The 115,279-nt window shown below is 42.2% G+C and overlaps 4 protein-coding genes across 9 annotated transcripts; 1 reads left to right on the top strand and 3 right to left on the bottom strand.

Annotated features, from left to right (window-relative positions):
• Positions 1-11,111: 11,111 nt before the first annotated feature.
• On the bottom strand, positions 11,112-17,714 carry TAPBPL (TAP binding protein like). 2 transcript variants are annotated; one of them, XM_009566741.2, is made up of 7 exons: positions 17,521-17,714; positions 16,993-17,241; positions 15,431-15,700; positions 14,657-14,998; positions 14,151-14,474; positions 13,339-13,428; positions 11,112-13,097 (listed from the first exon to the last, which is right to left on the bottom strand). In XM_009566741.2, exons 1-7 carry the CDS (start codon positions 17,570-17,572, stop codon positions 13,057-13,059), a joined length of 1,368 nt encoding a protein of 455 aa, XP_009565036.2. In that variant the 5' UTR covers positions 17,573-17,714; the 3' UTR covers positions 11,112-13,056. The 2 variants fall into 2 exon arrangements, with proteins under 2 accessions (XP_009565036.2, XP_053912734.1); XM_054056759.1 differs by having other exon boundaries at positions 14,233-14,474.
• A 3,487-nt stretch (positions 17,715-21,201) lies between these two features.
• On the bottom strand, positions 21,202-39,253 carry FBXO40 (F-box protein 40). 2 transcript variants are annotated; one of them, XM_054056726.1, is made up of 5 exons: positions 39,235-39,253; positions 38,352-38,446; positions 28,235-30,133; positions 25,622-26,108; positions 21,202-24,057 (listed from the first exon to the last, which is right to left on the bottom strand). In XM_054056726.1, the coding sequence occupies exons 2-4, from the start codon at positions 38,358-38,360 to the stop codon at positions 25,911-25,913; spliced, it is 2,106 nt and encodes a 701-aa protein (XP_053912701.1). In that variant the 5' UTR covers positions 38,361-38,446; positions 39,235-39,253; the 3' UTR covers positions 21,202-24,057; positions 25,622-25,910. The 2 variants fall into 2 exon arrangements, with proteins under 2 accessions (XP_053912701.1, XP_053912702.1); XM_054056727.1 differs by lacking the exon at positions 39,235-39,253 and adding an exon at positions 34,142-34,187 and having other exon boundaries at positions 38,352-38,501.
• Positions 39,254-43,272: 4,019 nt separating this feature from the next.
• KPNA1 (karyopherin subunit alpha 1) lies at positions 43,273-104,391 on the top strand. Of its 2 annotated transcripts, none has more exons than XM_054056558.1 (14): positions 43,273-43,397; positions 59,024-59,157; positions 62,023-62,130; positions 63,914-64,013; positions 64,719-64,813; positions 66,820-66,951; positions 75,085-75,173; positions 76,719-76,818; positions 77,370-77,533; positions 78,638-78,716; positions 81,524-81,649; positions 94,666-94,793; positions 95,531-95,709; positions 97,164-104,391. In XM_054056558.1, the coding sequence occupies exons 2-14, from the start codon at positions 59,029-59,031 to the stop codon at positions 97,349-97,351; spliced, it is 1,617 nt and encodes a 538-aa protein (XP_053912533.1). In that variant the 5' UTR covers positions 43,273-43,397; positions 59,024-59,028; the 3' UTR covers positions 97,352-104,391. The 2 variants fall into 2 exon arrangements, with proteins under 2 accessions (XP_053912533.1, XP_053912532.1); XM_054056557.1 differs by lacking the exon at positions 43,273-43,397 and adding an exon at positions 46,735-46,753.
• A 156-nt stretch (positions 104,392-104,547) lies between these two features.
• Positions 104,548-115,054, bottom strand: FAM162A (family with sequence similarity 162 member A). 3 transcript variants are annotated; one of them, XM_054056560.1, is made up of 5 exons: positions 114,851-115,054; positions 112,066-112,191; positions 109,730-109,838; positions 106,566-106,674; positions 104,548-104,811 (listed from the first exon to the last, which is right to left on the bottom strand). In XM_054056560.1, exons 1-5 carry the CDS (start codon positions 114,864-114,866, stop codon positions 104,725-104,727), a joined length of 447 nt encoding a protein of 148 aa, XP_053912535.1. In that variant the 5' UTR covers positions 114,867-115,054; the 3' UTR covers positions 104,548-104,724. The 3 variants fall into 3 exon arrangements, with proteins under 3 accessions (XP_053912535.1, XP_053912536.1, XP_053912534.1); XM_054056561.1 differs by lacking the exon at positions 114,851-115,054 and adding an exon at positions 114,571-114,781; XM_054056559.1 differs by lacking the exon at positions 114,851-115,054 and adding an exon at positions 113,277-113,427.
• Between the last annotated feature and the right edge of the window lie 225 nt (positions 115,055-115,279).

Raw genomic sequence — 115,279 nt, 5'->3', positions numbered from 1 at the left:
TCTGGGGGAATTTGCCCACGTGCCTGTCAGTGGGAAATCTGTTTTGTCCAACTCCTGTCTGGCTGCACACGATGGATGGAGATCGCTCCTCGTGTTGCCCAGCCCTGATAAAGAGTGTTTTCTTTCTCTAACTCCGAAAGGATTCTTTAGGGAGTCGATTTCCCGGCGTTTTCGGTGTTAGCGGGCGAGGGGGCGGCGGAGCTCAAGGAGATACACCTCCTCCAGGTACAGCCTGTCGTTCCCCCCCCCCCCCCTTCTTTTTCTCCTTCCCCTCCTCCCCACCCCGGGCGGGGACGCTGTGTTTCAGCGAGCCGAGGCGATGCCGAAGGGAAGGCGGCAGCCGGAGGCAGGGACGGGCGCCTCCTCCCCGTCCCTTCCCGGCTCCTGGGCGGCTGCAACCGCAGCCCGTGCTTTTCTAGGACAAAGCCAGGGAGATGGAGAGTTTGGGGTGAGGTTTGCAAGAGGGATGGGGCAGAGGAGGCTGGTGGTGATACACATGAGGCAGCGTCACCTTTGCTGGTTCATTGTCATAGAATCATAGAATGGTTTGCTTTGGAAGGGACCTTAAAGATCATCCAGTTCCAACCCCTCCCCGCCCCCCCGCCATAGGCAGGGACACCTCCCACTGGATCAGGTTGTCAAAGCCTCATCCAACCTGACCTTGAACATCTGCAGGGTTTGGGTATCCACAACTTCTCTGGGAAACCAGTTCCAGAGCCTCACCACTCTCACAGGAGAACATTTCTTCCTAAGAGCTCATCTAAATCTAAATTTTTTTAGCTTAAAGCCACTACTCTTTGTCCTATTCCTGCACTCCCTTATACAGAGCCCCTCCCCAGCTTTCCTGTAGCCCATTTTCAGAACTAGAAGGCTGCTCTAAGGTCTCCCCAGAGCCTTTTCACCAGGCTTAATAACCCCAACTCTCAGCCTGTCCTCGTATGGGAGGTGCTTCAGCCCTCTGATCATCTTCATGGCCTCCTCTGGGCTCTCTCAAACAGATCCATGTCCTTCCTGTGCTGGGGACTCCAGAACTGAACTCAGAACTCCAGGTCAGGTTTCACCAGAGCAGATTAGAGGGTCAGAATCACCTCCCTCACCCACCTCCTCAGACTTCTTTTGATCCAGACCAGGATACGGTTGGCTTTCTGGGGTGCAAGTGCACATTGCTGGCTTTTGTTCAGCTTCTCATCCAGCATTAACCAAAGAAATCTTTTGTATCTAGAACTTCCTGGCCAAACCCATGAAGGGGGACATGTTTCACTGATCCTGAAGGCCTCCTGAAATTACTCAAAGCCTTGCAATATTTCCTCTTACCATGAAAGCCAAACATGACCAAGAGTCCGTAACATCCCCCTGCCATTATAACATTGAAATCTCTTCCCCAATCCTTTCTCCAATAGTCTCTCAAATTAGCTCTCTCTGACGTTTTCATTTCTTTCTTTCCTTTATGATTACAGATAGGTTCTTGTTCAGAGTCATCTGACACTGAATTTTGATCCCTATTGAAGTTAACAGCGGCTCGGTTAACACAGCCACTCTTACCTCTTCATATTGCAAAATATTGTGCTTGAAAAATGGCAAGCAGTACACTCTTGAGGCCAGCGGTACCAGGAAAAACCTTGTGACAACTGCTTGCTGGAAACCTACAACCACAATTCACAGCTTTCCTCTGGCTCTGTCCCATGAACAAAGCAATGCAAAGAAAAAAACACCCTTTCTTCTGCAGTTCTAAACGTAATTACATTTCAAGTAATTTATTTTGAACTTCCATCAAAGGTGAGTTGCAAAAAGCAGGAGGGATGGGGGGAATGAACTGTGTCAAACTGCCTGTTGCCTGTCATTGTAAATGCCTATTACAAAACGGCTTCCTCAGAGTATCAGAAATGCCCTTCTGGGTCAGCCTGAGGGTCCACGCAGCTCCATACCCTGCTTGGGGCAATGCCATAGGAGATGCCATGCAGCAGAAGGATGCGAGTTCTTTTTTCCTTGTGCTGTTTGTGTGGTTTATGCACTCAGATAGACCTCAAGATGCACATCAAGCTTTTGAACCAGCCTTGTAGCCTATACCTTAAACTTTGAGAGCAGACACAGAGGTACTAACAATAACGCAGCTCTGGCGGTTACAATTACCTGCGTAATCTATGGAGCCATAACCCAGCCACTTCACAGAGAGCATGGTTATAACTTGTTTGACTTAAATTAGTGTAATCTCCTGAAATTACTCACTTACACTAACAGACCATCCTCCAAAACCGCTACTCTCTTGCTGGAATTGTGCTTCTGTCTTACTGGAATTACAAAAATGATTTTGTCCGTGAAAATACCTGTTCTATACTCGTTTAAGTTAATGGCACCCACAAAGCAACTGTAGCCAAATTTGGTAGAGCTGATAGTTAGGCATTTTCTGATTTCTGCAGTTTTAGAAAGCATTTTAAACTGTCTTCAACCAACCTTTGCAAAACAGACCTTTTTGCTAGGTGTGAAACAAATGGGAGTTACATTTTTTGATTTCTTTGGACTTGAGGAATAGTTAAAAACTCAAACTGTATCTGGACTAATTTGCTGCATCCAAATCACCAGAGGGCTACAAGGATGATGAGAGGGCTGGAGCACCTCCCGTACAAGGACAGGCTGAGAGAGTTGGGGTTGTTCGGCCTTTAGAAGAGAAGGCTCCGAGGAGACCTTATAGTGATCTTCCAGGACCTGAAGGGGCTACAGGAAAGCTGGGGAGGGACTTTTTACAAAGGCTTGTAGTGATAGGACGAGGGGCAAATTTGTACTAGACATAAGGAGGAATTTCTTCCCCATGAGGGTGGTGAGGCATTGGCACAGGTTGTCCAGGGAAGCTGTGGCTGTCCCATCCCTGGAGGTGTTCAAAGCCAGGTTGGATGGGACCTTGGGCAGCCTGATCCAGTGGGAGGTATCCCTGCCCATCCCAAGGGTGTTGGATAATCTTTAAGGTCTCTTCCAAACTAAACTAATCTATGATTCTATAATTCTATGACAGTCTAGAGCAATTTTCTCAGCATTTTGTGATGCCTGATGATTTCCATCACTGTGTTGTTTGAGAGAACATTTGGCCTTTGGCAGTTTGGACAGGAGCAGCATTTGGACTTGATGACCTTCATGGTCCCTTCCAACCCACACCATTCTATGATTCTATGATAATTGGTGTGTGGGTACTTGTATTGTATGTTTGATTTTTACGGGTGTATGAATTACGCACAACATACAGCTTTGTATCTCTATATGCATATCTAGGACCATAATTGTTTTATTTTTCAGAAGACTTTTTCCATGTGTTGTAATTTTTTTCCTAAACAATTAAAAAAAACATTGCTGGCTTTTTCACTGTTTCAAGCTGCCATGTCAGCAATGCTCTAAGCAATTTCCCTTTCCCTCTTTCTCATGCGCTGGTGAGCTGCTGCATGTTATCTACTGTTGTGGGAGATATCAGGGCACATATCAGCCCTGAAGTGACTTCTAGTCCTATCAGTCATGTGAATATTGTGCTTCGGGACATGGCTTTGTAAAAGTCCTTACCTTCCTGTGGTCCCATAGATGTGCTACAGATTGACTGCCAGCTGACGAAGGAACAAAAAAATTATTTTTAACATTTCTACAATTGAAATTACCACTTGATTACCCAAATACTTTTGAAACGATGCAAACGACAAATCTCCTGCTGCCTCCTCAGCTGCTGGTCTCAGTTTCCATTTGCAGAACATCAGAATTTGCTAACTCTCTGTTGCTTCTTTCAATTATTTACATCTTCACAGCTTTTATTCTATTTTTTCCAATGTGCAGATGAACTAGATGACTTGAGTGATTGTGTTCTGGCCAAGATTGTCAGTTATAAATGGTACTGTTTTCCTCAGGTATGCTTCAGTGTGTCAGCAGATAGTGACATAAAATTATTAATGTAATTCGTGAGAGCAACTCCTGTTGATATTTTAGGGCATTAGATACGCTCCTATCTCAAACTTCCCTCATGGCAAGACTCTTCTAAGCATTTTGCTCATCCACAGGTTTCTGGGTATTTATTCAATGCATCAATCTATCAAGGCAAGTCCTACTTGATGGAACTGGTTTTGGCACTGACGGTTATTTCCCCCACCTCTGTTCAGGCTCAGCACTTACAGGATACATAGTCTTCTCTTGCGTTAGAACGAAAGCCCTTCTATCAAGTATTACAAATTCTTTTCAGAGTTTTTGATACATACGATTTACTTCACCTTTAGCAATAGTTTGAATCAGAAGAGCTTTATACTAAACAGATCCTTTTTCCTCAGGTGTTTATCACTAGGTCGTTCTCTTTGAAATGGGAGGTGCCCTGTTGTTCTGGGCAGTGCTTTGGTGTATTATATCTTCACAAGCTAAATGCATGATTGCTTTTTATTGCTACCGAGCAACGTTTGAGTAAACATGAATCATTTTTTATGGCATCAAATCTGAAATGTTTCCTTACCAGCTATGTCTGTTATCTGCCTGGGTAGGAATGTGATAATGATCTGTAAAGCGCACAACATTTTAAAATAGAACCAACTTTTTTCAATACATTGCTACTGTGCTGGGAAAAAAAAAAAGGAAAAAGAAAGGTCTCTCCCCTTCTGGTCTAGATTCCAAGTGTGACAAATACATGTTTTTGAGTAACTTGAAAGACCTTCGATTAATTTAGCTCTTTTGTATATTCATACATGCAGTTGTGTTTTCCTTCTGCTGCAAGGTAGAAGCCAGTGAATATTTCTGGATTATTTCTGGATTACCTATAGCTGATTGTATTTTTCTGCATAAAAACTAGCAACCCAAACTGTCAAGGAATCGCAGTGCAGATGGTCCTATAAGTTTAACTGAAGTGTTTAGACAAATAAATGCCATCTGGTTAGCTGGTAGAGATGAGTAGATGGGAAGCTACTCTTGGTACTGCTGTCCTTTTCAGTGATACTTTACCTGGGGTTCGTGTTCTCCCTTGAGGCAGAGGTGGTGATTTCTAAAGAGGACAGTTGTTAAAAAGCCATCAGGGATTTGCATACCAATCTAATGGGCCTTTGAATACCTTCTTCCTTGCTACTGACGTAGCCTGTCAGGCAGCAGTGGTGTCTGTCCCAGATAACCAGTGGTGTCCATGTAAGTGCTCCCACACCTTTGTATCCGGAGGAGGCTGCTTTTCAGTGTATTCATTCGTTTTTGCCTTCTAGGAGCAGAGTGTCTGCAGACAGCTGTTCTGGTGATGCAAAGGGGATCCTGGGGGAAAACCAAAACAGTGTGTGTTATTCCCTTCTTTCAGCATAAAAGATGGGAGAGGACAGGGAAGAGCTCATGAAAAGAATATTGTAGGACTAAGCAAAACCTGCTGGACACTGTGTGGAGGAAACCCAGTCTCTTTTCCTAGGGGAATGAAGTTAAAATGAGCGGACTCCAGAAGACACGTATGCATCCTCTTTTGTTGCTGTTTGCATGCTGCAATGCAGTATGAAGGCCGCAGGAGAGCCTCTGTAGCTGCTTAGGCTCAGCTGGCAAATCTGAATTATCTCCTGAAAAACGTACCTGTCTCCCGTCTGCTGTCTGTATTGCAGGATGAGGGATATTGCCTCCTGAATCAGTCTGGGTGCTGAAGCAGCCCAGTGCCCCAGACCCTGTGGTATGTTAACCAGAGTGCTTTGTGTCCAGGTCAGCTGCCACCTTTGCTACTTGTGACCTGTCCTCTGTGAGAAAATCACCGAGTGCTGAAAATGAGCCTTCAAGCTCTACCTGGGCCGCATATTCCCTAAACCCAGGGCTTAATCACTCAGCCAGATCAACAGCTCCTCAGATACCGGAATCAATACAGTCCTATTACAATAGGATCGACTGTGGAAATGGCCAAATGAAAATTTCCAACCACTGGCATAGCTAAGATACGATTGATGCTGTCTGGAGGCTGAGTGTGCAGTCCAGGCTGAAACAGCAGAAAGCAAATCTACAGGGCTGGATGTCAAACCGAGTGATTTGTCTGGCTGCTTCATCCTGGGGGGCAATTACTGAGTAGGAAGATCAAGACGGAGCCTCCTTGAATTCTCTGCTCCCTGTTCTCCCCAGCTGAAATATTTAATTTCCTCATTCCAGCCCTAACAATATAACTATTATCACAACCACCTGACTCCACAGGCCTGTGTCCCCACCCCTCTTTTGTGATCTCTCCTGCGTGTTCCTGGAAATTCGAGGCAGACACAGCCACTTTAGACCAGTTTTTCTTCCGACACCTGGGCCGACTGAGATCACAGGGTTGAGTCTGGTCACCGTCTGAACTCATTGCAGCACCCAGCACAGAAAGCATTTGCTTGATAGAGACAGGTGCTTGCTGCTGCCCACCTTGAGCTTTGCTAGAGCTGACAGTAGGACAACTCAGCTGATATTTACCTCCAGTTTTGACACTGCCTTGTGTAATTCTCCCAGTGCCCCCCTCAGTCACTCCCACCTCATTGGTTTCATGTTGCTTCTCCTTCTCGAGTGTGCTCCAGTGGTGATAGTGATCCCCTCCTCCTCTGGAATATAAACTAGAAGTTATGCTCTCAGAAAGGGATTCCACAGGGAATTAAGCCCTTAAGAAGAGAAGTTAATCCATAAATCCCAATTTTTTAATGGGAAAGGCCAGATTTCATAGCCAAATGGTTGAGGGAACACTTCCCACCACACCGTTCTCAAAAGGCAGAGCAGAAGGCATCATTCCTCTTTCCCTTCTCCTTTTTAATTGTTCAGCCATGTTCAATGGATTCGTCACCTTGAAAATTTTTATGTTCTCCGAGGTGCTATGAACCCTCAGAAGATCTCAGGCTAGCAGTGACATGAAACTCTGGAATGGTTCATGAGGCAAAGAACCTATATTTTTTTTCAAGATGTAGCTTGATAATTTTGGGGATTTTTTTTGCTTTTCATCCTTTTTTTTTAAGCATAAAATGTTGGCCAATAAAACATGAATCTTAGTTAAGTCACGTGACTACTTCTAGTGGTATTAAGAACAATGAGATTTGATTATAGTCACTGTCCCATTCTGTCACCTCTTCTTTTAACTCTCTATCAAGATTGAATCTGTTCCAGATACTTTTCACATACCAAGAATTTTATATTTCTGGGCAAATTTTGGGGTCAGGAAGGGCTTATCTTCAGAAAGACACACTGAGTTGGGGGTGTGGTGGGTTTTGCAGGAGTTGGTTTTTTTGAAAGAGAAAGAATCTTCCCCTGTAGCTTGAAAAACGGTCCACTTCACAGACTCTAGGGCCTTTTGCCGTCCAAGTCACCTGCCAGTAAAGGATCTCAAAGTATTTGCAGCATACCTCCTGGTATGAAGCTGAGCATGTTTATCAGCTGAGGCAATTGATTCATGCTAAGGACTTAATAAGATCTTGATGGTATTTTGCAGGAGGGCAGGTATGCAAATATGATTTGGATATGTAAAAAAAGTGTAAGAGAAGAGAAAACCAGTAGTTCCTAAAGAAATCAATACTAATCAAACCATGGTTTCAGAAGTGTTTGAAAAATAGAAAAACAAAATAGTAAAAAATACTGTTGAAAAAGAGGAAGAAGGAGCTGAATGGAAATAACAGCAGTGAATGAACTCAGAAAAAGAAGAAAACCATGACCTTCTTCCCCACGAACTGCACCTTGTTGTGATGGGAAGGCCTACATTGCCTTGTGACACTGAAATACATGCTGGCAAGTTCCGTATCTCCCAGAGGATGATTCATGCCAGACAGTTCACAGTGCAGGTGGCTTAACTTAGTCCACAAACTCTTAAAACAATGACGTATAGCCTTTCCTGCCTTTGCAGTCATTTTCCCTTTCTTTATGGACCTTATCATTGTTGGCGCAACCTACCTGCACCTCTCCTCGGCTGTCCACCAGCATTGTCCAAGGCTGCTCTGCTTCACTGACAGTCAATTGCTTTTACACGCTACACGTCAGTGTTACTGCACCACACAATCCTGTGCCACCACTCTTCGCTGTCATCCCTAACCTCTTCTGCCACCTTTTGAAACACTACATCACTGCATCAGCCATACCTTTTGGGGCAGTGTGGCTGTTCCCTCTCACTTTTCACTGCCCCTCTCAATGTGACATCCCAAGGCTCAGGGTCATAATCCTGTTTCCCCCCCATGATATCTTCACTGCTGCTAACTTCCTGCTCCTATCTCTTGCAATTTTACCCCTACTTCTCTACTTGCAGCCTTTGTCATTTTTACCTGTTACCCAGCATTGATGGCCTGTACTAACACCAACCATAACCATTTTCTTCTGTCTGACCAAAAGTGTCACCCTCTTTATATTTTCTTCTTCATCACCTGCATTCACTCTCTGTCACTCTTTGCCGTCTTTACTTAACTGGGCATGCTCATGAAAAATGGAATAAACCCCTTTCATGTGAGATACCAAACGATTGTTCAGAGGGACAAGGAAAGTCACCAGAAGAATCTATGAAAAGAAGCTGAGGTTGTCTACAAATTAGAAAAGTACAGAAGAATATAAACTTTGGCATGTTGCATGTAGAAAGACAATAAGCCAGGTCAAACAAAGCTTCAATGAACAACTGGAAAAAGAATTAAAACTAAGATTAGGTCTTTCTTGAAACTTACCAGGAATGTGGCAGATGTTCTGAAGGGCAAATCTTGAGCTTGGCTTTGTTTGCAAAGACTGCTCCTTCAATACCACATTAGAAATTTTGACTTGCCCACATTCACAATACAAGCCCCTAAGTAATCATGTGTTGACTCAAGTTAAAATAACTTAATCTTATGCTTTGCAGGTTGACAAAATCCATATCAAATTTAGTGTCTCATATCAAATAATTATCCTTGTTTAAAACACCTACATTTAGTATTTATTTGTGGAGACACAGTATGCCTTAAAATGGCTTGGTCTGACTAGCAGCTAATCAGATGATAACCAGATTCCTGCTTGTCAATTCACGTGGCCAGGCATTGATGCCATGTGGCATGTGGCCACGGCACATTCGACCTTGGAAGGCAGCGTGGCTCTCTCCCAGAGGCACAGAGCATATAATATTTATACATGACTTTATAATGCAATCAAGTTTATGCTTAATGAACTTTCAGTCTCTTAGTGCTATTTTCTATAATAAGTGTTTTGTATTTAAAATATGAGGAACATTTTTGTTAAACACAATGTCACTTTGTTTATCAGTATTACTTTTTTTCTGCTTTAGGTTATCTGCTTTACTTTTTTTTGTGATTTAGATTCAGCTTGAGACCTCCAGGGACACAGTAATCGTGCAGTCCCCATAGCAGCTGTAATGGGGAGGATCATAAAACAAGTAGTTGGATAAAATCAAGTGCTGTTTTGTAATGGGTCCGGAGGAGGGCTACAGAGATGATCAGAGGTCTGGAGCACCTCCCATACAAGGACAGGCTGAGAGAGCTGGGGTTGTTCAGCCAGAAGGAGAGAAGCCTCTGAGGAGATCTTATAGCGACCTTCCAGTACCTGAAAGGGGCTACAGGGAAGCTGGGGAGGGACTGTTCCCAAAGGCTTTTAGTGATAGGACAAGGGGCAATGGGTATAAATTGGAGAGAGGCAGATTTAGACTAGACATAAGGAGGAATTTCTTTATGATGAGAGTGGTGAGGCACTGGCACAGGTTGCCCAGGGAAGCTGTGGCTGCCCCATCCCTGGAGGTGTTCAAGGCCAGGCTGGATGGGGCCTTGGACAGCCTGATCTAGTGGGAGGTGTCCCTGCCCATCACATGGGGGTTGGAACTGGGTCATCTTTAAGAGCCCTTCCAACCCAAACTATTCTATGATTCTATGATTTCTCCTGACAAGGAGCACAGCCCCTCCTAACACGGTTCTTGCATCTCTCCCTTATTTTTTACTTTTTACATTGGTTTATAGGACAAAAAGGCAGACAAACCACCAGCTCTCACTTTATGTGTAACACAGGTCTTGGAATTTCACTTAATGTCTCTTTTAACAGATGCCACTAACTTTTTAAAAAATATTATTAAAGGACAGTTTGAAAAAAGTATCGTAGCCTTTATTTGAAGACCTTGAGAGATAGTCTATGGTTTCCATTGAGAGATAGCTAGGATAATAATTCTCATTGTTGACTATACTATGTCCTATTCTACCCTGAACATGCCTAAATATAACCTGCAGCTGTCAATTCTCAATGTGCCTTTCTCTGCAGGTTATAGTGCCACCAGTGCTCTGTATTTTCTGAGTGTAATTGGGAGATTCTGGTTTAGTAAGACCAGAGTAATGTCTCAAAATGCCTCCTGTAAGGTGTTTTCTGACTTTCTTAATTAATTCTGTTATTTTCCTCTGGACAACCTCCAAGCTTTCAATGCATTAAAAAACATGTGGACATCTGCACTGCTGGCAGGTGTTGCAGCTTCAGGCTTTGCTGGGCTTCTGACTTGGCATTGTCAATCACAGGTGACAGTGACTCCTTCAGTGATTGCCAATGAGGTTCCTGCTCTCAGAAGCTTGTCCTTCTCCCTGTCTGCACAGGAGCAGGCTATTACACACCTGCTGTGTGTCTTGGAATACAGCACGCAGTATAAAAAGCTTCTGAGTCATGCTCCAGAGTAGCAGCTTTTGTTAGTGAGGAGAACAGTATTGACATCAAAAGTCCCTTGGAGCTTGCCTTCCCAAGTCTCAGGTGGTTTCTCCCTCTGTGCATGCTGCTTGTTCACCAGCTGTAAAGCTACACAGTAGGCTTGATGCCACAGGGCGGTGTGCAAGGAACATAGCCAGAAGATAGCTGTTGGCACTAAAAATACTTATTTATTTGTAACACATCAAAACCGAAGAGGAAATGATACAAGCAAAAAGTGCTTCCACCAGCAGTTACATTCTGCCCATGGTCACTCTTATGTGCTCCCACTGGTCAGGCAACTGATAGGGATTTGTGGATCAACAGCATTGTGACAGCACAGTGGTCCAGTTCCTGGGGAGACTCCACTGGCATTACTGAGCATCTTATCTTGAGTATGTTCAGCTGGCCAGGTGACCTGCATTGTTCCGAAGGACTCATCCATGTTAGCTACTGATCTTGTCATATTCAAATTTTATCATCACTATTTTTATGATCCCTGATGCGAATATTGAACAACACAGTTCTTGCAGAGAGGAACACGCTTTCAGTGGTGACTGTGGCTTCTTTTTTGAACAACTGACTTTTGCCATTTGTCTGTTAGCCAGAGGAGCAGTTGCTGGTCTCTTCTCTCTGGTGGCCAATGACAGGACCTGAGGGAGTGGCAGGAAGATGTGCCAGGGGAGGTTTAGTTTGGATATTAGGAAGAGATTCTTCCCCCAGAGGGTGGTGGAGCAATGGGACAGTTCCCTAGGGAAGCAGTCACGGTGCCCAGCCTGAGAATATTCCAGAAGCATTTGGACAATGCCCTCAGACACATGGTGTGAATGTTGAGGTTGTCCTGTGCAGGGACAGAAGTTGGACTCGATGATCCTTGTGGATCTCTTCCAACTCAGGACATTCTATGATTCTATTATTTTTTCTTCAAAGTTTACTGATTTCTTGGTTTGTTAAATCTGCACCAGTGCTTTTATCAACCAAACATTTAATTTCATTAAAGAATTAATTCTTTTTTTTCTCAAAACTCCTTTTTTATAAAAAAAATTCAAACATACTAAATCATTCATGTTTTTTCATTGTTGAAGCCTTTGTTAGCCAACTTGTAATAGCTTCACACTCTCTTATCTATGATTACTACTGTGGAACCATCTAACATTGGTGCCATCTCGCTTTCTCTCTGTGAACACTGACACAACACAGTCTTCCAAGACCTTGGGATTTCTCTAGTATGCTGGGATTTTTAAACATTTAACTCCATTGGACCAGGTGCCTCCTCAGCCAAATCTTTGTTGATTCTGAGATGCAAATTTTCTTGGTTACTGATCTCAAAATCCTTATTTTTAATAAATGCTGTTAAAACCTTGAGTTTGCAAATAGATTAGGCAGTTGTTTACCACCTCACCTGGTATGAATAGACTACTGTTTTTCTTCCTGTATACAAACTAGCTTCTCTGTATCAAAAAACCTCCATGAAAAATCTTCTCTATCAACAGTTTTACCTCAATCTACTCAGCAGGAGCCTAGGCTGTTGCTAGCATTTCTTAGTTTTCAGTGTATTTCGAAAAAACTCCTTCCAAGTGCCGTTAGCACTTTCAGCAATCCAGTTTTTCCAGATTATTTTGAACACTCCTTATCACCTTTTATGCTTCATAAATTCTCACTTTTATTGGGTGCCGTATACCTCCTTTCCATCCACACCTTCCTTCTGTGTTCTTTTGCCCTGTTGGTTACATGCAAGATCTCTGTTACCTTCAAATTCCCTGTTAGGCAGGAAGTGTGTTTAATCACGTCTGTCTTTTTCACAACAACAGAACCACAGATATTCCCCATCTTGTAAACTTCTAGCAGTGAAATTTCTGTTAAAAATTTTATTGTAGCTTTCCCCTGGAGAGTCATATTTCTCCAGCTGCTCGATTTGTGATGTTTAACCCACAACTTCCTCTGTTTGAGGATATACCATTTTGAAGTGCCAATTTTGCCCACATATTTGCCCAGCTTCACAGTTAAAACTTACACATAAATGTCTTACTGAAACACCTGCCTCATAGGCATTAACCAAATGTACCTATATACATCTACCAATTCACACCTACACAGATGCAACTCTTGTATACTTGCTTACAACATGTACACATACTGATGTGTATCTCTATACAAATTTTACAAGTCATTGATGTAGAATTTAATTTTCCCTGAAGCAGGAGAAGATCCATATCCAAAAATATATGCATATTGCCCATGACCCATTATCCCAGCAAAGAGTTGAGGCTGTCAATGTTGCCCTCCCAAGAGGAAGACACATTTTTCTGTGATTCCACTTCTGAACAGTCACTCAGATTCTCCCACAGGGGCAACCCCACTCCTTCCATGTCGACCAGTAGTCCTGTTAATATTCGGACAGGGCTGGCTCTCCTGAGCAGTATGTGTCAAGGGACTGGGGACAAAGGTGTGTGGGTGACACAAGGGTTTCCTCTATTCTGAAGCCCTTAGAAGCTGCTCAGACTTTGGTTTAGCTGAAAAGGAGAGGGAAAAAAAAAAAGAAGTAAGACGCAGGAAGACCAAAGAGGTGCAAAACACCACCTTATGCTGCCTTCTGGAAATGAGTCCACTCATCTTCAGCTCATCCACTCCCCACCTCTCCCTCCAGGATTCTGGGATACCCTGACCTCCCCAAGCAGGGCTGTAGGGGAGAGGAAAATACTCCTTGGTGCATCTCACCAATGATGGAAGTGGCTCAGCATTTTAAACACCTACCTGCTCTTCTCCTGAGCACAATGAAGAGGACAATGATGAAAATGATGGTAGCAATGAAAGCCCCCAGCAATCTTTCTGATTCTGTTTGCTCTGCAGAGGAAGAAGAGAATCAGTGGTGACAGGCTGGCTGGAGCGGCTGAACAGCCAGTGAGTTGTCACAGTTAAACATGCTCCCCCAGCAACTGATGGTGAGCATGCACTTGTCAGGTACACAGATGTGACACGACACATACAAGCCAAAGCCACACAGTCCCAGGGCCAGTTATACCTGTTATACTGTTGTTCAGTTATACTGAAGCTCTGTAACTTGTTAAAGTGCAGTATTCCCTGCTGGGTCAGGAGGAGGCAATCTCCTGTCATCATGGAGAATGAGAACCCTAACAGCTCCAACAGGGGGAAGGATTTTTTCCTATAGTTCTCAAGCAGCATTGGCCTCCAGCTGAACATCAAGTTCAGCTAGGAGTCTAACTCCTTAGGGCGTGGATACTTTCTTGTGCCTGTCCAGTGAGGTCCAGCCCATGTGCTACAAACTTGCTCTGTTGTTCCACTTTTGGTCATAAAATATTTTTCTCTGAAGCAAATGAGATACTTCTTCTCCAAAAGCTTCAAGGAGTGAAATAAAAGCTGAGGAAGTGAAAGGGATGGGGAAGAGTAGGATAGAGAGGATGGGTATGAGAGGACATCAGAAGGAAGGTACGGAGAAACAGGCAGATATGGTGTGACTCAGAGGTTTTGATCCATGTGGTGGGTAGGTGAGGTGGAAGGAGGTCTGGGTAGGATGAAGAACTTGCCCCTCTGACCTTGACACCTACCTGGTGCCTTAAGATGGGCACTCACAGAAATGGGCTCTGCCAGGGCCGCATGTGAAACATGACAGCTGTAGATGGCTGGTGCCTGCGCTGTGGCTGAGCTGATGCTGAGGTAGGATGTGATGCTGTATGTGCCATCTTGGCTTCGCTGGTGGCTGGAGAAATGTGTGTTTGGGAGGGGGATTTCCATGTCATCTTCGGGAGTCTTCTGTGTCCAGCTCACTGAGACATCCAGGGGATAATAGCCAGCAATGGTGCAGGTCAGAGTAGCCGTCACACCTCCCTCAAATGACACCGCTGCCGGAGTGACATGAACTCTTGGAGGCTCTGGAGGAGATAAACAGGGAATTGACATTATTAGCAGAGTAGAAAAGTCCCCATCCGCAGGGAGAGAAGACAAGCTGTCTGTGACTATGAGTATTGGGAGCGATGGGATATGGGTGTGGAGCAAAGTTCCAGTGCTTGGGGATATAGTACTCCTGCTGGCCCTAGGCATTTCCTTTCCTCACCTGCCACATGCAGCTGGATGATAAGCTGGGCCTGGTGCAGCAGGGTGGACACCCCACAGATGTATGTCCCTTCATCTTCCACGCTCACTCCTTGCAGGCTAAACGATGCGTCTCCGCTCCCCAGGAGCTCAGCTACATCCACATGGACTTTTGGCTGCACTTCTGGGCCTGTGTTCCCCTCCTGGTACTGGAAGAGGCTATGGCTGCTGCCTTGGTGCTGCCTCCTCCACTCCAGGGAGGACAGTGAAGAGCTGGGAGCCAGCTCAAAGTGGCAGTCGAGGGTGATTGTGCTGCCAAGATGTGTGCGCAAGAAAGTATTGTGTGATGACAATTGCATTTCAACTAGAAACAGAAACACAGGCAAGCAGAGAGTTAAGCACATGTGGTTAAAAAAAGTACCCTTGGGTGAGAAGGGTTGGCAGTGAACTCCCCACCCAGAGAAGTAGGAGGAGGCACAGGCACCCTGCTCAGTGCCCCAGCGGCCGTGTGGACTGAGTTGCTGGAGGAAGCCAGCCCAGTGGTGTTAGTGGGGCAGGGAGACAGGTGGACCCCAAGTGCATGTCATGGTCCTGAAGGTGCTCATTATCCTCAGAGCCTGGGGTACGGGAACCCCTGAGAGGACACATGGTGGGGGGCAATTTGCATGATCCCTATTTCACTAAGCACCAGCTCCCGGCAGCTCTTCAAGTCCTTGTACGAGCTGGTGACTCTTGGGAGGCAGGCTCCTCCCATGTTCCTCAGTGCTAGGAGAGTACTCCAGGGCCACCTAGTCACCTGTGGTCAGCAATGTCCCTTCTTCACTCATAGGAATCCTCAGCTTTGGGTGCAGTGTTGCATCGTCCTCCTGGCTGCTGCAGAGCGGTCCTCTGAGCACCAGGGTGATACTGATCCCGCTGGAGAGCTGCAGGGTGGCCATGAACCAGGAGGCATGGCAGGGCCCCTCACCAGCCTGCTGCAAGCTGTACGGGGAGATCTTGCAGTTCACCTCCTCATCACAATCTGCATGCAGCAGGGACTCTGCATGTGGGATGGATACTGACTGTGCTGTGGAAATAGAGGAAAAGTTTTAACTGCCTGAGTCCAAAAGGGGAAAGAAAGTGTGAGGTGATAAGACACATATTTTGGAGAAGCACCATGCACTGTGAGAGTCAGTCAGAGCCCAGAAATGCCAAGCCAGGCTTGATAGAAGAAGGCCTGCAAAGAATATGAGAGGTTTGTCATGACAGTCTTCCATCCCTAAGCCTTTTGGTTCTATTTTATCCTGCCAGATTGCACAGAATTCAAGCTGGACGAAGGAAGCTGTTAGGAAAGGAGAACAAACAGAACAGATTCCCTTTAGCTAGCTCAAGCAAGCAAGTGTATGTGAAATGCCCAGCAAAGACCTGCAATGTTTATTCCTTTTAGGCCTGAAACCAGAAACAAAGGGAACACCGAAGCGTCCCAGGTTAGGAAAGAAAGGGTGGCAGGAAGGCAGGAGTGTTTGGATGTAGAGACACACCACATCCGTGCATTTGATCACAGCATGGCCTTAAGCATAGGAGTAAGCATCCTAGCAACCTACATGCTTTTCATGGACATCACTGGAAATTAATTCCATGTCTGCATCTCCTGACAGTAGCCTGGCTGTAGTGTGCTTGAACTCACTCATGCCCAGTCCATCCAAACCATTTGAAGGAGAGCTTGGACCTAGGCTAATGGATCCTGCCAGGCCTTCAGCTTCCTCTCTGAAAATGTCTCAGAGCCTTGATTAAGCTTGTACAGAAGCACGTGCCCACAGATAAGCACGGTAGGCAGCGAACAAGACCACAGCGAACTACGTGCTCAGACCTTTGCTTGACTGTGTTTGCAAAGTTATCCCTGAAGCAAGGGGTACAAGAGGCTGCACTGCAGGCTGGCACCCAAGACTGAAGTAAGGAGAGCCAAGCTGCACACAGCTGGTTTTCCAAACAGGATGTCTCTGCTTCCTGCCCACTTGCCACCACGCTTCCTGCTACCAACAAACACCCACATGACTAAAGATGTGAATGGTCTTTACAGGTGTGATAATACTGTATAGTGGAATAATTCCGGAGCTGGTTTTGATGATGTGTTTCCTAAGAGGCAGGCAATCTAGGATACCCTAGTAGAAGAGGGGTGCCTCAACACAGTTTGCTAACATCTTCCACAAAGTTCCTTTCTTGAAGTTCCAGTTGCTGACTTCAGGAAATCATGCACGAAACATTAGTCGCCATTCAAAACTGTTTAAACTCAGTTAAAGAAAGATCTAGTAGAAGCCTAGTGCATGTAAGTGGCCAGAACCCCAGTGGCAGGCCTCCCACCCCAGCTCTCCCACTCACCTGAGGCTTCAAAGACAATGGGAGAAGAGGAGACAGGATTTTTCTGTGGGACTTTGTACTCAGTTATTTCATCTAAGTTCTGACCATCTCTGACGCTGATGTTCCTCAGCACAAGGGTAGCAGGACGCTCGGAGGACAAGCTGCCAAAGGCATGCATTGTGGCTTTTGTATTTTCTTCCAAGTAGGAGCAGCTCAGGGCGATATCTGCTCTGCGAAACGGAGGCACTGGTGTGGGAGCTTTTGCTGGTCCTTTAGGGAGGGAAAAGAACCAGTTGAATGCATGAACCCCACTATAAACAAAGAAGAATGTGTGGGTTCCTCTGGAATGGGGGATAGCTAAGGAGGGAAGCTGAGGGCTGACTGCCACTTTGGGGTTGTTCTCCCAGCCTTGCTGGTGGCGGACCCCTCCAGCCCCACGCAGCTGTCCTCTGGCAACAGCACTGACCTTCAGGAAGGCCCTAGTTTAATGGAGAGACCTTCAGCAAAGGGGTGGGGAGATGTAAGCAGAGCCCCAAACCCATCTCTCACCTGCGGCCAGCAGCAGCAGAGCCCCGCACACCAGCTCCAGCCCCCCGGCCATCCTACAGTCCCCCAAACCCCGCAATCCCGAACGCAGTCCTGGTGCCGGCTGCAGGTTGTGCTTTGTTTTACTTTCGCTCTGGCGAAGCAGAAGGGGAAACCAAAACCAAGCCTTAAACGGTTTACTCTTGCTTTACTGCACACAGGAGACTGGAGGCAGTAGGGAAGTGGAGCGTGATTGGCTGGGATCGAGGGGCATCCCAAGACCTGCGTCTGAGCTGCTTTTGCTGGGTGCTTCTTTACGGCAATGTTGTATCAGCCTTTCCGTGTGCTTCTGTGTGCAAACTCGTCTCCTCTAGACCTGCTGAACAGCCTCTGAAAGCAGTCACATCTCTGCCTGCTTGCTTTTCTTCTTTTAACAACTTTATCTTTGGAGATTGAAGCTGGTTTGTTCCTCCCCCTGCCTCAGATCCTTCTTTAACTGTGTAGATGCTGGTTTGCTCTGGGACTGCAGCCGGCCAGCTGGTGTGGGGTGCAACCACCAGCTGCCATGTTAGCCACAGCTTTGGAAAGAAACACCATAGGAAGAAATTAAGCCATGAGAGAAGAATTGGATGAGCTCTGATGATATTTTAACCACTGCCTTTCCCTCCACCATCTTTCAGACATACGGAGAAGAGGAGAGACAATGGCTGCTCCTCTGCTGGTTTGCACCTCTCTTCACAGTCTTGCAAACCTTGCCGTTACAAAGCTTACCCTTATGGCCTGCTATAATCATGGATAGATGCCTGCAGGAAACCATGATAACCCCCAGCCACAGCTCTTGCAGGACAACTTCCTGACACCCAGCTCAAGAAGCACCTTGTGCTGGCCAGATAGGGGTTCTTGATATAGACTTACATCCTCTCTCACCACTTCAGTCCTTCTTGGAAAAGCCTCACAAGGAATGTGAATTCTTCCTGCTGAAGTTATGCAGAGGAGCCCTGAGCTATCAGACATGGCCAGCCACTCTGACTAGCTCTCCCACTGCCTCACCAGGGTATTGTCACACACTTACCATACACCCTGTGAGTCCCTGCACCCCTCTTTGATCAGAGATGCATTCATCTCTGCCCCCCTGGCCCTACATGTTATTATCTGGCATTATCTGTGCTCTCAGAGGGCACCCACATAGTCCCGTTAGCCAATGAAGCAGGGCATGAGCATCTGTGCAACTCCTTCACTCCAGGCAAATGCAGCCGCGGTGCCTCCTAAGACAAGGTTCCTTTCTCTGATTCGTTTCTCTGCCCACTCCAGTGCAGGCAAAACTACATTTCAGCAGATTTTCCCATTAGCCGCTTGTGCAGAGGAGCTGGGGGAGGTCTGCAGCCTGTGCTGTGGCTGTGAAACAAGTTGTGGGCCGTTGCCTGCAGAGACATTCAGACACAGTAACTGTAATGGACTTTGTTTTGCAGAGCAGTAAGCTATTCTCTTGAAGCAAATCCTTCCAGATGTCTGCTAAACATGGGACTCTTCCATTCTCCAGAGCTGCAATCCACTGCACGCTGGATCGGCCTACCTAAATCAAACAGCTCTGGTAAAACGTCGTGCAACTTCCTAAGCTAGCTAGTAAATACAACTTTGCTGTGTAGGTATCACGTTCAGGAGAGCCATTCAGTGCTGCTGTAACTGCTGGGAGAGGTCTGTGTATCTGTTTTGTATGCAGGGAGATGAAAATCGGTTAAATGACAATATGATAAGAGATAGGGAGGTATTGATGGGCGGCAGCCTAGGCAACAAGGGGAAGGAATATACTGATTATGATGAGAGAAGCAGTAGCAGGTAATATGGGTAGCCAAAGGGCTAAAGGAAGTGGGTGAGGGCAGGGGGGCAGATGCCTGTGTGCTACAGGAAATTTCAGGTGATGCTGCGGAATCAGACAAGTGATGGTGGGAGGAGACCCCTGGAGGTCTCTGATCCAACCTCTGGCTCAGTCAGGTCACTGTGATTTTGGCCAACCAAGTCTGGAAACACTCCAAGGGTGCAGATACTGCCGTGTTTCTGGGTACCTGTTCCAGTGCTGCATTACCTTTTTGATTAAAAAAAATCATTCCTGAAATTCAACTTGACCCTCCCAAGCTTCAACTTATTGCGTCACCTACTACTATTGAGAAGACTTTGGCTCCATTATCTTTGTAACTACCTTCCAGATATTGGTAGGAAAGAAATATGAGCAACTAACACGGGGTGTAAAGTAGCTATCATGCAAGTAACACAAATATAGTAGAATAGCAGTCCTCCCTGGTATTAAAATGTTCTGCTGTTCAGGACTATTAGAAAGGAAGATAAAAATAGTGCATTAGCATCACATGAATGATGTTATACATAGTTTAAATGAAACTCAGAAAGTTAAAGGAGGCTTTTCTGTGGTGCAGCTCCAAGTCAGCTGTGAACCGCTCAAGTTCATGACTAGATACATAGGGAGGCAGCTAATATTAAAAGACATAAATCCCAGTAAGAACTGTGCTGCTGTGGGGAAAGTAACTTCAGAGTTGTGGACCAGAGAATAATCTCTCATGATCATAATGGGCCTTAGGCCTATAATTCTCAATATGACAAATGACAAATTCCTTCTCAAAACCATCATTGAGCCTACAACAGATTCATTAGCTGTAAATAGCAATTAAGTCATGGAGCAGGTGGTCATTAAAAATAAATTTGAAGCCTGTGGTCATAATTTCCTTACATATAAAATAAGTAGGACGCTAAATAAGAGTAGGCCTACGTGCAGGTCTTGTTTCAAAAGAAATTTAAGTCCAAGAAATTAAGAGGACTCTTTAACATGGACTATAGGGATAAGGAAACTGAAGGCTATTAAGGATGTGAAAGATGCCAAGGTTTTCTAAGATGCACAGTGGCTGTGGAACTTGCACCCCAAGTAAAGAAGCAAAACCCTCTTTGTAGCTACCTGGATGAATAGCCATGAGGTTATTAAAAGTAGCTGAAGAGTTTGAAGAGAGAGATCAGCAAAGAAAACTCTTCTTCAAATGTTTGTAGATATCATGTAACATCCATCTGGAAAACAGATTTCTAAAAGTTGAGAAAGCTTTTCAAGTAAGTAAATAATTGAAGCAGAAAGAAGAAAGTGGCTATACAATGAGAATGGGGTAAAAATAAAAATAAATGTTAAAACTAAATAAATAAATGTAAAATAAATCTAAGTAATACCCGCAAATAATAGTCTTCAGCCAGGAACATTATACTGAAGAGTGGAGCAGAGCAAAGGACCATAATGAATATGAGGGTACAGGAACCACTACCTCTGATTTGAAAGCAAAGCAAACAGCAATGTGGTGAGAATAAGAAAATAAGCTGACTTGGATTTTGGTGGATTTTTTTTTAAATCATAAAAATTTTTATTCTTAAGAAAGCAACAAGGAGTTACAGAGTTTTGCAAAATACCAAACACTGTTCAGATGAACGACACCTTATCTGTGCTCATTCATTTTTGGGAGTCAGAGACCTAGCAAGTAATTTCTTCCTCTAACCCAGACTTATGATATATGTCAGTAGGTGACCTACATTTTCACCCCTTACGAATTATCATCTACCCCATCTTACCGTATAACACCAGTTGGGAATTCCCAGCCCCTTACTCAGGGAGAAGCATTTGCTCAGAAAGTCTGTTGTTGGCAGCAAAGACTGAGCAAAGACTGAGCATACAGGAACATAAACACTTGTGACTCTTTGTGGTTTTACCGTGGCCTCTCAGCTCATGTTTACAACAATCTGCTGGCTGAATAACCTAGAACAGAGGCTGTGCCACAGAGTGAGGGTCACTGTATAAATTACAATTAAAAAGAGTCTGCATTTCACTGAGTTCACCAGGCTTGTCTAAATATCTTACTTTGTCAGTAGAAACCAAACAAAAGAAAAACTCTCTATTCCGCACATCTGTCTGTTGTCCTAAACATCACTCCTGTCCTCCTAGTGTCTGTTGAATTGAAGTGTTTCCTCCTAAATCATTTGCAGCTGCATCACCTCTTCCACATCCCTCTTCCCATCATTCCTGTGCCCTTTTACCTTTCTCCCCTTGCCTCTCCTCATAACACCTATGATCAGGCAGGTCTCCTCTATCTAAACCCATTACCTTTCCTGTTTCCCCTCTTTTTCACTCTTGTCCTGAGTCTATTGGCCTTGTTCTGACCTCACTGATTTCCATGATGCTGTAATTTCTGTTCCTGTCCTTCCAATAAGTAGAAACACTGCAAAACACATCAGGCTGGAGTGTACAGGGTATTGCTCTTGCCCTTCACAAGACATCTGAGCAGCACAAGTAGGATCAAAGCCATGAAAGTCTGGAGTGCGTGATCTGGACCAGAATCAGCCTCAGTGCTCTGCTGGATTTGGGACTTGGGTCCTTTTTTCCAGTTCAGAACCCACCACAGCAACAGACTTGTTTTGAAAAACTCCAAAATACCTAGTTTCTTCTAATCAGATCCCTCAAGCTGAAATTCAGGAAGTGTTTTGGCTCCTAAATTCTGTTCAGAAGCCTACATTTCTAATAAGAAAGTTTCCTTACTTATCTTAGCTTTCCACCAGTCCAGTTAGAAGCTTAAACTAGAAGCCTACGGACTTGCTGAACACAAACAAAAGCCTCTTGCTTTTTGACCAAGACAGCGTTGTGCTCACCAAGAGAAAGAAGGCAGGCAAATTTGGTTTCTTGCAGCTCCTCAAAGCTTCTGCTGACTCTGCTAGTGAGCAGGACTATCAACACTGAGCTAGCTTGGCATACATTCTTTGATTGATTAAACTGCATCTGACACCAGCCCACATCTCTCCACTAGTGTTAAATGCAAGATATCGGCTACCAGCTGACTTTTGCTGCGTGAGTTCGCACCGGTATGAGTGTAATCTCCACTTCCTTGTACAGCTTTCCATCTTCCAGGGTCAGGTTAACCAGACTAACCTGCAAATGCCTGTGGGTATTCAGCTTCTACTGTATCTGCTGAAGTTTTCTTAACCAAATTTAGTTATATTCATCGGTGTGAATTTGTCCCTTTCTCTCTCTGTGAATTAACAGCCCGTGTCTACCCGTGAACCCTATAGCAGTACCAGCAGGAAAATTATCCAGTCTCCTAGATGTTGTACCTACACCTTGGCTGATCCCAAGAGTCAGAAGCTGCAACATTGCTATCTCTGAACCACACCCTGTATCACCACATTTGCAAATGTTGCATTGTCCCCGTAGTCTGACTCCAGCACCTCCTTTACAGGGAAGAAGCAGGATCAGTGGTAATAATCAGGCTGGAAATGAAGTCAGGTCATCTCCAGGAGCAGAGACATAGAAGAACACAATCCTCTGGCAGGAGGAGGCCAGAGGTGGAATAGCAGCACTGCCAGTGACACTGGCACTAGAAATAAAATGGGCCAAATTCACACATAACATCAACCACAACTTCAGGGCAGCTACACTGGTTTACAGCAGCTAAGTGGTTGATCAGGTGAGAGACAGTTCACAGGTTGAACTATTTTTATCATGATCTTCTATACAAGACTTTGACACAGGCTTACTTTGAGACTCTATCACATATGGATCTTTTTTGTTTCCTCCCCAAACTGCAGCTATGCATCATGCTGCAGCTCAGCATCTTTGCAGATCAGTTACACAGTATATGAAGGATAAGGTCCTGATGTAGAGGCCAGTCCAGGAAGTCTACCTGTGTGTTCACACCTCTCTCAGCTTCCCTGTGTAAAACAGAGTGAGAGTATTTGGCAACCTGTTTCATAGCACATGTTTTGAGGACAGGTCAGTTTTTGTAAGCAGCTTTAAAGGATGGCCAGTTTGGTTTTGCACAGTGGCTTAAGCCAGTGCATGAAGAATTAGAGAATCCAGCTTAAACTGCTCCTGGCCCAGCTTGGGTTCCTTGAGTTCATTCACTTCATCTTCCCCTGCATAAAACTGGGATGCTACTTGTGTTTTTCACAGGATACCTGCAGAAACTAGTTTATTTTCTTGTTTAAAGCATTATGAGGCTTCCCAGAAAGGATCTCTAGGGAGAAATACCAGAATAGCTTTTAAAAAAAAGAAAAGTAACTGCTGCTACTTCTGCTCCTGGGACCACGCCACTGTTCCACAACTCGGCTGATAGTTCCTGAGGGCATGTGTCTAGAGAAGAAAAACATCCTTGTATGGTTATAAATCTCACAGGGACCACTTAAGCCACAAGTGTACAGAAGGATGAGCTGCACTCAGCATAGTTTCAGTCATCGTGCAATTCATGCCTTCGATTACCAAGCACTCAGATCAGGCTCATCAGCAACCTTTATTGGTGAGAGAGGGCTTCTTCTTGCATAGCCCGCCTCATCCCAGTTCTGCACTGAGACCAAGGAAGGCAAGTGTGGTGTGTGTCCATTCACTTCGGCCAGTTTTCACCTGGCTAGCCTGGGCAAGGAGAGCGGTGGTCCAGGCCAGCAGACGTCCCAGCTCCTGGCGAGGTCCTCCTGCCTGAGTTGGTCAGATGAAAGCCAGTCCTCATGTCCTGATCTCACACTTCTGGCTATGAGCTTAAAAAAGAAAGGGGTGTGAGTCAGCACCGCTGTGGCTGTGCAGCAGCTGTAAGCTGTCAAATCATAGAATCATTAAAGTTGGAAAAGACCTCTAAGGTCATCACATCCGACCGTCAGCCCGATACCACCATACAATCATGTCCTGAAGTGCCACGTCTACATTCACCTCCAGGGAAGGAATCTTCACCACTTCCCTGGGCAGCCTGTTCCAGTGCTTCATCACTCTTTCAGTAAATATTTCTTTCCTAATATCCAATCTAAACCTCCCCTGGCACAACTTCAGATCATTTCCTCTCATCCGATCACCTATCACTTGGGAGAAGAGACCATCACCCACCTCATTTCAACCTCCTTTCAGGCAGTCGTAGGCAGTGATCAGGTCTCCCCTCAGCCTCCTCTTCACCGGACTAAACAACTCCAGTCCCTCAGCCACTCCTCATCAGACTTGCGCTCCAGCTTCATTGCCCTTCTCTGGACAAGCTCCAGGACCTCAACGTCCTTCTTGCAGTGAGGGGACCCAAAGTTGAAGACAGTATTTGAGGTGTAGCCTCACCAGTGCTGAGTACAGGGGCAGAATCACTTCTCCAGTTCTGCTGGCCACTCTGTTTCTGACACAGGCCAGGATGCTGCTGGCATTCTTGGCCATTTGGGCACACTGCTGGGTCATCAGTTTACAGCCATTTCAGAGGAATCTCACCCACCACCACAACTATGTAATTTCTAACTAGCACCTCTGAAATGGGTTTAAATAGTGTAGTAAGACAGATGCTGCTGGTGACATGCCTGCTCTCTCTCATCTGTTGCTTCAACAAGCACATTCTGTTTTAACTTAATGTATTTATAAAAAAAAACCCCAAATTTTTATCAATCTTCTGCTCTGTAAAACAAGAAAAAAAAACCTTTATACTCCAGTCTGTTTAACCGAAGCAAACACTTACCTGTGCCATTACTGAATATGTTGCTGAATGCCTTTTCTTTTACAGGGGAAAAGGTTTGTTGACATTTTGTTTACAGTGGGTTACAATTACAATTTGCAATTTACAGTTGCAAAACTGAGAGGTAAGGCTTTCTAAAAAATACTTCAACTATTATTTGGTGGCTTTAATGGAATTTTAAATAAAACAGAGGAAGTTATTAACCAAAAAACCTCAGAAAAAGTCAATTGAGCCCCTGAAACTGCTTTTTTGTTGTTTCTAGCAAAGAGTAAGTTTATTAGCTTTGGTTTGCTTTGGTTTGAATGTTCCCATGACCTCAGCTTTAGGCTTGTCCTCAAATGCTGTGTTACCTAGGCATGCTTGACTGTATCGAGGCCCTAAACAACAATCTGTGGCTGTGTAGTGCGTTCCTAAGTCCTAATCAATTCACTTGACTTTGGGGGCTCCTTTTCTTTTACTCACATCTCAGAACAGGTTAGAAATCCCTAGATGTGCCAGGCAGGAGGGCATCTACCCATGCTCCCAGATATTGGCTTTGCAGCCCAAACTAAGGTGTTTCAGGTCAATCCAGGTACACTAAGTGTTGTTGCTTCTCTCAGGGACGTGGTACTGGAGTGGCAGCCTACCTCCAAGACTGTGAAGGTGCTGTTTCAAACAAGATCCTTATTGTTTTCTTCAGGATGCTGTGTTAAGCGAGGAGCAGAAACATAAGCAGAAAGCGTGTGGTATCAGTGAGCAGTGGATGAAGTTTCAACAATTAAATAAATGTAGGAAAAAAATTATGCAGGATATCCCAACCACAGATGAGGAGAAGCCAGTTTTAAGTGTCCAAAGGAGAGCTGGAAGCACACTCAAATTCCCAAATCTTGTTTTAAAGACCTCTGAAAGGAGCATGGCAGAGGGGAAGCAGGTTGTTCAGACTCTGCGTTTGAAAGTAGAAACCAAAGTCTTTTGTGTCTGCTCTCGAGATTCGCACATGCCTGTCAGCAGCACGGGGTCCGTCCTGTGCTCCACTTGGTAGAAGGGACAGTTCTTCAGGTGCTCTGACATGCACGCGACATCATTGCGCTGCCACTTGTTAACTCTAGAGAACAGGCTGCTGAACTGCCAGATCTAATACAGGAAAGGGGAGAGAAATTGGTAAGAGAAAACGGGAATGTTGGTAAAAAATAGAAGAGGATTTAAAATATCTGTATATGTTTACAGTGGATGTGCATTATGCATACTGGACAGGTGAGCGAACAGAGCTAGCCTCTCCTTGTACAGGGCTGGCATAACAAGTACGAATGTGCTCTGTATTGTTACGTACCTTATACCTGCTGGTTTTTCTGCTTTAGTCACTACTTGACATTTTTAGTGGAAAAGTATCCTTCTACAGATTCTGTTGCCAGTCCAGTGCAGGGCATGGGGAAATCCAGGAAACTTGATCACCTATCTCTACAGAAAACTCCATCACATGTACAGTGATGTTTATAGAATGTTTATAAACATCCAAGGTGTTTATAGGTGCATCTAAGGTAGCACAGTAACTACAACATGCTTCTGTATCTCAAGTAAACTAGACTTCTTAAAGACCTTCCAAAGCATCGATCAGTACCTTCAAAGTAATGAACATTAAAACACTGTTGTTATTCACTCCACCCCAGAACAACCCTGGGAAATCTAAGGTTAGGGTTGTTCCTGGAGGAGGTACAAGTAAAAAACAGAAACATGAAGTTAAAACTGTATGGTTTTGTTTGCAGTGGTACATTTAGTGATACACTAGCATGACTGTGATTATCCCTTTAATACTTACTCTACACCATTAAAACAAACTATATTTTAAAGTCATAGTAGCTTTCTTTTCCCTAAAAATGTTTCTTCCTGTGGAAGAAGGATAGTATATGGGTGTGCTACACTTAGGATTACCTGACCCTGTCCCAGTCTTAAGTAATCGTAACTGTTATACACAGCAGTCAAGAAATTCAGACTAATTTCAAACCGAATGTTTTAAGGTGGAGCCTGTGCACTGGAAACAAGGTTCCTGTGTGGTCAATACAGAAGGCTATCATGAGTGGGGTTAAACAGGCCTTATATTCAAGGCTTCTGCTTTGAAATTGCACTCTGGTAACTGAAGGTAATTACAGTTTGATTTCACAGACAGAATTTCTTCATTCTGTTGAAGGAAGGCACATTCTCCAGCAAATTATTTCAGTGGCTAATTCCTCTTTTGGATTGGGTTAATTCAGCTTGCAGCACCAAAGTTTGCAACATGAATATTTAATTCACCATACTTCATTTTTTCCCCCTTAATAAAAAGTATGTTCTCTTAATAAAGCATCATAAACTGCTAAGCTTCCCTTTGCTAAAGATCGATAGGTGGAGGTCTTCAGGGTTCTGCTTGAAAGCCAGATTCTGAGACCACTTCTGGGAGCCTTCCTTGGATCTAAATTACTTGGTCCTAGACCTCTGCCTTGTCTGCTTGGTTATGTGGGAGTCTCTTATGTTATTCTTCCAGCCAGTTTTATGATAGAGCAACTGCAAGACTATCAGCTAGAGCCCCGCCCCCAACTATTGTTTGGCTAGGACTTAAACTGAGCTGTGTTTACACATTTCATTGAGGCTACCCAAACAGCAACAGGCAATAATGGAGATGGTAGTTTTCCAGCACAAACAGTGGGAGACCAGCTTCGCAGAAGGGTTCCTATTCCCATGCTTCTTCCTCAGTTGCTCACAACCCAAGGAGGCTGTGAGACGCCTATGGCAATGCTGTGAACTACTAATACTGAAAGCTTTTGAGGGTTGATGTGAATACCTGAGCCCTTTTCACAGCCACGTCTCCTTGTTCTTTACCTTTTTGGCATTCTGAAGCATGTTTTAGTTTTGACATGCCCTAGATCATCTTGTAAAGAATGACAAAAAAAGAGCATGAACCTCAAATTCTTTAAAAGCCCATGTGTAGCCTTTAAATATCAGGAATTCTCAGTTCCCAGTGCCTAAAAACAGTGCACATGAAAACAGGTTACCCAAGACAAGCTTGTGTGGGGACTTTGAGCTTGTCAGAAGACATCCATTTACAGTTTCCTACCTTTGATGAATGTACTGCATTTTACATCCCTGATCCCTGCCAATTGTGGTGCAAATTTACAACCTCACGAACCTTCCCCATATCTGCATGCTTATATGCATCATCCCTTGCTATGTTTGTGTTTTATCTGGAAAGAACCCACTGTCTTTTTCTTAACGTCACAGTCACTTGCCTTTTTGCGAGCTTTCCATGAAGTACCACCATGGGAATATCTTTTTTTCTCCCAAACCAGCAGGACCATTCCCCTCTCTTGAAGAAGAGTGGCACAGATGTCTCTCATCAGCACTGACACTTGTGATAGCTGAGATAAACTGAAGCTGTCCAGGAACCCCGCAATGTACTTGAGCACTTCCACTGGGAGGCTGCTCAGTGAGTCTGTATTTCTCCCTCGATTAGCGACTGTGGAAATGCACTTCCCTGATTCAGCAAGGAGGGTGTCCACCTCTGGCTTAATAGCAAATGTCTTGAGAGGCTTGCTGTATATAACCTTGGCCTTAAGTCCATCAGGGCGGAAGTGATTTTGAACAAAAGTACATCCCAAGTAGGCCAGAGGACAGCGATGCTGGAACCATCCATCCAGACATGACTGGATGTCAGCGTGAACATTCTTAAAGTGGGATGGGAATTCATCCCTCCTGAAGAAATGACTGCAAGTGAATGTGAAAGCTGAACTGCTTTTGTTGTGTCTTCTGGTTACACATTCAGTGTAGAGCTCCACATGGAGTTCTGGTGAGCTTTCTTCATCCAGAATATCTGCTAGAACAGCATTGGAGGGGAAGGGGTCTAGAGGAAAGCTGTATGTCTGTGTTGCAAAATCCACAAAGAGCCCATCAACACCTCTTGCTTCAGAGATCTCATGGCCTTTCAGTTCTTTTTCCAGTGCACACAGTAGCGTGGCTCTAACTATATTTGCCTTAGGTAGTTCTTCTAGGTTTATTCCCAATTCTGAGGTATCCACCGATTTGTCTAAAGTTGGAATCTTATGGCCAAGTGCATCTCCTAGTCGTGCTCTTTTGCCACAGTAACTAACAGGCACTTTGAAGGTGTAGACAGTCTTCACCTCCTGAGCTTCCAAGTTCCCATAGACAAAGTCCTTTTCCTTGGGAGTGCAGGCAGCTAGCTGACCAAAGCGGATGAGCATTCCCCCATGATGTACCAGATACATGTTGTAATCACCTACACCAACTTCCTTCTTTAGCCTCTCCAGGACCCCTTCTTGCCAGGGAGCCAGTCCTGTCATTTCTGTATTTGGTGTTACTTGTTCAGGCTTTTGATTCTTTGCCTCTTCTGCATTTTCAGGTACCTCCTTTGCCTTTTCTGTGGAGCTGGCAGCATGAGGGGCTGATGCTGTTTTCTTGGAAGCCTCCTCTGTATTTTTTCCTGTGTTGGCTGTTGAGCCTGTTACCTGGCAAGCCAGAAGCTCTTTGCTGAAAATGTTCTCCCAGGTTTTGTAACTCCCCAGATCCATACCCTCTTTGTCCTTTGCCAGATCTTCACGCTCACGTTGGCTGAGCTCAGACAACTTGTTGTCGCTGTCTTGGGAACCACTGACTACTCCTCCCACAGCACCTTCTTCCCCATCCATGGCTTCATCCATTAACTCCTCCACTTCATTCTTTTTCCTCCACTCTGGAAACAAGTCGGCTATTTTCAAAGTCCTGAAGAGTATCTTCTGGTCTCTGAGTGCCAAGGCTGTATCCAGACATTCTTCGTTCAAGGTCTCCTTCATAATGTTCTTGTGAAGAGTTGTGTCTGAATCCACATTTGGCCAGCGATTCCATTCCATTGAGCAGCAGACAACACTGGCTGGACAGACCTGCAGGTGCTTCGCCAGCTTAAAGCGGGCCATGGAAAAAGGGCAGCCGTAGGCAGAGTTGAGGCAGGTGACCTGCTCTAAGGGACAGAGCAATTGGTGCTCCTCCTCCTTGCACATGTGGAAGGTGGCTCCGCAGTGCAAGCGGCAGCTGATGACCATGCAGGAGATGGAGGGCTCAATTGGTGCACGGCAGTGCCGGTTGAAACATCTCTCACAGTGTCTGTGCTGCCCAGGGGGAGCTTTCTGTGCCCGACGCTGTGTGTAGCAAAGACAAGAAGACAAGAGTTATTGCCCAAAGGAGCGAGGATGGCCAAAGACCCCCTGTGCTCATGCTTGATTTCTACACATTAAGTGCTCATGTGCACTTCTAGCGGGGATAAGGCTTGGGAAAATGACTGCCAGTCACGTATCAGCACTGATCCCTGCAGTACAGTGTGGCCTGATAACAGCACAGATATAGTCCTTACTCATTAGCCCAGCAGTGGCCTCCAAGTTTTGGGAGAGAGCTGTTTTCTCTCCCAGTATCTATTTATACCAAGCTCCTGAAATCAAGACTGCTAGAGGCACAGTGGGAACTTCCCACTTTCTCAAAGCTGTTTGAGTAGGAAGGATGACAATTTTTTTTCCTCTCTAGAAAAATTAGCTTGTTGTTTGGTCTGTGTGTCTTGTCTTCCCCCCATAAAGACATGAATGTTGCACAAATGAACCTCCCTTTGCTCTAAAGTAGCGAGGCTGAGAGTGAAGATTATCTTCATGATCTCAGTTCCCAGTGTGGAAAACAGCCTGAGTAAAGGCAAATTTGCCTGGCAGTCTTTACTCTGCTCTCCTGATTTACATTTACACTGCTAGATGATGGCTGTGTGTTGTGGAACAGAGTCTGTGGGGGACTTTCCTGCAGGCAGGTTATTTGCTACGTCTACTTTGAGGTGTCAAAACCTCGAATAGGGTGATACGTTGGTCTGTATTTTGGAGAGAAGCTCCAGAGTGTAGTGAAGGCTTCTTGCAAAGTTATACTCACCCAGTTAAATCAATTTGCTTTCACTTATTTTTATGAACTGCCTTTCATCTTTCTTCCCCTTGCTGTCACCAGTGAATGCAAGGAGTGGGGAGAGAGAGCAGCTATGGTTTTTCTCATGGTCCACTCAGCATCACGGTGCGCAGTTAGGGCAGAAGGGGAGTGATAAAGGTCTAACCTCAAAAGAGCCTTTTCCTTCCTGTGATGGTGCAGGGGAGGTCAGCCTGAGCATGCCTTTTAGAGGATGTTTCTTTGAGAAAGAATCCATTTTTCTTCCTTTGGGATTTGTTTTAGAGCATGATCCTACAAAAAAACCAGCCACCATTGCTCTACTTTTTCAGTTTCCCCTGTGAAGTCCTGACAAGTCAGTGTCAAACGCTACTCAGAACTGAACAGGTGATCCTGAGCTGATGATATTTTAGATTTAGTTTATAAAGGTGTTCATAACATCACAAGGGGACAAAATATAGAGAAAGAGGTCCCAGGAAGCAAGTAATAAACAAAACAAGTCTTCATTTCCTAAGTTCAGCTGCTACCAGGCAGCTCCATGAATTTAACCTTTTGCAAGTGACAGACTGGATTAGAAGAGTAAATTGAGGTTGCTAACCCAAATGTTTCAGAAATTTCAACCAGCTGTGCTATATAAACAGGTTAAATGTTTTCTTAATGAAGACGGCATTTCCATTCTCACACTTCTGTATTAATGTGTTTTCAAAAAATTATATATTTTTTCCTCTGCTGTCCTTAAAAACCTTTGATATAAAATGGACATAAAATTTTCTGGAGGTCTAACAACAAAAAGCAGAAGTACAAGAACATGATGTATAAAAATCCTTTTATAAAAAAAATTATCACTACTAGATTACCAGCTTTGTGTCACAGTGAACTACTGGCTTTGGTTTCATTATTGTGTTTTCCATTCTTTCCCAGTAAGTCAATTACATCAGTTTAATGCAAAAATAATGCACGTATAAGGCCTGCTTCTAAAAGTTCTCAGTTCTCCTTGCTCATATTATCCTTGCAATAATTCCCAGCAATAGCTATTAACCCTTCCTAAAAATGGGAAAACAGAAGCGCGGAGTCAGACAGCAAGTAAATGGAGATGGTGATTAGCATGAAGCATGCCTTCTGTTGTAAAAAATCTAAGACCATAAGAAATTGCATTCTAGGTCAAATCAAGGATCCACCCAGCCCAGCAGCTGTCTTCCCCAATGTCCATAAGAGATGCTGTTTAGGGGGAACCTGTAGGATCTCCTGTGGTCTTTTCCTCTCATACACAGTTGTTGGATTTGAGAACTAGAGCCTGCTCAGTCACTGCTTGGATCTACTTCCCTGGATATCTTCAAGCGATATCAGTAACTTGTCCCTGAGAAGAGCTGCTGAAAGTAGAAAATTCCGGACTTCTGACATTCTGGTCCCTGCCGTAGGAGTTGCATTCCAGCTCAGTTCAGCCTACTGCAAATCTTTGTGGAAGGGAAAAAGCTAATGATAAGAACAAACTGGAGTTCTAGAATTGGTCCTGAAAAATGTAAATCCATGTTCATGTGAGATTTAGCAAGACAGCTACAAACTACGCCTACAGTGGTGAAATGATGTAGAAATACATAAATACAATAGCACCTCTTCAGCACTGTAAGTCTCCAGAGTCCTAGCAGATGTTCAAGAAAGGAATGTTTGCAGGTACTAGGAAGACAGCACCAAGCTAAGGTACTTTTGTTGTCTTTGGTGAGCTGCAATAATTACCTAAGTACTTGATAAACAACACTTAGCATTTCTAAAAGACTAAAAGTCTTTAAACAAGAAAAGACATATCCTGCAAAGTGATATTTACATACATATATAATATCTCTGAATTTATGTTCCTTTATCTTTGACAAAAAAATATGGAAACGAAAAAATCTAAACCCATCTCAGCAGTCTAAGATCAGAGTTTGAAAAAGCAGGAATCAACTTGAATCTGGACTCTGGTGTCAACTTAAAATAGCTATGGTGTCAATCGACTCTGCTTTCTTTACTTCTTCCCTTCAGGCATTTATACACACTGATGAGATCCCCAGAGCCTTCTCTTCTCCAGGACAAACAGTCCCAGCTCTTTCAGCACTTCCTCAGATGGGACATGCCCCACTCCCTTAACCATTTTTGTGGCCATTTGCTGGTCTCTCCAGGGCACCTTTTTTTTTTTTTTTTTTTTTTTTTCTGAAAATGAGGAAAAGATTTTTGACCAGTCTTCCCAATGCACTTTCTATGCAGTAGGAGCAATTCTATGTGCATTAACTGCTCAACACAACTTTGTTCCATCCTTTGCAGCTTCCAAGGCTGACCAGTATCTGTTCACACCTCCTAATGAATAAATCCTTTTCCCCCCTCAGTCCTGCAGAGTAAAGGAACATGTCCTTGGTGGTGCCTTACCCAGGGACAAACTTACACTTTAAAGTATAAGGTTCAAGTACCTTCCCCTTTGTTTGCATGAAAAGAGATCTAGACAGCAATGCAGAAAAACATATTTTGTGACTACGCATTATAACATTTCCTGCCTTGTCTTGGGAAGCACTGGCTTCTGCAGAAGGGTGACACCAGGGTGACAGACAGGGTGACCCCAGCCACATCCAGCCCTTAAATACATGTGGTTTAGGGTGTCATCTGTCCTGCTTTAGGCTGTTTAGTTACATCTACTCTTATGTGGTACAGAGAAGCAGGAGATACAGATGGACTTATTTCACATTGGCAGCATCCTTGCTGCTCTCATTCTTGTAACATTTTGCTGCAAATATAATCTCTAAAAATAGTCCCAGCTATGACTTGCATAAGGTCAGAGGAAGGCTGGGTACATTACACTGCAACAAAAACATGAATGTGTGAACAATACTTTCCACTGCAAAAGTAACTCTTGGAAGCAAATAATTCATAAATAAAAATACATCCGAAGGACAGGTGTTATGGTTGTCCAAAACAAAGAAGGGACTGGTTGCAAAGTTTCTGAAGAGGAGCCTGCTTTCACACTGCTGTGTGCTGGATCAAATCCCATTCAAATCACATGTAGAGAAAGACAATACATGCTTTGTTTATGAAAAGCGACCATATCAGAGCATTCAGATCCAGAATCAGTCTTCATCATTATTTGAGTATTGTTTAGTTGTGTTTACCTCATCTCTAACTTGCATATGCTGTGCTTTTCAGGCATTATCAAATCTGTGAAACTAAAAGACAGGAAAAAGCGGAGGGGAGATCTTATTGCTCTCTACAACTACCTGAAAGTACTTGATGATCCAGAAGGTCTTTTCCAACCTGATGATTCTATGGAAAAAGAATAGACCATTTTTTTGATATTTATCATATTTATCTGATATTTATTCTGATATTTATGCTTCTTCTATTCTGATGTACTTATAGCAGCCTTCCAGTACTTAAAGGCAGCTACAGGGAGGCTGGGGAAGGGCTCTGTATCAGGGAGTACAGGGATAGGACGAGGGGGAACAGTTTTAAGCTGAAAGAGGGGAGATTGAGACGAGATATTAGGAAGAAATGTTTTCCTGGGAGGGTGGGGAGGTATTGGCACAGGTTGCCCAGAGAAGTCATGACTGCCCCATCCCTGGAGGTGTTCAAGGCCAGGTTGGATGAGGCTTTGAGCAACCTGATCCAGTGGGAGGTGTCCCTGCCTGTGGCAGGGGGGGTGGAACTGGATGATCTTTAAGGTCCCTTCCAACCCAAACCATTCTATGATTCCATGATTCTATGCTGGTAATCAGGAGCTCTGTACTTTAACTGATGATCTAGTTAACTCCGTGGTTTAGTTGATGGTATTATTACCAGTACACAACCTACAACTTTCAAAACCCTGTGCAGAAAGTTTACAAATTCTTGTCTCAATAAGTTTGATACATAACATCCAGCGGCAAGTGACACACAGATAATGCCAGGTGATACAACATTTCTCTAAACCTGTACACTCTTTGTTTACCTGCAAAATTTGTGAAGACCTGGGTTAGGAAAAAAAAAAAAATCAAAACAGAAATGCTTACTTGAATCATGTTCAAGCTACTGTGGAAAGAAAGTATGCAAATTACGGTACGCAGTCTATCCACATTGGTAAACCTTTATTTTTAGACCGTCATGACAGCAAATCAAGTAAGCTTTAAAAATATACTGCTGCTGTTTTAACTGCAGATATGTCTGTGTCTGGAGCAGATCTGTTCAGTGACAATAACTTAGAGTTTATAAACTAATTACAATCATTAAATGTATATTTTATTCAGTTGCAGCCAATGAGCCAAAACAATACAACTGTTTTCTGATTTGGTATATGCTATATGTGACTGATCATATGACATACTAAGGTTATGCATCTTGTCTGAGGTCTTTGCACAGAATCAAGGGATACCTCCCATTTTAAAGACCCATCACAAAGGGCCACCAGACACCCCAGATAATTACCTTGAAGAGTCCCTCTGAGAGGAGATTGCAAATGAACATATCTAAGTATTTCTAAGATTTAGAGAATTATAAGCAGCTTTTAAAAAAATCTCAGGAACAATTCCATCCAGATGCTGGAGCCAAGAATGTTAAAAGTTTTATATAATATTGCAACAAAAAAATATTTTCAAGGAACATGAACATGCTTGGTGAGTGTATAGGGCAGGTAGGAGATCGTCTCTATTTCTTTTAACTCTTGTTACCCAGTGTAAGGTGTTTATCTCCTTTTTATCATAATACTTAAATCCTGAGATGAATACAGAGTTATTAATTTCTTTACAGGGTTTTTGAATGCATTTACTGTCTTAATATCTGAGAGAATTCACATCCGATAATGAATTTATCTTTGCAGTAGTAGAGGTGCACTTGAAGTTAAAAGATACTATTACTACTATAGCGCAGATGTAGTATTAAAGTACAGAAATATGAAAATAAATAGAATTAATTATCATATTTTATAAAAATAACACATACATATACGTATGTGTATGTACACACACCAAGCATGGGGATGTCCAAGTTCTGATGTTTCACTTGCAGGTGCATGCCTTCTGCACAAAAACCGTGGCAGAGCCTGCCGTAGAATGATTTTTTCCAGGAGAGCATCTAAGTCTCCTTAAACTAGAGATTTTCTTCTCTTTTGTGCAGTGCTCTTCCTCAATCACTACATACCTAACAACCTCAGCAAGCAATGAGGCTTGGGTCACCTTTTGCTAAACAGATATTTGTTTGTTGGAGCTGAGGAAGAAAGCTATGCCATTGGGAACCATACTGTACCACATTTGTACATGATCTTTGGAAGCCTAAGTTTTCTAAAGCCTTGTCCTTTGATACAAAATAAAAAGGAAATCCAAGAATGCCATCATCTGGAATCATGGTGAGCCCTAAGTGAGGTTAGCCCCACATCTCAACACTCACAGCAGGGACAGCTACAGCCTGAGTGACCATCTTGGGGTTGGGCATGATGGGTGACTGCCTGTTGGGGCACATCTGCTTTGCAGGTGCCAGTCAGACTGATCTTGCATATATGTCTTGCCAGCCAAGCTTTTAATGAGTTAGGCAGTGAACATGGTGCAGTCCAGGGTACATGGAAAAGGAGAATAAAAGGTGTAGATGAAATCTTAGTCAATAACACTAATACATTTCTAGCAAGCACATGTGAGACAGAGTTGCTTTGAGGCTCAGACCTTAAACAAGTCCACATGGGCCTTATAGGGGTGCTTTGATTCCAGGACGATCCTTCCGATGAACCTCAAATCCTCAGTATAAGTCATGCAGATGGAAAAGATTTGCCATGAGATAACTGACCTGTTAGATAAGCCCAAAGATGGAAGGACGAGGCTGTGACAGTTAGGGAGCTACTCTCTCTATTTTCTACTTAAGTATGACCTGGCTGAGCCTGTGGTATTTCATGGCAATAACCACTGGTTCAGAGTTACTGGATGGGTTGGAATTGTTTCATACTGAAAAAAAAAAAAAAGCTTTACAATTACAAGGATGGAGTAGGTCCACAGTACAGTGCATCAGTCAGGCACGTTTCTTGCTTTTCTTCCAGAACATGGGTGCTGGTCAAGTTCCCACAGCAGCACATCAGCTTCTCTTCAGCTCCCTACACCTGGCATGCGGGACTGTGGAGCTCAAGAGAAAATGTCACACGGTCAGGCCCCCTCTTTGCCTAGTAAATCTGTGCTGCACACATGCAGTAAAAAGGCACCAAAACTTGCTTGTGCAATTTATGTCCAGGGAAAGTCACTTGTGCTGTTTTGCGAGGCATAGTGGGGGAATTCAGTGCAATGAGCCATGGGTGACGCAGAGTGCTGCTAGTAGAAACCCCACACAGTACTCATCCCTGTGAGATATGGATTGGCAATATTCCTTGCTCCTTCCTACCTGGTGCAATGGAGCCATAGCTCACCTGAGACAAATCCCTGTACCACCAAGGGGGTGCAGGGCAGCTCAACAGCAGGGTCTTGTTCTGGGCATATTGGGGAGTTGTGTGGGAGACAGGCAGGACAGGGAGAAGAGGGAAGCTGTGGCACGGACCTGCTAGAGACACCATCAGCCAAACTCTTACTTTGCATTGATAATCGAGAAATGGGCTTGGTTTTGGTTTGAGTTCAGCAAGCCCTTTAAAACAATAGGTTCTAGTTGTAGTTTGAGAAAAAAAGTGAATGGTCCAAATTGGGTTTCCCTCCCTGCCCCCTTTTTTTTTCCTTTTGGCTCAGCTTCCATTTTGTTCCCTGGTTACAACCCCAGTAACATATTTTTCTGAAAACTTCTTGAGCTAATCAGGTGGATGATTTAAACAAAATAAAAAATAAGTAATGGCAGAAGCCCAGCATAGAGAATTTCAGTGCTATCAGTCAAGGTCTAAGTCATAAAAACAAACGAGAAAAGATTCCCAAACAAAAACTGCTATACAGTCACAATTCTAAATGGTACAGTAGTACTTCTAACACTTCTGATTCTGACTTCATCATATTATTTAGCCTGGCCTTCAAACATACGGTTTGCAGCCTGAATCTACAAAACTCACCAGATTTTAAGTCTTAGCCATTTTGCCAAAAGGTTGCTTTTGCCTCTCCTCTGACCCTTATGATGTCTCCTTGTCTCACTTCTCTCAGAGTTTCTTGAAAATTACTGACACTGAATTTTTGATTTATCATTTCTGCTGCTACTCAAGCTCCCACCTTGGAGTCAGCATCTTATTTTTTTTAAGCCCCAGATACCATGCTGCAAACCATGGCTAATCCACTGAATACATTGTGGAGGGATATTTTAGAGCAACATGTCACACAAGCACTCTCAGCTACCAGCAGCCTCTGTTTGAGGGTGTCATTTAAGACATCTTGTGTCTGAGTATTCTACTTCATCTTAATTACTAAGGCTGTTTTGAAGATATCCTGGTTTTCATAGCTTGATACAGTAACCATTGCATTGCATAAGACTTGACCAATAAAGACTCCAGCTCTATTTACAAAGCCTTACCTTAATCATCCCTATGTCCAGTCCCTGTGTGTGTACCAAACACTTGCACTCCTGGTTGTGATCAGCTTGGTTGAAGTGAGGCGGGTAAGGGAGAACTGCAAGCAAAGAAAAAGAGAATGGGAGGACACAGACCAAACCCAGACAGAAACTTCCAAGTAGTTTTGGGATGTTAAAAATAAAACCCGTGCATGTGACCGTGTAGCTCAGCTTACAGAGCAGTCTCTTCCACTGTATTTGTTAACACTGTCACTTCTGGAATGAGTCTTCACAGAGAAGATGTGAGAGACAGAACCAATAATACCCGGTGGCCCCTGCACAAGAGGAAAAGATCAAAACCTCAAAACCTCTGTCAGCTCCTTGCTGCTCTCTGATGGGTGCTTGTCCTTTACAACTTGATTCCCCTTGGTGCCCACACCACTTTGCAGTTTCTGCTGTAGTAATTGTCGCTGTGCCCCTAGCTCCCATTGTCACCAGCTCCAGCAGACAGTGATGATGGGTTTCTGACCTGTCTGGGCAAGGGTGGGCAGAAAGAGAGTGAGAAGGGCCCAGAGCCAAGCTCTGCCTGGCCTGGCAGACCCCCAGCGTGAGAGGGTCCCACCTGACTCCCACCAGGAGGAATCCTTAAGGGTGCAGCTCCCAGCATTACCTGTCTTCAGCCAAACCTGAGGGGGGCAGCAAGGGAGAGCATTCCTCTTTTACTCGTTAAGCATTTCATACAGTGAGCAAAGACATACAGGTATTACCACATGTCAGTAAGGTTCAGGGGGGGCAGATGCTGCTTCTCCGTGGTGGGTGCTCACCCCATCTAGCTGCAAAGACGCCTTTTGTGACCCTGCTGCTGTACTTGACCACTTTTCACCACCTTAGAAACACAGAACAATACCTTTTGGCTGTGGCAGCTCTGAGATCCTAAGTCATGATGAACTTGTTGCTTTGCCTTATCTTTCTCTTTCCCTATCTGCGAGTCTGCAGTCTCATAATTTGAAACAGCGCAGGCAACTGTGTTTTCATTTTTAGGGCTGAAGAAAATGTCAGTAGGTGACAACCAGGGCTTGCTGGTGCCACTTGTAATTTAGTAGTGCTAAATATGGTTAGCATTCTGGCTCCGTGGCCTTTTTTAGAAAGGGCTGTATTATCGTGATACCATTTTCTGTCATCCCAATCTACCAGGAAAAACGGCAACCAGTGGTAATATGCCTAAACCCCAATTTCACCCAATCACAACATGATTGCTAATCTGTTTACCCTGTCTACTTCCACCCCTCACCCCCCATTTCAGGGTCATTCTTCAGTGTTGCAGTTGTCTTTTTAGGCTTTGTTTAAAAACATGCTGCTTGTGTGCCTCACTTTTATATGAAGTAAAAAATTCTTTTCTAAACTCTGTATTAGTGGTTTAGGAGTAAACTCCCTCCAGATGAATTAACCCACATTACTAGAATACTTAGGGTCAGAAATGTTGTCAGAAATGAAGCTGCCTTCTGTCTTAATTTTACTGGCACCTGATATCAGCCTGTTTTAGATCTCCATATTTCCAGACAGTCTGAACTCTGGTGGCGCTTTTTACTGCTTCCATGTGTTGCTCAGTGATCACACAGATTCCAACAGCCTGCCCTGGCCCTGTCTCACTCTGTTCCATGCTTGCCTCACAGCTTCATGTAACACAAGCCCCCTGAGTTTTTCAAATCCTTGCCTGCAGGTGATGGTTGTACTGCAAAAAGGCATCATCTGTGGTGAACCTTTAAGGCAGGTATCACCAGATGCGCAGAATGAATGTAGTTCAGCATCCCTGAAAATGAGTGTGTGGTGGAGACAAGGGAGCAGAAGAGTGAAGGTGACAGGAAACGGGAATTCATCCCTTTTCCTGCAGCACACCATTGTGTTACTTCAGCTGCATCTGAAACCAGACTCTCAGCAAAACCAGGAGAACCTGCAGGTCTCTGCTGCCGCCCTTACCTGCGCTAATTTGATTCAAGGTATCTCAGGAATGCCAACCAATACTGTAACCAGACCTCCCGCTGCAGTATAGGTGTGCTTACTGGTAGAGTGCAAGGAATGTGAAATCTCTGAAAGAGAAGCGTAACTGTTAATTTTTTTTTGGTGCAAATGCTTTGGGAGAAAGCTGTCACCTCTCTGCTTTAACCTCTCTTATCTCAGTTCTGCAGGTAGAAATACTGTGCTATATAGTAGCCCTATGAAATATACCTATCTATATGTACATATGTATATCATATATGTACATGTACATCATATATGCATATGTATACAAATATACATATATATTGATATGGGAAAATCAGGCCAGATCTGGTAGCCTGAGAGAGGCGAGACTGCCACATCTCCATGCCCTCAGGTCCAAGCAGCAGCCAGGCTGAGCTTGTATTCCCAGTAGGCACATGCAAAATACAGCACTTAAACAAACATACACATCAAAAAGTTGCACAGAGCACTGGCATGAACACAGGCAGCGGTAGCAGCCTCTGCCCACCCTGCTCTGGCAGTGCAGGATGCAGGTGTGCTAGTGAATGTGTGTGTGTGTATACACACACATTTATATATACACACACACACACACACACATATGTACAGTGGGGCTCCCTACAGCAGCTGGGCTCAGGCAGTCAGCCCAGTAGCTGCCCCTTCACCGCAGTCTCTCCAGTCTCCCTGCTCACCCTGAAGCCAGTTGCCCTGGGGTGGTCAGCCCTCCCAGCCTCTCTGGGAGCTGCTGGGACTCCCCAGGTCTCCCTGGCAGCCGACTCCCCTCTCGCAGCCCTCTCCCATTCCCAGGCCCCCTCACCGGCTGCACCCTCGCTGCTGCTCACATACCCACCTGCACGCCAGCACCCATGGCACACGGGCCCTGAGTCCCAGACACTGGCACCCAGCCCCAACATGCCCTTGGGAATGAGAGTCCCTCGCCCAGGGCAAAGCGAGGAAGGAGTTTAATGAGGAGATGGGACAGGTCGTGTTGATCGGGTACAATGCATGGCCAGACAAACCATCACAAACCATTTACAAATAACCGTTCCTTTATATAGAATCGGAATCATAGAATCCTAGAATGGTTTGGATTGGAAGGCACTTAGAGATCATAAAATTCCAACCCCCCTGCCATGGGCAGGGACAACTCCCACTGGATCAGGTTGCTCAAAGCCCCATCCAACCTGGCCTTGAACAACTCCAGGGATGGGGCATCTATTATTTCTGTATCCCTGCATTTTCCTACACCTGTTCCTCCACAACCACCCTAAGCCCTTTCTTTCCTGCCCATAGTTGCTCCTCTAAACATCCTCTAATGAGTCCTGAGCAATCCCAAATGCTCTTCACTTGCATCCCACCATATGTCCCACATCCCTGTACGCAGTGACAATGCTAAAGGTGCTCTGGGGCTGAGGCTCCCCAGGAAGAGATCTGGGAGGGACCCAGAGAGGGTGTTCCTTCCTCTGAGTCCTTCATTTAGGTTCCTGCCTGCCATTGCACCCCTCTGGGCACATAGAGATGGGCACTTGATTGATGGAGATCGCTCCTCATGGTGCCCAGCCCTGATAAAGGGCGTTTACTTTCTAAAACTCCAGAACGAGTCTTAGAGAGTTTATTTGCTGGTGTTTTTGGTGTCATGCAGATTAATTTTAGGCACATACCCTAGTGTTACATGTCTGTCTCAACACATTTCAGGGTCGACTAGCAGATACTGTGGCTTTTTGTGCTATCTTTATGAGCAGCGACCATGCTGTTATCGCCACTCTGCCGCCTTCAGCCTCAGCTCCCACCTCATCACCCCTGGCTGCACTGTGGCTTTGCTCCCCACCTGCACACTGCAGCATGCCGTCCCAGCAGCACCTTGGGGACACTGGGGCCATTGCTAGGGAACCTCCATTGTGGGAACCATCCATTACTGCGGAAATACCAGCTCATCCTGATACTGAAAATGCCAGGAAATAAACTCTCCACGACTCATTTTGGAGTTTCAGAAAGCAAACACTCTTTATCAGGGCTGGGTAACATGAAGAATGATCTCCATCAATCGTGTGCAGCCAGACAGGAGATAGGAAAGAACAGATTTCCCACTGACATGCACATGGATAAATTCCCCCAGAAATCTTATGATCCAGTCGGAGATGTCCCTGCCCATGGCAGGGGAGTTGGAACCAGATGATCTTTAAGGCCCCTTCCAACCCGAACTATTCTATGATTCTATGACTCTATGATTCTACAATTCTATGATATCCTGTTACTTTCCAAGGACTCATTTTAATGTTATTATGAACTTCACAACAGCCACATCTCTTGCTGATTTGGAGCTTTGGAGCCAGCTCTGCCTGACCTTGTGTTTGAGCCAGGGAAGGGCTGCAGACAGAGGGAACTGCAGTGGAAGAGACACCTGATCAGCACAGACCACACTGAGCACAAGGTGGTATCAGCTCCAGAGGATGAGCAGTGTCTGGAGAAACACTGCTTGAAAGAAAACACGCTCTCAGAGGGACATTCTGACTATCAAAGAACACAATTACTGAGATGAAACTTTAGCTTAAATCAAAGATATTCCACTTTTTGTAACAGTAACTGCTTCCTGTATCAATTAGCACGTCCCAGGCTGCAAAAGCCCCTAGTAGAGTCCAGTTCCCGCCTCGAAGGCAGCAGATTACAGCCCGACAGCGCCCTGCCCTCCGCGGCTGCTGGCAGGCGCCCTCTCGGCTTGGGCGGCACCTCACCCTGAACTACAAATCCCGGCGTGCAGCACGCCTCGCAGCAGGAAGAGAGTGTGCTATCCCGCCGCGCGGCATGCCGGGAGCTGTAGTCTTCCGCGGCGGCTTATCTCCCGCCGCCGTGGCCGTCCGCAGGGGGGCGCCGCCGTTGCTGCCGCTGCTGCGCTCGGAGCTCTCTCTCCCAGAGGGCGCTGCGGCGAAGCCGGAAGTGACGCACCGCGGTGTGCGCGTGCGCGGTGCCTTCGCCAGCCAGCGCTGGGCAGGGAGGTAGGGAGGGAGAAGGGAGCGGCGCTCGCGCGCCTCGGGCCCCAGAGGAGACAGCGCCGGGCCGGGCCCGCAGCAGGTACCGGGGCTGGGGAGGGCGGGGTGAGGGGAGGGCAGGGCAGGGCAGGCGGGCAGCGAGCGGGGCCAGGTGCGGGGGAAGGGGAGGAGGAGGAGGGACGGATCCCCGCGGGGAGGGCGCGCGCCGGTGAAGGGGCTGGAGCACGGGGGTTGTGAGAGGCGGCTGAGGGAGCTGGGGCTGCTCCGCCTGGGGAATGGGAGGCTGAGGGGAGATCTTATCGCTCTCTACAACTACCTGAAAAGGGGCCGTGGAGAGGTGGGTGCTGGTCTCCTAAGTGAGACGTGACAGGGTGAGAGGGAACGGCCTCGAGTTATGCCAAGGGAGGCTTAGATTGGATATTAGGAATAATTCTTTCACTGAAAGGGTTCTCAGGCACTGGCAGAGGCTGCCCGGGGAGGTGGTGGGGTCCCCGTCTTTGGAGGGGTTTAAAAGGCGGGCAGACGAGGTGGTCATGGGTCTGGTTCAATAGTGGACAGGTACGGCTGGACTCGATTATCCCAATGGTCTTTTCCAGCCAGGCGATTCCATGAGTCTCCCCACACACGCACGGGCTCGGCCGGCGGCGCCGCGCGTGCAACAGGCGGAGCAGGGCGGAGCGGGGCCCCGGGGACGCGGCGGGGCCGGCCCTGCCCCGGGAACCCCGAGCGGCGGGAGCCGGGCCCAGCCCCGGCTAGGGGAGGTGGGGAGCCGCAAGGACGGGCTTCTCCGGAACCGGCGGGACCAGCCAGGTTGTCCCGGGCGGGAGGCACTGCCTCGGCTCTGGGAGGGCGGGAAGGCGGTGGAAAACTTTCTCCTGGGTCCTGTGAGCAGTACGGTGTATTTTAACCCGTGGTTTTGGTTGGTGGTGTTGGAGCTTTGCCTTCTCCCTACAAACTTCAGCGCGTAGCCTCGCCTTATCCCAGCTGCAACACCGTCTCTTTGACCACTCACGTGTGAGGAAGCGACCTAATTCAGTGGAAGGTGTTCCTGTCTTTGCCACCTAAATCGTTCCATGGTTCTATGAAGGGTTTGTGCTTTCCCTGTAGCCATGGTGGCCGTTTCCAGTTGTCCCATCTCCGGGGACCTTATGACCGGCAGAAACTTATCCCATTCATAATCTTTGAATTTGTATTGCTTGTACACGGATGCGTGTAACGAGGATTTTAAGCTTTGCCTCTTGAGGGCGTTTCATGAAAACTGAAACTCCAGACTGAAAAGATACATTATGAGCTGTGAAAATAGCGGGCTGCTGTTTCTGCAGAATTCTCAAATGCTGCTGAATGGTGGTGTTTGATAGTCCCTTTATCCATTATTTGAGCTGCTGTTTCTCTGTTTGTTTTTTTTTGTTTGTTTTTTTAGTTTTTTTTTTTGTTTTACTGGTATATTTTCTACTCTGAGTGATTAATGTTAATGAAAGACTTTACAAAGTTGGGATATATCTGTTGGGCTATCTAGAAATGGGTTTGCAACTTCATTCCTTTATTTTAAACCCATTTGGTATATGCCTGTGGCAATTAGTAGTTAGAATAGAACAGTTAATAAGAACACTGTAAATTCATGGTTTGAATCAAACTAGTCTTTGGTGTATCTGTGTTTGTTTTCATTGATATTTCCTTACCTTGTTCTCCCTGCATTGTTACCGAGTGTATTCACATGTGAACTAGCTTGTTCAAAACAAGTTTGTTTCTACTTGAACTGTGGTTGCACCTTTTAATTAAGCTTTAGATATACCCGTAGGCAGAGGGAAGATGAAGAGTAGCTTGAGGCACTTTAATGTAAGATGGCATGCGAGGCAGAGGTTCCCTTGTCATAGTTTTCCAACTGTGCTTCACTTTCACTTCCAAGAAATGTGTCTCTTTTGGGAGCTTGGAATTTCCCCCTGCCTCTTTAAAACTTCTAAATGGAGTCTTTGTGACATCCCATCTCTCTTTCTAGCACTGTACCAGGATGTTTACCTTTTGCTGTCAATGTGCCACCCGCCGATTTTTTCCTGATGTTGCATTCTCCGAGTGCACGTGTTCAGAGCTTGCTTGCTTATGTGGACATGTGTATTCAGCTGAGTGCTGGTTCCTGGAGAAGTCACAGCTTAGTCTGTTTAGAAAGGGAAATGCACCAACAGCCCATGTCAGCAGTACTGACCAAAGACAGTACAGGATCTAGAAGTTCTACAGTCAGACTTTGTAGCAGTTTCTGAAAGGTTCTTTATAGAGACTTCTAAGTGTAAATGTTTGTTTAACCGAATTGTTTGATAGTCTTATTTCAACTTCAGTGATTCAATACAATTCTCTTCTCTTCTCTTCTCTTCTCTTCTCTTCTCTTCTCTTCTCTTCTCTTCTCTTCTCTTCTCTTCTCTTCTCTTCTCTTCTCTTCTCTTCTCTTCTCTTCTCTTCTCTTCTCTCATTTTGGTTTAAACTGTCCTATATCTGGGAGATTTGCTTTGATATCTTTGTTTCTTCCTTTATGACATTGTGGAATTTTTCTTCAGAAGTGTTCTACAGCTCCTGGAGGGGGCAAAGCTTAATTTAATATCCTTAAAAACACAAAAGGAAACTGTACCTCTAAAGGCAACAGTAAAGAAGTGGCTAGTTTGGAAAACAACTTTATGGCAAGAGGAGAGACATTAATGGACCTGAAAAAGTGCTCTTCAGAAAAATAGAAATTTAGTCTGTGTGAAAAAGCATCAAGTGTAGCAGATAAAAAAAAAATGATGTGAATTAGGGTTAGGGAGTTTAAGGTAAATTGGAAACATAAGGGAAAATAGGAGTAGCAGCAAATAGCTAAATTTAATGGAATAGTTTAACTGCTTCTGAAGGCCAGAGAATAGAGCTGTGGGGGAACTTAGGCTAGGAGCAAGTCAAGAAAAATAAAAGGATTTTATTAAAGGAATTTATCACTCCATGAAATGTTGTGAGTGGCTGAAATATTTCAACAGGAGATTCTAGAGTTATGTCACGGACAAGAAACAACTTATAAAGACCAAACAACCTCTTTCTTTTTGAAGAACAAGAGTGGAGGTTGCACTGATAAGATTATTGAGCTTCGTACTAAGGGACTAAAGCCTAGTGGAAGCCCATGTTTAAATATAATAATAATAATAATAATGAAAAATGCTGATTTATATTGTAGAGATAAGGGACAGCAATATGATAGCAAGTTTTTTTCTCCTCTGAAGGAAAAAGAAATCCATCTTTAGTCTACTACAGTTTTTGAAGTCTGTCAAGCAATTAATTAATTAAACTGCTCTATTTTTATTTCCAAGATTGAATGTGGGGTTTTCATGACACAAAATGCCAACAGTAGGATGCAAGGCCTATAGAAATATCAGTACTCCTCAATTAATTTGAAGAAGGTAGAGGAATCCTGGAAAGACAATAAGGGTAAGTTTAAACAAAACACTCAATGAAAACGTCTGGTAAATATAAAATATGTAGAACAGTAGGACTAGAAATTATATTATGCCACCTCATGAACATCTTGAACTGCATTAAAAGTTGTGCAGTCTTAATAATCCATAACGAGGATAAAGAGTAGAAGTAGTCTAGGGTGGGTAACAGACAGTAAATTTCCTTTCACTGGAATTGGTTTTAAAAGGGTGTTAGCAGGAGGCAGTTAGGAAAAAATGGGAGGAAGTAATGGTAAATTGGACATTGCATTGTCACATCTGTTGGTCCATTCATGTAAGACAGGAATAAATGGAGTTCGGAGACATAGAAGAAGTTTTAAATTGGAATACATTAAAACAAAAGTAGTGCTCAGTATCATGAGGACAGAAACTAAAAGCATTAGACTTGAAAGAAATACAGTTGCGTTCCTGGATGTATAGAGAATACGCTCTGAGTTTTAAGAGTATGCCATAAGACTTGAGGTTTAGCTAGTCACCAGCTGCTGAAGGCTTCCTTGTGATCTAGAATAAGTATTTTCTTTTCTCTCTTTTTTTTTTTTTTTTCCTCTTGTTTGGTAGTTCTGACTGCTTGGCAGGCTCAGCAGGAGGATTCATACATTCTGTGAGAAACCAACGAGTTTGACATAAACAGATATAATTTTATTTTATTTTTTTACAATCTGGGCATAATGTTGAGATTGTACATAAGTGACGTGTTGATTTTAGAAATACATATCCTGTGACTAAGCATCCTGAATCTCCGAACAAGGCATCGTAAGCCTCGTGAATGTAGTGCTAAAGTTATACTTCAAAGAAAATTCACCTGTTGATATATGAAAATGTCATTTTGGCAAACAAACCACCTTTTTGTGGTGCACAAAGCACAGTTTACTTAAAAGTAAAGTCAGATAATAATGTTGTGATTTGTTATACATTGTTGTGATGTGTTTTTTGTCAAGCAGGATAAGATTGCCTCTTAGGAGATGCAAGACTCCTGTGCTTCCACAGGATCAACTCTTTAAGTGCCTGTGTGTACTTTTTTTTTACCTTTTTTGTATTGTGAAATGGTTGGAAAGGAAAAGAGGTGTTTGTGAACATGCTGTGTGTTGAATTTGAGAGCTTTTGATGAGGGGGATGCCAGGTGTAAATGGGATAAGGGAAGCAGAGTGCTATCATCAAGCTTTAAAGTTCTTGTGGGTTTTGTCTTGGTGCAGCTTATACATCAGTATTATGTGACTCTTTCAGTTGCTGATGTCCAAAGCTAGTATGAAATCAGTAGAATTTTGACTTTGATTTTGTCCTTTTGCACACACATCTTCTATAATGCTGAGTCACAGCAGCCAATACATTTGTTGAAGGCAAATTTGTCATTGTGGGAAGTGTGAGGTAGGTTTGGTTTTGGTGAATTTTGGCATTCAAAAGTTACCCAAACCCCAAATTAACAGAAACAACAAAGTCAACTTAATAATTTATTTTATCTTTAACCTAATTTGTTTTAAAATGTCTGAGATTTCTAATTTTCATTGTACGAAATGCTGGAAGATGCGTACTTATTCTTGTGTAAGGAATGTTTAGGGCATGTTAGAATTTCAGAAAAGTTAGGATGATTTTTTGACAGGTGATGACCATCAAGTGATAAAGATGACTGTTGTTTTTCAAACAATCTATCTTTTAGATATGACCTTACAGAAAATACATTGTGGATCAGCTCATTCTGTAATCTTAATCAAAATACAAATTAATATCTGCTTTAAAGGAAAAACAGAATATATTTTAATTTGGCACACAGGAATAATCACTTTTGTTATTTCATGTAGGTGGGCATGTTAACATGAGGGTATTTGTTTTTTTAATGTTGGTATAATCCTGTGCAGCTGAAAAGTTTAATTCCCCATCACTAGCTGCTTTGTTTTACAACTTGTGGGAACTTTTTTGTTTCAGGTTGATTGTGGACTGTGGGGTTTTAGAAATCAGGGCGAGTTATTTTTCATTTAAACAATTATTGCACTGCAATTACTTTGAATGCAGTACGGAAATTTTGTGATTGTAACTCAAATCAGAAAGGCTCAGTAAGAGACTTGAAAATGTTTTCCTTTTAAGTTGACCTGGCTTTGAGTCAGGCTTTTTGACCACTTGTTCAAGTTAAAACTCTTCTGAGACTTTGAAAATTGTATCTGCTGCCTTGTTGGGTCAAAGTGGACCTTTAAAGAAATGGAACTTAAAATATCTTGAAAATATCTTTGTGGTAGTAAATGTGAAGTGGTAGATATACTATGTATAATCTTTTATTGATCCCCTTCCCTGCATTTGGTAAAACTGTTTTCTAATAAACCCTGTAAATGCATTACTACTTAATTGCTTTAGTGGTGTTTCTTAAAGGGAAAGAAAAAAAGTAAAAAGCATAATCCTTAAACTTTAAAAAATTGACTTAAGTGCACAGTTGTGCGGCTCTCAGTGTGCTTAACTAGTAGTGTGGGCTAATGGGTCAAATAACTTTCTGAGACAGCACAAAGTGTCAAGTAATTGTGTTTCTGCTAGTGTTTATTTGCTGCAACCAAACTATGCTTTCTTCATCTGTTTGTTTGTTTCTTTGTTTCTGTGTTATTTTAGTGTAAAAAAAGGAAGATTAGAGGCCTGTCAGTCTGTGTGTTGGCTTGATTTTTAGGCATGTTTCTTAAAGAACCCTATTCTTCATAAGCACAGAAGATCTTTCTGAAAGTTACTTGGGAGTATACCCAATTAACCCTTATTCATTTTGCAGTAATACTTTTGATACCATGGTTGTTTAGTTTTATTTTAACTACCTTTTCAGCCCCTTTTTCTTTTGTGGAAGGTGAGGTGGTCACGTTGTTGTGACACCCCTACAAACGTGACATCAAATGTCCTCAACATTTTATCAGATAATCCAGTCTATTTACTTTTCTCCTTTTTCTTGTTTGCTTTTGAGCAACAGCCAATATTGAGGTTTTAAATTTGTCTATAATATTATGTTCCTTATTGTGCAAAATTGTCTGTCTTTTCAGGCCTCATGTTAATTATCTTAAGTTTTAAGATTGTTCTCATTTTTAAGCAAGTGCCAGTTCAACTTGCCAAGAGGCCTAGCACTAGAAAATGCCAAATTTGCTGTAGATTAGGTGGATTACTACTTGGTTTGCTACTTTGTGGGTTTATAAAGATACTGGAACAGAAACAATTGTGAATTAAAGCCTACTACTGGGCATAGAAAGAAACCTAGTAGGACAAGGAAGCCTGCAAAATAAAGAAAGATATGGAGATGGGCAGCAATTCAATATAGAAGTCCCCTTGCTACTTCCAGGTTTTAAGAGAAAGTCTCTAAAAGTCTGAACCTTGTTTCAAGGCTATGTGTTCTACTCACATTTAGCTATGACTCTTATGTTACCTTTGAAGCTCCTTTAATCTTCTGGCCTTTTGGGTGGCAGAAGGTGATGGCTCTGTTTCTTCTCTCTCCTTGTAGTGTGATGGTTTTATGTTTGGGGTGTGGGTCCCTGCTGTTCTTTATGAACTGAAGTGTCATTCCTGCTACGGTATAGCACTTCATGCCGGCAGCTTTCTCCAGCTACAGAAAATGTTCCTTTGTTTTGGTATATTATATCATTAACAAAACTTACTATGTGGATCTTTACAAATACTGTAATTGTTAATTTTTTAGTGCCTCTAAGACTTGTTTCCCAATCTAATTTTCCAGCTAGAGAAAGGTGAGCAAAAGTTTTAGAGATCGTCTCTGTTGTGCTTGCTTGAACATAGCTCTTTGTAGTTGAGGTGGTTAAATATCTTTTGCCCTAGATGTCCCGAGGTTTACAAGAGTCTGAAGACATTTGAAATTAGAAAGTAACACCCTTGCCCCTCAGGTGATATGGGTGTTTCTATGAATGGGCATTCCCATAGACCCCGGTAATCTAGTATGTTTTGTCAAATAATTTTGCAAAAGAAGCAGATGCAGCCTCACCAAAATGTTTACCTGTATGAACCCTTGATGAGAATAATGAATGACCAGGTGATGCTTTCCGAGTAGTTTTTAGATTGGATAGGTTTTGGAGTCTTTCACTAAGAGTGTCAGAGGTTGATGCATGCTGTCATCAGAGGTCAGTGAATTGTTAGAACATCTGTACAAGCTGTGCTGTAAGTATTTGGCATCACTTCAAGAGCATGGGTGTGAGGAAAATTCTCTAGGAGGTTCTAAGAGTCCTATAACAGAGCTAATAAACAAACAAAAATCTCCTTGGAGGTAAAGGTTTTGTAGTGTAGCTGAAACATTTGAGTAATTCCAGCTTCTCTTGCTGCTTGGAATTCTGTCTCTACAGTGCCATTTTCCACACGGGTTGTTCTTTCAGGGCTGACTGCATCTTTTCACTGTCTCTCTGGCAGCAATATAAAGGAGAGACACCAGTGTGACAGTACAGTAGAACTCAGAAGTGTGTCTGCAGTGAGCCCTTTCTTCTAGCTGCTGCTTCTCTTAGTTTGGAAATGTAGCCCGATAGTAGGTTTGATTGTGGATCTTCAAGATAACTTTTTTTTTATCACCTACACCATTTCTGTTCAGCCTCCTTGTCTGCCTTCATTTTTGAGTCTTCCTCTTCTGATGTATTTCCATTAGAAGGTAGATTTTCTTGTACAGGTCTAACACTTCTGAAATACATTTCTATTTGTTATTCCCAGCCCTAATTCCAATTTAGGAAAGTTTGTCTCTGACAGTCTTTGATGTCAGCAGTGTTTTTGGTAGTCTTAGTTTCAGTCATCTGGCTTATATATATATCATTATGCAAGTCTTGATTTGTAAGGCCTTAATTTTTACATCTGGACACCTCTGACGTGGAGTATCTGAGAGTGTTAGTCATGTGGCATTCCTTCTAGCAAAGCCCTTAAGTCTAGTGACAGTGACATCTGAATTAAGAAGGCAGGGAATTAGTTTTTGTCCTTATCTAGGTGATTGTTTGGGACAAGGTAGGTCATCACAGTAAGTGACTCTCCGTATCCCAGAGCCTCTGTATTTATTTGACTTGATATGAAAGGAGAAACACACTACGTCTCCTTTTTCCTAGAAAGGTGTGCTAGCAAACATCCATTTGTCTTGTAGGACACTTGTCTTGATCAGCAAAAAATTTAGGCATTGCTGTTTCCTCAGGGAAATGCAGACATTCAGGAATAGATGGTGGTTTTCATTTTACTAAAAATAATTTTTTTCATGGCAGCAAAACTGAGGAGTTCTCAGCATCATAGGGGGTTTGAGTGGTGCTGCACAAAAAGCCAAAGAATACACAATGAAAACACCTCACTGGGTTGACGGAGATTTTTATCTATAGATGAGGGTTATCAAAAAACGTGGAAAATACTATGCTATCTTTAGGGAAGAAAAGATGGGTAGAACATTTCCATGACAACCACCACAGATTTTTCACCCGAAGTAGCATTAATTTTGATAGTGCAGAGAGGATCCAGGGTTTACTGTTTGCTATGAAGAAACTGCCATGGGTCAATTTAAAGTGATTGTTGAAAAATTTTCAATTAAGCCACAACAAAGCTGCTGAAGATGAGCGAGAAGCAATTTGAAGTTGTTTTGCCTCTTTATTTGGGCCGGTGGAAAGGCTACATGTCCATGAAAAATGGACATTTATAGAAAACAAGCATTGAATGACTGTAACAACTAACGTAGGGTTATTTTATGTCAGTCTTAAGAAAATTATTTGTGTGCTCACACCTAATAGGTTTAACAGTGCTAGCAGTACATGTGGGCCAGATGAAATCCTTGATGTGGTTATTGAATTTTTCACCTGTACTTGGGGAATCAGTAAAAGAATGGTGAAATAAAAAAATGATTTTAGAAGATACTGAGAATATTACAAAAGCTGCTTATAGAAAATAACTTTGAATTTGATAGTTATACAGGTTACGTAGTCATATATGTAGCTTTATGACAGCTCACTTGGAGCCCTGCGTTCAGTTCCTGGAGTCCTCGGCACAGGAAGAACATGGATTTGTTAGAGCGAGTTGGACGGCCACAAAGTTGATCACCGCCCCTATGAGGACGGGCGTAGAGAGTTGGGATTGTTCAGCCTGGAGAAGAGAAGGCTTCAGGGAGACCTTATAGCGACCTTCCAGTACTGAAAGGGGGTGCAGGAAAGCTGGGGAGGAGCTCTGTATCAGGGAGTGCAGATATAGGACGAAGGGGAAAAAGTTGCCCAAAGAAGTCATGGCTACCCCATCCCTGGAGGTGCTCAAGGCCAAGCTGGATGAGGCTTTGAGTAATCTAATCCAGTGGGAAGTGTCCCCACCTATGGCGGGGGTGGGTAGAACTGGATGATCTTTCAGGTCTTTCCAACCAAAACCATTCTATGATTTCCACTCTGTACCTGTCTGTGTGATGGGATTTGGTTTACTACCAGTGAGGGTCAACTATGAAATTATTGAACTCCTTGAGTATTGAACTCCAGTTGAATTTGGTAGCTTCTCAGTGGTGAAGGGAGCTTATTGTTTTGTTTTTTTTTTTTTACAATTTTAATACAAGAAACTTTGAATTCCTAGTCATTTGCGGGTAGGAATTTGTAGGAAGACTTTACTTGTGGTGTATACAATACAAGAATTTAAGTGTATAGTTTACTCAGAAGAGGGAGTTTGTCAGCAAAGTGAGCTGTTTTGAAAGTCAGAAATGAGCACAACCAAAAGTTAAAGCTTGTAGAGGTTATCATAAACAGAGGTTAATACTTAAGTTAAAAAAATAAAGAGAATGAGAAAAATACGAGGGATTGAGGGAGTCAGAGAATTCAGGTAAGAAATTAATAAGTGTTGAGCCTGTATTTTCCTTAAATGAAATTTTGATATGCAATGGGAGAGAGCAAATAGAGCTCTGAGGGGAGAATGAAACCCTTTCAATTTTACTCCTGACTCTAAGGAAATAAATTAATATGCAAGTTGGGAAACTAGGAAAATAGATACAATAAAGAGGAATAAGCAAAGGAAACTTGCTGCTGCTGAAGTTGGATGATTTCATTTGTGTTTAGGAGACATTGGAACATCACATGGCAGAGCTACCTAGTAGAAATGAAGTGAAATGATAATAAGAAATAAAGATGTTCACTGTCATGGATTTCTTTAAACTATGAACTTTGAGGGATCGAAAGTAAAGGTGTGAAATGATCACAAGAGGGCCAAAGCCTTGAAATCCCAAATAAAGACAAATGTAATTTTGTAAGTTTGAGAGAAAATGTGTTTTAGATAAAAATGGAGAATGATTAATAAAGTCACGAAAGGCCTGAGGTCTTATCTGGACTTCTACATACACCCATGTTTGTTTATTTTCAAGGGCAGATTTACTAGAGTAGCTGCAATGCCGTTTTCCTGTTAGGTTTGTCCTTTTAGCTCATGGTGGTCCTTTTGGTGTTTGAGTTTCTTTTGTTAGTTCTAACATAGATCCAATATTTATTTAAAAATGTTTTAGAAACAAAAGTTATTTTGTACTCTGAGCATTTATTAGCCTGAACTTCTTTTCACAGTTAAAATCCAGGGCTTCCTCCAATATTTTGGATGTTTAATGTACAGGTAGTAGTTATTTGAACTGAAAATGGGGAGAAAACGTTATTGCCAAGTATAATGCAAGAAACATGAACGCTTTAGGCCCAGACACTGAAACACTGGAATAAAAGGGTCTCTAAACTGCTAAGAATGAAGTAAGCAACTTCTGTCATTCTGAGATTCATCTTTTTGTAGGATCTGTACTTCAAAAAACAGCTGTTTTAGGAAGAGCCTTTTCAGCAGAATTAGGCCACTGAATGACTTACCTATGTGCTCAGGTTTTTATGTTGCATTCAATGTAATCTGTGACTGATCTTGAATGCAGTAGTTTTACGTCCCTCAACGGTTTTTTAAATCTCAGTTGGCAGAATACAGTTATGCTTGAAGTGATGCCCAAAATGTCTTCTGTGAAAGTCAGTTCTGATCATCAGAGTTCTCATAAATGATTGTCAGGCAGTAGCAACTGTCAAGGAGGCTGTCATAAGAAGCACATTTGGGTATCTTTTTTTTTTTTTTTAAGTCTTAGAAGTCTTTGTGCTGACTGAAAGAAGAGGAGGTTAAAGTAGACTCGATAATTTGATATATTTTAAATAGGAAACCTAAGCTGTTGAGATTCTGTGTACACTCATGTAGCTCTGTTTAAATTAAAAGTGTGCAGGTGATCATTTATCACCTGTTTGTTCTGTGCTTGTGGAATTTAAGGTAGGTAGCTTATTTAATACAATACCTTAGGGCATTTCAAAAACTCTGTAGAATAATTTTTTATATGGTGTGGTTTCCTACATTTTGTATTAGAGTTGCAGGTATTTAGAATCATTAAGAATTGTTTAGGTTGGAAGGGACCTTCAAGTTCCAGGGATCATCAAGTTCCAGTCCCCCTGAATGAAATCCTAGCAGCTCAGGAGCAAGCCATCCCCATGTTCTGGAAAAGGAGCTGTTGGGGTAAAAAAACGGCTTGGTTGAGTAGGGAGATCTTGAGAGACGTTGAAAAGAAGAGGAATGTCTATGAGCTTTGGAAGAAGAGACAGACATCTTGGGTAGACTACAGGGAGGAAGTGAAGTCGTGCAGGGAAAAAATTAGGAGGGCTAAGGCCCAACTAGAAATCAAACTGGCTAAGTCTGTGAAAGATAATAAAAAATCTTTCTACGAATGCATTAACAAGAAAAGGAGGACTAGGGAGACTATTCAGTCGCTGTTGGATGCAGAAGGAACAACAGTGACAAGGGATGAAGACAAGGCTGAGGTACTTAATGCCTTCTTTGCCTTAGTCTTTAATAGTAAGGGAAGTTGTTCCTCCTGTGTACAAACCCAGGAGTTAGAGGAGGAGAGTGAGGCCCCCATGATCCAAGAGGAGGTGGTTAGACTTGCTTGCCCAGCTAGACACCTACAAGTCTATGGGACCGGATGGGATCCACCCAAGAGTATTAAAGGAGCTGGCGGATGTCCTTTCCAAACCCCTTTCCATCATCTTCCAGCGATCCTGGCTGACTGGGAAAGTTCCACTGGACTGGAGGCTGGCAGATGTTGTGCCCATCTACAAGAAGGGCTGCAGGGAGGATCCAGGGAACTACAGGCCTGTCAGTCTGACCTCAGTGCCAGGGAAAGTCATGGAACAGGTGATCTTGAGTGCTATCATGAAGCACGTGCAAGAGAACTGGGTGATCAGGCCCAGTCAACATGGGTTCATGAAAGGCAGGTCTTGCCAAACTAACCTGATTGCCTTCTATGACAAAGTGACTCAACTACTGGATGGGGGAAAGGCCATAGATGTCGTCTTCTTGGACTTCAGTAAAGCCTTTGACACAGTTTCTCACATCATTCTGCTTGAGAAACTGTCAGCCTCTGGCCTGGACAGGTGCACTCTCTCCTGGGTTGAAAACTGGTTGGATGGCTGGGCCCAGAGAGTGGTGGTAAATGCAGTTAACTCTAGCTGGAGTCACAAGTGGGCTTCCTCAGGGCTCGGTACTGGGTCCAGCTCTGTTTAGTGTCTTTATCAATGACCTGGATGAAGGCATTGAGTGCACCCCTAGCAAGTTTGCAGATGACACTAAGCTGGGTGGAAGCATGGTTCTGATGGAGGGAGGGTAGGGAGGCTCTGCAAAGGGATCTGAACAGGCTGGACCGCTGGGCTGAGACCAATGGCTTAACAAGGTCAAATGCCGGGTCCTGCACTTGGGGCATACAACCCTATGCAGTGCTACAGACTAGAAGTCTGGCTAGAAAGCTGCGTAGAGGAGAAGGACCTGGGGTTGTTGGTTGACAGCCGACAGAACATGAGCCAGCAGTGTGCCCAGGTGGCCAAGAAGGCCAATGGCATCTTGGCTTGTATCAGAAACGGTGTGACCAGCAGGTCCAGGGAGGTTATTCTCCTTCTGTACTCGGCACTGGTGAGACTGCACCTTGAGTACTGTGTTCAGTTCTGGGCCCCTCACCACAAGAAGGATGTTGAGGCTCTGGAGCGTGTCCAGAGAAGAGCAATGAAGCTGGTGAGGGGTCTGGAGAAGAAGTCTTATGAGGAGCAGCTGAGAGAGCTGGGGTTGTTTAGCCTGGAGAAGAGGAGGCTGAGGGGAGACCTTATTGCTTTCTACAACTACCTTGAAAGGAGGTTGTGGAGAGGAGGGAGCTGGTCTTTTCTCCCAAGTGACAGGGGATGGGACAAGGGGGAATGGCCTCAAGCTCCACCAGGGGAGGTTCAGTCTTGACATTTGGAAAAAAATTTTCACTGAAAGGATCGTTGGGCACTGGCATAGGCTGCCCAGAGAGGTGGTTGAGTCACCTTCCCTGGAGGTGTTTAAGGGGCAGGTGGATGAGGTGCTGAGGGGCATGGTTTAGGGAGTGTCAGGAATGGTTGGCCTCTGACCCAATGGGTCTCTTCCAACCTAGTGATTCTGTGATTCTATGACATAGGGAGGGACACGTCCCACTGCATCAGGTTGCCCAAGGCCCCATCCAACCTGGCCTTGAACACATGCATGGGGCAGCCACGACTTCCTAGGGCAACCTGTGCCAGTGCCTCACCACCCCCATAGTGAAGAATTTCTTCCTAATGTGTAGTCTAAATCTCCCCCCCCTCCAATTTAAAACCATTCTGCCTTGTCCTATCACTACGTGCCTTTGTAAAAAGTCCGTCCCTAGCTTTCCTGTAGCCCCTTCAGGTACTGAAAGGTCACTATAGTGTCTCCCCAGAGCCTTCTCTTCTCCAGGTTGAACAACCGTAACTCTCTCAGCCTGTCTTCTTATAGGAGGTGCTCTAACCCTCTAATCCTTGTAGCCCTCCTCTGGACCTGTTCCAACAGCTCCATATCTTTCTTACGTTCAGAATTCCAGAACTGGACACAATACTCCACATGAGGTCTTGCAAAAGAGGAATAGAGGGGCAGAATCCCCTCCCTCGACCTGCTGGCCGCGCTTCTTTTGATGCAGCCCAGGACATGTTTGGCCTTCGGGGCTGCAAGTGCATATTGCCAGCTCATGTCGAGCTTCTCATCAACCAGCACCTCCAAGTCCTTCTCTGCAGGGCTGCTCTCAAATCCCTTCATCCCTCATCCTGTATTGAAACTGCAGATTCCCCCGACCCATGTGTAGGACCTTGCACTTGGCTTTGTTGAACCTCATGAGGTTCACCCAGGCCCACTTGTCCAGGTCCCTCTGGATGACATCCTATCCTGGTGTGGTAGATGCACCACTAAGCTTGGTGTCATCTGCAAAATTGCTGAGGGTGCACTTGATCTCGCTGTCTGTATCATTGATGAAGGTACTAAATAGCACTGGTCCCAGTAAATGCAACATGTTGGAGACTCTGAATGACACCTGTATAAAGATACATGGAAAGTTAGCGATGTTTAGAATTTGTTTTCCAGCCTTTTTTGGATATAAAGGGAGGATGTAAGGAGAGAAGGAGCAACAGAATGAAGCACTAACAGTGGAGACTTGATCCACAGCCCATTGATTTAGAGAGTGTGATCTTTCCATCCTGTGTTATAGCTATTGATTTATGCTAAGTAACTCCAAAGTGCAGCGTTCTACATGTGAAAATTGTCACGGGTAGATATAATGATCCAGTCAGTTGCATAAGACAGAACTTAGAAAGCATAGACTGAAAAAAGGCCCCTCTGCATAAACTGTCGCAGGATTAGAGGCTGGAGGAGGGGAAGAACAGCACTGCTTTCTTTGCAGCAGTGGGCGTTTTTAGTGGTTAAACCATCCTCACCTGAAATCTCTCTCTTCGGTTAATTTTTCTTGTATGCCTTTTCCAGACAGAAGGGATACAGGATTGTGTTGAAAGAACTTAAAATGTGGATTTGGAGTGCAAAAAATCCATGGTACTGGTTTGCAAAGTGAATTAAGCTAAAAAGCAATGTAAGACTTCTTCACTCAAAAGTGAAGACGTGGAAATATAACTAGTTTGGTTAACTCCCTGTATGGAGGAGCGTGCAGATGTGTTAGTGCAGCTTTCTTCTCAGTCCAGGCTGTGTTCTCTGCCTTATAGATTTCAGTTCTTTCTTAATAAGGTATTTAACTTATTTGTTTGTCAGTTGGGATTGAACAACTGGTACACTGAAGTGACAATTCTGTGAAATTTTGCTTTACTCCTAAGTTATTGGAAGTTAGGTGACAGGATATAGGGTGCAGTGGTTGGAATTGCATGGCTACAGAGATTAAGAGATGGAGACAATATAAAATGTGTTGTTGAAGAGTAGTTGTTTTCTGACTTCTCTTTTTAATTGCAATGTAAAGGAATCATGACGACCTCAGGAAAAGAGAACTTCCGACTGAAGAGCTACAAGAACAAGTCTCTGAACCCCGATGAGATGCGTCGCAGGAGGGAGGAAGAGGGTCTTCAGCTACGAAAGCAAAAGAGAGAGGAACAGGTACTATACTACATTTATGATAGCTGCAACCAGTCCTTAAACAGAGTTTGTCTTGCACTGTCCCTAGCTCTTTGATTCTCCCAAGTCTCTCAGTTGTTCCTGCCCTGCCAAATTCATACATAGCAAGTCTAAAATCAGACTCACTTGCAGACTTCATTGCCTTTTTGCAGGTAGTACAAAACCGAGTGACTGCTTCTCGTTCACTCACTTGTAAGATTGGCCAGAGCAGCTTGGCACTAAAGGTGATTTGAACAAAGCTGTCTGACTTTGCATTGAAGGTGACTGAGGATCTCCTGTTGTTATTTACTTGGTTTTATTTCTACCCGAGCTACGGTGCCTCTAGTCTCTGTTCAAAGAGTAGCAAGCTGAGGTAAAATGAAAGGAAACACAGCAGCTAGGACAGGAGGAGAAGGTTTGGCCAAGTCCTTGTAAGTTGCAGTAATTATTTTCTTGAGGGAAGAAATGATTTGTTGACCTGATTCTTCTCAGTTTCCTAAGTTTGAGTTTCAGCTCGTTTATGAATTTACAGAAGTTCATACTATGTTTATGCCTGTAAGGTTTGAGTAGCATTTTTAGTATATGTTGTAGGCAAAATGCTTGAGAAAAATGCTTGGAAACAAAGCTTTTCTACCTGTTCGTGTCTTGCTAGTTCTTTTTATTTCGTTCATGTTGCAAAGTGGCTAGTGTTCTGCAGGTTTAATTAGGAAACAGCAGCACTGACGAAACTAGATAAAAATTGTCTCATGATAAAAATGAGTAGAACTGAGCAGTTCTTCCTTTCGTTCTTAGTTGTGTTCATTGGAAGCTTTAAGGGATTGGTTCGGTTTCAAAGTTATAATGAAGCCTTTTTTCATCATTGAGGTTTCTGGAGTCAGAATGAAGCAAGGAACATGCTTGTGTTTGGAATGGTAGGTCAAGCCTGTCATTTCTTGTTGCTTTCATACCATCGATACCAGATGCTTTCAGGAAAAGTTGGGGGAGTGTTCTGAGGCAGAATGGTAAGACTTCTCGTTGATCTTGCTCAGTAAGTGCAGGTAGCATTTCCAGACTACTGGTAGCACAGAACATCATCAGTTTTATTTGTAAAGCTGTTACTAAATAAGGAAAATGATGAGTTATTTTCCCTTATCTGTGCCGCTGACCTCCCTCGGATGTGATTACCACAAGTAAGCTAAGTAACCAGGGAGGTGATTCTCCCTCTGTACTCGGCACTGGTGAGACCGCACCTCGAATACTGTGTTCAGTTCTGGGCCCCTCACCACAAGAAGGATGTTGAGGCTCTGGAGCGTGTCCAGAGAAGAGCAACAAAGCTGGTGAGGGGGCTGGAGAACAAGTCTTATGAGGAGCGGCTGAGAGAGCTGGGGTTGTTTAGCCTTGAGAAGAGGAGGCTGAGGGGAGACCTTATTACTCTCTACAACTACCTGAAAGGAGGTTGTGGAGAGGAGGGAGCTGGCCTCTTCTCCCAAGTGACAGGGGACAGGACTAGAGGGAATGGCCTGAAGCTCCGTCAGGGGAGGTTCAGGTTGGATATCAGAAAAAAATTCTTCACAGTAAGAGTCATTGGGTACTGGAACAGGCTGCCCAGGGAGGTGGTCGAGTCGCCTTCCCTGGAGGTGTTTAAGGAACGGGTGGATGAAGTACTTAGGGACATGGTTTAGGGAGTGTTAGGAACGGTTGGACTCGATGATCCAATGGGTCCTTTCCAACCTTGTGTGATTCTGTGATTCTGTGATTCTGTGTGGCAGTATTTCCTCCTCTTAAGGAAAAGTATTAATCCTGACTGGACTAACAGTGGAACGGAAGTGGAGCTGCAAGCAAAATCTGCAGCTCTGCAATTTGATGCCTTGTGCAGGTTCTTCTCTTTTATGTATTTGACACGTTGGTCATTGTTTAAATTAGCTGGTTTTGGTTTTTTTTTGTTTAGGCTGAACAACCCCATGAGAACAATATCAAGCCTGAATTTTTACATAACTTGCCAACGTACAAATTTTGGTTTAAGGTTGTATTTAAGCATGTTTGTTTAAGCCTGAGCGGGCACATCATACAGCAGCTTAGAGGGAATAACATTCCACAAGGGTGTCTATCACTGATGTAGGGTTGCTGTGGAGGTATCCATTTTGCATATTTTTTTTCTCCCCATCTTCTCTGGGGAGAAGAGTAACAGCAGGTCTGTGTCAGGGCTTTGTCTTGCCTGTCTGCAGTGGTGCAAATCTGACATGGCTCGTTGCTGGTGTCTTGTTGCCTGAACTCGATAGGCCAAGCAGTGCCCCCAGACCCAGCTTGTCATTGCTGATGCGTCTTCCAGTGAGACAGCTGGATTAAAGGGAGAAGCTGTAGCTGCTGTAGTTCTCGTTATGACAAGTGAAACTGGTACATTCTCTAAGTGGTAGCAACCAAATTCTGTTCATCCCAGTACAATTTCTTTAGACCAGTCGTATGTGATCATCCTCCAAAGCCCTCTCTTTGCTGCAGTAACTCAGTTCCTGCAGCCTCTGCAGGAGTTCTGCAAATGACTTTTATACGTGGCAGTTTTTCAGGTCTTTGAGCCCCAGAATCCTCTGCCACTCAATTGCAAAAAAGCATTTATCTGGAAGCTAGAGATAGCTCATAGATGAGGGGGATGGTAAAGAATAGTAGGGAATATCAATGAGGAATTTTCAGAAATGTTGGGAGCCGGTGTTCTAGCACGTTACTGTTCTCATTCAGTCCTTGACTAAACTTCCTCCACTTTCTGTCAGGAGGAGTCCTGCAGCCGGCATACTGGATTCTTTCAGGTGGCAGTGTATGTAATTTTTATTGCAGCCTAACATGACATGCTGTGTATATCTTTGCTATATAATATGTATAAAATACTTTCTCTCTTAGTTGTTTAAACGCCGAAATGTTGCAACAGCTGAGGAAGAAGCGGAGGAGGAAGTGATGTCAGATGGTGGCTTCCATGAGGCGCAGATGAACAACATGGAGATGACTTCTGTAAGTGATGAGAAAGTAATAGAGTGTTTGAAACTGAGCAGTGGCTTGAGGGGAGTGGAATTCCGGAAAAATGTGGGAAATGACATTCAAAGAGCGTATGGACAGCCTGTAGACGCCTGTCTCAGTGAACTGCCCTGAAACAGATTACACGAGAGAGAAGTCTGGGACATAGTGAGTAGTTGCTTAGTGGATATGCTGGTGAGAAAATCCAAGCAGGCTGATTGCTCCTTAGTTTTGATGTTCACTGTTACAGATGATTTTATCAACTGTTGTTCAGAATTGATTTTTTTCTTAATTTGAAATTCATGATTCTTGAAATGTGGAAATATGAACCAGACAATGAGGTGTTGCAGTTTACAAAGTAAAGAGGAGCTGTGTGGAAATCTGTTAGCAGACTTGCAAGTGGCACAATTTTTAGCTAGGGTGTTGGAAACCAAGCTAGGCCTAGCTTATCTGCACATGTCCTTGAATTCCATTCTGCACGTGTCCTTGAGTTCCATTCCAAGCTGGAATTCTACAGAAAAACCTTGTAATGAAAATTAGGCTTTTCAGCTTTCTCCCCATTTCTTTAAGAGATTGAGGTTGTAATGGAGAGTATAAATGAAAATGCAGCCCTCACTTGAAGACTGAATGCTGATCTTCATACCTCTGTTTGTATTCAAGAGTATCCAAATGAATATTTTGTAGAAATCAGTCTGGATTTGGTTTCTCTTGGTGATTATACCTGTCTTGAAAATTACTGAGAAACAAAGAAATGCCTATAAGCAATGCAGTACATCAGTACTGCAATATATTGTTTTATTCTTCAAAATAGTCTTTAAACATCAGACAAGTCCTAATGCAATCTACTAATATGTGTGGAAGCTGTTGTGAAATGAACAGATGGTTAAAAAGTGAGGCAAGGAGCCTATCTATTTGAAATAGGCACTACCTTTAAATGGTTGCCTATTTTATATATCATTAATTTCAGAGTCTTAAAAGTTAGAGCTGTTAGACAGCTGTTAAAGGCAAAGCTTAAGTATTTTCAGCACTGTCATCTGTCTCCCTATCTGTCTGAGGGTATGGATCAGTTCTATTAAGGATTTAGATCCGAAGAAGTTGAAGAAAAAGATCTGACTTCCCTTATGCTTGTTTACAGGGATTTACATATGTGATGAACAGCATGTCAGGTTTTACCTGGCATAAGAAAGGTCACTGATTTAATTTAGCTGTATTAGTAAAAAACCCTGAGTATTATGGAAAATGAAATACTCTATTTGATTCTGATGACAAGTAGTCGATTTGTCAGCTCTTCTAAAAATGACAGGTCCTGTACATTTTGGTGTAAGGGAATGACTCAGAATGTACATGTTGCAGAATTCTAAACAATAGCATAATCAAAGTGGTGTTCTTGCATAGCAGTAATTGCTGTTCCAATTTAAACTACATTTTGTTTAAACTGACAATTTTACGTTTATTTTAGAGAAGGGGAGATAGAAAAAACGGGGAGAGAATACTGGTGAGAAGTTCTGAAGAGTAATTATCTTGCCATAGTTTAAGTAAAGTTTGAATTTTGACTTGCAGAAAAGAAAGACTGCAGTTAAGAATGATGTCCCTTATGTAGATGTATATCTATGATGACTCAGTTGTCATCCGTACTGGTCTTAGCTAGGTTTTTATTCAACGAAAGGTAATCTTGATACCAGTTTAGCAAATGTTGTATCCTTTTTACCGCTAATCCCAGATTTTCTTTTCCCTCTTCCTCTCTGTCACTCTTATTCTGTCTGCCTCACCTGAATCCTAGAGCGCAGTCATCACCTCTGATATGATTGAGATGATTTTTTCTAATAGTCCAGAGCAGCAGCTTTCAGCTACTCAGAAGTTCCGAAAGCTTCTTTCTAAAGGTAAGGGCTAAAATTACTCTGAGAAAAATGTAGAAGCATCCCTGACATACATTTTCATCTTGACAGAAATAAAGATTGGATTTCATGCAGAAACTTCTGGGTGAAGCTCTGTTATGGGAAATGTCAGCTATGTGTATGTAAAAGTTACTGCTGTTCTTGAAATGCGTAAATCTACAAAGCGAAGCAGATGTTTTGTCTGCTGTGTTACAAAGGTTTCAATATTGTGTCTCTGTGGCTCAGGCATGCTCATTTACTGAAGTTGGGCTCTGCATGTGTGCATGCCAGAGCTAGTTGGCAAAACTGCTGCTGTGAAGCTGATCTGCCTAAATTACTGAGTCTGTTTGAATTTTGAATCACGTGATACCTCATTATTTCAGAATTCAAGCCAGAGTTGTCTTATAGTAGGCGAGTGGGTGGATGGGGCCTTCGGCATCCTGATCTAATGGAACGTGTCCCTGCCCATGGCAGGGGGGTTGGAACTAGTTGAGCTTTAAGGTCCCTTCCAACCCAAACTATTCTATGATTCTGTAGTGACAGATAGGAATTCATTGCCTTTTAGTAAAGGTTGAACGGTACTGTAGAAAAAGAAAACACACTCAGAAAAGAGGAATTGGTATGTCATTGGATATTATTTTGGTGCAGTAATTTGAGAATTTTACTACAAAAAATTAATGTATACTTAACTTTGCGTTTTATTTTAAATAGAACCAAATCCTCCGATAGATGAAGTCATAAGTACACCAGGAGTGGTGGCCAGGTTTGTGGAATTCCTCAAACGAAAAGAAAATTGTACATTACAGGTATATGGATATAAATATATGTTTCTGTATTATGAAGGCATTTGGTGATGCAAATTAAGTAGAAAATATCAGTGGTTTGCTTGTTTACCTTTCTTCACTAGGATAACAAAGCTGTTCTATCTTGGTGGTTTCTAGCAGTTCTGTTTCTAGACTGCTGATGGGAACAGAATAAAAAGAGGTCTGGATTGTGTTGTGTGATGGTTAGGATGGAGTCTTTATGCTGAATTTTCTCATGTAACAAAATGGGATTTTGAAATATGGTCCTTGTCAGATGGTAATTTTTTGAAGGGCAAATTTGAGTAGGAAGGGTTGAAATGTGCTTACACAGGGATGGAGGATACTTCATCGAAAGGAGATCCATCTCTGGTTTAGAAAAACTTAAAAAGCAATCATAAGCTGAGTAAAATTTTTATGGCCTTACTGTTATAACGTGTTGTATTGATTTCATGTGAAAAGAGCGAAAGTCAGTCTAAACTGAAATTTAGAAGCTTGTCCTAAAGAGTTTGTAACTAAGTGATGAACTATAATACTGGGTACATTGCTCATGATATTTCATTCTGACTAGTTAATTTTCCTTCATCTTGTCAAATCTGTCTGCATGCTTGGCCATTTAGGGTCTGCTGGTAGAACTCCTTACTGTGATCAGTTAAGAAGTTCTTGACCTCACTCAAATTTGGTTTTACTCTGTCCATGTTTCCAAAAGTGGTCCTTGGCACAAGTATGTATTTTGGGCTTCCTGTTCTAGACATTCGTGTTTCTAGCCTAGTTGTAGTTGAAAAGGATTTTCAACTCATTCTGGAAATGAAGTATATTTTTTTTGCCCAGATACTATAGCTACTTGTGTGGTGGATTGAATGTGGAAACTCTTCTCTGTTGATGAATTTGGAACTTCGTGACTTTGTGTTCTGTTTACTTCTCAGTTGACAATGGAATATCCAGGAAAAGCTGGACTTTTGGTCTTAGTGATAAGAGGGCCTGATTTGTCTGGAATTCCTCTGTCTAGTTTTTACTCAAGTGATTTCAAGACTTAAAAGAGCTCCCTTCTTCTTTATGATTGCTTAAATCATAGGTGAAGAAGTAAATTCGCCTCATGTGCCAAATCTCTTTGTGATAGAGAAATCTGAAAAAAGAACAATACCGCACAGATACAAAGATCACCCCTTGGATGAGATTTTCTTGCTGTTAATTAGTTATCATAAAGTATTTTGATTTTCTATTCTTTGCCATTTGCACGTGGCTGTTCCTTAGTTTATACATCCTGAAGCATCAGGTGTCCCCTGTGGAGAGGGAGGAGAGAAACTCAGCTAACCTTGCTGTGCAGGCATCATCTAATTTGCCCTTTATTCAAGTTAAATGTGGGGAACAGCTCGGTTTAACAGAACTTCATTCCACAAAAGATGGAGAGATCTTATCATTAGCTCATAAACAAAATGTATTTTATAAATTAAGTATAGATTTGAGAAAGAAATACTTGTTGTTTGGTCTTAAATTTACTTAATCTGTTTATACATGTTTCTTCTCTGTGGGTATATGACTGGAGAGAGTGAGAGTCAGTTGTGAATAGCTTTTATTTGCTTTATATCCATCAGGTTTTGATAAAAAATGTCTCTATGCATCTTCAGGAAAATCAATGCTCATGCAGTGAATGCAAGTATAGGATGTCTTGTGGAAAGATTTCTTTCTGTATAGATACTTAGCCAGTAAGGAAAGGCAGTAGAACAGACCAAAGGTAATATAATTGCATAGCAAAAAGCAATGTTTGAAAAGCCACAACAAACTTGAGCTTGTTCTTGTAAGGAAATTCTGCAAATTTTGATTTGGAGTGATTTCAGTAACTCTTTAACTGTATGGTTCTGCTTCTTACTTTGCAAATTATCCGTGTTTGTTAGTAATACCTCATGCTTTCCCAACACCAATTCTTTCTGGTTTTAGAAGATATTTAGTCGTCTTCTTTGGTGTGGCACAGAAGGCTTCTAGTAAATTGGCTTTTGTATTTGTTTTTCCAGTTTGAAGCTGCGTGGGTGCTGACTAATATTGCCTCCGGAAATTCCCTTCAGACTCAAATAGTGATCCAAGCAGGAGCTGTCCCCATCTTCATAGAGCTGCTTAGTTCAGAGTTTGAAGATGTACAGGAACAGGTAAAGATTAAGAATGGTGTTGGGGTTCTTGTTTGTTTGGGTTGGTTGGTTTTGGTTTTGTTTGGTTGGGTTTTTTTTCTTCCCTTTCCCCAGAAAGAAAGAAGGCTAATCCTGTAAGAAAGTTGTTAGAGGAAATGTAGTGTTTGGCGGTTTTGCGCAACAGTCTCTTTCTACCTAGTGTGTGTTAAGATGTCTAAGCAGGTATTGTATTTTTCTGGAAATGATATATTTAACCACAGTCTATGGGGTAATGCACTTTGATCTCTAATGAGTTAATATTTTTCTGTGTATTGAGGATTTCAAGAAGCCTTATTTAAAAAATTGCGTTAGAGATGGAAAGTTCATGCTTGTTTCTACTGAAGATAAAGCATGAGTGGAAATTATAGTTTGTTCTCTACAGAGAAAATTATAGTTTGCTCTCTATGTTCTGTAGGGAGCAGATGAATATTCTTTAAGGTCCAGAGGGATCAGTGTAAAGCACAGACCAAACATTTGAGTCAGTAATTTCCGTATCAGGTTCATAACTTTTGTTTGAACAAGGATGTATTTTACGCATATAATCTTGCTTTGAAGACTTAGGATGATGAAATATTAATCATGTTAACAAATAGATTTTCAGTTAATCCTAACATGAAAGTATGTACCTTTACTGTACCATATTGGCTAGCTTTGGGTCCAGGTGTTTGCTTTTGTTTCATTGTCTACTCCATTAGTAAGCTCTCTGTTTTTTCTGATGGCTACTTATAGACTGTAGCTTAAGCTTTTCTTGAGCAAATGAAATAAGCTCTGAATTCTCATTATGAGGGTATTTTCTGGTTTGTTTCTTTGGTGACCCTTTTCTGAAAATTTCTTTGTTGCTGTGTCTTTTCGTGGTGGTGAAATTACAAGCACTGGATATTCCAGTGGTGCTGTTCCAGCAAAGCTGTTTGCAAAGATAGTACCTCATGTTCATTTCTAGTTGACACTTTGGTGTGTAAATATCAAAGATGCCTTTGAGGGCTCTTTGCCACAGAAGCTGCCTACAAGCTCAGGTTAAGCCGATTATCCAATATGATCCATTGTTCCTTTCAGAATCACTGACTACCAGGGTTCAGTTCTCCATCCTGTAAGTGTGACCTCTGTTCTCTCTTCCTAGATGTCTGACTTTGCATTTGGCTGCATTGAGATGCATGATTGGAGGAGCTCAGACTCATAAGCATTGGATTGCTTTGTGTAACTTGCCTTTCTCCTGTAGCTGGCTCAGAATGTACCATCTGTACCTAAAGAGGCCTAACATTTTCCTCAAGAGAGGGTTTTTTTTTTTTTAACTCAGTTGCATTCTAGTTGTTCCACTCTGCAATTTCCCATTTTCAATGGTCTGTCTCAGGCTGAATTATTTTGGAAATTTTTTTTAAAGAGAAATTCAGTTCAGGTCCTTGAGAAAATTATATTAAAGGAAATACATTTCTTTTTGGTCCATATTTTTAGCTTTCTTTGAGGAAATGTGTCTTTGTTTTAAAGACTAGAAATGCGACAAGGACCGTGCGTAAGTGGCAGTTAAGTGTTCTGTTCTGTCTGTGTGAAAATCCATCCAGACTTAGCTATATGGTGCTTTTTACGGTATAGATTTGGGGGGTTTAAATTGGTGACATGACTTTCCAAATTCAGCCATCTCTTATGCAGTGCTGTTCCTGCACTATGATTGATCCTTTGAGCATGGCAAGGGTGACTCCACGTTTTTTGCTCCTAATGGTCTCCTGTGCAAGAGCTAACTTGTTTTTTTTAATTATGTGGTTGTTACTGTCCCTGCTAATGTTTGGGGAGCAGGTGGGAAGAGTGAGCCTATTTAGATTGAGTCGTGCAGCTTTAGCATGTGTAAATTAACAGAAGAGCTTAGGGGCCACAGTTAAGTAGTTTGTCTTCTTCCCTCTCTGCTGACATGTTAAAGTTCAGATTGCCAGCAGGCAGAGCGGGTTATAATTACTGAAAAAAAATTTTTATGTAATTCAGGTGCTGAATCCGTGATCTCTCTGTAACCAGTAAGTCTTTTAATACCAGTTACAAATTGCTCTGTAGTAAGCTGTGCTAAAGAAGGAAAATGTACCACTGCGAAGTGTTACCTACAGCTTCTGGTGGTGGGTTTCTGTGCTGCAGGTCTAAAGGTGGCATCCCTGCTCACAGCCAGCTTTGGGGTTAAAGCAGGCCAACATGAAAGAAATTCTGTTTTCCAACAGCTTTTTAAAAACACAAAAACTTCACAGTAATGTCTACTAAAACAAAAATTAAAAGCCTTAAGCACTTCAGTGTCAACTGTTGTACTTGTGAGTTACTGGATAGCATTAGTACACAGTGGCATAGTATTTTTCCAGATGACTCTGGTCTCATTTAGTCTATGCACAGATTGTCACCGTGGTAACAAATCAGTGGGTAATAAAGGAGGCTTTCATTTGTCACATTGTGGCCCTGTTTGTTGAAGTGGGAACTCGGTTGTAGTGAATGAGGGAGAGAAAAGGGAAGAGATTCTTGTGATTAAGGCAATTGCAGCTTTCTGAGATAAAAGTATCTACTGCTTAGTGTCTGATGCTGAGTCGTCTGCTTATATCAGTTTTCAGTAAGTAGATACTAGTTCTGTGGTTTTTGAATGCTCAGTGTGAGCTACTTGTCTTTTATTCCTTTTACAGTGTTTTGAGGCGATCTGAGCTTCTCAGGCTGGATTTCTGAAACCGGAAGATATTTGGCCATAGTTTTATGCCCTGTTAAATGATGATTCTTCTCTCCCAGTAGTACTGTGAAGATTATTATTGACATGGATCTGTTAGAGCGAGTCCAGAGGAGGCCACAAAGATCATCTGAGGGCTGGAGCATGTCGCATGTGATGACAGGCTGAGAGAGTTGGGGTTCACCCTAGAGAAGAGAAGGCTCTGGGGAGACCTTAGAGCAGCTTTCGGTACTGAAAGGGGACTACGGGAAAGCTGGGGAGGGGATCTTTATCAGGGATTGCAGGGTAGGACAAGGGGGAATGGTTTTGAGCTGAAAGAGGGGAGGTTGAGATGAGGTATTAGGAAGAAATGTTTTCCTGTGAGGGTGGTGAGGCACTGACACAGGTTGCCCACAGAAGCCATGGCTTACTCCATCCCTGGAGGTGTTCAAGGCCAGGTTGGATGAGGCTTTGAGCAACCTTGATCCAGTGGGAGGTGACCTTGCCTGTGGCAGGGGGGATTGGAACTGGGTGAGGTTTAACAACCTTGCCAACCCAAGCCCTTCTATGATTCTATAATTTGCAAGCAACTCTTGCTACCTTTGTAATAAATTACAAAAATGCAGGAAACTACAGAAAATATACTTACCTGTTCAGGGCAGATGGGCCAGAAGGTAGCTCTACAACCTATAGTAAAGAATGAAGAGAAAAAGAAATATTGAAGGCTGTGTTTAGTAAGCCATTCACTGTGCTATGTGGGATCATAATTCTGTTGAAGGAAGTGTAAGTAGCAATATAATTTTGAATATGTCTCATAGCAAAACTAAAAAACACTCATTTAATATTATTTTAATTTGGCTTACTGGCTGATTGTTATCCACTGTTTTTGTCTTACAGTAAGTCTTACAGACTTACAGCGTTGGATTTATCTTTTATTTCAAACTTCCCTGAGCAGTAGCTCAGGAACAGATACCAGTGTACCTTACCTGATTGTGATTTTTCCAGCAGTTATTTTTCATATTTATAAGCCAATTTTAGTCTAATGTTTTGCACTGTTTCTTTTGCATATGCTGCTTAAGGTCTGCTGTGATTCTAAATCGGCATTTCTATAGAAGTCAGTGTGAAGGAGTCTTGATAACTGTTTATTAAACATTATGTATTTTAATGAAATTATATCTTGTGCCTTTTCAGAAGATTTGTTTCTCATTAAGCTATGCAGGCTGACATTTAATTACTCTACCGTGCTTTAACTCTTTCATTGTCTGTATTGTGTATCAGTCTTTCTCAGATATTCCCTATGATCAGTGGATGATCAGTGGTCAAACCATTTGGTATCCATTTTTCCCACCAAAGAAATGGACTTTATTACAGAATCTACATCTCTATTATTTATGAAGAAGTCTTTGGCTACGTCTTCCTCTCCCGTCTGCTTTCTGTTTTACATGTACTTTTTTTTTTTTTGATTTAGCCAGTGATGTGTGTCCTACCTTTCTTCTACTTATCACAATTTTTTCTTCCAAAAGACATCTAGAAATTTAGATAAGTTACCCTGAAATTATTCATAGTGAAGGACTCTATCAAAGCCCTATTGACATGCTTAAGGTTGATCTGTGTGTCATGCTCTGCTGGACAGGTGTTGGCAGGAGCATTCCCAGCTGCCCTGTTCTCCTTTTTGAACATCGGTGTTTTAAGCTACATTAACCCATGTGTTTTTTTCCCTCCTCAGTACTTTTCCATTTCTAGTTGCATTGCTGTTCCCTTTTGGTAACCATTGTTTGTTTGATAGAGGGGAACTGTGATTCTGGTGTTTGAGTTCTGTGTGGCTTTTCCATCAGCAGTCCTGTTAACTAGGTCTTAGTAATCAAAGTCAGGAAGAATGACTGAGACACGAGTATGAGCTACTCTTTCTGTTTTGGGGGACAAGAGGTGAGAAATAAGGAACTGCGATCACCCCAGCCACCGGAAGAAAGGTATTTTTTTTGTGTTGAGGCAGAGTAGAAGTCGTCTCCTAGGAATTTAACCTTCTGGTATCTTTCTTTGTGTCCACTAAGCCAATCATATTTGTATGCAACCTAATCTTCACTGTCCTCATCGCAGCATTAGATTCATTTCTGAAGTCAGCGGCCAAAAGTAAAGGAACCGATGATTCTCACTCCTAGTAGTTCTTTAGCAAGTGCCACAGACTCTATGCACTGTTGGTGGTTGGTTTAGCACTTCACTTGGTTTAAATATCTAAAAGCCTAATGAAACAATGGCTGAGAGCCTTCAGAATCCAGGGGAAAGTGGAAGGTTGTCAGGAAGTACGTGACATTCACAGAAGGTACGATATGGCTCGGCAGTAGTCTACAAAGCTTGCACTTCACCGTTCTTGACTACTGAAGTTGTCCAGCACTGCAGAAAAAAACACTGGAGTTTCATGATGAGTAAAATAAACTGGACACCTGCAACCGTACACCATAATTAGTAATAAGTGGAAATGTATACAGGTGTATAAAAATAGATGCTATCAATACAAGGCAGCGTTTCCATTTTCAGTTTATACACAACTTTGCTATCTAAGATGTTTGTTAAAAAATCAGACTACAAGTCTTAAAATTACAGGTTCTTTTCATCTTCAGGTCTGGATGTGGATGTTGGAAAGTACCAAAATTTGAAATATTTTAGAGGAAAATATTTTTTTTGATCTAATAAACTCTGAAATTTACTGGAATTAAATATCCTTTTACCTCTGCAGCTATCCAGAAAAGAAGATAAAAATATTTGATGTATGTAGAATGAAGCCGCAAAATGTTATGGCAAGCAAGGCATTTGCATCATGAGGAGTGCTCAAAAGAAGTAGTGGAAATAATTGAACCTTATTCAGAAAAACATTCTTCATTATTTGAAGATGCTTGTCATTGTTCCCATGTCATCTGTAGGAACCATGGTGAAGCTTTGTATTTACAACAGTGACGAGAAGAGTTTAAATGAGCTCAACTTCTGTTCCTCACTTATCTGAAGAGCTGAAATAATTGTTTGAGGAAAGACATCTTCCTTGTTGAATGAAACTGCATATTTTTCTATAGATATTTCTGTTTCTCTGCATCTTGTGTGCTGTCATTCATTAGCTTTACATGTTTTTTTTGCCGTCTCCTCTCTTACCCAGTCCTGTGGTACCAGGCTACTCAGCCTGACTTTTCTTGCTGTGAAAAATCAAGAGTGGGAAAGCAGTACAGACACTATTGGACTTCTCTGGTCAGACTTTTTGATGTGAGATTTGCTGTTGCAAAACCAATCTGTCATTCAGGGTCAGAATGGATTCCTGGATTAAGTGATTATCACTGTTGTCAACCCTAAAAATAGGTATTACTTTAATGGCAGAAACAAAGTCTGCAGACAAGAAAGATACAGCTTCCAGGGGCTTTCTAATGTGTGTAAGGGTTTCCGGGCAAGGAGGTTGCATCTTCATACAAAGTTACCCAATAAAGGAAATAATTGCAAATTCAAATTTTTCCCCTTAAATGTTTTTAAAAGATCCACAATTTTATTTAGAACTAGCTGAAACCTCTGATTCATTCCCCAGGCTTCTCATTGCTGCAGAAATACAAGCATTGCAGTGAGCAGTGAGTGTGGCTTCTTAGGTTGTAATGTGAATAATATCTTGCAGGAGGTAGCATGTGTTCTGTCTTCTAAGGTAATTTTTCCCATTAGCTGCCTTCTCTGTCTTGCGTCCACGAGACTGCTAGGCCCAAGGTTATACTTTTATCTCAAGACAACTATTCTCACAACAGTTTTAAAATAATAAGAATTGGAATGTAAAATTAAATTTTCATGATGAAGATCTGTTTTGAGGGGATATTACGTAGTAATGGCTGTGCTTTTTCACAGGAAAGGTCAGTGTAGCCTGGTGCCCTGTCTCTGCCTATGGCTGACAGTAGAAGCTTGGAAAACAGTAGGAGAACAAAACAAACTAATCCTTCCCCAGAATAGTCTCCTAGTCTCTTAACAAACTGCACTTCAGGCACTTCCGATTGATTAGTCTCTCTATGATGTTGTTGGTAATACTGGTAAAGAGGAGGAATCTTTTTATTTTGTATCTAGCAAGCTGGCATCCGTATCTACATTTTGTATAAACATTTTGTTATCTGTTTTTAGCTGTATTCATTTTGTAGAGATTTGCTAGTGGTTTTGGGCCTTGAGTGTGGTTAGAGGAGATTTTTGGAGCCTTTTTTATAAAGTAGCATCTTTTTTTTTTTTTTACACTTTTTAAAAGCATGTTACAGTAGAAATCTAATGCAAAAAATCAATTGATGTCCTGTTGGTAATGAATAAATAAGTTTATTTCAGATTATCTGAGAATTTCTTTTAGGTAAAAAATTTGGCTTATTCTATCAATTTTTTTTAGAGGGGTAATTTATTTCAGGTAGGGATACGAGGAGAAAAAGATATTTATTTTGTGTGGGGAAATTGTATGTGTTCATTTGGGTAAATGGTTATGCACTGTACCACATCTGACTGCTAGTAAATATGTAGTCTTCAACTGAAGAGAAATTTGGTGAGAACATGCAACCGCTATCCGTGTTAACAGGACTGCTTTTGTCCTTGACCTGCAGTATTTGAGGTCTTCCCAATGGTTGTGTAGGCATTGTGTGGAGCTTGCCAAATAAATGGGTACATCTATCTATGATGCTTAGCCCTCTGCTAACTTGAAATAGCAAATGTGAGTTTCAGACACTTTCTTCTGTGACAAAATATTGTCTGTAAATTACATGGAATTCGTCAGATGGCTTTTATATTTCATATAGACTTGTAAATTTTGTTTCAATTATAGCTTATGTGCTAGTGGACAGTGATATCAAAAACACCCCTTGACTCAAGTGTATGAACCAAAAACCATTAGAGCTTTTTCTTAAAGAATATATGCCAGCGCCCACCTGAACTCTTTAATTCTGAATATTGTTTTATCTTGCATATAGATTCTCATTTTCATCTTGGTGTCAGCATTCTTAATTTCATGGTGTAAACAATGCATGCTTTTATGGCTTCTTAGTAAATACTAATATGAGCTGTTTTACATGGACAGTTTTGGGGAGATGCAAACTTGCTTGTCTTGTTTTGTGAACATCCAGACTTGAACCAGCTCTGAACCAGGAAGAGTGTAGAACTGTTATGTTAATAAGCTTGAGAAGATAAGCTCGTCTCTTGTATTGTGGACAGAGCAAGGTTATGTCTGCTTGCAAAGTCTGTGGAGACACACATATTGGTTGCCTTAATATTACTTTTAGATCTGTGTAAATGTTCCTGAGTGATAGAGTGAGCTTGGGTGCGTATAGGTAATACTCATCCAGAATGCATTCCCCTTTTGTACATTGTCAAGGACCTAACAGTGAGAATGGAGCATCTCCCACTCTAATAGGTACACTGAAGTGGTTGAATTGTGAGAGTAAAAGCAATTACTATTCTGTTTTTCATTGCAGGCTGTGTGGGCTCTTGGCAACATTGCTGGAGACAGCACTATGTGCAGAGACTATGTATTGGACTGCAATATCCTGCCTCCTTTATTGCAGTAAGTCTGTTTTCATATATTTTCCAGAATTTTGCTTGAATGTCTGATAATACTAAAGTTTTGGTTTTGCCTTAAAGAATAATAATCACTTTTTAAATTGTGGGCTAACCAGATTTTAATGGAGACTCCCGAATTACATTTGTAGTGGAGCTAAAATGGAAGTGTGTTTTAGGAGCAGCCAAGCTGGAACTACTTTATTCTACAGAATGGGTGGATGCCTAGGCTTACTATACAGTCATAGAATAATTTAAGTTGAAAGGCACCTTTGGAGGTCATCTAGTCAAACCCTTTCTTTATAGCAGATGAGGTCAGATTAGATTGCTTGACTAATTCAGCATCAAATTTGAAACATCAAATAACCATCTGAGGCCCCCTGTTGCAGTATTTAACCACAACATGTTCAAAACCAATGTTTTATACGTGATCAGAATTCCCTGTGTTTTATCTTGTGACTGTTGCCCCTTGTTCTGTCACTATGTACCTTTGAGAAGGATCTGGCCTCCACTTTTCTGTATCCACCTATTCAACTGTTGTAGGCAGCAGTTACATCTCCTCTTACGCAGTCTCCTTCTAAGGCTGAAAAATCCAGGTCTCTAACCTCCTGTTGTATGTGTGAAAATGCCTTACTTAGAGGCTTCACACCGTTTGACTTAATTAAACAACTCCACAGACATCTTTGTCAGTGCTAGGATTGATCTTGCCTAAGGGGACTCGCAGCGTGCCAGTGGCTGGTGCAGCTTTGGTCATTGTAATAGTCCTAACGTGAGAGGGCAGTTCTGGTATGCAGGTTCCATGAAGGTGTCAGTATTACAGCTCATCATACCATTGGACTTCCTGTGGCTTACTGGGCAGAAGCTGGACCCTGCAGCTGGCGTGTGGATGCCACCCCTTAACAACTGCAGGAAGAGACTGGTTTGAGGGCGGTCTGTAGAATCATGTTCTAAAAAGAACCCAGTGGGCAAGGCTCTTCTATGTGGGAACTGGAGCCACAGTGCACAGAAGGTCCATGAATGGTGCTTGCTGTGAGATGCAGGACTATCTTGAATGTTTGGAAAACCCTAAACCTGTTCTCTGTGTTTTTTGAGGATAAGGTTTGTTCTCCTTCAATAGTTAACATATAAAAGTGTAAAAGTGGGGCTCATAGTCTTAGACTGACATAAAAATGTAGTTCCTTGAAGAGTACTCTCCTAAACTACTTGCATGTCCTACTTAGAGTAATTTTGTCACAGTTCCTGTGTCCTTTGACTGTTAATCTGCCACATCAGTATCTTGGTAATTAGGTGAACACACTTTTAGACTAATGGTTATTGTTCTTGTTAGGGTATGGGATTCATGTGTCCAGCATGTGTGTGAGTATGCAGCCATCAAGGATGAGTTTCCTCAGGATGTATTTGTATAGAGAAAAGATGTAGTGTGTTTTTTCCCATTTTATGTTAAAATGTAGGCCTGAATTTATTTTGTTGATTCATGTGGTTGACCTTAGAGATTTGCCTGGCTTTGATTTTTAAAAAGCAAAGGTTGGAATTTTTTGTTGGTTTGTTTTAGATTGCTTTCAAAACAGAACCGTCTCACTATGACTCGGAATGCTGTATGGGCTCTGTCTAACCTCTGCAGAGGGAAGAATCCTCCTCCAGATTTTGCCAAGGTAAGAGGTGTTTGAAATGAAATATGATGTGAGATGGCAGTAGACAAATAAGCAATAAGGGTGGTGAAATTTTAATAGAAATAATTCAGCATTTGTCTAAAGCAATGATGGGCTTCTAACAGTTTTTGAATGTATTTAGACCTTTGGGCAGATGTTCACAACCACTGTTTTTATATTGCTGCCTCCTAGCTTTTTCTTGCTGTTCTTGTACTGGAGGTGACAGTTCCTCAGAACAAAACTTTATACATCTTGGCTGCTGCAGTGCAAACTATGGCACAGCTTAGTGGAAAAGTGCAGGTTTAAGGTGCCTGACATTTTACTGTAGAGGCTGAAGAATTCTCATAGTGCTTTTCTGCTGATATGCTCTTCCTACTTGTGTAGCTGCTGCCCTGCACAGAAGTGCCTCCAAGGGGTGAAATCTTCTGAGTTTTGAACCTTGAGATGACAGTGCCTAGTCCTATAATGTCACATAGAAAATTAACCAACATGTTAATAAATCTTTTGGCCATTTTATTTGAACACTGTATGTATCTCTTCTTAATGTCTTACAGGTTTCACCTTGTCTTAGTGTGCTCTCCTGGCTGCTCTTTGTCAATGATACAGATGTATTAGCTGATGCCTGCTGGGCTTTGTCCTATTTGTCTGATGGCCCCAATGATAAAATCCAGGCTGTGATTGATGCAGGAGTCTGCAGGAGACTTGTGGAATTGCTAATGTAAGAAGTTTGTTCTAAGCAATTGTGCTATCTTCTCATTTCACTAAAATCAAGGTTCCAGCAAGAGGAAGTTAAATTAGATGTGTCTTGAAATGTAGTAATTTTCAAAAAGCAAGATATTATTTTTAATTTTACTGGTCTTCTCTATTTGTCACGAGTAGCAAAGAGTGGAACTTTTGTTGCTGTAGTCTTGTGCTTTCTTAAGAGATTTTTTTTTTTTTGTGCACCTAACAGCTATATTTTTGTAAAATCCATAGTATATACTGGAGTTTTCTCTGTGCCATTGGGGTCTATGTCATAATTATCTGTCAATGAAATTGCTGAAGGATAGCAAAGATAGAAATGTAAGAAATAATAAAATTTACTAGAATGGATAGTTCCAGGGATTTGAAACGTAAAGAGAATATACACACTTTGGTTAGTAAAGTGTAGCTGTGGGAGTTGGGGTCATGGAAGCTGGCCTTGCTCAAAGCCATTTCTTCAGGTCTAAGGGAAGGATGTAGAACATTGTTACCTAAGAACAAGAAATAATGGGTTTCAGTGATATAAATAAAAAAGACTATTAAGGCTTTTAAGACAAAAGCAAATCTGATGCTGGATTAACGAATAGAATGTAATACCTAAGTTACCTTTTCATAAAGAAGTATTTTCATTTGAGGAAAAAACCTTACTTCACTCTCCTATACCAATCCCAACCTAACAATGATGCATATAATGACAGAAGATGATCAAATAGCTGCAGGGGTTAAACACACAGCCTCCCCTTTCTCTTATTCTTTGCCTTTGTGCATGCTTCATTGTGTTTCATAGTTAAGGCTGATTCCTTTTTTCCTCCCAAGGATGCCTGTACTCTGAAGTACTTCTCTTAATCTCAGATTTTATTTTTATGCTGCTGTATGATATCTAAAGGCCCAAATATTTAGAAACCCTAAAAAGACTTTACCAATATTTTAAAATCAAAGAGTGTTTTGATTCAGATACAGAGAGTTAAGTCAGGTTTAGCAATGAAGTTTTCCCCTGGCTGATGGATGTTCTTTCCTTGAGGACGTAAAGATAAAGGTGCTTCAGCATGGTTAACACTTAGATCTTTCTTGGTAATTTTAGGCACAATGACTACAAAGTTGTATCTCCTGCCTTACGAGCTGTTGGGAACATTGTCACAGGAGACGATATCCAAACCCAGGTATGGATTCACTTTCTCTTGTGTTGTACTTCAGTTCATTTTTTCTCTTGGTTGTGGTAACCTGTTTATAAACACCTCCTCTTGTTTCTTTTGAAGTTTAAAAGTGAAGGATTGATGACACTTGCCTCAAAGTGTGTTTTTTGTATTTTTTCTGCTCGTTCCTGAACTGCCTGTGATTCTTAGTAGCTTTGTCTGGGATATAGTTGTGCCATATCCTTTGAGGTCTGGGTATTTTTTCTGGTTTGTTTAAAGCAAGTCTGCCTCTTAAGCTGAATTTTAGGCTGAATGATGTGTCATGGTAGAGCCTTAATGTGATGCTGCAGACAATATGATGAATATCCCAAGAAAGTGTGTCAGGTTAGATTTTTGGATGGTACGTAACTGTGTCTGGGTACGTGTTTGAAGAGGCATCAATGGGAGGCAGTGCTTCCCACCACTGCATTGGAATTCAACTGGAAGCCAGGAAACCTGATGCTTCAGAGACACCAGGTTGTTATCCTGCGGTTTTGGTAGAGTTTGCAAGAGGTAGCAACTTGCTCCCACCAGTTTTTAGAATCTCTGAGAGCAGGGAGTCTGTGCCTTGCATATGTGTGTTACCTGTGATCCACTGGCTGGTCACAGTCTCTTTTTACAGGTAGAGTAGAAGCTCCAGTTACGGGCTTCTGCTGTTGGTACCATATGGTGAAGTTTTTTCCCACTTCTTTGTGCATTCTGACACCCTTTCGTGAGGTGTCGCTTGTAATACGTGGAGGCAAAGCACAGTGCTGCTTTTGAAACTGACTCCTGTCCTCCATCTCCAGTTCAGGGGCTGAAAACCATGCCTGTCGGGTGCAGAGCTGTCTGACAAATGCACAACCCAGTTGGATTGAAGTGGCAGGCTTAGAGACACGTGCTGTGTTGGGCTGTTGACTCTGCTAAAACCGATGGCAGAGATGGGATCAAGAAGTTGTACTAGCTTCGTATGGGGAGGTGTGTGCAGTGGAGGCAATGGTAGCAGTTAGAGATGTGAGATGACGTGGAGAAAGATGCACCTTTCAGTAAGGTGTAGATGCGTAAAGCTTATGATTCTCGATTCAAAATGTTAAATTACTCCCTCCCTGTAAACTCTGCCAAAGTTAAAATTCAGGTTCCTAGTCTTGGGGCTTTTTTTCAATGCTTACTATTTAGTTTGTATAAGTACATCCTTTGGAATTCTGTAGCTCTGTGACAACAAGATCAGAGATGAAGGTGACCTAGCAGCATCAGGATGCAGTTTGAATGTCTTACCATTAGGAAGAGGTTAATGTGATTTTTTGGCTATTACAGTATTTTTTGTTTATCTGAATTTCATAGGCATTCTTGTGGTTTTTTCAGTGGTGTTTGCTTTGCAGATCACTCATAAGAATGACCGAGATGTTTTTGTGATTTCATTGTTTGGTTGAAAACAAAACCACAAGGAATCACCAAATCACATGTAAATGCAGGTTATTAAATACTGCATAGATCTTAGATTTTAATTCGAGGAAATGTTTAAGCTTTTTTGTTGCACACATTTTTTTCAGGGGAGCGTATTTTAAGCTTTCTTAAAATTCTAGGGAACTGTTAGGGTAGCTTGATAATCCAGCCTGCAGATTATGCTATGTGCGAAAGAGCGGTGCAGAATGCATGTAGAAGTCCTTAATGATAAGGAAGACCCCAGCTTTGACAGTTGATATTTTTTGAATATGAACACAACATACCAGACAGTTGTCTGAAAACTTCTCTCTACAACCTCAGAGCACAAACCTGCTTTTATGTTATAACTTACTTCCAACTATTAACAATTGCCACTTCTTGGAGATGGCCAAGATCGTATCGATAAAGAAAACCATAAATTTGTCCCAGAAGGTACCTGATACAATCCTGAACCATATTATTTGCTTTTTTAATATTAATGTGGAGTAGAAAGGTTGTAGGGGTGGGGAGGTGATGGGGTGTGATAAGAGCAAGATAATTCAGTCCTCAGATTCTATGGTCAGAATTCATCACCATGATTCTGCTTGTCTCTCATCCATTTGATCTCCACAAACAGACTGAAGAATATCTCATAAAATTCTCTACCACACTGTTCTTTCTTGCCTGTTCTTTCTTTTGCTATAAAAGGCGTAACTACCATGCTTCTTGATAGGCTTTGTGGTTGTTGACATTTCATTAAAAAAAGTGTTTCATTTTTCAGTCTTTGAGTCTTGTAAGGTCCTTCTTGAGGGTCAGAAAGCCCTTCGCTATCACAGTGACATAATCAAGTACTCTGTCTTTTAACATACCTATTACAGAGCATTTTCTCTTGTACTTTGGGCACTTAACATTTTGATTTTGGAAATGCAGATTTTTCTGCACGTCTTTTGCTCTGTAAAATCGCAATTTTTTTGGCAATATGATTGCTTATTTATAATGTCACTGGACACGACAGTGGCAACAGTCTGCCCTACTGTGCCAGCTGATGTGGAAAACAGAAATAGTTGGAGCTTCCAACTATACAAAAATACAGAAAACAAGACGATGGGGAAATACTGTCACCTTATTTTTCTTCTGTTATAATGGGCTTAGTATGTTCAGGTCACACTGAGATTATAGTGAAAACAGTATCCCTGTTGGTTTGCTCATTAGTTTTTCTGTGAACATTTATTTCTTAGTTCTTGCTGGTTTTTTTTTTTTTTTAAACTCTTGGGAATCATCTGGTGGGATATGTTTTTTACATTTTGAAGACTAATCCTTGTTCCTGTGATTCTTTATCCTGAAATTCCTCTAAGGCATATGTTTTGCGTTTGTGTTTCTTCTTTTGCATTCAGGTAATTCTGAATTGTTCAGCCCTTCAGAGTTTACTGCACTTGCTAAGCAGCCCAAAAGAATCTATCAAAAAGGAAGCATGCTGGACTATATCTAATATAACAGCTGGAAACAGAGCCCAGATCCAGGTAACCTTTTCAGCTATGATCAGTAGTCTTTGTCTTGCAGGGTAGAAGAAATACGCAGCAGGCCGTATACCTTTTTGTGTATAAAGCGTATATTTGTATGTATACACAGTCACAGACATATGATTAATAAGCAGAAGCATATTATAAGCTCACTGTGTAATTAGAATATTTCAATGTCTCAGTGGCTCAAATTCAAATGATTTAATAGTCATCTGTATATTATAAGGGGGGTAGATGGTCGTGCTAGAGAATGACACTGAGGCTAAGCTAAAGAAAAACTTGATTCATGCCTTTGACAGTCATTGAGATATAGAAATTCTCAGGTATGAAAAGAGTAAGCTACAAACTTTAAGATTCAAATAACTTTGCACGCTTCTCGATTTCACCACGAGTAACAAACACCTACACTGTAAAATATTTTCCTTATTCCTGTTTGTATTTTCTTATAATTCCTGATACAGGCAGTTGTGCTTAGCCAAACCTAAATTGCTCTTAATTAAACTGAACAAGATTGGAGAGTATCTAACACGTTGCATTGGGATTTGTCCTTTCTGATTGAACCAGATTTTGTTCATTATAAGTGATAGCACAGAGAAACAAATGAAAGTCTCACTCCTTTGTCAGTCTTTTCAATTAGGACATCGAAAGACCACATCTTTGTTCTGAGTGTGGACTTGGTGTTATCCTGGGAAGAATTCCCAGAACTTGTCTCCAGATGGTATAAATGAGAGATTGACTGTCTCTGTCCCAGATAAAAGTTTTTCTTTGTCTAGATAAAGAAGGAATGCTAAATACATTTTGTTTTCCCTGGATATGGGTTTTTTTCAGGACAGCTGTACTAGGGCAAGCTTTTGCGTGGCTTTCAAGACCAATGCTTAATTCCTTCTCTTTTCAAGAAGTGATAGAAAAAACAGATTGTAGTGAAACTAGGCTTTTTCTGAGAAATATACACACACACACACACACGCGCGCGCGCAAGTTCCCGTCAAGGCAGTTGAATGAAAGTCTCCTCAGGTAAATTGAATTTAATTCTGCTGAAGTCATGCTTCTCAATGCTCTTTGCTCTCACTGGATAGAGTATTTTCATAGGGTGTGTGGAAATCATAGAATTCTAGAATGCAACCTTAAAGCCCATCCAGTTCTAACCTCCTACTGGATCAGGTTGCTCAAAGCCCCATCTATCCTTGAACAACTTCAGGGATGAGGCAGCCACAACTTCTCTGGGCAACTGATTCCAATGCCTCACCACCCTCAAAGTGAAGAATTTCTTCCTTTTATCTAATCTAGATCTACCCTCTTTCAATTTAAAGCCATTGCCCCTTGTCTTATCTCTTCATGTCCTTGGATAAAGTTCCTCTCTGGTTGAAGATACCTGTTCTTTAAGGAGAAGAAATAAATAGCAGAAATACTAGACATTAGAAATATTTGTCTCACTAGTTAGTAACCAGGGGGAAACAAAGCATGTTTGCACAGAACGTAAGTGGAATCCCATAATACACTGGCAAAAGTGTCCAAAGAGTGTTTCTTTGCTCCACAGCAAAGAAGGCAGCCTGACACTTGCTAGTCTTATTTCTAATGGCTCAGGATTATTCATTCTGTATGATCAGAAGGATCATGAAGTGGTTAACCCTCTTCATTCAAGGGATAGAATTACTTCTCTTTAGGCAAAAAACTAGCAGGAGATTGTAAAACACTGCATGTTTTTCCTGAGGAAAAAGTGTGATATCCATTGCAGTGGTGCTTGCAGTCTTGGTTATTCATTCTTTCTTACAAAGAATATTGAGCTGGTGAAGGGGCAGTGTAAAGTCTTAGTACCTTCAACAAGGTCTTTGTCTTTATCTTGGAAAGCATAAGAAATGAAGTTAATAGTTCAGTAGAACAGAAATCAGTCTCTGCTAAGCTTGTTGGAATTAAGAGTGAATGGTCACCTAACCTTGGACATGCTTGTTGAAGAAAACAGAATTTAAAGGTGGAAAGCTGTATGGGTCCTTCTTGTCTCATATAAGAACGTGACTAAGATGGAAGTGGAACTGTGAGCCTAGAAACCTCCTACAGTTCTGTTTGCTCCGGCTTTCTCAGTCAAGATTTTAGTTCTACCACTGAAAATCATGTTTTTTGTCAGATATAGAGAATGGTATGGTTACTTAATCTAACCTTGGTAGAGCTCCAAGAATTTTGATTCTGCCTTTATTGTGCTTTGTGTGTTAATCTGTGGATTAGCTGATTTTCTAACAAAAAGTACTGTGTAAAATCAGCAACTGTACTACTGTTTATTCCTGCATCAGCAATTGTAATTGCTGTGCAACTAACAGTGCAGAGAAGGTAGTTACTACTGCTTATACTAAGGCAAAAATTGTTTTGCCTTTGCTTTTCTTGCAGTGAAAAATCTTCTGGATGTTTTATCCATGCTGGTGCTACCTTAGAGACAGTGAGAAGCATGTTTGCCCCTGGAAGGACATTTCTGCCTTCCCTCAAAAGTAAAAGAGTATTTTCTGGAGAACAGTCCAGCCCAGTACATTTTCTTAACTTTGTTTTTTCCGAAGTCTGTCAGGGGGTTACTCTGGGATGCACAATTGTATAGGAGTGTTGCAGAAGAGCTTAAGAGGAGCTTGAGCAAAATCAAGTCATTCCATATAGAAATAAGTATCGAAAGTGGCAACAGAAAGTGAAGTTTGTTGTTAGAGCATTTTTTCAAAACTTCAGAATTTCTATTTTCGTGTTCTTCATCTACTGAAGATATAATTGTGAAGAGCCATAGATGGAACTTAAAAAACTTCTAGTGCACCAGAAGCTACTTCAATAGTGCATTCACTTCTATAACTTCTGTGTAAGTATTCACTGTGCCACATTGTCCTGTTTGAATGAAGGAGTAAGTGCCTTGTTTGCACAGTATTCCTACACTTTGTATCCACTACTCAGACATGTAGAAGTAAGGCTTTAGATGGAGAGTCTTACCCTTGGTAATGCTTTGTCTTCTAAAATGTTGTCACATCTCTTTTTGAAGACAAGTAAGGATAAAATGTTAAAGTTTACTTCATCTAGCTAAACAAAATCATTAGGTACATCTATGCATGTTTGTGTTTAGTAGTGTTGAAAGGTTTTGGGGTGTTTATCACCAGTTTAGGTCAGCCCCCTTTCTGCTGAGAACAAATAAGAATTGCTTTGTGCCTTGCAAAGGTGAGGTGGGAAGGCAGGGAGAGGGAGATTAATGCAATAAGCCATGAGTATTACACCTTCATTTCTAGCAGATGAGTCTTCAGAAGTACAAAACCCTCTTAACTCTGCATAGAAATCTAGTTGTGGTTGTGTGGGTAGAAGCTTGCTTTCTTGGGATTCGTGCATCAGAAAGAAAACACTGTCAACCAAATCACCAAAACACATGGAGATTTAAAAGAATTCAACTTAAAGCAGCTGCCTTAGAATATATCACAGACAAGGTTGGAAGCATGTTGATGTCTTTACTCAAGTCCCAGGAAAAGAATGGAAGAAGCAGCTTCTCAAAAGTGAAAGCTGTAGTTCATTTAACGATCCCTCAGGCCTCATTCAGAGTAATTGAGCTGCCTTCAAACTCTGAGCGCACATGTGCTATGCAGTGAAACACGGACTCCGCTACGTGCATACCCAATTTAATCTAAACTGGTGGTTATAAAAATGAGATTAAAAAAATAATAGTGTTCCTGGTTCTGAGCAGGAGATAACCATCCTATTAATAATGACATATTGCAAATCATGGCCCTGATGAGGCTTAGATTTTTGGAACTGCTGAAGGAGGACTGTTAGAGGAAAATTGTGAACTAAAGGACACTGAAGAACGTTTACAATATGCTTGATTGGGGATCTCAGGGGCACTGTTACTTGGAAGGAAAATTGGTAGTTGCAGGTGTAATTGCAATGATTATCTTGTGTTGAAAGGAAAGTCTCATCACAGATGTGTAACAAATTCCAGAAAGGCTCTAATTCTTTAATTTTTAGTCTCCACCTAGAGAATGATGTGAGATACATCTGCTTTTCTCAGGAAGCTCCTTCTCTCAGGTATTACTTCAGGCAACTTGTACTCAATATCAAAATCATTATAAACATTTGTGCTGAAAACCATTTAAAAATAATTTCTGTAGTTGGAAAATGTTGTTTGGTAAGGTATTTGCTGAAGATGTTAAAATGCTAAAATGTCTGTTCTCAGTAGCTGTGAGGAGAAAGGATATCCCATCTGGGAAGGATATCTGATTTAACTTACATTCATGGATGAACCTATTTCATCTGTGACTTGAGGTATTTTTTTCTTCCTCTAAATTGATTTTGCATTGCAATGAATTTAACCATTACTGCTTGACAACTGGTCTTCCTTATAAAAGGAATTTTAAAATGCTAGATGCAGCTCTAAACTAAACAGTTTATTTTCCTTTCTCCCCAGTCCTTCCAAATTGCTGAATGGTTCCTAGTAGAGATCATAGACTATAGCCAGATCTATTCTGGTCTCTGTGATCCTAATTGCACTGTGAACATGCGCAATCATGCCAGAAATCAGGCAAGAATAAGTCCAGGACATGATATTCTTTTCCTAAAAGATAAAAATCTGGCATAATATTAATATGTCTGGCATAATAAACCACGTTATTGCAAGTTACCAGTAGACCTAACTAGTAGGTTATTGCTCGAGGGCAAATGGGATGTTAGAATACGATGGAGACTTTGGTTGGTGCTTAGGCTGTGATCTAGCAGTCCCTTCTGTATGCCAAGAAGGAAATGAAGTATTTTGGTAAATCTAATAGGTATTTTACCTGACTGATATTAACAGACAGAGCTATATTTAGTGTTGTTTAAGATTGCATTGGGTTACAGACTGTCCATCCACTCACTCTAAAGTATAGAAATATAAAGGTAGAGGGAAGGACTTCTATATTCATTTCCACTTTCATACTGCCTGCAATGCTGTTTGTTAGCACATTCCAAAGGCTTTCACTGTCATTTCTAAAGTTAAGACAGCAGCCTATCACCAGTAGATTTGCACTCAAACACAATCAAGTAAACTCTTTCTAGTGTAAAAGCAATATAAGTTAATGTGCATGAAATGTGAAAGCAAGTGCTGACTTTCTTTTGTAGCTGATGTTATGAAAGCACAGGAGGTTTGGGTTTTTTGCCCCCACCAAAGGTGGAAGTGAAAGCCTTTCAGAGTGTGTTATCAAGAGTGCTGTGGCAACAGAAAAATTTGGTGGAATACAGCAGTCTTTCCCCTCTTTATTTCTGTGCTTTTAAGGTTTGGATTGGATGTGTGTATCCTGATGCAGTCCTGATTGTCACTAAGTATAGTTTTTGTTTGTTAATTTCCTAGTTTGTATACAGCTTTGCTGTACTTCAGTGGATAGCTTCCCCACTCAGGGAGAAGGGGAACCACATCTTCCTGGGAGTCAGAAGGAGAACTGCACCACTGAAGCTAAATCCTGACTGTCGACCCTCCTGAAGGGTATGAAAGGCTGTCACATACCTCAGAACATGTTCTGTGTCTAACTTCGCAACCCGTTGAAATGCAATGAAAGGCAGTACATCAGACACAATCTTCCATATCTGACAGTGAAGACATCATAGGAGTTCTCTCCTGTTGACAGGTTAAGAAACTTACCACTTCTTTCCTAATATACCTTAAATTCTCTCAAGAGCATCCAGAAACCTGAGTATGGGTAGGCATGGTAGCAACAGGATCTGCGCCGTATTTTTCCTGCTTTAGTGTTTCCTGTCCTTGCCGAAATGTGACCTGGTGAAGTGCAGCAAATGATACCTTGCCTGTCAGTTTTAAAAACTCTGGAATGAAATACATTTTTACAAATTAGGATAAAGATACAAGCTAAGAATTGTCAGAGGTTCTTCTCCAAAAAGTCCACAGTGACACTGGAGGCATGGAAAAGTAATGGTGTGATTCACACAGAGCTGGGGCTTACGCAGGCAAACTGTGTATCAAATTACTTAAATATAAAGTGTGTTTGGTTTATGCCATTGTTTGCATGAGTGGTGTGAAATCTTTATAGAATTATAGAATAGTTGGGGTCAGAAGGAACCTTAAAGATGGTCCAGTTCCAACCCCCCTGCCATGGGCAAGGACACCTCCCACTGGATCAGGCTGCCCAAGGACCCATCTGGCCTTGAACACCTCCAGGGATGGGGCAGCCACAGCTTCCCTGGGCAATATGTGCCAGTGCCTCACCACTCTCAGTGAAGAAATTCCTCCTTATGTCTAGTCTTAATCTGCCCCTCTCCAGTTTATACCCATTGCCCCTGGTCCTATCACTGCAAGCCTTTGTAAACAGGTTCACATGCACTTTGTGGTGACAGGAAAAAATGTCTTAAGAGGAGCAAAATATGGCATTGCTGACAAGGCCATAGAATTGTAGAATCATTTAGGTTGGAAACGACCTCTAATATCATCAAGTCCAACCATAAACCTAACCCTGCCAAGTCCACCACTAAACCATGTCCTTAAGGACCAGCAAAAGTCAAAGATTGATCTTTGAGGTTTAAGTACAAAATCTGTTTTCTGGCTTCTGCATGTGGTGAATCTCATGCATCCTACCACATTGAGGGCAGCAGAGCTAGAATATCTTTAATTCTTTTATTCTGCCTGAAAACCTCAGCAGTCAGAGATATATATTGCTATCTTTTTTTTGTAAGACAGAGCCTAAAACTGGAGACACCTCAACAAGGTGCTGTTTATTATAGTGCAGGCTCTTCCTGGCAGCAGTAACAGCCTTGTGTAAACTGGCTGGAAGATTGTTTTATATGCAGTTTGGAATATATAGGCTTAGCTCTCTGTGTCAACAGCATAAAAGTCCATTAGAACTGAGATCTCAAGTGCTTCCTTACTGACTCTCAGCAGCGGTTTTGTACTCGTGCCATCATGTTAAGTAGCTTTGGCCTACAAATATTTGCTATGTTATTTAAAAAGCAGTTGTGAATTCAATGAGTAAACAAAGTGACTGCAACCCAAGTAACTGAGAAGCCTCTATGAAGTAGAATTTCCAGCCAGGAGGAGGAAATCATAGCAGTAAGGTTGTATTCACAGCTGCCAGCTGAAGTGATGCCTGTAATCTTGGTTTGTTAAAGGTAATGAGAGAGCTTGCAAGTGCAAGAAAACAGTTGTGCTTTAAAACTTGGTTACTTTCACATTTATGTGATGAATCATATGTAGATAAGTGATGCTAACACTTGCATGCTAAATGTATATGTGTATTTTTGCATATCATAAGTGATTCACTTGTGGGAACCCAAAGGAGAAGATTAACTTGGTATTGACTGGCTTGAAATACTAATTTAATATGCACTGCTGCTGAAGACCTGCTCCCTAACAGTAGCTATAGTGTATTTACATTCAGCACCCATGCAGGTGTAATGAAACTCTGAAAATTCATTTTTACCTCGCTTTACTCTTTAAAAATCAAATACTATAAAGTAAAGAAGCTTGATTAAAATAAATAAGAAGGATAGAATGTTTCCAAGAGACAGACGACCCTCTCAGAGGGCGGCAGCACAGGGATGCCATCTATTTGGAAAAAAAAAAAAAGATAGTTCAAAAGTGAGGGCCAGGTTTGTTGAAGGACTGAGCATTACAATTCAGTTCAATTTAAAATTAAATTTGAAAATTCAGATTTTCATGAAAATTCAATTTCAGCTTTCTGAAAGACTTGTTACAAGTCAAGAGGGAATTCAGTTCCAAGAAATGCAAATGGGTGTAGTTGGGCAAAGATTTCAGTGTTACTTGAATGTATTAAAGATTTGGGGTTCCCTATTATGCAGAAGAGAGATTTCTAGTGTATTTTGAAGATACTGCCTCAGTGCCTGGTAGTAGCAGCCTAAACCCAATGTGAATATTAGAAATCACCAGGAAGGGGATTAGAAACTGAAAGGTGAATCCTTATTCTTGTTCTAGTATAAATTTTCAATGTTGCACAGTAGGTAGATCCATCTTTAAGGGACATGGTAGGGGTAGATGGTAAGGAGGGACCATAAAATGTCATCTGGATCCCCGATGAGGAACAACTACGTAGACTATGAGACAGGCCAAGGGAGATATGGCAGAATGCTGTAGAAATACGGGTGGTTCCTGAGAAGTTAAATGAAGAATGATTGATCATTGTTTTTTGAGCAAGATTCGTGAAAGAAGAGACATCAGAGAAGTTGTCAGGTGCTGCATTGACAAATGAGCACCTGTCTTCTCATACAGTTTGTAGGCAAACTGGAACCTATAGCTGCAACTGTGAATACTTAAAAATGAGAAAAGTAAAAGTAAACATGACTAGAGTTTGCACTTTCTTGTGCATCTGCTGTTGGAAGCAGGACGTTAGTATGTTTTGCTCTTATGTGCAGACTCAAGATGAAGTTGGATTGAAAAAATCCATGTAAAACTGCTAAAAATGATACAGGTGTTGGAGTGTTAATCTTTAAGTTTTGGTTACCTTGTTGGCCTGCTGTTGTACTGCTTAAAGTCCTGGTCACAGTTAGAGGGCATGGATAAATGCAGGCATTCCGATGCACCAGCAGCTTGGAAAGAATGTTTAAACTTCCTTTACTTTATGGCACCTATGAGGCAGTTGCCCACTATTTTCATGAATGGCTGGGGCCATCTTCATTTTCTGAGGAATAGCAGAACACAGGAACTTACCTTACAAACTTGATGGTTTTAATTCCCTCCGTGTCTTTCACAAAGTTCTTGTTGAGCTGAAATCACTTAACTGTGTTCGTTTCGTTTGAAAGCTGTACTTATCTTGAGCATTTTTATATGCACTGCATTACTTTACACTTCCACACACTTTCACGTCAGGCACACAGAGTATAGTAGTGCTAAATAAGTAAAGTAAATTGAATTAATGCTTTCTAAATCCTCAGAAGTTTTAGGTACCTCATTCTGCCACTGTCCTTTAGAGTTTTGCTCTGCCTGAGGTTTGCTTTTCTTCAAGGAAGAAAAACAAATTTTATTTCAGTTGTTTACTGTTTTGTCACTTAGAAGGAATTTAATGGAAAGGGAAATATGGCGTATTTCCACAATAACTCTTGCTCGCATGTAAAATGTCACAGAGTTAGGAATCCTTAGGCATTCTAGTTTGATTTCAAGAGCAGCAGCTGTGGGCAAGAATGCCAGACATGGAATGGAAGTAATAGTTGCTGCTAGTGCTTTCTTTGTATTAATGCTTTATTGTTTCCACCCTTGTTGAGCTTAACTGGACTTTAGAAACCTAGTGAAGTAAAGCAAACTGTTTTCTGGCCTATTTAATGTTTGGGGTTTTTTTTTTGTTCCCCAAAAGAACTCCTGAGCTCCAACATTTTTGACTGTTCACAGACTAGTAGTTGAAAAACTTTGCTGTGCTACAGAGGCACTGTAAAGTACCTTTAACTGGGACTTAGGGCAGGGTAAAGTGGTAACAACACCTACATTGCATGTCAAGTCTTAGGAAACACGAAAATATAGTGAGTGATAATCTGCTTCTCACTTTAGTCAGTCTCTTTCAGTGAAGTACCTTATGAAAGGCTACAATTCGTTGTGGTGTTTTAACCTGTTCTGCATGGGTAAAGATAGCCAACTTCGTTATAGAGCAGAAAGTAAACAAGGGGCCTCTAGCCTTTTACACAGTAGAATAAGAAATAGAAAAATAGAATTAGAAATAAGAGTACACATCCAAGAGATGCGAGATCTCAATTCGGTTCCTTCTGAAAAGGTTCAAATGCACTTTTCTCCACTCTGAGAAGAGTAATTTTACCTATCAGTCTTTGCATTGAAGCAGAGAGTTAAAAATTGATTGAGTCAGGAGGAAAACATGAACAATCTTTCGTGATGCTCCCACTTGCTGCCCTTCCATTGCTAGTTCCCTTTGTCCTGGAATTCTCCTACTGTTTTGCAGGTTTAAATTAAAACATTTTAAGGTAACTTTTTTTTTTTTTTTTTGCGTTGAAAAGTCTCTAAGGTGTATTACTGCCTCTTAGCTAAGATGTGGTGATTTAATTCCATACTGTCATGAAACATACTCTGATTGTAATACTTACTAAACTTGTTGGTTTTAAGAAGGTAGTTCCGAAGGAGATAAATCTTGTGTAAAAGTTTACCTTCAGGAAGAGGATTTAAGAGGCATTAATGAGGTTTTTGACTTTTTCTTTGCTAGAGTAGTAGAATACTAAATCCCTCACAGTCTGCTATCCTAGATATGCATCAAGCTTTTTTGGTAGAAAATACCTAATATCACTTAACACACGGTTCTCAAAAACACCTCAAAAAGCACTACCTGGACTCACATAAAATGTTCGTATAGACTGCCAAGTCACCTTTCTCCTCTCCAGCTGATCAGGACTGAAGTTCAGTAATGAAAACTTGCGTGCCTTCGCTCTAGATCCACAAGCATACACGCAAATTCATGGATCTTTTGAATGTCCATGTGGCCTCTCTGCCCGTGTACTGTCTGTGGCTGGATTCAAACTTCTCTTAACTTGCTGGACTTGCTCACTGGCTAGGTCAGCTTGCTTCTCCCTAGCAAACAGATGCATGCATTTGTCTTCAGCATCCTCGCACCCGCAGGCCTCTTGAATATCAGCACAGGCCATCTGTCCATGCCTTGATCCCGGGCTTCTTACTTGCTGGTCATCTATTTTGCCAGCAAATTATCTTCACCATGATCCTCTGCTCCCGCCACCAGCTTGGGGATAGTGTGAATTTGCTGCCCCCACCCCCCCGCCTCCAATCCCATGGAGCTGCTGCCCAGGCATATAGGCCCTATCACCTGCAATCCTATTCCAGCTGATATGCAGAGACTCTCACTCAGCTTTACCCTAGTCCCCCTAGTAGCTGGCATCCAGGCATGTGGGCCCTAAGGACTGTGATCCAGCACCAGTGCTGGGACCCTTGCCTACTCCAGTTGCAAGGGCCCTTCCACCCAGTGTCTGACACCACTTGCTGGCCCTGAATTCACCTTCTGTGGGCAGCCCAGAAACATTTTCTCTGGTCTGTGGCCCCTTCGTCTACTGATGCTGAGACCCCCATCCACTCCGGTTGCTGGTCCCACAGGTGCCGGGGTTTCTTCTGAGGTCTGCTCTGTTTGCTGGCCCAAATTTGGTCATGCCAAGTTGATAGCACCTAATCCCTACAGCACTCACACGGGGTAGAGAGGGAAATTACGTGGAAGGATAGCTAAGAAGAGATTCGTTATTAAGTTTTGCAAAGTCCTTCTTGTTCCTCTTGTAATTTACAAAGTCCAGGCTGGCTCTCTGCAAAGCTGCCTGTAGTTTCTTAATGGCCAATTAATTAGTGACTGGAGACTTTCTCTCTTTGTGATTGTCTCTCTTATCCCTTGTCTATTGGTTTTGTGTCACTGTGTGTTTTATTCATTACTTTCCTGTTATTTATATCTCCCTTTGAGCTGAAAGGTCCTTGATCTGAGCACCTTAATGAAGCAGATACTCTTGAATTCCATGTACCCTTACAGTGTGTTGCTTTTCTATGGTTTTAAGAAATTTGTGTGTTTTCCCAGTGAAATATGTTGAGGGGGGAATGCATCTTGGCTTTTTAAAAGATATTTTCTTTTATCTTTTGTCTTTTTTATAATAGATGGCTCTTGTTCACTTCCAGAATTCATGTTCAAAAATTTCAGTTAAGGACTTTTTGCCAAATTTTCTGCACAAAGTGCAAATCTAATGTAACATGGTGTGATGGAAGTGTGAGTGGTTTTCCTCGAGGGCTGAAAGAAGCGCAGGTTCTGTGGCAAAGGAGGTGGTGTTCATGGGGCTGTCCATACAATTGATATATGGTATGGAGTTACAAAGTAAATGCAGTGTGGGCTTGGAGACAAACAGGAAGGGTTAGAAGGAAGATATCACAGTTGTTTTTTTTTTAAACTGGGTAACTGTCCACACTGTGAATTGACCGTAGTGTTTTGCTGTATGTAATCATAGAATCATAAAATAGTTCGGGTTGGAAGGGACCTTAAAGATCATCCAGTTCCAATTCCCCTGCCATGGGCAGGGACACCTCCCACTGGATCAGGCTGCCCAAGGCCCCATCCAACCTGGCCTTGAACACTTCCAAGGATGCGGCAGCCACAGCTTCCCTGGGCAACCTGTGCCAGTGTCTCACCACTCTCAATGAAGAAATTCCTCCTAATATCCAGTCTAAATCTGCCCCTCTCCAGTTTATACCCGTTGCCCCCGGTCCTATCACTACAAGCCTTTGTAAACAGTCCCTCCCCAGCTTTCTTGTGGCCCCTTTCAGGTACTGAAATACTGTTAGTTTCCTGCTGTGGTCCTTAAAAAGCATCTCTAGCTTTCTTTTAACTTGCTTTTGCCAGTTCTGTGATGACTTTTATTAGTAGAATGGGAGTCTAATAATGTAATTCTAAACTCTTGTTTCTTTGAATAAACCTTAGGAAGGTGTTTCAGATCCTTGTCATATGTGCATGACTAAAGAGGTTTCATTTGTGCAAAGGTTCTTTCCAGAGGAACTCTTTAGAAACTTTGAGCTGCTGACTAACTACTCATCTGACTTTGATCAGTTTGGTGGGCTCGGCCGTTCACTGTACTACCAAATCATCAGTTGCTTTGATTTTTCACCAGGAAAGGGTATATTGTGGTTGCTTGTTTTGAGGAGTTCTTACGATACATTCTCTCTTTGCTGTGTTGTCTCACCCAGTGGAAAGGTAGTGTGACACACAGAATTATGAAGTCGTCTTCTTTGTTTGGGCGATCTTAATGGCTTAGTGGTTTATTGTTTTGATAGCAGAGTGGTTCACTACCTGGAAAAATAAGGGAAGTATGGTTAAGTTACTCATTAGATATGACAGTCACTTCATTCTGAATGTGTTTTGAATTCTTTGGGAAAAGCACAGGCCGTGGCAATAGGGTTTTGTACCTAAGCTGAAAACTGATTTTTGCCCCTTAATAAGTAACTTTTTATTGTTAAACATTTTGTGCTGACCGTAGGCATCAACTAGCTCAGGACAAGGAGGTAATTTCTAATTTTTATTATAACCCTTACATGTCATTTCTTTTTGCAGACAGTCATAGATGCCCATATCTTTCCAGCTCTTATAAATATTTTGCAAACGGCTGAGTTTCGAACAAGGAAGGAAGCTGCTTGGGCAATCACAAATGCAACATCTGGAGGCTCTGCGGAACAGATCAAGTATGAAATAATTTGAATCTTTCAATGCAGTTAGATAAATTAGTGTTTGTGCAAGAAATCAAACTGATAACCTAGAAACTGGAAAACCTTTCTCTATGCTTCCAGTGTTTGTCTCCAGAGAGACTGTGTCTTTGTGTGGAGTTGTGAATGAACTATTCATTCCTTTAGGGAGAAATCATACAAGAATTTTTGCTCTAATACTTATTTCATTAATTGAACTACTTCTTTCATGTGAAAATACTAAATGCAGCTTTTAAACTCATTTCCCAGTGGTCACTGTAGAGTGTAACAAAGTGCATTAGCAGGTTGGGGAAGAACAGCTCAGGCCCTCAGATAAGGCTATCATGTGCATTGTTTTTCCTGTTTAATTTGTACATTATTCTTGTATGCAAATTTGTATGAAATAATAAAATTATGACTATGTTAAATCAATGTAGTTGATGCTAAGATAAAGTATTTAGAAATTTAATTTATAAGATTATAAATTTAAGTCACAAAATTATTATTTCATATCTACGTATATAGAGAGAGAAACAGAAGGTATTCAGAAGTTGCTTTCGTTGTTTCAGCAGAATTGACTGGATACAAATAGATGTCTATAATTTCTCCAGTTTCTGCAATCGAGTTGATATTTTATCTGATTGTTTTGAGTCTTAGACTTTCATGATAAGTGCTTAAATGGCTACAGCAATTATAATTTACAGACAGTTCACCGGGTTCCATGTGGTGTTTTTCAGATATTTAGTAGAACTGGGATGCATCAAACCACTCTGTGACCTCCTTACGGTAATGGACTCAAAGATTGTGCAAGTAGCACTGAGTGGGCTGGAGAATATCCTGAGGCTTGGAGAGCAGGAATCCAAACGCAGTGGCACTGGCATTAATCCTTACTGCGCTCTCATTGAAGAAGCATATGGTATGAGCACAACATCTATAGAAGTCGGGGGTTACAGCAATGATCACGAACCCATTAGAGTTTGCAGTAGATAAAAGTTCTATTGATTTCTTCATCACTACTACCTGAAAATTAACTGTTCTTTAACGGATTTCCATTTACCAACATACTCCCATTTATTACATTATCTTTGTCTGTATGTAGATTGGAGACAGTGTGTGCAGATCTTCTTTTCTTTATTCCTTCTGACCCTGAGGGAGCCTTCTAGGTGTCGTTCAATCTCAGTATCTTCCCTTTGCAGCAGATAAAAGTTCAGGTGCACTGCTCTGTTGCTCAGCTTTCGAACCTTTCCCTTCCCTCTCTGCTGCCCTGTAAAATTATGGCAGCAGCACCAATTTTTTTGTTTGCCTTTTCTGTGCTGGGGTTCTGGCATGCACAAGCATAATTTCATCCCACTTCTAAGACACTGCTGCTCTTAAGGTTAGTTTCCTTGTTGACTGTCAAGTACTCATTAAGAAAAATAAATTGGATTATCTAGAGCAGTATAAAAGAGGATAGTATCACTGAACATAGTTTCTTGAACCAGGTTTCCCTTCCTGGTTACTTTGACTTCCAGGCAAGAATTATATCAGAATAGGATTTTTTCTTGCCTGGTTCTAGGTGTTAACTTCCTTTTTCATGTCTGTATTGCAGAAATGTCTATAGAGTATCAGAATTGTTTCCTCTGTTCTTCATATGTACTAAAATGAGCAGATAAGAAAGCCACTACAATCCCCAGTATTACAGATTTACTGAAGTGGCTAAGACTTGCATTTCATTATAGTATCACTCCTAGGTTTCAGAGATGGTTTAGCTTTCTGTATTATTTTCATTTGTTTCTGACTCCAAGCCCCGAGTTTGCCCATTTGTCCAAAAACTGGTTGCCTGAGTTTATCTGGATTGTTTTTAGATGATAAAGATTAGGTAATGGAGTCTCCATCCTTGGAAGTTTCAAAGACTTGGCTAGACATAGCTGACCTAACCAGGTGTTGGTAGTAGTGCTGGGCTGCGCTGCAGGTTGGACTTAGATGGTTGCCAGAAATCTCTTCCAACTTGCGGTTTTGTGATTCTGTAGTCACAGTCCTTACCAACAAAGCACTGTGAACACACTTTGAGGAAACATGATTCTAAAAGTCTTTGAGGCCTTGTTCTTTATGCATTCAAGCTCCTTGATTTCATTTTTTCAGTGAGAGGGTAGAGAAAGACAGAAAGCATGAAACACGTCACATAGTTACAGGGAACTCTGTAGTTCAACCCAGTTTTCCTTGGTTATGGAGAGTACAAGATGGGTAAGGGTGTCTGTCCATAGAGGGACCTGTTCTTTCTGAAGGTGGGAGGGAGTTGTCACAGAACTTGATGTTCACCACAGACTGAAAATGATCATGGTCATATGCTTTCACAGAGTTGTAACTTCTATGTGTATCTTTTCTCTGCAGGCTTGGACAAGATTGAATTCCTGCAGAGCCATGAGAATCAAGAGATTTATCAGAAGGCCTTTGATCTTATTGAGCACTACTTTGGAACAGAAGATGAAGACAGCAGCATTGCCCCACAGGTGGATCTCAACCAGCAACAGTACATCTTCCAGCAGTGTGAGGCTCCCATGGATGGCTTCCAGCTCTGAGGTGCCCCTGTGCTGTGTGCTCCTCTACCTAGCCAATCCTGTTGTTGAGCCACAAGCCACCCTTGGAGTGATTCTTTCAATGTTTTCCATAACCCTGTTTGCGCTCATTCGCTTGCCTTGTGCACATGCTCTTACATACGTCTGGAAAACTTTTGGCTCTCCATGGCAGGATGCCCCCACCTTGGCAAGGGGTCACCAGAATCACCCTTCTCCTCTAGATTCTGAACCTCTCCACTGTCATCTTCGTGGAGCTGAGGCACCTTTCTATACTTTGAGATATTCCCTGCTCCTATTACAGGAATATAATCCCTCCTCCACTGGCCCCCCACACTCCTGGCATCCAAGATAAGGCTGCCTTTCTCTTGTATTAGCTGCAGTGTGTGCCTGCAGTCCAGGGAGACATTCAGACTTTCTGAGAACGTAGCTGAGTTCATTCCCCATGTTCTTCCCTGGATGCCTCTTTGGATGGCTGTGTGAGAGAAGTTAAATCTTCACATGCAACATATCCATCCATTTTGCTGTATGTGCCAGCCAGGGTTATTGGCATATAGAACATGTTACAAATAATGGAGTAAGTTCTCTGTCCCCTGCAACAACAGGCTGCAATGGACATGTTTTGTGGTTCTTAAGAATACTGAACACATCTGGCCCCATTCCTTCTCAACACTGAGCTCCCAAGCTGGATTGCAGACCACTGTGGAGATTTGTATACCTTCCCAGTCTTTCCTCTCCATCCACAAAAAAAGAGAGCCTGTGAATAGGTCACTCTTACCACCTCCCCAGCAATGACTTTCCAAACCAGCTTCTAGAATGGAGAAGCTCCTTCCACTTCTGCTTGCCAGCATAGTATGATCCAGCCAGGACTTCCTTACAAATCAAGCCCTTTCTGATTTCGTGCTCCAGAGTCTGGTCCTTGGTATTACAGGTATGGCTGAAAAATTCCTGTCTGCCTGTCCACATTTTTACACAGCGTGACTTGAACAGATCTGTCTTCTGAAAAATTACCTTCCGAATACAGGAATCTTAATTTGTAAAACTTAGCACAAGGACCATTAGATCTCCTTTTCATTTTCACAAGACAAGAGCTTCCTCTCCTGCTCACCTGATTAAATAGAGGTCCTCCCAGTCAAGCCCCTTATTTAACAACTAAAATGACACTACATTCAGTGGGTAGTAATATCAGCGCCAGATCTGCCTGGCCCTTTCATTTCATTTTTCCCTTTTGCTGTTTACGGGACTTCGGGTGAATTAGCATGGAACGCATGGTTCCTACAGGTGACATCTATAAGGCATCGCTGACTGCATGACAGCTGTCATCCACAGCTGTAGACTGCCCTTCTGCTAGCAGCATGTTCTTGGCTCCGCAACCTGCTTGGATCACAGACATCTGATGCAAAGGCCAGCCACTCCTCACCGAGTTCAGCTGATACTGACACCAAGCTCTTCACACAGCTGAGGAGGTGCCACGTGGTTGAAAGTGGTGGTTCCTTTTCTGTAAGAGCAATGGATTCTCCAGGCCGTCTGCTCCCCCTCAGCATCGGACTATGTTCTTTCAAGCCATTTTGAGTGCTTGGAACACACATTTGTCCAGTGTAAACATTTCAGAATTGCCGCTGATGACAGCAGCGTCATGGATGCGTGGTAAATGTTAGTGGCAGAACTGCCTGCAAGATCCTCCCGTCAGTGAGAAGCCACTGCAAAAGCAAAACCAGCCCATCGGGTACAGAATAATAAAAATCTACAAATTGCTCGTCAAACTGCTGAAAGAAGCTAGGCAAAGGCCTGACCATCAGCTCTGTGTGACCGATACTTAAAACAGTCTTCAGTTCAGGATGGAGACTCTGACCTGTGTGGCCACTGCAGAAGCCACCTGCTGCCTCCCTAGCTAAGCCAGTTGGCCTCCACCTTCCTTCTCCCAGTTATTTTCTCTAGTGCTGCTTTGTGCTGAAGGAACATTTAGTTTACTGCACTTGATCTGTAAATGGACTTCGATTCTTTGTAATTTTAGGGGGTTAAATTTGGTGGTTAATTTAAAAAAAAAAAAGCAAAAAACCCCTCAATGTTGCCTTTACATCACATATAAATAACTGTGTTTCTCTTTTCTTGAAGGGTGATAGAAGCACTGATTAGTAGCAAAATCTTGTTTTAGCTTTTGGATTTTTTTGTGCTGGATTTTTTTACGTGTAAATTTCCAATAACATGTCATTTCTATAAGATTTGTTTAAAATCATGTACCTCTTATTGGATGGTATAAAAATGCTACATATTTTGTAAACAAATCTGAGCAAAGTGTGTGTGCATATATTCTGTATATTCATATATGTATATTCTGTGTATATATACACCAGCGTGTATATATACATATATCCACACACACGTATATATATACACATGCAGATGTGTGTATATATATACATATCTATATATCTATATATCTATATATATATATAAGTGTTTTCTCTTCCAGGCTAGTGAAAACAATGTGGTGCATTGGCGTTTCCCTTCCCCATCCCCCAAGAAAATAATGACAATTGCCTCTAAACGAGTGAATTAAAAAGAGAGTCCATTTAAGCTGAATGGTGTGCCTTCCTGTGTGAGGAGCTGGGCCAGTGTTTGTTACTTTTGCAGTGGATATGTGAATTCAGAGCAGATAAGTATAAATCTTTCAGCTTGGTTTGTTTGTTTGAAGTGACAGGCTTGGTTGGCACAGGTAATGTTGTTGTCATATTCTTAGACTGTGTAAGGCATTTGACTGGTAGCGCATAACATTTTGACTGAAAACTAAAACAATACAAAAAATCAACATGGCACACATTAAATGAATTAAAAATGTGGCTAACTTATAGGTCTCAGTTTAATTTTAAGAGGTGCTTAATTGAGTGCATTTCTATAGAGATCTTCCAGCAACCAATTATCGGCCTTGCTTTCCTTAGCCTTATTAATGGGTTAAAAGGAAATAAAATCTAACGAAGGCTGCAGATTATATGAGTATTGAAGGGAGATCAGACTTGTGAATTAGGAAAGTGACAGCTCACTGGTGCAGACTGATCAGAATTACTTGGTAAACCAAGGGCAAGTAAACTATTCGCGTTTAAATGGAGCCAAACATGTAGTGTAACATTACCCACCTAATAACTAATATTCAGGCTGCTTTTCCATTTTGGAGGAAAAGTGACTCTGCAAGAGTATGAGGATTGTGGTGTGTTTCACTTGAATACTGCTTTCTGATGCGATTCTCTGTGACCAGCTTGATGCTTATAGGTACAAAAGGAAATCTTATTAGAAACAGGGAATTTGTATTAACTTTATGTTGAGCTTTGGTACATCTTTTTTTTTTTTTTTTTTTTTTTAACAGGATCACTGTCTGCGCTGCTGTCAGCAGCTAAAAGAGGTTGCTAAAAAATTGGGAACAGCAATGAATGTTAAAAGGTTGAAAGTTCCATTCAGATGAGAGACCAGGCATTTTTTTTTTGAGACTGACAGGACAGTAACAATGGTTATGTCCCTTGCTAGAAACACTGACAACAGTATTCTCTGCTTTCCTGAGGATGTGCTGCTGCCTCAAACAAAGTAACTCAAAGAGCGCCTCCAGCTTCCACTTTTGTGGAGGTCACACTGTGTTTTAAATCATCTGTTCTTGTTTTGTGTGTAAGTAGGAAACAGCGTGGTCTCATGCATAAAGGACAGGCCAAGTTGGGGTTCTTGGGTTCTTCTCTTAGCTATGCTGTGCAGTGTGTAGTGCCAGAAAAGTGATCTCGCCCCTTTTCTTCTGCCATTAATGCATTTGTTTGTCTGCTTGTTGAGATCCAATCTAATCACCTTCCAAAAGCACCACAAGTCGGTAAGGTGAAAAGGTTCATGAGAACAAGAATCTCTGAGTTGTTCTTATAGCATCAGTTGAACTGGGCTTTAGAAAAAGGTAGATGCGGGACTACATAGAACTGTTACTTACCCATCCTGTCCACAGACCTGTCATGCCTTTTAAGTGTTGCGTATTTGCTGGAGCAGCAAACAGGAGCTATCATTCCTTCTCTTGGTAAAGCTCCCAGTGGGATGTGGCAGGCAGGGTCACTCCCTGGAGTCAGGAGGATGCAACAAACGATGGGCAGAAGGTTAGCGAAAACTCAATAACTCAGCCAGGACCAGTGCTTAGGGCTTCTGGGAAGACACCACACACACAAACAATCCTGTGAGGGAACTGCTGCTCAGAGACTTCAGCTGGATCTTAAGTTCCTGCATTCGTTCCTTGATGCCAAGCAACCAACTACTGGTTCCCTTCACTTACTTTTAAGGGAAGGGAGGAAGGCATTGACCCTGGAAAACCTACATGTTCTTGAACGTGCATTTCTAGAACTATCAGCACTGACTGGTAAGAACCAAGTCCCAACACCCAGTCCTACCTATGACAGTTCTCCTGATATGAACGTCTGTGATATCCTGAACAGCTGTTGTACCTCCCTGTCAGCTTTAAGTAATTCCCCCATCTTCCAGTGTAGTTTCTTTGCTTCTGGGATCAACACGACACATTGTTAGTACTTCCCCACGCCAATTTGAGCCAGTAGACTTGAAGGTCTTTTCAGATGCCTAAGTCTTAGTAGGAACATAAGCAGGACCTTTTCGTGTGCTGCTGTGGCCAAGCCCACAGGGCTCCTGTGCACTCTTCGAAGGTAGCAGTCAAGTTATCCTATGGATTGCATTCAAGTTGCCAGCACTGGGAAGTTTCAGTTGCCTCTGGAACAGGTACAGCAATGTGGCACATGGCACAGGATTAATAATTTGCCTTTTTTGAGTAAACGCGATGTTGCAGACTGAGCCAAAGGGGAGAAACTTAAATACTGTTTAAGGGCTTAGTATGTTCCCCTCCACCAGGCACTGCTAAAAGGCTGTGGGCTAAAGCTATGAGCTAAGCAGGTGATGCGAGGAGTGTGGAGTTCTCCAGTGAGACTGGCTGCTTAGGGCAGAACGATCTGTTAATTTTCTAGCCATTGTCTGTGTTTAGAAGTGCTTTCTTGGAAGCCTTCACACTAGGAAAGAGGCAGTTTCTGTCATTGCCCTCAGAAAGATAAATACCATTTTTCTAGTGCTCAGCTGCTTGCAGAGAAAATACTGCAGTGGTTGGGAGTGAACTGGAGGCAGTGGCTCAGCCTTTTATGTGGGGCTCTGGAGCCTACACGGAAGCTGAAAGGAGACACAAATGTGCGCAGTGATGCCCAGGTTTTATGGTGGATACTGAATGGTGGAGATAATGGATTGATAAAAGGAAGGGATATATGACTTCTACATGGATCTTCTGTCAAACCACTGGACCAGAGTTCAATTTTTGACTAAATGGCATAAAACTTGTAGAAATTAAGTAAAATGAAAAACTGTTGACCACAGCTGCTCTGGGGTGTTGCTTTTTAAGTGGTATTTTACATATTTTTATTTGAAATACTTTACCAGCTGTACAACTCGTAAATAATTCCGTTTCCCAAAGTAGGTGAGGTACCTGCCAGCTCTGCTCACAGAGTGCACTCAAAGTGCTTATTGAAAGGGGGATAGTTTTGAGTGCTGCATGGTTTTAAACTCTGCCATTAGCAAAGCATAAATCAAAACACCAGTTTCTTTTCCTGGTAACCTGAAATACTGCCTGAGGTGCATGTTGTTCTTTTTTGATCTCATGTAATACAGAAAGCAGCACAGGCACATTGTCAGGGAAGGGTTTTTTGGTTCCTGTCTGCTTAGTAGCATGGCAAAGAACCAGAGTTCTCACGGAAGATCTGTTCATGCGCTTGCAGTGGAACTGAGGACAAGTTGACTATCATGACTGATAGTGTACTTGTGATAATTGCCTTACAGAGAATCTGATGATGGGCTGTGGCATCAGCTGAAGATTGTAACTTCTGTGGTGGAATGACTGCACAGCTTTTTTGGCTGCCCCATCCCTGGAGGTGTTCAAGGCCAGGTTAGCTGAGGCTTTGAGCAACCTGATCCAGTGGGAGGTGTCCCTGCCCATGGCAAGGGGGTTGGAACTGGATGGGCTTTGAGGTCCCTTCCAACCCAACCCATTCCACGATTCTGTGATTGTTTGATTGGGTACATCTCATCAGTGGGTGGTGCCTAGAAATACACTTCATAAAAAGGTGTACCGCAGCAGTTACTTTCTAGCTCTAGAGAAAAGGACAAAGTACTAGAGAGGACTGTTCTATCTATCTTATTGCTTCTCCCTTCCAGATGTAAAGATGAGATTTACCCTGCATTTTTAGTAGGGCTTTTAATTTTTTTCAGCAATAGTGCTAACTTTTAATCAGCAAAATGTTTTGGAAAAAAATCTGCCTCCCACGATCAGAAAGCTCAGAAACTAAACCTGTCAAACACATGCCTCTTCCATTTGTGGTGTTCCCGGCGGCCAGCTAGCAGGTAGTCCTGCTATATAGTTTGGAAGAGAGCTCAGCAGCAGAGAGCAGGAATGTCTGATTGACTTTCTCACACCCATGTGCCTCTGAACAGCAAATCTGATAGTGCAGGTTGAAGTTGTGGGTCAGTGTTCCTCAAAATACTCATCTTTCTTCCCTTAGCTTGGACATTCCCTCATCTCACTACTAGCTCTGCTGTAAAAAATCTGTTATCTGTGACACGCGTGTTCTCTGGAATGCCACTTCACTATCACTCGCCCTCTTTTTATTAAAGGGAGGCAGTCCTTCACTTAAACAAATGCAGACAGACTACATTGGGCCTAGAACAGGTAGGTAAGCAAATTTCTAATAACTTCGATGATGTCGATGCAGGTCGTACAATTTTCTTGACTCAAGGTGTCCTCTAATAAATATTATCTCTTGCACAAAGAAGAACATTTGGAATATTTTAAGCAGCCTGTAAAGATAGAGAATACATACAGCAGCATCTTCCTGAAGATATCTGAAATAGTAATAGTGGATGACTACCCAGCAAAGGTATTTCATTTGTACAAGTATGGATGTACAAGTGGAAACCGATGTCTTTTTGTGTCCCGGTTATCGTCTTCTAAGTGGCAGGTATGAGCGTAAGACTTGGTAAAGGATCTTGGTGCCACAAGTGCAGGTGCAGCTCCTGTGGGGTTTTAAAAGGTGCTCAGTCATTGCGCATGTGGGAAACAACTATTCTGTCTATCCAGTTTGCTCGCTTGTCCCATTCTCCACTAACCGTGAGGAAGAGAGTTTAAAGGAAAGAAGAGGGTGTTAGAAAAAGAAAATAGGTACTTCTGATTTTAATGATTACAGGATAATGCACTCGTTCTTTCTTGAATATGAGAGTACAGAACTATCACACAGGAGAGATGTGACTATATCCTCCTTCCAGTGCTTAAAAGGACACCAGCTTTTCTTCCCCAGTCCTTGGTCTCTTCATTTCCTCCTCTAAGGTTTAGCAGATGTAGCTTCATCTCTCCATTGAGCTTTCTTCTCCAGGTTTATGCTTGTGAGAGATTCATGCCTTTTTACAGCCTACAAGAGAATAACAAAGCCAGAGTAGAAAGCATCACCTAAAGGACCACAGAGATGAAATTTGAATCGATAGTTCACAAAATACTTGGCCTATCCTTAGCAAGGCACAATTCTGTCAGTTTTAATGCCAGGAAGAGAGAGGGTTGACAAGACAGACATTCAGAGTCTATTTTGGCTTAAACTTATTACTTCTCTAGGAATAAATTAAACCCTTTTGTTAATGGCACTGGCCAATGCAGTCTGTGTTTCTGGTCAGTATTTAAAATTAATCTCTGGTCTTCAGAAGTCAGAGGCACTGGAAACAAACCAAAAATTAAACAGTAGATTCCAGCTGCTGTGAAAACAAGGGTCCCAATGCAGCTGGCCTCCTCTCTTTCCGGTGTTTGCATTCATACTACTCCACTGTAAGAGGAAAATACTCTGGGAATTGTCAATGTTTGGTCTCTTCTGCTAAATCCAGGGAAAAACCTTTTCACTGTTTTGTTTCACAGTGCTGCATTCTTTCCATTTTGATATGGGAATGCTGGCAAGTCGAAATGCCGCTCGACACTTCAATAGTTGTCAGTGCTGGAGTTGAGACTGTCACTAGTTTGAGGCTTTCTCTAGAACACTGAGTAGTCTATAGAAACAAGATCTGCACATTGTCCTCAGAAGAACTGCCTGCGAGAAAGGCAGCAGACAAGTAAGGTTCTGTGCACACAGATGCTTTAACCTCATGGTTTTCTGCTTCCAGTCACCCTTTGAAGAATGCAGACCATGTTTCCAATACTGCTGTGCTTTTATCAAAAGCAACGTGACAAAAGCCGCACAGATTATACTCACGTTCCTTGGCTTTGAGGCTAATGCTGCTCAGTCTTTAGCTTGGTTTCAGTACACAAAAAGCACTCTTTGCTTCTTCACAGAAATACTGCAAAGTTAATTGTTCACCAGCTATGTTAAAAAACATAAAGCGTGACTAACCTTTGCCAGACTTGGAAACTTAAACCTCACACTTACTCTCTTAATATGATGCAAATTAAATCGTAGAGCTAACCCTGCCACATGCTGAACTTTGATGCCAAATTCCATGCTAGTGAAGGATGCTCAGCCTCTACAGGACTTGGAAGCTTTTCTACAAAATAGTTTTTCAATTCAACAGACGAGTAGTTTGAGAAAAGCTGTTCCATCCACACTGAAGGAAGGCTATTTTCCAATGCAATTAAAGGGTACAGAATTATTTCTGATCATCTCCCCGCTGTTTAAAAAGAGTTTTGAGAATTCTCGAGTCTGTCTGTGGAGAAACACGCTCATTTGCTATTTCTGTTAACATTGATTCTGCAAGTGTTGAAGCGCGTAGCAAGGCATTTGTAATGGGTCCGTGCAACAAACTGCATGGACCCCATGGCCCAAGGAACATTTACCTGCCGACCACATCCCCAGAACAGAAGGTGCTCTTTCCTTTCAAACTCTTGCAGCCAGTCAGCAATATTGAGTTAAAACAGCATGAGCTAAAATTAAATATTGCACTAAGAAAAAGACACTTTTTTCTTCCCCTTTTAGAGGAAGCCTATGCAGTCTAACAGCAACACCAGCCTCTTCTGACTTGGGAATTGATCACTGAAGTCGCTTTTGGGGAACTAATCCTTACATTTTCCTCAGTGATAGAATGAAAAAGAACCCCCCCCCAACCAAAAAAGTACTAACAATCTATAGGAGGAACAGAGGAGTTTATGTGAACACTGATTTGCATGCACCAGCCAAAAATCTGTGCTTACCTGCTTCCCTTTAATCACCATGATTATGCATCCCAGTATTGTCAAGGCAATCATTACGTAGCTGAATTTCACACGCAGTGTGGTCTTTGCTGCTCTGATTGTTTCAATCCTCAAGAAATAACAATAAAAGAACAGACTCATTATCAGAGACCCAAATAAATCATCTGGCTGATTGTTTGATTTCTCCTGGCACGTGACCTATGCAGTCTCATGTAATGCTGACTGTACTTCGCTCTCTTCACAAAAAGGTTTTACAAGAGTGGGAAAGGCTGATACCTGCTACTTGGGAGATTTGTGGTCACAAAGGGGTTCCTCTCTAAGTTGGAAACAAACTCAGCATTTTTAACTTTTACTGATTGAATTGTTAAGCGACAACACTGCCTGTCTACACCACCTGAGTGCAATGCAGAGGAAGAAAGCTGCATTATTTAAGTATATTTGTTCACTGTGGGGAGAACAGGAAAAGGAGAGGGATGCGTTTACTGAGCATCCTCTACTACAGGATCTGATGGTGCTGTAGGTTACACACTGGCTGCTGAATGTAGCACTCAGAAATTCTAAACAGGACTTGCTAAAAGCCCAGTGGTTGCCATGTCCCTCCTGCTACAGTAAATAATAGTCACAAGGTAGGCTGTTTTCCGAAAATACTAAGGAGGCACAGACACTTGTAAGCTTTCCAACATCAGCTTTGGACAGAGGACTCCTTTAAATCTATTTATTTCAGGGGGCTTACCTAGCCATGCCAGTACCTGCACCACTCCTTTGGGAAACCTGTTGCCTAGTCTACTCTTACCTTTTAAACCCCAGAAATTGCCCACAAGAAGAGTATCAATTATTGAAGCCTTCCAGCTGTAGACGTGATGAGTTAAAACAAAAAATAATTGAAGTTAGGTTAAACTCTGCAGATCACTCTACCCAAATGGCATCTCAGGGACAACAAATTTAAAGTTCATATTAGAGATGCCAATGCAAGAAGCACCAATAACACACAATGCTTTTAGATACGCTTTGCACAATAACCAAAGCCCTAAGCCCTGTATATTTAACTCCCCTTGCAGAATTTAGAGCAGTTGCCTCCCTTTTCAAGGAGGTCTAATTTAAAGTCTCGCTGACTGAATCAGAGACGTTATAAAATTACAGATGACTAGATGACACCATCATATGATGTAAGAATAAATGCATCGAATTAGGTAATTATACCCTAAAACTAACATGGGTAGTGGATTTAGGGGGAAATTATCAGTGTACGCAAGCATGAGTGCATATGAAATCTTTTACCATATTTTGACCATTATAATTGAGGAAAAAAAGATATTGAAGGATCTATGACAGTTTAACATTAAATCACACAGGTCCTGAGAACTATAGAGTTTTGTTCCTGTTTTTGTTGAGCAGAGCGATTTGATCGCTGTTTCAGAGTACAAGATTTCTGATTGTAGGGAACACATCCATCTACCATGAAACTAAGTAGTTAAGTTCAGCTTCCAGGTTAGTTGTTTTTACTAATAATCTGTGGTGAACAACTTGGGCACAGGCTGCAATTCAGCCAAAATGTGCAGAAGTAGGATTTAAAAACTTCATTAGTTAATTTTTGAAGTACCTTAGATTTGTTAGAATATGCAAGAGGAAAAGGCAGTTATCTGAACACAATTTGTGAATAAGTTAAGTGGCTAAGATTAACAATTGTTTAATAAATTAGTTACTTCTGATCACTACATCTTGCAAGATCACCGAGTTATATCACAAGCCCTCACAAAGCACTCTTATTTCAGCTAAGAACAGGAAAATAAGCTTTTGTTCTTTTATAGTTCTTGATCATCCTCTCAGCTTTGGCTGAACAATTTGCCTAAATAAAAACAAGAATTCCCCATGTACTTGCAAAAATGATCAGCTTTTATCAATAAACTGTTGAAATTACTTCAATCACTCTAACTCTGTTTTCTTAAAACTACTACTCATAACAAGTGTTTGATATGCAAAAACATCCCAACTGACAATGTAATAAGTTTTAACAATTTACACCTTTATGTATTTCAAATGTAATTTTAAGGAAAATGTTTCAATACAAAACTGAAGAATTCCTTTTTAGCAATATTTATCCACTGTGATACATTTAGAAAGAACTTGAGATACATGGGTGGAGTTTCAGTTCCCACAGGGTGCATCCAAACAAATAGAACATCTTTAGAATCATAGAATTGCTTGGTTGGGAAAGACCTTTGAGATCATCAAGTCCAGCTGTACCTGCCCACTACTGAACCAGATCCCCAAGCATCTCATCTGTCCATCTCTTAAACACCTCCAGGGATGGGGACTCCACCGCCTCCCTGGGCAACCTCTGCCAGTGTCCAAGAACCTTTTCAGTGAAGAGATTTTTCCTGATGTCTAATCGGAATCTCAGAAGTTTAGAGGGCAGCTGCATAGTTTGCTCACGCAAGTAGAACAAGATTTACTGTATCTTTTTAATTTAAAGAAAGACATGTATTTAATAGCATTACAAGCGTGTTTTAAAAGATAATGATACTACAACCAGGAATGTTTTTTAAACTAAGAATTGCCTATTGTTGTTTTTATTGTTTTTTTTTTTTTGTTAGGGAGACTTTCCACTGTTTGTTAGTTTAAATTCCAAGAGTAAAGAAAGTTGGCCCATGCCCTCTAATAATTCATGAATAAATATTTTAAATGAGTTTCAGTTATTTTATAGCTATGTTATGAAAGTTTTACACAACAGGAGACTTACGTATAAAGAAAAACTATAAAGAGCTCACGCTAATGTTTGCAAAAAGAGAAAAGTAAAACTTAGCAGGTTAGTGATGTTTTTCTGATGAAACAACTGATAGATCCCGGTCATCTTTTCAGGAAAAAAAAATCAAAATGGATATATTATCCGAGCAATCCAGAACTGCTCAGGTCATCTCAGCTACAAGATGATACACCAAACACAGTTATGATTTTTCAGCTGTGAAAACCCATTCCATCTAAGAAAGGTTATTCTGGAGTTACTTTCAAGTATCAAATGATACTTTCAAGTATCATTTCTGTGCCCTTTTACCTTTCTCCCCTTGCCTCTCCTCATAACACCTATGATCAGGCAGGTCTCCTCTATCTAAACCCATTACCTGTGTAGACCATGTCTCTTTTACAGCTGAGAAACTGGCACTTACGAGACAGTCTCTGGTATATCCTCTGGTTTTTTGTAATTGCCTGCCCACAACAAGAATTTTTTCTCCCAGTCTGTAGGCTTGTGTCCAGGCACCTTCAAAGTAGGACGACCTGAAAAGAAACCCCAAACAAATGTACAAATGAAAAAAACCAACTGAACTACCAAAAAACAACAGTCAGAGAAGATGAATTGCCACAGCTGTAACGAAACTAGTTTGGGTAAGCAATGTTGAATGTTAAGTATGATTGATAGGGTTGGTTAGGGAACAAAATGTATATCTCAGTCAGATAAAAAACCTGTAAATATGGATTAAACTGAGGCCACATAAAGAAAGCCAAACCTTGCCCAGGACCTCTATAGCTGGAGCTCTAAATTTGCAGAACCTGCTCCAGCACTTAAGCTTCCTAAGCTGCTGTGACAATAGTTTTCCTATTTCATTTAAATTAGTTTTAAAATAAAATAAAATAAAATAAAATAAAATAAAATAAAATAAAATAAAATAAAATAAAATAAAATAAAATAAAATAAAATAAAATAAAAGCAACTGCTACAAAAAGCAAATACGTCACAGAATGTTAACTTCTCCAAAGAGAGTAAGATTTTATCTTAACTGAAGGTATAAACAAGCAGATGACCATAGGCAAAGACGAGACCCTTAATTTTCAGCTCAGTCTTTCAAACTCCATATAAAAAAATATTCAGAATGTATCAGGGAAGGTTTCCACACATAACATACTGTTTAAATCTAACAAACAAAGTGCAAAGATAGCCACTTTTTTCCTTTTTCTTTTTTTTAAACAATGGGAGGTATCCTCTATGGATATGTGCTGCCTCGTGGCTTCATGAATTATCTAGAATAACAAACAGACAGCTTGCTGACAACACCAAGTTATTCAGAAACATAAAGAAGAGGGCTAAGCATGAAGAACCACAGAGCTTCAGAATCCTGAGTTGAAGAGATGGTCAGTGAAACCCCACGTGTACAAGCAGAAAGCAGTTCCTGGGAGGTGTCCTTGCCCATGGCAGAGGGGTTGGAACTGGATGATCCTTAAGGTCCCTTCCAACCCAAAGCATTCTATGATTCGATAATTCCAGTTCACATACAGAAGACAGACTCTAACCTAACCATTATGGCTGAGGAGTAACTCCTCAGGGTTTCATAGAGCTTTTAGCAAAATGTTCAGTAACAGTCAGAAAGGGGAACAGTACTATTAGCAGTGATCAGCAACACAGACCAACACAAAAGCGTTCTTATGCCATTGTACAAAACCACGACTCCAGCACTTTGAAAAGCATGTGAAATACTGATCCCCCATCTCAGAAGCTGTTGAAATAGAATGGGAACGGAGAAAACTGGTAACGACAACCACAGGTATGCAGTGGCCACCACATGAGAAATGGTATCACAGATGGAGAGCTTTGGTTTGGAAAAGCAGGTAACTGAAGTTTCTTACAGCACAGAGGGCACCAGAAATGTGACATTGGGAGTGTGGGTTACAACGAGCAGGTGCTGTTTTTGCTGTTTTGGGTGCTGTTTTGATATTGAATAAAGAGACATAGGATAGCAACTAGCATGCACCAGGTTCAAAAAGAAGGACAAGACTGTACTTGTCTTCTCACAGCATGCTTCAGCAGAGGAATTCCTTCCCAGAGGATGCATGTGCTAAAAATACAACCAGCTTCAAAAGAGTGGGCAAATTTATGGAAGAAAAATCCAGTGAGAACCATTAAACACAAAGAGGCCACCTCTGGGACAGCTGTCTAGGGAGAAACATTATGTTTGCCCTGTTCCCATTCTCTTCCTTAGATCCTTGCTATTGGCTATCATTCCTATTAGTATTCACAAAAATATAGGGACGTCCTTTACTCAATGCCACCGTTAAACATGAACAAAGCCAAGGATTCTGACTGACTCTCTCCTGAAGGCCATATTAAGTGTTATGAACAGCTGGAGCTGGTTCTACTATGCAAAACTGCAAAAGTATTTTAGCTCATATGACATTTCTAAACATTGATAGTTTACATTGGGGCTGAACACTCTGTTCTACAGCATGGCTGAAGCTCCTCAGTGTAGGAGTGCACATCAGATAAGAAGGTACTGACCTGCTACAAAGTAAAGGCTGTGTTATTATCAGAAAAAATACCAGCCCCTGACTTGGTTAAAAACCAAGATTTTATTGCTAAATTTAGTGCTAAGTTCTTCAGTCTAAAGATCAGAGTTACCTCTCACAAAAATCAGGGATATCAGCATCTATGTCAGCCAAATTCCTGTGCAGCCTGGGTATATAAATATTTCATGGCATGAACCATAGCACGATCTTTATCAAAACCTCTTACTTCTTGGCTGAAGTTGACTTTCTTCCTGGGATTTAATGCAAAATCTCCTGCTTATCTTCAGATCCGCTGCTTTAGTCATGCTAAGAATTGAGGGAATATTTCTTCCCAGCAGTTTAACAGCTGTACCTGGAAAAGAAAGCAGAGGAAGCAAAGGGGGAAATTATAACTCAAGAGTAGTAGAAAGTGAGATTATTGGCTCTTAAATCTTTCGGGGGAGGGAGGGGGGAGGGTTGTTTGTTTGTTTGTTTTAACACAAGAGGAAAAAGAAAGAAAAAAGCAATGAGGTACAAATCAAATATTATGCAAGAAACACCAGATTTAGTTGTAACAGAGCCTGCCAAAGAAATTAAAGCTTGTCTATTAGCCATGACTTGAGCTTGCTCATTACCCTTATTTAGAAATATGGGCATGCAAGACTACAGCCTATAAGAAATTTATAACAAACAATGCACATCACAATTTCAAATAACTTATCTATTCACGTACTTCAAATACACTCTGGACAGAGCCATTTCAAGGGCTGTACACCAGTCCTTGTCACATCCCAAAAGTAAGTCACAGACTTGACAGAGTCAAGGAATAAAGCCGAGAAAAAAGCAACATCTTGCAGTAACTCCTTCGTAGTGTATTAGAAAAGGACAAGGGATCTTATATATGAAAATATAATCTCAAGAAAGAGCTTCTAATTCATTAATATCATGAAAAAATTAGATGGGGAAAAAACATCTTTGAAAGGCAAAAGAGCACTTAAAACTATAAATAGTGTTATTATTTCTTCTTCATGATGGCTGAAAATGGCTCATGAGAAACAGTCGTCCTTTATCTTATACTTACAGGTGACCCTTCTAACGAATGTTCCCAGGGATGGGGCATCTACCACCTCTCTGGGCAATGTGTTCCACTGTTTCACCATCCTCAGTGTGAAAAATTTCTTCCTAAACTTCTCTTTTAGTTTAAAACTATTACATCTTGTCCTATTGCTACAGGCCTTGCTAAAAAAGTTTTTCCCTGTCTTTCTTATAAGCCCCCTTTAAGTTCTGGAAGGCTGCTATGAGGTCTCCTTTGAGTTTTCTCCAGGCTGTCCTCATAGCAAAGGTGCTCCAGACCTCTGATCATCTCTGTGGCCTCTTCTGGACTCACTCTCACAGGTCTATGTCCCTCCTGTGCTCAGAACTCCAGAACTGAACTCAGGACTCCAGGTGAGGTCTCACCAGAGCAGAACAGAGGAGCAGAATCCCCTCCCTTGCCTCTGCTGGTCATGCTGCTTTTGAGGCAGCCCAGGACACTGCTGGCTTTCTGGACTGCAAGCGCACATTGCCGGCTCATATTCAGCTTCTCATGCACCATATTTAGAGAAGGAAAAAAAAAAATCATAGAATCATAGAATCGCTTGGTTGGAAAATACCTTTGAGATCATCAAATCTAGTCATACTTAACACTACTGAACCAGCTCCCTGAGCACCTCACCTACCCATCTTTTAATACCTCCAGGCATGGTGACTCAACCACCTCCCTGGACAGCCTCTGCCAGTGCCTGATAACCCTTTCAGTGAAGAAATGTTTCCTAATGTTCAATCCGAACCTCCCCTGCACAACTTGTGGCCACTTCCTCTCGTCCTGTTGCCTGGCACTTGGGAGGAGAGACAAGCACATACCTCTCTACATACCCCCTTCAGGCAGTTGTAGAGAATAATAGGGTCTCAGCCTCCTTTCCTCTAGGATAAAAAGGCACAAATCCATTCCTTTCTTTTTCATTTTAGCAGTCTGTGGGGATGCTGCCAGGCTTCTAGCGCTGATGCCCACCAGACAGGGCTGATCTCTCCTCCCTTCACCCCTGCCCTACCATCTGGAGCTCTGCCAGTGGCATGGGCAAAGGAGATCCCGCTCTGCACTCCTTGTCACCCAGGGACAAGATCACTGTGATACCCAAAATGCTGACAAATATACTCTCCAAGACTTGTTTTGTGGTTTTAGAACGCAAATACCCTTTATTAGGGCTGGGTAACATAAGAAGTGATCTTCATCCATCATGTGCAGCCAGACAGGAGCTGGGACAGATTTCCCACCGACAGGCACATGGATAAAGTCTCCCAGAATCTTATGCATATTCTATTCCTTTCCAAAGAATCATTTTAACGTTAACTTCACAGCAGCCAAGTCCCTTGTTCATTTGGAGCTCTGGAGTCAGCTCTGCCTGACCTTGCGTTTGAGCCAGGGAAAGGCTGCAGACAGAGGGGATTGCAGAGGAAGAGACACCTGTTCAGCACAGACCACACTGAGCACAAAATTAACAGTGTCTGTGAAAAAACATGCTCTAAAGGGACGTTCTGTCTAACTTTCAAAAAATACAGATCCTCGGATGAGCTGAACTCTGCTTTAGCTTAAATCAAAACATCCCCCCTTTTTGTAACCACAAAATCGCTTGGTTGGAAAAGACCTTTGATATCGGGTCCAGCCGCACCTGCCCACTACTAAACCGTGTCCTCAAGCGCCTCAAATGCCTACCTTTTAAACTCCTTCCAGGGAGGGGGACTCCCCCCTCCCTGGGCCGCCTCTGCCAGTGCCCGAAAACCCTTTCAGTGAAGGAATTTTTCCATAGGTCCAATCTGAGCCTCCGCTGGCGCAGCTTGAGGCCGTTCCCTCGCCCTATCGCCCGGCCCCGGGAAAGAACACTCGCTCTTTAGCGGCACCGGTCTGGCTCGGAGCTGACATCGCCTCTCCCGCCCTCCCCAAGGCCCCGCACGGCGCAGCCTCCCCGCCCCCCGTTCCCGGGGCACCCGCTCACCACTACGGCTCCCCATGGCTCGGCCTCTCAATGTCACCGCAGCGCCCCGCCCCTCCCAGCGATTGGAGCGGTGGAACACGCCGACCCCGGGCCGGGGCCGCCTCTCAGCGGGGTCTTCGCGCCCGCGCCCTGCACGGAGCCGCCGCGCCGACAGGGGCCGCCCGCGCGCCGAGCCGCGAGGCCCGATCGGCCTCTCCCGCGACAAGCCCCGCCCCCTTTCTGCGCGGCACACCGACACGCATCCCGATTGGCTGCCCGCGGGACGAGCCACGCCCCCTTGGCTGCTCGTCATCCCCGCCCCACCGCCTCATTGGCCGTCTGCAGGAAAAGCCCCGCCCCCTTGCAGCTCGTCGCCCCTCCCCGCCGCCTGATCGGTCGACGCCAGAGCTGAGCCGGCCGCGCTGCCGCCCCGGCCCCGCCTCTTAATGG

Source organism: Cuculus canorus, chromosome 1 (genome assembly GCF_017976375.1).
Source record: "Cuculus canorus isolate bCucCan1 chromosome 1, bCucCan1.pri, whole genome shotgun sequence".
Taxonomy (NCBI): Eukaryota; Metazoa; Chordata; class Aves; order Cuculiformes; family Cuculidae; genus Cuculus; species Cuculus canorus.
The sequence above is the reverse complement of the archived record's forward strand: the minus strand, read 5'-3'. Positions and strand labels throughout refer to the sequence as shown.

Excerpts from the sequence above, each read along its gene's own strand:
- TAPBPL (XM_009566741.2), bottom strand. The coding sequence starts at position 17,572 with ATGGCCGGGGGGCTGGAGCTGGTGTGCGGGGCTCTGCTGCTGCTGGCC. Across the intron at positions 17,242-17,520 it reads TCTGCTGCTGCTGGCCGCAG|GACCAGCAAAAGCTCCCACA; the intron begins GTGAGAGATGGG and ends CCCTCCCTAAAG. Across the intron at positions 15,701-16,992 it reads CATTGTCTTTGAAGCCTCAG|CACAGTCAGTATCCATCCCA; the intron begins GTGAGTGGGAGA and ends CTATTTCCACAG.
- FBXO40 (XM_054056726.1), bottom strand. Across the intron at positions 26,109-28,234 it reads CATGGAAAGCTCGCAAAAAG|ATCTGGCAGTTCAGCAGCCT; the intron begins GCAAGTGACTGT and ends TTCCTGTATTAG.
- KPNA1 (XM_054056558.1), top strand. The coding sequence starts at position 59,029 with ATGACGACCTCAGGAAAAGAGAACTTCCGACTGAAGAGCTACAAGAAC. Across the intron at positions 59,158-62,022 it reads AGCAAAAGAGAGAGGAACAG|TTGTTTAAACGCCGAAATGT; the intron begins GTACTATACTAC and ends TTTCTCTCTTAG. Across the intron at positions 78,717-81,523 it reads GAGACGATATCCAAACCCAG|GTAATTCTGAATTGTTCAGC; the intron begins GTATGGATTCAC and ends TTTTGCATTCAG.
- FAM162A (XM_054056559.1), bottom strand. The coding sequence starts at position 113,412 with ATGGTGCATGAGAAGCTGAATATGAGCCGGCAATGTGCGCTTGCAGTC. Across the intron at positions 112,192-113,276 it reads TGCTCCTCTGTTCTGCTCTG|GTACAGCTGTTAAACTGCTG; the intron begins GTGAGACCTCAC and ends TTTCTTTTCCAG. Across the intron at positions 106,675-109,729 it reads GATATACCAGAGACTGTCTC|GATTGAAACAATCAGAGCAG; the intron begins GTAAGTGCCAGT and ends TTATTTCTTGAG.